Source organism: Saccostrea echinata, unplaced genomic scaffold (genome assembly GCF_033153115.1).
Source record: "Saccostrea echinata isolate AGI-Se365-2 ecotype Australia unplaced genomic scaffold, CSIRO_AGI_Sech_v1 ptg000012l, whole genome shotgun sequence".
Lineage (NCBI taxonomy): Eukaryota > Metazoa > Mollusca > Bivalvia > Ostreida > Ostreidae > Saccostrea > Saccostrea echinata.
In genome coordinates, this window is record NW_026889761.1 from 24597099 (window position 1) to 24718107 (window position 121009).

At 32.7% G+C, this 121009-nt stretch overlaps 2 protein-coding genes and 1 long non-coding RNA gene across 7 annotated transcripts; all 3 read left to right on the top strand.

Annotated features, from left to right (window-relative positions):
- The first annotated feature begins 36483 nt into the window (after positions 1-36483).
- On the top strand, positions 36484-57196 carry LOC133185593 (uncharacterized). 4 transcript variants are annotated; one of them, XM_061320900.1, is made up of 7 exons: positions 36484-36583; positions 44102-44726; positions 52951-53298; positions 53562-53927; positions 54495-54686; positions 55029-55110; positions 55318-57196. In XM_061320900.1, the coding sequence occupies exons 2-7, from the start codon at positions 44669-44671 to the stop codon at positions 56135-56137; spliced, it is 1866 nt and encodes a 621-aa protein (XP_061176884.1). In that variant the 5' UTR covers positions 36484-36583; positions 44102-44668; the 3' UTR covers positions 56138-57196. The 4 variants fall into 4 exon arrangements, with proteins under 4 accessions (XP_061176884.1, XP_061176885.1, XP_061176883.1 ...); XM_061320901.1 differs by lacking the exon at positions 36484-36583 and adding an exon at positions 40316-40571; XM_061320899.1 differs by lacking the exon at positions 36484-36583 and adding an exon at positions 40617-40908.
- A 3422-nt stretch (positions 57197-60618) lies between these two features.
- LOC133185594 (alpha-mannosidase 2C1-like) lies at positions 60619-119556 on the top strand. Its single transcript, XM_061320903.1, has 26 exons — positions 60619-60739; positions 60932-61057; positions 61546-61669; positions 62205-62272; positions 63846-64023; positions 64800-64897; positions 65483-65574; positions 67116-67222; positions 68204-68314; positions 68566-68658; positions 69565-69681; positions 69815-69910; positions 70980-71071; positions 71430-71610; positions 71917-72105; positions 72253-72283; positions 84882-85097; positions 112505-112682; positions 114870-114980; positions 115410-115566; positions 117162-117305; positions 117458-117567; positions 117874-117953; positions 118307-118458; positions 118939-119042; positions 119140-119556. Exons 1-26 carry the CDS (start codon positions 60642-60644, stop codon positions 119258-119260), a joined length of 3174 nt encoding a protein of 1057 aa, XP_061176887.1. The 5' UTR covers positions 60619-60641; the 3' UTR covers positions 119261-119556.
- LOC133185596 (uncharacterized) lies at positions 88321-110358 on the top strand. Of its 2 annotated transcripts, none has more exons than XR_009720927.1 (7): positions 88321-88346; positions 88701-88847; positions 91766-91985; positions 94187-94286; positions 103716-103800; positions 108114-108182; positions 109918-110358. It is a non-coding gene; the product is annotated as an uncharacterized LOC133185596 (long non-coding RNA). The 2 variants fall into 2 exon arrangements; XR_009720928.1 differs by lacking the exon at positions 94187-94286 and adding an exon at positions 103493-103530.
- Positions 119557-121009: the final 1453 nt, after the last annotated feature.

The window sequence follows — 121009 nt, forward strand, 5'->3', positions numbered from 1 at the left end:
GTTAATGCTACTCTACATTGCTTTTTCCCGTTACAATCGGCCGCATAACATTGAGAATAAATATTACCGGTATGTCTAAATATTATCATATTTTATTTACAAAAATTAACATTTTCTTGCTTTTCTTTTCTTTGAAAAAAAAAACGAAAAAGAGTAGCCGTTTTCAGAAGGTCACTGATCAAAGAGAAACAACTCTAAAAATGTAGAGGTGTATGTCTCCCCCCCCCCTCCCCCCCCCCCTAGCTGAGTTATTCCTCCTGTTTTCCGAAGTATTATGGTTTTTTTCCTCACAAATGCACAGATACATTTACAGTGTGTTGCAAGGAACACAAGAACTGAAAGCCAAAGTTTATACAAATTAGAGTAAGTATCAACAGTGAAAATTATTTACTGAAATTAATACAACGGTTGCACCCCACTGAGAAAATCTTTTACTGTAAACAGTGTCAGTTCGCATTTCCTCGAATAAAAACAAAACGATTGAATCCAATGTAGATGATACCATTGTAGATGATTCAGGCACATGAATAATTTTAATATTGATAAATAATTTACAATTTGGTACAATTGAAGTTAATATTGACGAATACATCATTTCCATTTATTGAAACAACAGAAGGATACAATATCGGGGGGGGGGGGGGGTCTCGTTTGAAAACAGAAATAATTTAAAACCTATATGTACATATATTCCATCTTCATCACAAGAAAGTTGTACATACACCACTGTTGGTTCACTTAAAAAATAATATTCAATGCAAGTAGAAATCATATAAAGGTTTGAAACTGCACCTGTGTGCATGAACTCCAAACCGGACACGTGGTCATAAAATCCTTAGAAAAATAGTTTTACTAAATATAAATATAAAAAAAATAATATTTAGAATAACAAAAAATATTAGTAGTCAATATTTAATAGCAATTCTCTGTAACCACTTAAACTTCTTTGCCACGCATGGTCACCGATTTTGATGAAACTTTGCCCAATATTACAACTTGACACCAGAAACATATATCAAATAAAATTTCGTTGCTATGTGTCTTGGTTGCCATGGTAACAGCCAGAAAAGTTAGAAAAATTGAGATTTTCAGCTACTTTGAATCTTTATTAAGCCTTAATAAAGACTAAGAAAAACAAACAAACCATTCTCACAAAAACCTGACACCTTGTTGCCACTTATGCTATAAAGAAACTATTTAGAATTTATCTCTAAGTAAGTGGTAACCATGGGTACATTTGGAATACATTTTAGATGCTGAAAAATGCAGAAAAATGCTCAATATTCACTAATGATAGGTGTTAAATGACCAAACTCAATCAATAACCTAAGGAAAAAACAATAAAAATATTTGACCTTAAGTAATTAGGTATTTGCAATATAATTCTAAAAATTACTTTCATGGTTGCCATGGTAACACAGTGTAACCATGCAAAATATGTTGCTAAGATTGGGTTAATGGTACTATCTTCAGGAAAAACAATAACATTCATGACTGGCACATATACATCCTTAAGACCTTGCAACACCGACAAAATAAGAAAAATTGGGATTAATTGTTACTTTGCAGTGTAACCATGGAAACAATGTACCAGTTGTTTAAATTGATATTTTTTTTGCTGCCTTAGGAATTTTCTTACCTTTTATTCAAGAAACATATTATTTGACTCACCTTGAATAGTACTTATCTGGTAGAACTAAAGTTGAATATCATATATTGATAACGTTTGTTGAAAAATACAACACTGTTGCTATGGTAACCAAGAAGGGAAAATGTTCGATTTTGTTAATTTTATATCAATATTAAACCCTATGTGCCAGCTTTTTGCATCCAGTTAGAGATTGGGTGGCAGTCAAAATTTAAAGTCAGGTTAATTGTTCATAATTATCAATCATAAAAGTTTTGGGAATCTACATACAAGGGTACGTATCCAAGGAAACAGAATATTTTTCAGATTTTTATGCATATTTTTTCGGCTTATTTCCATAGCAACGCTCTATTAAAAGAATTGAATTTGAATTTTTTGAAATGTGAAAATTAGGGTCACATGAACGTCTTTAAAAATTGTTCATTAGTTATTTAGAAATATGCTTTTTAAAAAGATAGGATTAGATTTAAACACTAAGAGAGAAAATTGAAAATCCCTTCTTGGTATTAAAACCATGGCAACCATTGCCAACCTATTAGAAATACCATATTTCTTCCTTGGTATATGTTACAAGGATCTTTTGTCTATTATTTGCTTGCATTTCAACCTATAATTTATTTTTATTCTTAAGTGTATGATCTTATAAAATTAAATGAGCAAAATTATTACTTTTGAATACTTTGTTTCCATAGTAACGTATGTAATAGTTGATTTACCAAACATGTTTATCATGCATTTAAGACATCAGGCCTTCAACTTTCAGAAACAATCATTGCCACTTGTTTGCTTTTCTGCAAACGTTAACTGTGGGGCTCTGAACATGTTGAAAAATGCTATTTTTCAAACTTTAGGACATGTTGCCATGGTAACCATGACACGTAGCAACCAATTTCTGCCTGATTTGAGTTTACGGTATAAAAGACTTTTATCGTAGAGAGTTTGGAGAAATTCTGAGACTATGCGTGCCACATCTCCTTTATAAAAGTTCAAGTCGTTACAGAGAATGGCTCTTAATCTGTACACACGAATGAAGGACATTACTTTAGTAGTTCAATATGCCAATTATATATATTATGCAGACGTAACCGATGTTTTTTTTTCAAGCTCGAATGTCTTGCATTGCAGAGAAGAATGGAGGGGGGGTGGGGGTCTTAAAATTTCAGAAATTGCTTATTCATCTTCATTTAAATGCAGATGTAAAGTTTTATATTTGTGATAAATATAATGTACATTACATTTTTGAGTAAAAGATATTTTCCAGCAAGGAATTTTTATTTGTATTTGTAGAATCATAGCATTGCTTTCGTCCCAAGTCTGAAAGACGCTGTGAGAAACGTAACGTACGGAGAGAGGGGGAGGGCAGATTTTCCGCTATAAATTCAAAACGCGTAGTTTAAAAAAAAAATCAAAAAAATTATCAAGAACATTTTGATCATCAGATACAAGAAGTAATTTTTTTTTTAGATTAAACGACAGATTTTTTCATAAAAAAATATTTCATTTGAAAATCATGCATTTTCAATGCAAAAATGAACCGTAGTTTTTCAGTTTAAATTCTTCAAAATCGTTTTTCTCGAAGTGTACCTTTACAAATTCACTTTGTTTGTGTGTTTAATAGTTAAACAAACGATTCAGAAAATGTTGACAGCTAGGTTAACCTTAAATATTTTAAAATAAGGGATTTTATAGTTAGTTGGTTGAAATTTTTTGTACTCGTGATCAGCCAAAGGGAGGTAACTTTAGGAACTTCCTGTCCAAATTCGGCTGGAACGATTTTGACCAAAATGTACATACACATAGTAGATATTGTCATGTATAAGATATACAAAAACAGCGAAAATTAAACGACAGGAAAATTTTTGAGGTAGGTGTGTTGTACATCCTTAAAGAATTAAAATTAATATAATTATTTGCTTTCTAGCTATAAATGTGTATACAAATAAATACTAGTATTTAATGAAAAACATGTTTCGTAGGAAGTACCTTTTCTTTCATATTTTTTATGTTCTTTGGATTTAAAACTTTGTAAATTTTTATTTTCGGAATCCCTAACTTCGTCATTTATGGAGGACACTTTAGACATCGCGATTTCCCCGGTATAGGTATATCACTGTGATTCACGCTTTCTTATTTTTTAAAAATAATACTGTCTGACAGGTCCTCATTGGAACCATCTGTTGAAAAATCATACTGCAAAATTGAAATAGTCCTTTCTTGTTCTGTTATTTTCTTCTACAGACTTTGAATGCGATACTCCTGATATTTCAGAATGAGTTCAAAATCCTTTTGGAATGTTGTAATTCGTGCCACATTGTCCTTTTGAAAGGCCTTAAGAATAGTTATTAGCTGTTGCGTTGTAATTGTTTGTCCTTCTGGAGATTCCGATGCATGGATTCAAAACATCGAGGACTGGATCTTCTTGAAAAATGTTAGGAACTCTCTGATATGATTTTAACAGAAATGGGAGAAGGCAAATTTGTAAAATGCGACTTAACATTTTTCTGTTATGGTTGATCACCTTACTCTCCTTATCATGGTATGATTGTTTGGTATTCTAAAAATGCAATAATATAATGTAGGTCAACAGCAAAAGAAGGACGTATACAGATATCAATATAAATTCAACTGAGCTGATAAAGAACATTGCCTTCTCCCATTGCTATAAAGTTCTGAGAAAATTATGCCTCGTATAATTTCATATTATGAAATTACAAAACATTTTTAACCAGATTCAGTCGGCCAAATTCATTCTTCTCGTTGTAATGATCATGAATTGCTATTAACTTGAGAAAATTTGAATTGTTCATTAAAAGATTTTTTTAAGTCTTTATAAATTCGCATGTAATCAAATGTTGATTTTGTGTTCCCGAGGATAAAGAAACTTAAATTTACATTTCCTTACAATGCATTAAGCTGTATATCAATGTGAGAATGTTGAATCCTTGAATAATCACGTGGTCATACTTTGAAATAGGGTATGACTGTTTTCAATTTCTTTAACAGTTCTTCTCACATGGCAACTTAATTCCTTTTATTGATGACCGGAGTCAACCGAAATGAAATTTTGACCCGATACTGCAGTTCAGGACCAGGACTGTTCCATATTTTATATATATATATATATATATATATATATATATATATATATATAGAGAGAGAGAGAGAGAGAGAGAGAGAGAGAGAGAGAGAGAACGAAAGTACATTACGGGAGTTTGTATCTACTCTCATACCCAGCATCCTGTACAAAAGACTATAAGTGATGTATTTATTTTTTAAGGCAAGGGGTGTGTATAAAAAGAAAATCCAGGTTTATTTTCAAACGGGCTCAAATCATATATAATCAAAAATAGATGTGTTCAGTTTTATCTAGGAGTTTCTGATATTGACTTTATCTGAAAGAAATATTTTATAAATAGGGATTTGTATATTTCTGAATTACGGATAAAGTTTCTCGGTGCATACAAATAAATGTAAATCTCATCTGTATAGTATTTTGAAATGATTATTTTTAGCTTTATACAATCACTTACTTATCATTTCATTTGCATTGTAATACGTTTGTTTGTCGAAAACCATTGGGGTTTTTTCTTCGCTTCTAAACCATGTCGGGAGATTAGACATTTTTCCTCTCAGATTTTATATTTTTCAAGAACAATACTAAACAATCGCCCGCTTAGCGCAGTGGTTAGAGCGTTCGCTCTAGAGTCGTGGAGTAAGGAGTTAATCCTTACGTCGCGGGTTCGAATCCCACTGTGGGACGTGGAGACCAGTCCTTCAGATGGGACCGTATAAACCGAGGTCCCGTGTCGCAGTGGGTGCTGGCACGAAAAAGATCCCTCACTGCTCAATTGCCCTGAGTGCCGAGTATAGGTCAAAATTTGCAGCTCTCCACCGGCAAGTGGTGGCGTCTCCATATGAGTGAAAAATTCTCGAGAGGGACGTTAAACAATAAAAAACAAACCAACAAACTAAACAATTGCTGCTGTTTTTGAGGTTAAAATGATGATTAAGCCACCTGAGGAGTTTAAAATTCACCGAGTCAGAAAGGCGAGCTGAATAATGTACTTCGAGGGTGGCTAAATCATTTAGAAGAGCCATAACTGAATCTTTATCGCGGTAGCCTGGTGGTAAGACGTTCGCTTCGTGTTCGGGAAATACCTGGTTTGACTCTCGTTCCCGGCGCCGCTTCATAGGTAGTGTTCGCACCTTCGTAAAGCTCCCGACAATAAAATTGAAAGTCAAGGGTCCTACGGATGAAATCTTAAAACCATGGTCCCTTGTCAAGGTAGGCGTTGGCATGATAAATAACCTTTACTGCCCAATGGGCCTAAGTGCCCAGTAAAGGTCTCAATTTTAAGCCTTCTTCGCTTTATGGTGACGTCTCCTATTAGTGAAAAGTTTTCACAAGGGGCGAAAAACAATTATCAATCAATCAATCGTTTGTTCGGTACATGAGAATATCATTTAATTGACCAGTACTAATGTAACTGGGTTTTCCGTCGAAAGAAGAAAACTCTGGTCGTTTTAAGGGTTCTTTAATTGTCTCAGAATGTTATCATATAGATAAATCAACCCTACAAATCATGTAAACATAATAAATATTTTATAACATTAACATAGGGATATAAATTCAATCAGCATAAAATCTATAATTATATGAATATATACAAAGTTGTAGACCTACGCTATATATATATATATATATATATATATATATATATATATATATATATATATATATATATATATATATATATATATATATATATATATATACATGTATGTGGTATTACAACTATCTGTCCAAATCATGTCTGAAAGTATACCAAGCAACATATAATTGTATTTACTTATAATTTTAAAATATAAAATATTTTAATAATCTTTCAGGTCAGATCTCATCATAAAAGATATTTCATTTATCAGTGTAACTTTTAAAATAGAACTATATTTATATTCATTCAATTCATTTGCTAATATTCTTCTTCTTCTTTTTTTATACACATTTTCCATTTATTCATCAAGTATTATTTCATTCATACTCATTCATTCAACCAAGCAAATGATATATAAAATTTTAATAAGAGAACTTACTGTATGGTCAGGTCTTAGTCCAGTCAGAAATATAATCATATCTATCAGACAATAAAAATCCAAGCACTCTGACTTATGGGTGGATTCAAAGTGAATTTTAAAAAGGACAAAGACTATATTTACTAAGGAATTTGACTTAAGTGACCCACCAATAAAATCTATGTATACGCAGAGTAGACAGATATAATTGACTATATCTGACTTCAAAACTGGTTCTCATACTAATCAATACACTGGGGAGTTTTAACTGTGAAAAGATAACTCAAAATCTAAAATAAGTATTACCATGCGGTGAAGTTAGTAACTGTGATTGTCAAGCGGAGTTTGTTTAAATTTATTTATTAATGGCATGTGTTTATTTATTACATTATTTTATATTTAATTTATTTACACTTTAAAAAGCTTAACAAATAGCCCATTACTACACTAATCTGCCAGTCGTTCATCAAAATTGCAAAAGTAAAAATTCGCAGAGAAATAAATTAGTTTTTATCTTGAAATACTATCAATGTCACAAATTGGCGTATTCATAGAAATCCAAGAAATGAGAAATGTGGCTGAGGGGTAATATGAAAGATATGAAGATAACGAACAGTATTCAGGCTCAAAAGTCCATCAAACAATACAAAATAGGAGCAGAGCAAACACGGACCTCCAAACATCAGAGGTGGGATCAGGTGCCATGGAGGAGTGAGCATCCCCTGCCGACCGGTCACACCCGCCGTGTGCTCCTTGTCATGATCGGGAAATAACGGAAGTATCCGTCGACAATTCAACGGCTTAACAATTGGTATGAAAAACGTCAGTCAGCATTTGACTCAATGATAAATTGCATTTGCTGACAAGGTCATTGTATCGACCATAGAACTTACTAAATGATGACTTTAAACGAGACAGCTGATATAAAAATCATCTATACTTCTTTCTTCAATAATTCAGAAGTGAAAAAAGAATAAGATAGATTACACGTTCAATGTGTACTGATCCCAGCTGACAAAGCAGGTAACAACAAAGTCTTTGTTTGTAAAACTCATTATTTTAATATATTGTATTTTAGAGGACCTTGGATTTAATTCTGCAGGTGGAATCCAAGATATACTCATAGTTCCCTTTTTAAAGAGGAAATTATTCGAATTTTTCCGTTTGCCCGATCATGGAAAGAAGCACACGGTGTGTATGACCGGTCCACATGGGATGCTTACTCCTCCATAGCACCTGGTCCCACCGCTGATATTTTAAGATGTCTGTGTTTGTTCTGCACTCAATTTATATTGTTTCAATGGACTTTTGTGCTTGATAAATGTTCATTAACTTCGTATTTCATTTGATCTTAAGTATTATCCTGGGCAATATTTAAGAATTAGGATAAAACTGCGTTTGTATATTATCTACCTGTATATAACTTATTATGTTCATATTGAAGTAACTGTGCAACCAGAAGTCTCTGATGAGACTGTAGCTCTACTGGTCTGTATGTATAACAAAAGAAAAGTAGCACTTGGATTTGAAACTTTGCAACATGCAACAATAAATAGAATTATGTATCTTAATGTAGTCGACTTCTGTGCCAAGTTATATTGAAATCAAATGAAAACTGTAGGAGGAGTAGCGTTTTGAAAGTATTTCACGGAAATTTCTATTTTTAGTAACCATGACAACACCATTCACCGAAATAAAAAAAAAAAACAGAAATACATATTATGTATCGTAGTGTATTCTAACTGTGTGCCAAGTTATATTGAAATCATACCAAAACTGTAGGAGGAGTAGCGTTTTAAAGGAATTTCACAAAAATTCTATTTTTAGTAACCATGGCAATACCGTCCATTGAAATCAAAAACTAATGCATTAAATTATGTATCCTAGTGTAGTCTACTTGTGTACCAAGTTATATTGAAATCGGACCAAAACCGTAGGAAGGAATAGAATTTCACAGAAATTTCTTTTTTAGTAACCATGGCAACACCGTCCATCGAAATCAAAAACAAATGCACTATATTATTTATCTTAGTGTAGTCTACTTGTGTGCCAAGTTATATTGAAATCGGACCAAAACTGTAGGAGGAGTAGCATTTTAAAGGAATTTCACAGAAATTGCTATTTTTAGTAACCATGGCAACACCGTCCATCGAAATTAAAAACCGATGCACTAAATTATGTATCTTTGTGTAGTCTACTTGTGTGCCAAGTTATATTGAAATCGGATCAAAACTGTAGGAGGAGTAGCATTTTAAAGGAATTTCACAGACATTTCTATTTTTAGTAACCATGGCAACACCGTCCATCGAAATCAAAAACCGATGCACTAAGTTATGTGTCTTAGTGTAGTCTACTTGTGTACCAATTTATATTGAAATCAGACCAGAACTGTAGGAGGAGTAGTGTTTTAAAGGAATTTCACAGAAATTTCTATTTTTAGTAACCATGGCAACACCGTCCATCGAAATAAAAAACCGATGCACTTAATTATGTATCTTAGTGTAGTCTACTTGCGTGCCAAGTTATATTGAAATCGGACTAAAACTGTAGGAGGAGTAGCGTTTTGAAAAATTGTTTACAGACAGACGGACAGACAGACAGACGGACGGACGAAGGAAACCTTACTATCGCATAAGCTCTTCTGGTCTCTGACCAGTAGAGCTAAAACTCAATTTGTTCAACAACGTTTTTTATTCGTGATGAAAGCAAAAATTCTTTTAAGTTGATTTTCTTATACAGGTAGGCTGATATATATAGCACAATAATACTATAGTTTACGCACAGAAAGGTACAAGTCAGTAGCTGAAATAAGATAATCTGGGATATAAACCGATAAACTGACAGAATATTAATCTTTTCATTTTATTTTTTTTGTAATGATTAAATAAACAAAGTGATGGTAATTTCAGTAGTATCAAATTGAAATAACAAAGCAACCTAAATCCCCCACCCCCAATTTCATAGAGAAAAATGTCCCTCCAAAACCCTATAAAAGTCAAGTAAATGAAAGAGAGTCTCATCCTTTCAAAGTATAATGCTAATTATTTAGATATTTAAGATTTGAGATATTCATAATCAAAATATAATATCAATTGATAAGTTGATTGTACACAAATGTCAGAGGGACTGAAACCCTATCCCAAGAAATAATTTTACATGCACTTTTCAATCTACGTTGTCAGAAAATGTGAGTCGGAAATTGACATCAGATATGGACCTCTTACCACCTCCCACTCCCCGAAATTCTAGTTCAGACTTTAATCAATTCTCCATCCGGAAAATGGGGTTTTAGCGTTCCTATCACTATATATCAGTCCCGAGCTGGCATCTGATGTTTTCACAAAAACATCATCCCCTTTATTAACATGTGCCACTACAGAACCCGTGCACTGGGTCCAAGTGTTTGTAGCAGTGTGACTGTGTATCATTCCCCACTCCTCTGAATTTATCATAAGCGGTGTACAGTGATAACTTCCACCGCCATTATTAAAAGTCCACACGAATACATACACCCCTGTCTCTGGAGCTACAAACACCCCTGTGGAAGGATGGTACCCGTTACCAATATTGGTTCTAACTCTGTCAAAGATACATTGGCAGGGAGGTTAGCAGACATGTACGCGTAGAAGGCAACCACTGCACTAGGCGCTATTACTTCTGGGGTTAACAACCTATCTGCAAAAGATACAATTACAGTAATTCTATGTTCCTTCAGAAATGTGTTATCTTAGATGTCCAATCTTGTTATATTAGAAAATTAAAAATGTTATTTTTGCTTCCTAGATATACAGTTTATACAAATAAATGAATATGCAAACAAATTTATTAAATATTTAATAAATAATACGTTTCGAAGGAAGTACCTTGTCTTTCATGTTTCTGATGTCCTTCGGATTTAAAACTTCGTAGTTCTTCATTTTCGGAATCCATAACTTCTTCATTTATGGAGGACACATTAGACATGGCGATTTCTCCTGTAGGTATATCACTGTGATTCACGCTTTCTCCTTTTTTAAAAATAATACTGTCTGACGGGTCCCCATTGGAACCAATTGTAGAAAAATCATGTTGCAAAATGGAAATAGTCCTCACTTGTTCTGTTATTTTCTTCTCCAGGCTTTGAATGCGATTCTCCTGATTTTTCAGAGTTAGTTCAAAATCCTTTTGGAGTTTTGTAATTCGTGCGACATTGTCCTTTTGAAAAGCCATAAGAATAACTCTTAACTGTTGCGTTGTAATTGATTGTCCGTCTGGAAATTCTGTTGGTTTCAAAACGAGGACTGAATCTTCATTAAAAATATTAGGGTTTCTCTGATACAATTTTGATCCTGAACATAACAGAAATGGGAGAAGACACAATTGTAAAATGCGACTAAGCATTTTTCTGTGGTGGTTTAGCACCTAAGTCTTCTTAACTTAACTGGTATGATTGTTTGGTATACTAGAAATACAATATATTATGTAGGTCACCTGCAAGAGAAAGACTTATGCAGATTTCAAGGTCAATTGAACTGATAAAAAAAATCATTGCATTCTTCTACAGCTATTAAGAATTAAAAAAAAATAGGCCTCGAAATATTTCATACATTACGGTATTATGAAATATTTCTTTAACCAGACTCAATCAACAAAAATATTATATGAAGTATTAAAGAAAGGAAGATTACATACTCTATCAATACAGTATCAATCTGATTTGTTTGACAAAATTGTTCAACCTATATTGTTATATGGATGTGTAGGTTGGGGATTTTCAAATAACGCAATCATAGTAGGGGGTCAAATGAAATTTCGTAAACTTTTTACCTCATTTAAAAGATTCAACTCCAGATTTCATGATATATGGTAAACTTGGTCGATAACCCATGCAAATTCAGATAAAAAAAAACAAGCATGCTATCTTACTGGTCAAAATTGATAACTGGAAAGGAAACAAAAATTGCAAAATCTAAAAAACTAACCCCACTGACACAATGCTACTCGACACCAGGAATTTAGCATTTTGATAAATAATATATTTATACTTACGATTTGAAGAATATGTTCTTGTATATCACTCCACATAAAACCATTTTTTGAGTCAAATATTAATGTGGATAGGTGTTCCCAAGGAAAATAGTTTGAAGAAACTTGAATCTACACTACATTAAGATGTGTGCTTAAAGCAGTGAATCAATATGAGAATGTTGAATCTTTGAATAAATCACTTGGCCATACTTTGACATCGATTTTTTTAATTTGATATTTTTTGCAGTTTTCCTAAAATGAGAACTTATTTCAATTAATTTGATAATCAGAGTTGGCCGAAATGGAATTTTGACCCAAGACATTACAATTCCATATCACAATTGATCTATATACATTTTAGAAATAAAAATAAAGAAATGTGTCACAGACATTTTTAGTATGCAATGAAGTGTAGTCTTTATAAATGTATATTTTATAGAATCGTATCTATATCAAAGAATAATGAGACGAAAGTTCATTGTGGGAGCTGGTTGAACTCTAGTTACCAGAATTCTGATTAAGAAAGACCAAATGTGATGTATTTTCTTTCTTTTTTAAAGCTAGGAGTCCATTAGCTTCTGATTTCCGGAATTGTACAATAAAAATTCTTAGCACATACAATAATGTTAATCTCATCTTTATTGTATTTTGATATGGTTATTTTTTGTTTTATTATAATCACTTAGTACTCACCATGCATTTGAAATAAATTTGTAAATACGTTTGTTTTTCGATAACAAATTGCAGGTATGTCCAATTGATTCTTCGCTTCTAAACCATGGCTTGAGTTTTGGACTTTTATTCATTTCAGATTTCATAATTTTCAAAAACAATACTTTTTATTTTAATGTTTCAAACATTTAGGATTCAAGATTGCTTATTTTACACTTCAGTAACAGCTCTCCTAGAATAGATGTGCACTATTAAAAAAACGTTAAATGATTCTTTTTTCCTAGCTTGCAACTTTCTATGCATTTAAAACAGCAAAAAATAATTAAAAATTATTCAAGTCTTAATATTTTGCAACCATTAGTTACTGAGCTTATATCTCCATAATGTAAAGGGTTATCCCGCTTCGTATGTCTTTTCCAGAGGATTTTTTCTGATCACTGTAATACCAGAGAGTGAATTCAAAGTATTCTTTGGTTGAACTTTACACGGCTTTAACACTCAACTACATGTACTGAGAACAAAGAGCCCAATAATAAGAAAATATTTGCTCAAAGCGAATTCTCCTCTGAAGGATAAAGCAAGTGTAATCACATTAGAATTTCTTTTCTCCGTTCGCAAAAAAAGAAGGGCGAACAAAGCGTGCAGAATGCCTGTAGCTTCAGATATATAAAAATCATATTTAATTTTGAATTTAGTATTTAGAGTGAAGTTCTCATTATTGAAATTTATGAAATTATGACAGAAAAACTTTTATGAGGAAAGAGTTCTCGGCAAAAATTATTCTATTATTGAAAAAAAAAATTGTGGTATTCTTGGGATTCGAATCCCATAGCAATAAAAAGCCTGAATATTATTTTCCTTTGAGACTAACACGCTAACCACTACGCTACAAACTCCTAATGAATAGTTGCATTTAAATCATGTTTGTGATATGACCCTTGACTAAATGGACAAATATGTATATTTTTACACAAACTTTGAGGATAAACTTTTTAAAAAAAAAATGGAGCGAAGATCCACTCATATAGAAAAACTATGTTATAATGAGAAAATAATCATATTTGCCGTCTTTGGTGTGTGTCTGCTATGAAATATGGAGATAACGAACAGTTTTCAAGCTCAAAGTCCATTAAAACAATACAATTAAATCTGGAGCAAAACATCAGAGCTGAGATCAGGTGCCATAGGCAAATAATTTCAATCTTCATGAGAATTTTGCAAATTGTGGAGTTTTTACATAAAGTATACTTTAATGTTAAATGAAATATCAAAGAAAGTGTTGTTATAATGGAGATTTATTTTTCCATCTTTATATTTGTCGCACAATAGGCATTTCGCTCGCCTTGTTCGCCGATCTTCTTTTCTTTGATTATGTGGTACATGATATCTTTTATATTGACCATTACTAATCTGTGTCAGTCATTGCTCTAAATGTAAAAGTAAAAATTTGCGATGGAGTAAATTAGGTTTTATCTTGAATTACAATCCTTTTCACGAATTGCCTGTAGAATATTCATAGAGATCCAGGAGATGAAAAATTTGGCTTTTCAAAATATTAGGATGCCCCACCCCTCATTTCAGCATTATGCCCCCCTTAATCTCCAAAAATGATTTGGAGAAGTAAAAGTTCTCCAGTCATTCATATGATATTAACATCCAATAGTACCTATGAATATACTAGTAGTTTCTCCAACACATTAGAAGTCCTGACACGGTACTACAAATAGAAACAAACGTGTTTATGCAATTTTAAATGTAATTATATGGACACCTTCCGATGACTGACAGATAATTACTTCATTTTATTGCCCAATAATTTATAACAACCTGACTTTTAAACAAGTAATGAAGTTTTTTTTTGCATTTCTGGAGCAAGGACTGGGTTTTGTTTCTGACATTTTCTTTGTAAATTTATGAAATGAGGCGCATGCTATTTGAGACCTGCATCAGATATGAGTTTATGGAATATTAGTGACATGAGTCATGTACTGTCTTTGTAAAGATCTTCTATGGACCTAAATGACTCACTCAATTCAATTATTGGCGATTTTTGCAATCTGATTTAATACTAATCAAGTTAGTTTATAAATAACGTTCTGTTCACAGTCCTGTTGCATTCTGCCTGTCAGAGTTGTAGTTTTTCAAATGTGAACTTCAAACAGCCAAATATTTCATTCTCTGGTCACTAGTAAATGCATACAAAAGAGAAAAATGCATACTTAACAAAATTAGGGTAAATGAGAACAATTTGATAACAAACACGTTTATAGAAAATTCTGGAAATGCAAATATTTTACACAAAGTAGCGCAGGATGCTGATATTGTAACGTAACGCATTACAATCGAAAACACTAAGCAATTTTAGTCCTGCTAGTTTTGATTTTATAGCCATGTTTTATTTTTAACTACAATGAAGTTAATTGCTATAGATACACCCCCTTCTTTTTATTCAATTATGAATTTTGTGTTGCCTGGCCTGCAAAGAAGAGTGACACTTGTATTAGTCTGTTCGGCATTTTTATTTCTGCATGCCCGTCTGTCTGTCTGATGAGTTTTCTAATTCTTGAACTTTTTCTTGACCTTTTTTTCTTCATAAAAAAACGTTATTCCAATGTACAGTGTATATTACTAAAACTGTTTGAGGTAGGGTGCTTATCTTTGAAATATACATACACTGCATTTCATTAAATACTTCGCTCAAAACTGTGAATTTTTTTGACCTCGGGATCTTTTAATTTGCTCTCTAAGATTAATTTCGATTGATATTCTTACAAAGACAAATGATTTGATATTTAGAGCATATATATATATATATATATATATATATATATATATATATATATATATATATAATTTTTATTATTTTTCTCATTTATTCCAAGCTATCTGATTGGCTCAAACTTGATCACATGATCAGGTATATAACAGCATAAAGACTTATGTTACAATGCATATCAACTTGATGTTTCTAAAAATGACAATGATTTTCTGCCAAAAAGTGTTTATTTCAAAATAGCTAATACAGTGTATGACTTGATGTTTCTGAAAAAAAAAAACTTCAACTCCTATATATAACTGTGATGTTCTGTAATAATTGGTAAGACGTAAAATGCATTGAATAAGGATCATGTATATCACTTGATGTTACATGTAATAATGACTGGAAGATTCTCTCACCAATTGTTTAGAATTTAGGTTCAAAGATCCAGTCCTGGACACAGGTTACACTCACAAAATGTTAGTATACATAGTCAGTATACATACATGCATGGTGTCTTGGAATAACAATCAAGAGTTACATGTAGATGTCAATTTTTAATATGTAGCAATCTTAACCTCACATTGAGGCCTAACTCCTGGGTAAACTTTACAATATTGGTGAGGAGTTTATAGCTAGATCACTGTCATCATGGTTATGTTTTATCAGGAATTTTTTTTTAAATTGTCAAATGATTCATTTCAATATAAAACCAACTTCGGTTAAAACCCGTATCCAAGAATCAACAATTTTTGTTCAGGGATAATAATATTATATTAATAAAGGCTTTTGCTTGCTATAATTTATGTAAATCAGTAAATAATAGATATTCTTTAAGATTGCTTGATTTTGATTTGTATTGGCCCCTTTCTTCTTGCTGGGGAAGGGGAGGGGGGGGGGAAAGAAATTTAAAATATGTTGTTTCTATATGCTATACAACAAAACTGGTTCAGATTATTTAAAAAAAAAATGGAAGCTTTTAAAACTTTTCACAAAGCGAAGTTGACGGACAAGAACGAACAGACAGCAATAGGTCATATAAGTAACCAAGGTGCATGACCTTAAAAAAGAATATGCTTTTCTTCACTTTCTTTTCCCCATTGTAGCTTTTCGGTGCAGTTCTGCATTTTTTAATGATCTAATGTCTATTGTGATGTAATACACAACATATTACATAAACAACTGGCACTTTCTTGTCAGAATTCATCAGATTTACGAAGACGATGTATGACAGAAGTCTCTCACGAAATTCTTGCTTCATTCCACAAACCGTGAAAAGTGCCAAGAAGTGTAGACATGCTGGTCTGGAATCGTAATAACGTGCTGTATATAACGAGATTTCAATAGTGTGCTGACCGCTTTTTCCTGGAATAATCTTTCACACAGAAATTGAGATGTTTATCTGCTAGACTAATTGTCACATATTTATGTAATCGAGAAAACAACAGCATACAAAATGGTAGACATGCCGGTGTATTTGTCTACTTTGGAGCTTTTCATACTTTTAACAATATACATGTATATATACATATTCAAAATATGCATGGTAGATATTCAGAGAATTTACAGCAATTTGTTTTAAAGATGTTCTACATTTGTGATATTAATTGTTAGTACACATACAATTTATTTTCAATATAAGGAATTAATACACACTACATGTATTTTTTTTAAAGAAAACTTCATTGATGTACAACACTTTTCCTTGCAAAAAAACTCTCTAAATTTGAATATTTTTTTCATGCATCATACCATACTAAGTAGAAACTTGACCTCGCATTTTAATAAATATAACCTTAATCCTATTTTGGCTGCTGTGTTTCATACCAATTGTTAGGCTTTTGTTTTTATACGACTGCTGAATGTTCCGTCAACCTGATCAATACATAAGGTCGACCGGTCGACAGGGGATGCTTACTCCTCTTAGGCTCCTGATCCCACCTCTGGAATTTCGGGGGGTCTGTGTTTTATGCTCTGTTCACAAATTTGTATTGTTTGTAAATTTTTTTTTAGATCGACCACTATTCGTTATTTTCACCTTTTTCATGTAGATCACTCCGTAAGCACTATGCATTTTCAAATTATATTTTTTCAGTGATGCACGAGTGCATTAGTTAATGTACACATGTATTATATCTGGTTTTATTTTTCAATGCCATTTTAAAATCTAACAAAAAAAATCTAACCAAAAAAAAAAAAATAGTTAAGGGTAATCTTTTGTAGGTGACTTCTAAATCTACACTCTGTGTTTATTTACTATATCTTTTCATTAAGCAGAAAACAATATCATGTGGTAAAAAATATTTTTAAAAGCACACGAAACATTTTCGAAACATGCTTTGATTTATTATGTTAGAATAACCGATCAATGGGTGCAAACTGTCTGCTTTTTTATGGATCAATTTAGGAATTCTTGGCATCAAACAAGGTTAGATCTCATGATAATGTTTTCTATTTTTTTCTTGTTAGCGTGCAATATATCTGTTAATTCAATTAAGGCCTTCAGTCACCCTCCTGATGGACTTAGTTAGCACACACACACACACACACCCTCTCTCTCACACACACACACACACACCATTTAAAATAATTACATGTACTTGTATTTTCGCAAAAGTTATTACAATAACAATGGGTTGTTTTAATTTAATTAGAATAAAGTCCTATAAAAACCTTTGCAAGTACATTATAAAATTCTACTACTCGTTCAGAACACCTTCCATATAGTGAAATACGATTCATCTAGTTCAAACTACTAGTAACTTTTCAATGATGACCAACTTCACATATGACTGTTTAGTAGTTGAATTTCATGCCTCTGTGCATAAAGGAAATACATGTATTTTGAAGTATACCACTGCGCAGCTTTGAAAATAGTTGATGCTTGGTTACTAATGGTTAATCAATGCTGTTGATTTTAATAAAAATCATGAATATAGATGACATTAAATTGAATTTTGATGAGTGAAAGGAGAAGGGGGCTGGTTTTAATCAGACTGGAAAATGTTCAGCGTAGAACTATACCTTTGGGACTGTCTTTACTGTATTTGAGCATAAAGTGCTTATTTCTTTTTGTGTTCTAAATTACCTTTACTAAATTCAGTCATTTTAATGATCACATACGAATTTCCATAGAAATGACAATTAAAATATGTACATTGTAGTTTCATCCATTTCACCACCAAATATGCTTACTTCAAAGATGTGTCATATTTTCATGTACAAGACGAATATTTTTTTCAAAGAGTTTTGGGTGTTGATCATAACAATAAATAAACAAAATGATACTTTTTTCAATTAATCTATCACTTGATTAAGATGAGCAATAATACTTCGCAAAAGATTATTTTGAATGACAGACCTTGAAATAACAAAGTGAAGATAACGAACAGTGATCGATCTCATAAAACCTACAAACAATACAGTTTTTGAACAGGGCTAATAAACATGGATCCCTAGAAATTCCAGAGGTGGGATCAAGTGCCTAGGCCTAGGAGGAGTAAGCATTCCCTGTTGGCCTGTCACAACCGCCGTAAGCCCTATGTATTGATCAGGTAGAGGAATAATTCGTAGTCAAATTTAGTTTAAAATGCAAAGGTCTAACAAGTGGTATGAAATATGTCAGTCAAAATATGACCCAATGACAGGTTGTATTTGCAAACAAGGTCATTATAACACCATAGAATTTACGAAATGCTGTCATTAAAGGAAGTTGTTGAAATCCCTATAACATCAACTTATCTGTCAATAGCCTGCCTCGGTTAAACAATTGATCCTATTCAAAGCATGCTTCTGAGTATCGAATAAGTTAAAAGACATAAATACTGTATGCAGGTGATTGTGGAATTTTACGACATAAATAAGGAAAATTGACGATGGAAAAGCTGAAGTCATCTCTGTCATACAGATTAGTTGTTATTTGGCCTTTATCGTCTATAGTTAGTAAAACATCCAAATATAAAACAAACTGTTACCTAATTATTATTTTCTCTTTCTGGACCACCCTTTTTCAGTGCAACTACTTCCGCTTATTTATGAGTAATTACGAATTTACAATAATTTATTCCAAGGACAGTATTTTTTTTATTTTATTCGCTGATATTCTTTTTTACTCATTACAATATCAACTAATAAACACAATGCTGACAAATAGACATTAAAGTAAATATTTAACTGAACATTTTGTTCATAATTCCCTTTAATGTGATACCAACTCATTGTTATTTTAAAACAATCTCATATCCTGCATTTAATGCTGAGTCTACAATATTCATTCGATATTCTATTGACTATTGGACATCCCCATAATGTCTTCATAGTGTCTGCATTTACATGTACTACATTTTCTCCCGTTTGTCAATTGATCTTCCCATTTTAAATTTTATTGAACTTTACTTTATCCGATGTCTGTTTAGGCGCTTTTTTTCTTATCAATTCAGGAAATTCGTGTTTTTAAAACGGTGTCTAATTTTTAAAGTAATTTTGCAGAACCTTTAGCTCACTATTGACCAACAATGCAGCAAATTCTCATCGTCGCAACAGTTGTAACCAAAACAAACAATTGATATTTATTTTATAATCAGAAAGAAATGTTGTAAAATCCTTAACAATTATTGCTTCTAATAATCAAAAAATCCTATTAATTGTTCGGGGCACCTGTCACACTCTGGGATGTGAGTCAGATGTTAGCCGTAGTATTGAGAATGGAAGGAATCGGTTAATGAGTGATCATTGAATAACTGAATCTCTCTATAAAATATAGGCCTAATATGAAGTGTCATTGAATTGCTTGAAATAATTTAAGTTTGATTGCTGATGAATAATCAATACTGCTTTTTTTCATGAAGGAAAACGATAATATATGACCTAAAATAATACTGGTTTTTGTTTTTAACACTTTTAGGGGGAAATTGCACAAACTAGAACTACTCATTCAATGTATTTCATTTGTTATTTAACTAGATCATTTTTTTAAATAAAATACGAGTTTGAAAGGTATAGACGCTTCCATGTCAACTATGTGAAGTTCATTTGATGGTATGTTTTCTCTGGTTATTGATAAAAACATGTTTCAAGTTGAACATGTTATAAGTTAGAAGCAAAACGCTGAAACTGAAACCTAATATTTTTTTCCCTTTGTTTGCACACTCTTCCTCAATGCAGTTGCTTAATATATTATTTATAAACGTGGAAAGCTGTTTCAAAGACTTAGGTTTTATTTTTTCAAACATTTACTATATAAATTGATAACCTAAATCTTGCCAAATAGATATCACTTAAGTAAATATTTAAATAACAAAGCGCACATTTTTTCATAATTTCAAAATCCCTCTATTTATGTGGTACTAATACACTCATATTTGCAATATATCCATCTGAAAAACAACAAAGATATTTAAAGTTTATTGGACGGCCCCATTATGTTCTCATAATGTCTGCATTGACTACAATATTCCTCTTTGTCCATTAATCTCCCCTTGTAATGTTTTGTTTTTTGCCCCAATATCAAACAATGATACAATATGGATAGCCTCATAAAACATGACAGAGGGAAAGTTACCTTCCTATTCTAACAAATATATTGAATATTGATTGGCATTTATCTTGCTATATGATTAATTTTCTGGCCAGTTGTGTTCAATTTCATTGGGACTCTTAATACATCGTGTAAAGAATGATCCTGTAAGTAGCTGAGTGTTTGAATGACCATGGTCTGTTAAATTTCTTAATATGTATAGGTCAAGATGATCAATAATTACATCAGGAATTTACTTCTGAACGACATAAAGTCAAATTATTGAATAGCAAAGCTTATTTCGTCATCGGATATTTAAGATTTTCATTTAGAAATATGTACATGTACACGTGTCTGATATTTTCTGTAATAAAATTATGTATTTGAATAAAATGAAATGAACATCATTTGCCTTTTTTGTTTCCTTCCAACATTCTATTTACTTCCGTTATCAATGCTTATCACGGTATCACTATCAAAAATCAGAAATATAAAAATCCATATCTGTAACACCGATATCATCTGTATCAAATGGAGAGGAGATTGAAAGCTTTTAAAAAAATGAAAAGATTTGCTGAGAGAGTAAATCGGATTTACAATTTTATTGCTGAAACAAATAAACATAATAGAGTACAACAGTTCAGAGAAATACACAAGATTTCATCAGGGTATCTTTTCTTACAGTCATAATAATTTTCGAAATTGCAAGCTAATTCATGGAAGGGGAATTTAAAAGCCATTTTAGATTTATAATAAAAAAAATGTACTTATTTCTGTCCAGAACCCCTCCCCCCCCCCCCCCACCCCGAACAAAAAATAATTGAAAAGTGTCATTTATAGATAAGATAAACAAAACATGTCCAAACTAACACTACCATCTGATAAAGATAAACACAGGATATCAGTAGTTAAAGAACGAATACTTTTTATTACATTTTTAACAGTGAAATACTGTGATTTATTTAAGTGTAAAAGTGAATAAAAGTAATATTATGTCACAGTGTGAAGATACCAAAGTGACATTCTGTCACAGTGTGAAAGGATATCAAAGTAAGTAAAAAGTAACTTCTGGCCTTTTGTAAATTAAATATAGTAACTTAACATCTTGATAGAGATTAAAACTGCCAATTTCTTCCCAAATATGTTGCTAAAATCCATGTTACAATGTTTTCAATCGCACAATTGCTAAGACGTCTCAACCGCTGAACTATGACATCACAGCCTCTGTGGTAAGAACACTGAGTTATAAGAAAAGACAGAGGCAAAGGAAAATCAAAGAAAGCGTAATAAACAGAAAATTCAATATTTTGTAGTTGAATATGGAATTTATTTCACTCGTGAGACAGGATTTTTTTTCATATTTTCACGGGTGCAAAGCACTCGTGAAAATGTCAAAAAGTCCTCTCCCACTCGTGAAATAAATTCCATATTATCCATTTACAAAACATTGAATATCCTCTATATTTTTTTTTCAGTCCATGTTAAAACACGATAAAACGTCGATACATGTACATTATAAATAAAATCAATCAAACTTTATTTACTTACAAAAACTGAGTTAATTGACAGGTTGGACTTATAGATCAATACCCTACCACAGGAGCTTCTACATGTAGCTGTTCTAGCTGCTGTCTGACATACTGTTATACATCACAAATTACCGTCTTATTTGACCAGCTTCTGTTTATTCTTCCTTACGACATTTACAGATATTTCTATATTTATTCATTTCTACTAAATAAATAACGATTCATTTGTGAGCCGTGATAGCTGGAATCGCTTTTGGTTTTGGCATTTATTATCTATAAAATTAAATAAATGGGCAGTTTTTCTCAAGTTTGTAGGAGCATATACACCATAAACCGCTAAATATAATAAATAATTAAGTGTCCCAATCCACTTCCAGAGTAAATACGGGGATTGGTACTCCCTTCCTGAGTTGAGAAGATCTTAATTTCATTTTTATTAAACAGGATATGACAGTTTCATGGCCATGTTCGCAAATGTTTTTGCATTTAATTTTTTAAGATTGGTGTGAGGCATTATTTTGATGGAAATAGCTCTTTACTCCATTGCTGCGAGGTTTTTGACTGAAAAGCTTGATATTCCTTTTATAAATCTCTCTTAATTCAGTAAGTCTTTGTCTTGAATCGACTTTTCTTTTCTAAACGTATTAAGAACTTCCGAAGACTTTCTGACTTGGCAACACTTGATAAGAAAAGACCAACTTTGGATGACAGAGATGACTGAAACAATGGTGTTCATGATATTGTTAAAGCCACATAGACTCTCTATGGAGAGAGAGAGAGAGAGAGACCCCAAAATACTTCCACAGAACATAATAATGGGTAATAGATCTATATACGGTGTAACCATCTTTGCATATGGATATCTTCCTTGGAGTAAAATATTACTCTCTCTTGTAAAATTTGAGTTTATGAATATGGAAAAGTTGCTGATCTGCAGCTATAAGATGGAAATTTATCTATGAACCTACCATTATCTCCATAGAACATTCGCCATTCAAATCTTAATATACACAAATGTATTATAAATCTTTAGGGGAAATAATAAAATATTCCAAAATGCAAAATTTTATCTTTTGTTGAAATATAAAGGTTGCATACAAGTAAAAGTTTTAATATCAATGTATCTTTAAGGCTAGTCCATTGGTAAAGTTACTCTAATCATACAGCTCTGCCTACACAACAATTAAGATAGGAAATTGCAAAAATTACCAACAAAAACTTAGTTTAATTAAGTCTCTCAAATGAACTTTAAAGTATTTTAATTAGGTTGGCATAATCTGACTTAATTTTATCCACTCAGCTGAGATACTTTAATCAAATTATCTACGGAACTACGTGCAATAATTGTAGAAGGCAGAAAAAAGTTACACTTCCATACAGCATACGCAGTTTTTCGTATAGATAGAGGAGTTCTGTAAAAGGACAAGCATACAGGTATTTAGTTTTTACAAAAAGGGTGCAATTTTCTCTGAAGATTAAACATTGTTTTTGTGATAGATTTAGCATTAAAAAAGTCAATAAATTAGATTTATGATGCCCTATAATATATCTATCTTACTGTATGTCTGAATTTTGATTATTCTCTTTAAAACTTCTCGGCATTTTAAACTTAAATGCATAGAACAGTACAAAAGCTCAAAAATCCAATCGAGAGCAGAGCTAAGAGGAAACCCGAAAACATTAAAGGTGGGATCAGGTGCCATCCCCTGTTGACTAGACAGTATTGACTTAAAAAAATCATCATTCAAAAATACAAGACGTGAAATCATTGGCACTGTTTTTCCATATATTTATACAACATGTTATAAAAAGGAAATGGGATTTTTCATTAAATCTACAACTATTATGAGGAGAACGTTACAATAGTTGGGAGACCTTGGCATTTCAGTTGAAGAAGTGTTTGGACGTCATTCATCATTAAGAATATTTTTTAAAAGATACATAAGTTCTGTGTGATGGAAATATCTATATGTGAATAAATTTAAATTTGTGCTGGGGCAAAAACGGAAATTAAAAGTATACTGTATATAATGCTTCTACGCTAGAATAAGCTGTGGTAATGTAATGAGATTTCAAATAGTTACCAAGATAAGAACAGATACATTCTAAGGTTGTTCGAAAGAAGTTATTATGTAGATTGATTTCAGTTCAAAATTTCTTTGAAATACGAAAATATGTTACCCTAGTTCTTTCACGGAGTCTACAGAGGAACTCTGAATTCCATTCCAAGCAAAAATGAAAAAAAAAAATGAGAGGGCCAACTTCCCAAAATATAATCTGTCAAGCAAAAAAAAAAAAAAAAAAAAAAAGGGAGGGGGGGGAATTAACTGTAGCAAAACACTATAATCAGAAAACGGTTCTACGGTCCTGTCGATTGATTACTTTTTAATTCTTATTTTGTAAAAATGGTCGAAAAATATAATTGAAACAAAGCATTGACACTGTAAACTCTATGGATTTTTTTTACTTAATATTAAAATTAAAGCTATTTTTTGTCAGTTTTTAACATAATGACGTTTTTTATAAAACGATCATACCTTCTTTTAATAAATATTTCACAAAAATGGGCCATTCCAAACGCTTAATAAATTAAAAACGCTGGTGTCAGTATAAAACTCTTCGTAAAGATATTGATCCTTTACAAAGTACTTTTTGCTTCATTGAAAGATCTTTCCTTTGAACAAGTAGTCCCGAATATCAAGGACACAATATCAAGTCTTATAAAAAATGTTATAATTATTATTATTATTATTATTATTTTCTAACGAAATACCTCTTGATAATTAATCTGCCTTTCGGATAATTACCAATGATGATGTGCCATTATCCCATGTTCTCATTCAAAGTACATACATTATTAACGACATGCAACATTTAAAATATGAGTCATCTCTCCGGAACACTGGTGCCGCACGTTCATTTGCATGTAATATTTTTGAATTAATAAAGTCTTCTACCCTGGGTCCAACCCAGCAATGAATTGCCGAGTGATTCATGCCAAATTTATGGCCTTACTTGAATAAATCGATACATTTTCTTGATAAATCGAAGTATCGCATTTAAACATGTACAAATATATTTTACTTATGTATATTAGGATCTAAAAGACACATTACAAGCAGTTTCAAGCTTTGTTAGAAGCCATTCAGACGATTAGAAGCAAAGACCTTCCTATATAAGAAACATATTTTTTATTCTAGAGAATTACGTGGATGCTAAGAAAAAAAAACATTTATTGATAGAGATGACACCTTGAAGAATGACATTAATTATTTGTCTTTTAGACACACATTATGTACATGTGTATCAGGCACAAATTTCGACTGCTTAGAAAGTAACTAGCAGATACTTGAAGATATGGCGTCTTTTTAAAAAAGAATACTGTTTTTAAAATCGAAAGATTGCTTTTAATGAGCCATTTCATAAATGTACTATATCTTACAGTCACTGTTCCTCTGTATTAACTATGCACCATGATTAAAAACATCATTAAATATGAAAGAGGCTACTTTTACATGCAGATTTAAGCCTTTCTTGAAAATCATCTGTAAACTAAAATCTTTCAGATCACACTTCTAGGGTTACAGTATCATTAGCAGTTGATCTTACATTTGATTTGCTTTTTTTGTATTCAGGGTCGATATTAAATCATCCTGCAATCTTCTCCCTACTCCGGAGACATTATGATGAATAGCTTTCAAGCATGTGTTGGCAACATGCTGCATTGGAGCCTTCAAAGATTAAAATCATTCCGTTGTAAATATCATTATTTCAAATGCAAATTTTATTGACACGGCGCATGTCATATCTTTGATACTGTATTAGTTTATTGTCAATCTGGACGTAAAGGGATAATTTACTTTTCAGTGTATTTTTCAACAGCATTGTTCAGAAGTTGAATATAAAATACATGTACAGCAGATGCAAAGGTAACAAAGTCAAGGTTTCGTTGACTTAATGTCGTTTGTAAATGTTGCAAGTCCATACTGCTCACATTATTTAAGTAATTCTGCATAAAAGTACATATACTAGCACTATTAACCCCCTTTTCCAATGCCACATGCTTGATTTTAGTATTAGGAACAACAAGTACATTTTGCATTAATTAATGATATCTGGTACAACAGAGCGTATATACATTATAGACATATTCTATCGATACTGCAAAGCACATTAACATTTTAGACATACTGTATTTAGCACTATTTATATATTTATATACATATCTGTTTCTACAAAATGTATTTATATAAATAGCCATGTAATATTTGGTATATTTAACTCTTCATACAATGTGCTTTTTCATTATAGACATGAAATAGGTAAAGACAACGAACAGTGAACAATCTCAAAAAACCCACCACCAACACATATACAGAGTAATATATTTGGTTCAATACGATGATGAAAAAAATTGTTTGAATAGGTGAATAGGATTTTAACCTACTAGAAAACTGATAATTTTTGTTTCCAAAAGTTTCAGGTATGTAGCTTAGACCTTTTTTTTCTGAAAACTGTCATTTCGACAAAATACCACTTTCCCTTTTCATGGCAGTAGGAACCGGGGGAGGGCACGGAGGGCCGTGCTCCGCCCCCTAATTTTACCGATAATAGTATAGAAAACATAGCTACTATTTGCTTGTGCCCCCCTCAATAATAACGTCTGATTACGTCTGATTTTTTTTTTTGCTTGTCAAGGAATTTTGGTAGTTGATAACTGCCCCCCCCCCCTGAAAATTTATGGTTGTGCCCCCTCAAAGTGAAATTGCTTCCTACGGGCCTGCTATTACAAGAAGTATATGAAGTAACTTCATATTATTATTCATATTATAATATATAAGAATATATGAAATAAACTTAGATTTTAGAATAACCTATCCTTATCAGACTATGTATACTAATTTAATTTCACTGCACGTACTTGCGTAGTGAATTCCATCTGAACAAGACTTTCTATAACTTTTCACCATGAAGAAACCAATCACAAACTGATTTCTTTTGTAAAAATTGTATTCTCTAGGTACATATTATAGGTTTACAGGGACCTATATCATTTTCTTTAGATGTGAGTTGAGAAATCCGATGCGACATGAAATAGTTCAAATATCCTAAAAGAGTCTTTTATACTTCATACGTTAATAATGAAAACTAAAAATATTTTCTTTCCTTTTTCTCAATCCCAATAATGTTACTATGGAGACTGAACTTCATTTTAATCAATTATTTTCCCTGAAATATAACGTCTCTTCTCCTCCTCTTCTTCTATCTTTAGCTTTCTTATTTTAGAAATGAGGAAAATAAGGGGCATCAATAGATGAAATATTCTTTGATTTATTTCCTAATGACGTCTTGAATACTGGGATGCTTCTTTGCAGTCAATATCAAAAGAAATTCGGGCAAATAATTGATTCTGATATCTTGCTTTTTAACTTGGATCGCATCATTATTAATGATTATTGTCACTGTCAGATTAAAAGGGGGCAGGGGGCCCGCCCCCAATTTTGTAATCAAAAATATACATAAGATCAATAAATCATTTTTTGGGTGTGGGATATTGCATTAATTATGCCTAAATCATAGCTAAAATAAGTCAAATAACTGTTCCAAATTCTCCTAAAGCCTGAGAACTTTCGGAGGTTTCGCCCCCAGGGCCTTAACACCGACCCCAATTGTCCCCCTTTTTTTCAAGAATCCTGGATCCGCCTCTGATTGCATGTGTTTACCATCGATTAATAAATATTAAAATCAAAATATGAATAGGGAAAATGATATAAAATAAATCTTCAAAATTTCTGAGTACATTTTTGCATTTTACTCTTGAAAAACAAACTTTGGGAAAGTAATGTGCTGGTCTCTTTCATCCATCCCTTTAAATGTTACCTTAATGTACACCAACCCTAATCTCTCGCACAAGCAACCATTATGAAGCATAAACATACATAAACGACAGATAACGTCCGATTTATTTAGCATCAAAACTTTGAAATATTAACCTTTTCTACTGATCTTGCTCCTTTTATAACTTTGAAGCCATCTTTGTGTTAAGATATAGGTTGTGATGCTGCAATGGTTTACCTCCGTGCTATCGCAACAGGTTCATCACGGGAAAAAAACTAATGGATAGCATTAATACTTCCTCTATCTAAAGAGCTAAATTATCATGGCTCTTCATTAATACCAAAGTTTTGCTGGTAAATATGCTTTTGTTTTCAAAATTTTACAAGAACCCTTTAATCACCTTAAAATATTACGTAACAAATAAATGAAGAGAACATCAAATGTATTTTTGTCTGCTTGTAGGATGTGAAGATCTCATCAGAAATTTAAGTTTTCTCTGAGTGCTCGATTATTATAATGTATAGCTTCTTGCTGTGTTGATGATTTTGAATTATCATCCAGGAGTGCAACACAATAAGAGGAACAATAGATTCATGTACAACAACATTGAAAGATAAAGAGATGAAACTATAGGGAACAACTAATTGAAGAAAAAAAAAAATCACATGTTCAGTACTCGTCCAATGAATCTAGGAAGAATATACCACTACGTTGCATATCGTTTGAAAACAGAATGTTTGATATCTAGAACCGAGATAACTTCCGTTCAGAATTCAGAAACACTGGCTCCTGATTTTAGTTTTACCAGGTGAGTGGCGATTATTCCGTTTCTGACAGATAGAGTAAACACATTACTGTAGATAAGTTTTATTTTGAGTTCCATCTACAAAATTAGCTGAGCTCAAAGAACCTGAGGCTCCGTTTTAAATCTGCTGATGTTGGCGATTAGCGCTAACGTAACTCTACTTTACACACGAAGGTGAAAATGGATGGATATTGTTGCCAAAGTTATCGTCCATATTATTTATATTTTTGCTAGGACATCGCTTATTAATTTCACGTGATTTAAAAATGATATAAATAAGGTGACCTATTTTTATACTATCTGAGAAATTGCATGAAATTATTTTCAAAATCGACAAATATATCAAAAATCATGTCATTATCAGTTCAACTTAAGGAGGTTGGATCCTGCCATCAAAAGTAATGAGAATTTTTTATCAAGTATATTTTTAGAATTTATACACATAGCTTTATTAAAAATCAAAACAAAAAATGGGGGTCAATGCGCTTCTTTTGGCGCTACAGAGCATTTAGTTTGACCTTTTTGCACTGTAAATACGTCTTACACATAAATCAATTTTTAAAGTTTTTCCTTCAATATTTTTTGTTCAAATAAATTATGGTGAACAAACACAGTCTTATTTCATCTTAAATAGACACATTAAAATTTGTAACAACGAAGAAATTTTCGAATAACTCCGCATGTTCAATTATTTGACCTTTTTGCACTCAAACATTCTCATTTTTCTGGCATTAAAATTTAACAAGCAAAAAAAATCATTTGAAAGTAATGACATTTTACTGACTTTAAGAAGAATGGCTAAAAGTATCGTATATATTCAGAAAAGAAAATTAAAAGTGGGGGTCTGTGATGTTAATTTTTAGATATTACTAAAATAGTGCTAATTTTAAGCTTAAATTAGGGCTATTTTTTTCTTCATTTCCACAATATATTTGCTATATTTATCAAATATGATGATAGAATTCATGACAGTTTATTTAATAGATAACTTAGTACCAGTATAAAACAGTCCACTGCACAAAATAACTATGTGTGCAGCCTGCATGTAAAAATAGGAATCCAAACTTAACATACTTTAAATACTTCAAAAGAGAAAAAATGATCATTTTCTTCTAAAAAACCTTCCGCCACAAAATATAGTTCCTCACTTAATGCTTTTGGTATGGAATTTAATCATGGAGTTTTAACTGAATATAGTTAAATTGGCATTGTAGAATCCAAATTTATTGTAAGAATTAAAACATTATGCAGAATTTTTGAAATATAGGTTAAGATAAGAATCTGCTCAAAAGCTCAGGAGCGAACCTCGTTAATAAACTTATCTTATAAAATTTTTGATAAGATATATTATGCAAACGTGTTCTAAAATATCAAGATTATTCTAATGTCAATTTTAGTCCGAATCAATTTGACGTGACACCATAAAACCTGGCCTGGTCGGCTAGACCTGTCGTGGCCCCTAAATTGGTCAGGCCTCACTTTTGATGTAACCTCAATTTTGTCTCAAGCACTGGTCTTAAATTTGGCCTCTGCTAAACATTTTCGTTTCTCTTCTTAAAAAAAAAGAAAAAAGAAAAGAAAAAAGAAAAGAAAAAAAGACTAATTTTTTTTCCTTTCTGTTCGTTGTTTTCGGAATATAATCACTGAACACAACATTAAATGAAATGTACCAGTAGTTGATAAACTGGGTGATTTTTGTCAGATTTTAGAATGAAAACCCACAAAGCTCTAGCAGCAAATTAATGTAAGCATGATTTATGTTATGTTTCGTTTTCTGGTAAGACCACAAATTAGTTTGGATAATGCAATATAATACCAACTATGTTTTTTTTTAATGATTAAATAATTTCAAAAAATTTTAGAAATCTGCCATTGTGTTAAAAGAATTTAATAAAAGTGCTATTATTATAGCCTACAATGTGAAAATATTTTTTTTACTTAGAATATTCCGTGCTATACGTATAAACAATTTCTAAAACGAGGTAAGTTATTGACAAACAAGTTGATGAAACAAGAATAACAACAGTCTCGTTTAAAATCATCATTTCGTAAGTTCTTTGGTCGATTCAATGACCTTGTCAGCATTAATCAGTTATCATATAATATAAGATTGTTTTCATGTTAAAAAAATAACACAGCTGGTATTGTTTTACCATTGACTTTCTTGAAATCTTAAACCAATTAAACAATAAAACTATCACAATTTTATTATGTTTTGGTCAAGGTCAGAAGTTTTTTTTTGCAAAAGCCAAATATGATGCTAGGTAAATTTGATGAAATACATTTGAGGCTATTGCGAATCAAAGCCAATTTTGAACTGAGCCAGATTCTATAGTAGGCTGTTTAACTTTCACAAAACCTATTTTCACTAGCAAGCTCGTAGAGTGCAAAAGTCCCATTTTTTGCCAACTCTCTGTAAAAACCTTGATAACTAACACTTCAATGCATTGGATTAAGAAAACAATTTACGAAAAAAAAATTATTTTCTCACAATTCGCGGAATCGCTGCTTATCAAGGGAACTTAATATTAAAAGTACATCATTATACGTTTTAATGCAAAACATGCCATATTCTTTTTATCTATGTCTTTAAATTAAAGAGCATTTGTGAAAACATATCTGTTGTTCGACTTTTTGCATAATGCATCAAACTTTTAACTCCCTTTAGAGATTACGTTTATGTATTCACGAAAGTATTGAACAAAAAAGAAACATTTTGTACACTTTTTGCCATTGTTTTATCATGATAACATGATAATACCAAATCTGTAGATCTACCTGACCAACAATATATCGCCTTCAATTTCTTACACACATTGACCTATGACCCTAAGAGCAGGACGTTCGTGGCTCGTGTTAACTCAAAATAGTTCGACATCGTCACAGTTCGTATGATCATAAGGGCAGTAGATTTTGATATATGTGTATAATTTGTTATAGTCCCTGTAGCTATCTGGGCTGGGTTTTTGGAGGCATCTGTTTGATAAGATATCTTGTTATATAGTTTTTACACATCAGGGGTATCACTGAAGTTTGATTTTTAGGAATCCACCTGCTTCATTTCCACAAACAAATATCGGTTAACGGATATACGTATGGCCTGGTTTCATACAGAATACATGAATGAAATATCTCATTCATTCTTTTTTACGTTTTACAAAATATTTAAGAAATATAACACCTCACTGTTTACAAGTCGATCATTATCAATATATGTATGACAGTGCAATTTACATCTATTTTGTCATGTATATCGAATACATTTTATATTATTTTTTTTTCAAACATAATCAAATTTTATACTAGAATGGTATAACTACAGTTATGGTTGTTTGAATATTTACATTTTAATTTAAACAAATGAGTAAAGAAATGACTGTATCACATTTTACACAAGACAGTTTAACAACATAAACCCTTTCGACAGAGTAGCAAGATTCTCAACACCAAATGCCCTGCCAAATCTGTAACCTTCCAATTCCTACAGCCAGACTCGGTAAGAACATGTGTATAAACATATAATCTTTTTAATTTAAAATATCAAGTTTATATATGGTAGATTAGAATTCTTTAAATTTATTGATCTAACATTTTGGCCGCCACCTTAAAATAAATATTTTCTTCTCCCTATTAAAACATTGCCACTGATAAATGAAATTATGTACCAAGATTCAAAAGTCAAATTTACTTCTTGTATTTTCCGAAGTTGAGAGGCCACACATGCTAAATATAAAATATATAAATGCATCTCTCATCAAAATAAGAAAAAAAAATTCCAAAAACAAGGGTTAGACTTTGAACATTATGCTCACTCTGTATGATGAAACTTTCGATAATACGGAAACAGAACATAAGAAAACGGGGTTTCCTCCTAAATTAAGCCAGCACAAATCCAAACATAGCTTACTTCACGTTTTTCATTACTCTGAAAATGAATGAAACACTTGAAATCTGTCAACTTTATGGTACTTCTTTGACACGAAAAATTAATTAACCTCGTTTAAGAGAAAAGCAAATTAAGTTTTCGTAGTTCAACGACTTCAAGGGCTGTAATGATGATTCGACATAAATTTACACGAACATTAGTCTTTGAAAACAGAAATTATCTCTTACAGAAGCCAACAGATATAATAATAAATCAAAACAGATGATCTTCTCTAACGTCTCTTACATCTCTGTCGGTGATGTAATAGGCTTAAGCGTTATGCATGCAAATTCCACTTCCTGTGGAAACTACATGTACTAGTACTTTTTCAGAGATGAGTTTTAACCTTAGTTACAGGATACGAAGGGTTAGGAATACAAATTTACGGGGGTTAATGTTTACAGTTATAGGAAGTGAGGAATTACAAGTCTTAAAGATTAAGGTTTGGGACTTTTAGAAGGATTCGGGACTACAAGCTGTATTGAGTGAAGTGGTCCTACTGCAGAAGATTAAGGATTATTATTATTAAATAAATAACGATTAGGTAAAAGATAAAAGAACCTGATGAAAGATGTCGTTGATTGCACTTACTTGGGGAGAGAATCTGAGTTAAAAGTTTAAGGATTACAGGATTAGAAGGTTAAGGATTACAGGATTAGAAGGATAAGGATTATATGATTAGAAGGATAAGGATTGTAGGAGTAGAAGGTTAAAGATTTTAGAATAAGAAGGTAAAGGATTACAGAATTAGAAGGATAAGGATTGTAGGATTAGAAGGATAAGGGTTACATGATTAGGATGATAAGGATTGTAGGATTAGAAGGTTAAAGATTGTAGAATTAGAAGGTAAAGATTGTAGGATTAGAAGGTAAAGGATTACATGATTAGAAGGATAAGGATTGTAGGATTAGAAGGTTAAAGATTGTAGGATAAGAAGGAAAAGGATTACATAATTAGAAAAATAAGGATTGTAGGAGTAGAAGGTTAAAGATTGTAGGATAATGATAAAGGATTACATGATTAAAAGGATAAGGATTGTAGGAGTAGAAGGATAAAGATTGTAGGATAAGAAGGAAAAGGATTACATAATTAGGAGGATAAGGATTGTAGGAGTAGAAGGTTAAAGATTGTAGGATAAGAAGGAAAAGGATTACATAATTAGGAGGATAAGGATTGTAGGAGTAGAAGGTTAAAAATTGTAGGATAAGAAGGAAAAGGATTACAGAATTAGAGGGATAAGGATTGTAGGAGTAGAAGGTTAAAGATTTTAGGATAAGAAGGAAAAGGATTACATAATTAGAAGGATAAGGATTGTAGGAGTAGAAGGTTAAAGATTGTAGGATTAGAAGGATGAGACTAAAAGTTTTACAGACGGGCGGAAAGTTTTATCATACCCGGTATATACAACGTATTGTCTATCATGTACACGACAGCTATTACAATAGAGAACCAACAATTAGTTTCTGCTAGGTGCTGCAGTATACAACATGTAGCCGAGTTCGTTGATCCGTACCGTTTACCTGAGGCGGCTGGGCAGCTTTCTTCAATTAACTGATGAATTGAGATATATTTTGTCGGTTGTTGATGGCTTCTGACGGCAGACCTTAGCTGCTATTGGTTCCATATGTCAGGCGTGTACAGCACAGACAAAACAAGCTCTGAAGTTGCTTTCCATTGTGTAAGGTGTCAACAACAGAAACATAAAACAGGCAGCTGATCCGTCTTGCTTCTGAATTTATATTTCAGAAGTTTGGTAAACGACCGATCATTGACCAAATACTGTATTTACTAGGTGTTACGTCAATTAATTATCAAAATGTACTTTGTACGCATAGTTCATAATCACATTTTTTTTTCTTCAAATATCTTGATTTATTTGACTACACAGCATGATTGAACTCCAGTAAAAATAAAAATTAAACAAGAGACCGTTGCTCATTTCATGAAAAGATCTTTGCAAACAACCAAACTTCTTAAGAGGTCTGAACAGCTCATTAAAATCATAAATAGGACTCTCTTCGTGCAGTTGTTCTCATTTTCAAAGGGTGTTAATGTCTATGAAAAAGAATAAATCTGTATAACCCTCTTCTCTTTAGACTTACCAAAACATTACATATATAGAAAGAAGTTTTAATTGTATTACTAGTGTAAAATAAAGGGTAGCGGCTAATAGTAACGATTTTTTCCTAGATCTCATGAGGTTATACACTATAGATTACATAAAAATGACGTGTTCGGGGAAAATTGTCGTCTATATTTACTAAAGTACATGAAACTGAAAAGTGACGTCATTCGAAACTCCTCTGAAATCTTCTAAATACGATAAAACTGTCACGAAGCAACTCGAAAAAACCCCTAAATCGTGAAAAATAATGTTCTTCTAAGAACATTACTAATTTAATGCCTAATAATAAACAGGAATTTTCTAACCGTTTTAAATTGCCAAGATTGTGGAGTTTTATGGGTGTTTCATTGGTTTAATTACAATGTCTGCAATTCAACAATGCCAATGATATACATTGCACATTGTATTACGAAATTTGTACTCGTAGATTTCAAACGCGGTAACATCTCTAGATATCTAAGTTCAGCCCTAAAATTACAGAATTTAAATAATCCGTAACAACTCGGTCAAAACGCTATTAAACTGGAGAAAAATAGTATATAATTAAAAAAAACTAAGTCGTTCTTAGTACATACCGTTTTAAAATTCTACGTCAAATCTCGCGCAGTAAAAAGAACAAAACCCGACCTCATTTTTTCTGTCGACATATAATATGTGAAAATTTTACTGAGTAAACTTCTACAATGTAGTACTATCTGTACTTCTATAATTATAATATGCTTTCCCCTTTAGTTTTAAATGCACATGTAACCTAATCTTTTGAAATTTTAGGGGGGGGGGGGGGGAGGGCTCACCTCTAAATCCACCAGTAATATTTGGTTCCTGAAGCAAGCGGTGATTCAACATTTTTTTCAATTATTACTGGATTCAATCTTCTGTATTCTTTTATGTAATCCAAGAGCCGTATCCATGTAAACATCAATAGCTAACAAATTGAATTAACCGTACCAATTTAAGTCATATTAGTCCTGATGTAAAATCAAATTATTGGTCCTGATTACCTCCAATAAATGAACGATAACTTATAATCAGCAATTATATAGTACCTTTATCTTAAACAAGGTCCCTGTATGAGGGAGAATTTTGCAGGCAATATGTTCAAGAAATGCATTATATTTGTACATGGACCATCAAAGCATTTTCCCACCGGAATCCAATATTTCCTCTGTGTAAGGAAGTGGCTATAACTACTAAAATAAAGAAAACTGAATAAGGGTAAAATAATAAATGTAAGAAATAAAGACGAGGGGGCTCGGGGTTTTCTATTTGATACTTTTAATTAACTGTGACACTTAAGCATATAAGACATGAATTTTCCCAGCATACGAGTTCGTGTAGTATACCGGTATATTAAGAACGTTACTTATTCCAGATAAAGAAAGCTTTCATTGCTGTAGTGAAAAGTGCAAAAATTGAGAACATAACACTTCTGCATTTCATAAATAAAATCTCCACATATTACCCATGTCATATCTCCACTTCAACTCATCTTCGAACAAATCTGACCTTGACCTTGCCAGCTTTGGTTGCGGAGCTGTAAAGTGAGTAACGTTTGTAAGAATTCTTGCTTCAGATTGTAAAATACAGGAGGATGCGTGTGTATTTCTTTCATTCCGTGCCAAAGAGAAATGTACTCATACAGGGAACATAATAGCCTATGAACAGCGTGGCTTACTTCTCTGCTAAAAGTAAGTGGTACATGTACCTAACTATTTTACAATTCTATTTCACTGGTGTCATGATTTCATTCAAGAGGTGTCAACAGCGAGCATTGCATATTCAAAATTTTCCTACTCAGCAAGTTATATTTCATACTGGCGATATACACTGTTTCTAACTCTACTCGAATTTGCTTGCTAATTTGAGAAATAGTTGATTTTTAATCCAAGAATAAAAGGCAATTCATTAGAAGCCCAAATTTGTAAATCGCTGAATATATATATATTTTAAAGATCAATCTATTCCAAGTTGATGGAAATCACCTGAATATGACATTATAATTATTATATTTTAATAAAAATGTCGCTGGCCAGGTTACTATGGTTGCAATTAATAAATATACCGTTCTGCACTGTCCCTCTGAAAGAGACTTTTATAGCAGTGGATTTACTGAAACAGCAGTGTCAGCTATCTTTATTTCTGAAAATAAAAGTTAAAGTTATCTTAGATTTGCTCTTCCTAAGCTTTAGGTTACTGTCTGTTAATTCAATTAAACTTTCTAAAAACAGTGATATAGGATGGTTCTTCATACTTCTAGAAATATTTTGTGGAGAGGGGGATTGTCGCTGCTGTGGTGCAATGCACTTTCTCCGAAAAAAATCCCCTAAACATTATCCTCAAAAAATACCTGCACTTCGATTAGACGTAACTGAATTAAGCAGGTGATAATTTAGTAATTTACTGAGTACAAAAACAGTTTTTCATTAGTTTTCAACCAGTGCTTTGATTAAAATAGACTTTATTTTGATTTTGTTTACCAATCATTAACTTTTCTGAACTTATGCCAACATACGGTAGATTGACATGAATAAGTAATCAGCTTGTCAGCTTTCACCTATTAAACTTTTTTAAAAACCTAAAACAACCCCACATATATGTCAATTTTTCAGATCTTAAGAATTGATAGCATGTGCTGGCATACACGTTACAGTATCTTTGCAACTGAATTAATTTTTAGCTCTACTGGTCAGAGACCAGAGAGCTTATGCGATAGTAAGGCGTCCGTCGTCCGTCCGTCTGTCTGTAAACAATTTTTCAAAATGCTAATCCTCCTACAGTTTTGGTCTGATTTCAATATAACTTGGCACACAAGTAGACTACACTAAGATACATAATTCTGTGTATCGGTTTTTGATTTCGATGAACGGTGTTGCCATGGTTACTAAAAATAGAAATTTCTGTGAAAAACATTCAAAATGCTACTCCTCCTACAGTTTTGATCTGATTTCAATATAACTTTGCACACAAGTAGACTATACTAAGATGCATAATTCTGTATATCGGTTTTTGATTTCGATGAACGGTGTTGCCATGGTTACTAAAAATAGTAAAATACTTTCAAAATGCTACTTCTCCTACAGTTTTTATCTGATTTCAATATAACTTGGCACACGAGTAGACTATAATAAGATACTTAATTCTGTATATCGGTTTTTGATTTCAATGAATGGTGTTGCCATGGTTACTAAAAATAGAAATTTCTGTGAAATACTTTCAAAATGCTACTCCTCTTACAGTTTTGGTCTGATTTCAGTATAACTTGGCAAACAAGTAGACTACACTAAGATACATAATTCTTTAAATTGATTTTCTGATTTCGATGAACATTGTTGCCATGGTTACTAAAAATAGAAATTTCCTTGAAATACCTTCAAAATGCTACCCCTACAGTTTTGGTCTGATTTTAGTATTACTTAGCACACAAGTAAACTACACTAAGATACATAATTCTCTGTACCAGTTTCGGATTTCGATGAACACTATTGCCATGGTTACTAAAAATAGAAATTTTCTTGAAATACTTTCAAAACGCTACTCCTCCTACACTTTTTGTCTGATTTCAGTATAATGTAGCATACAAGTAGACTACAGAGATACATAATTGGTGTTATTGTTTTTTGATTTTGTTGAATGATGTTGCCATGGTTACTTAAATCAAAATTTCTGTAAAATTGTTTTAAAAGGCTACTCCTCCTACAGTTTTAGTCTGATATAATAATAAATCTTGCCACAAAAGAGACTAAACCAAGGATCATTATTCTATTTATTGCTGTTGCAAAGTTTCAAGTCCAAGTGCTACTTTTATCTACCTTGATAAATACAACAAGTAGGGCTACAGTCTCGTCAGAGACTTCTGGTTGTTTCCGATTTCTGATTCTAAATAATTCACATATAATTCAAGAATAGCTTTCATTTTAAATGTCTTCATAAAGAAAAAAAACAAACAAACATTAATTCTCTATTTCATACTACCATTTTTTTTTAAGTGAGAAAGATTCTTTATAATTTTCCATAAACTTTGATCGGATATTCATTATGATATTGCTAGAGTTCGTATCATTCCAACTGTAAATACTGTGGAATCACTATTGATCAATAAGGCATGCTAACAGATGAACCGATAAAAATGATTATTTTTTAAAATGTCCTTTGAATGATTAATAAAATAACTGCTTGGTGACATAATTAACACTGGTAAAGCGTCGTGCAGACTTTTCTATTATGAGAGCTGGTGAGTCTAACGAGCACCTGCTACTTGATGGGGTGTGAGTCATTTACCCGTTACAATGGATACAGAGGGGATCCAGTTTCCAAGGGTAGCTAATGCATCATCCAGACATCTGTTTCTCTTTGTCAAGATCACGTGGATTTTTAGCTCTTTTTCCGGTTTTTTTTTTTTTTTTACATTTTTAAAATGAGAAAAAAAATCTCATAATTACGTTTTCTGGAAATATTCTTTATGGTCTTGAAACAAATGACCCAAGTACATGTAGCTCAACAAAGAACAGCACAAGTAATATTTAAACATTGGGTTAAAAATACAGATTTGTGGTAATCCTGAATTCAAATCTTTAGCAACCATTTTACTTTTTATTTAAATTGATTTAGCATACAGAAAACAAAAACACCCATAATGCACCACGATTCGAATCTGATTGATTGTTGTTTATTTGATTGCATTAAATGGAAGGGAACAGAAAATGGCTTCTACTAAAACATTAACTGCATGTACAACCAAAAAGCAGATGTTATCTGAATTTGAATCGCTTTTTTGTCATCAAAGATCAATATTTAATCACTATCGCCCTTTGGCAGTTTTGAATATTCACCGATGCAGAACCATCAAAAAAATAATCCCGACATTCTGTATCTGATTACACAAAAAGGGGAATTAAAATTGAAAAAAAAAATCAAAAACAAACAAACCAAAGAAAAAACAAACAAACAAATAAACCTAAATTCATTTCTTTTTAAAATCGTTGAGATCATGAACCGTCTTAATAATTATCCAGACAAGTATGCAGCTTGTCCAGATATACAAAGCTATTTGACAAGTAAAAAATAAATATTACATGTACATGTATATATAACGGTCATGCATCGTGTTATAATTTATTAGCACACTTATTAATCTACATACAAAAAATAGAGGAATTTAGAAAAAAAATTAAAAGGGGGAACCGGGCTTCATTTTATTTATCATGTGACATTTATTTTTCTTCCAACATTGAAACGATATATTTTTCTGAAACTTCTGTCTTTGGAAATTGCATACAACAGCTAGAATTAGTTTATGACTCCAATCCCCCTAAGCTGCATTCTACCAACATTATTCCCCCTAATAATCACCTGTAATAGCCTGGAAGATGAAAGTGACGTGAATTACCATCAATTCCAGTCGAATCTCCAGCACAATCTCACTGTTTAAGTCGGAATGTCGAGTATTCGCGATAAGAACCATTGTCTTTGGACATCTGGAGAATTCGGCATCCTCGGCTCTATCTAACTTCTCCGCCTTATCGCCGCTGTATCGGAGGCTGCAAAGAGGCTTGTACACCTTGACAGACTATCAGGACCCATGTACATGGTTTGGCGGAAATTTACATGTAGGCCAACGGATATTGGGTGTATTTGATTCAGCAGGGAATCTGAAGTTGATCAGGTGTACCGATACAGGTACTTGTTTTAGGTCAAGAAGATGCAAAGAGTAGCATCTTACAGAAGGAATCTGTGTTCTAGCTAGCTATTAAGTAGTGAGCGATGTAGTGTTTCTCCCGTCTTCATGTGGGGCAGATATCTATCTGTTAGCAGTAGTTGTACAGGGTTACTAGGTGTAGTAGGGACTTGGAGCATTATGTGCAGCGCTCGGAGTTATTAGCACTGACTTTTCTGTGAACTTATGGCACACTGTGATGTTGGAGTTGTGAGTGTATTTTCTGGTGCAGGATTTTATCAATTGCTTCTGAAATTTATATTTAAAAAGCCATCCAAGGGACATTCTACGAATTTCAAGGTATTGAATCATATCTTTCTTTTTCTCATTTTATATACTTCAATTGAAATTCTGTGGTTATTTTTCTTAAAACTCTCTCTTGAAATCTTTATTAGCGTGTCACCCTAGGCACAGTAATGATAATTACTTAGTTGGGAAAAGCTTAAACAAAGATAAATACCTCTGTCAATGTGACCACAAAGACTCTAAGGTGACATTTAAGATGAGGCCATAATTACTTTTTCTGACCACATAATAAATTGCGTATTGCTACAAGCAACAGTTTTACGAGTATCTTTGCCATCTTCTCCTTTAATTCTATCATGGCTCTATTTAAAGAAAAATGGACATCTGCCCCGTAGGGGTTCAAGTTAATAGAATATACTCTCTTTTCTCTCTAAAAATGACTCTCTCTCTCTCTCTCTCTCTCTCTCTCTCTCTCTCTCTGGCAATAATGTGTTATCAAATTACAAGCATATTACACTTGAATAACTGCAGAGAATTATTATTAACAAATTACAAACTGTTAGATCTTGAAAATTATCTTGAAATTATTGCCACCCTATGACTCAGAGAAAATATCAGCTATTACTGCCACATTATAAAATTCTAATACCATCCTAAAAGTATATACCAAATGCTCTACTAGAGGGTTCTGCTACCTGACAACCCTGGAGATTGGGGAGACCAGCCTCATGTAGTCCCTCCATAGAAATTTAAAAAAAAACAAGAAGGTATTGTGTAGTTTAAAGAATTAAATATTTACAATATTGATTTTATTTGTAAATGACTGCACATTAGTGATCCTATTTGAAAGGTAGATAGATAAATGTTCTAATTATGTGTTTTTACAATAAAAAAAATATTATATGCATCTTTTGAGTTACAAATAGTTAGTACATTTATTTTTAAACATTTTTTTAAAAAAAAAATTGAAGAGACAAGTAGTTGTATACATAAACTACATGTATTCTAAAACAAAGATTTTTCTTGAAGATATTGGAAATTGAAGTCAATATGGTCTAAAAAAAACAGCCCTTAGGCAATAAACTTATTTAATGGTTTCCCCCTATTTTTAATTGACTGCGGATCACTTGGGCATGATAAAAAGGTTGAAAAAACCAATCAAGAAATCATGGCCAGATTTGCCTCATTAGTATGCAGCATTTGTATCTCACATAAAAGGATCAAAAAGTTTCACTCATGCAACATATGGATAGCAATGCAAATGGAGATTCATACAGTAATCAGAAATTAAAGCACTCACTCAACTGTATTTTTTCTATAAAGGGGTTAACACTAAGGAAACACGGGGGAGATTCTCCTGATGATTTTTTTTTTCTGTAAACCAGATGCCTGGATTGGATTAAGATGCAGGATTAGGGGGTAGTTGTTGCAGACAAATTGTTCACGTCATTGCAGTGGCTTTATGCTTTGAACCCTCAGTTTATAAACTTCAAAACCCACAGATAGGCCTCCTTCTTGCTTCACTTTCTTTTGGGATTAACAAATTACCATAAGGTAAGGTTTTTTTTCTCAAGTTATTTGCTGTATGCTAATCCAAAATTTTCAAGAAGATATCAATTATAATTATTACAATATGAATTGCACCCAAAAGAAGGGATTAGGATTTCACTGGTTTACTTCTAATTTAAACTTTAAGTTGTTTGTGAATGAACATATCTTTAAAAATTTTATCCTGAACTTGAGAAACAAAATAGCCATGTTTTGGTTATCTGGAGCATGGAGTTCCACAGACATTTGTATCCCAGCAGGAAGGCCTTATCTCCCCTTACATCTGACCTTGTCAATTCTATTTATAGAAATACTGCTTCCTGTAAAGGGCAGGGCCCTGTGATAGGATCAAGAGTTTACGATTAATCATCACAGATAATACTTTTTAATTGACATCTTTAATTCAGTGCTTCTTTCATGGCTCATCTATAATTTTTTTTTCTTGGAGAACCAGGAAGGGTTGTACTAAATAGGTCTGTTTTATAAAATGCACCCCATAGGGAGTTTGTCATGAATTCTGGGCATGGAATAAAGACATAACAACAGGGGGCTGGAGAAGCTCCTTAATGGTTAAGTGGCAAGTAATTGTGTTTTACAATAACACTGGAATCCTAGCCATCTAAATTGGAAAATCACTGCTGAGATGTTTATGGATCTTATCTCGTAATCATTTGTTTTCTTAAAGTTAAATAGTGCATAAAAATACTGTTTTTAATTTGTTTTGTTAAGTTAAAAGTTCTTCTTTATAATTAATGGTTAACAGTTCTTTGTTTGATAAAATCTAAAAATAGTTTCAATTTGAATTAGGAATAATTTATAATGAAAGTGAATTTTATAATGAATGGCTATATTGCCAATAATATTTTGTCTAGTTAGCAGATAAAAGCACAATATACATTAAATAATCATAAATCTATGAAAAATTCCCAAACAGTCAATTATTTTTATAGAATTTCCAATATCAAAACTTTTACAATTCAAAGCCTGAATGACAAACATCTGCCATGTCTATTGATTTTCAGGATGGGGGTTAAAAACTGTATTGAAGAGAAAAGCACCATGTAATTGTCTTGTGTTTTATTTTCACTTCCCCTGTTCAACAAACTCCAGGTTTAATGTTTCTAGTTCCTCGTGTGATGTCTTTCATCCCTCTATTTCTGAGCTTTATCAAGCTTTGTTCATTTAATCTCAATCAATATAACAGATTAACAGCCCACAAAAGAAGCATGCCAAAAAATGTCTTTAACATTTAACATCAAACTTTGTTGTATCAAGTTTTTCATTGATTGCACTCCTTTTTACAGCTTTTAAACACTTTTCCATCAGAATTTCCATAATATTTATGGTACAGCCACAGAATTCCTATAACATTGGCATATCAACTCATTAAGGCACAAATCTGATGTTACTTTGTTAAGGAGCTGCCTAGCATACTTCTCTAATTTAATGCAGATCTTTTCTGAAAGAACTGATATATCATTCTATTTTGCTGGTTGTTTTCAGTTCCATTTTTTATAAGGAATTCTTTGTGAACACCCATAAACACGTGATTAAGTAATTATTCACTAATAAACAATTGTAAACCACAAGAATCTAGAAAAGCTGTTTTTACGACCTTTACCCCCTGCAAGTTCAAAGTGCAGTGGACAGCCTTGATAAGCTTTGTGGTTAATTACACGCCTATTGTATTAATTTGCAGGTATGATGAGCTAGATGAGAGATAGACCTATAACACTACAGTGAGTAAACAGAGAGTAGAGGGATATATATAAACAGTGGACTGTCAGAAAGTGATACCGTGATGCTGGACCAGACATACAGTCACAAGTAGAAAGTAAATAGTCCCATGAAGCACTTTATAGGAGCTCAGATAAATGCATTGGTGAATTCTATAACCAATTGGAGGGCTTATGCTGTTTTGTCAATAGTGATTAAGTGTTAATAATTATTTGTTGATATTGCTTCAGGAATTGGGGGGATAAAATGGAAATTTCTGCAAAAGTGGAAAATGTTGGAAATTACTTGAAAGATTGAAAAAAAAAGAACTTGGAAATTTCTTCAAGGAGTGGAACAATTTTGAAAGGAGTGGGAAATCATCTTATTTCTGTGAAACTTTGCATTGCGTTTGTAACAGTTGTGATAGCGCATTTTGTACTTTTTTCAAAGAAGAGACTCTTTTAAGGTTTTCTCTAGAAGAGATTGCTTTTCATCCAGAATTAATTCATCTTGAGAAGCTCTGGTGTGGAAGTGAAGCTTCACAGTGACAATGAATGCCTGTATTGTTTGGAATAAGCTCATCTTCCTGGTTTGTGCTGTTTTACAAGGTGAGTGCAAAGCCTTTCATCATTTGATAAATAGAATAAACACTGTCCTGTAGATGTTTCTCTATATAGTGCTATTTTAAGATCTCTTCATGTTTTTTTTTAAACTTGAAAATTGACTGAGTTTTAAAATTGTTGGCAGTGATGACTTAAGAGATTCAAATCTGCATGCTTATCTTAAGGTGAAAAAAGTGTTCTTTGAAAAGTTTTGGATTTTATGCTCTCCTAGGATGAATCAGGATTTGCAGTTTGTAAATATATTGTTCAAGTACATAACCTTCTACATGGTGATATATAATATGTGAAATTAGAAATACAAGTTTAACAAAAAATTAAGAAACAGACAAACTAGAGATTTGTGAACTGTTCGTTATCCTGCACCTAAGGTTGGGGGAGGGGGTTGGATGGGGGGGGGGAGGTATAGGGCATATCTTGCACCTTTGCTATTATATGTATGTATGGTAAGCCTGTGATTATATGAGAGCAATTCATTAAATATTTTAAAGTTTTGGATTCCAACTAATTGCTAGAGGCTGAGAGGCTGATCACTCATGGTCTCTGTACTTTGCATGTAAGAAATACACCTTTGCCCACACCCCCTGGTGACCCATGGGCCTCTAGCTCATTCCAACTAAAACTTAAGGAACGAAAAAATTATTTTTTAAGTTTAACATTTTAGATCTGAAATGCTTCAAGCATTTATTTTGTTAGTTTGAAGATAAGTTTTACAGATGATTCAGTGTTTATGGAGAAACCATGAATACGTAAGTCTTGGATGGAGGTCACTACAATTTCTGATTGTGAGATATTGAGGGACTTTAGATTAATGATCTGTCATCTTAGAAGCCTTCTCAGATATCAATATTGATTCCGTTAAGAGAAAACAAGAAAATGATGGATAGGGGTCAACATAGCCCAAGATGTAGCATGCAAAGTAGGAGTCGTCTGTTGGTCATATCTCTAATGATGGATTAATTGTAATCTTCAGAGGAAAAACAAGGACCTTAGTTAATGCACAGTGCTATTAAAAGTGGACATGACCTCATAAAACAATGGACAGGACACTCATAGAACCACAGAGAGTGCCAAAGATGCATAATTCAATATATATACCAAGTATTAGTACAGTAAAACTTGTTTAATCCGGACACCCTGGTTCTATAGAAATTGGCCTGATGAGACAAGATTTCATACTAGACAACACAAGTATGTACATGTAGGAAGTAGTAATACAGTAAAACTTGTCTAATCTGGACAGCACTGGGACCAGATTAGACAACATTCCAGATTAGACAGCAGTTTAACAATTTAAAGAAAAAACTAAAAATTTACATCATAATAGGCAAAATTTCGGAATACATAATTTATATGCAGATTAGACATGTTCTACTGTACTAGCACAATACAAAGAATTACATAAAAAATGGATACCAGTTCAAAAAGGGTCTCTCTTTTCCATATAACAGTACGGAACCAACTACATATCTTTATTCATCTATTTCTCTTCATCCATTCCATTTCATCAACCACTCTACTGTAACCTACCCTCTCATTTTAACCCACATCCTACCCCCCCCCCCCTTAACTCCACTCCATGCCTATCACTCTCTTTATATCCATGATGGTCATCTGTCTCACTTGCTCTCTCTGACCCTTCAGTTTTCAACCACTCCATTAACTTCACCTTTCTCTATCCTGTCCCTTCTTTCTCTGTCCCCTCTACCTCACACTGCACTGGCACTCAATCTGCAACCTGTACTCATCTTGGTCAACAGAAAAAAAATAATGTTTGCACTTTTCTTAGATGTAAAGGAGGGTGTGGATTTGATACTTAACTTTCCATTGTGGAGAGTGATTTTTTTCTTATCTAATTTCAAAGAAAATGAAGAGTTAAGCATGCAACAACTTGTAGAATTTGGTTGTTGCATGATGTGGTTAACCAGGAACCTCTCAATGAAAACTTTTTCTTGAACTAATTTTTTTTTCTTATGTTGAGTGTGTCTGCGGCCAATCTATCACATCCTAACTGTTTATACAGAGGGGGTTAGCTTGTTTTCATTTCTTATGTTTCTCTCACAAATATAGCCCCTGATTCTGCTAATGGTGGTAAAAGACAAACAGATTTTGGAATCAATGACCTCTTCATTGGTGAGCAGCATCAAAATAATACCCTTATGATGTGTTAATAATCTCTTTGGTCACTTGTATGATTTTGTTGGTGTCTATATAAGACATGTACGATTTTTATGAATTGGAGTTACATATTAAAGGTCCATGCAGATGATGAGATGACTTGACATGAAAAATGCATTCAAAATAATGTACCGAGTAGAAACCTCATTTCTCTTCTAATTTGTAGCCTTCTGTTAACATGATTACGCTATTATTGCACAATGTAGCATATCCCAAATGCACAGGTGCATAATGAACACCTATTTTTGTAAAAACATAAACACTCAAAAACATAAGATGTCTGCATCTCTACCAGAGCAGGGAAGGCTGAATATTCACCAAGGAATATCTGATACTCTATACAAATATTTATCCTAATGGTCTGTCTTCTAATTTGTTTATGTAACAATCAGACAGTGACATTTATGAATCAATTATTCCACTTCATTGATGTAAACACTGAGTAAATGACCTCTCTGCAGGGGAGACAACTTCAGACTGAGATAGGGGGTACCTGCTGATGTGTTGAGGTTTGGGTAATTTCTTATCTCAAACTTCAATTAAGTATTAATTATGGGGTGAATTTCACACATTACTGCCAGATTATTGGTATAATGTTAATGGTTTAGAAGATCCAGTTTGGTTGAGGCCTGGTGCAACTTCCGTAAGAAAAATTTTGAGTATACATCCTTAATTTTCTCCACATAGCATTCAGGTGCTCGATGAGAGTTTTATTCATTCTTTTAAGGCTAATAATTCATAAATTCTATAGAAACAATAATTGATACATTAAGTCATCAAAACTCCAAGTTTTTTAGTTTTGCAAATTTTTAAAGAACTGGCATTTGTCCCAGATGAAAAGTTCAGTTTATCATAGATGAGATGTGGTACCACTTTGATCAGGTTTGAATAAATGCATGTGCATCTTCATAATCTGACCCAATTCCCGGGATTTCACAGCATTCCAGAGCGAGGTATTGTTCCTTGATGGATGTTTCTCCATTTTTTTATTATCAAGATTAATAAAACTCTTCATAAAACGGAACAGCATGTTGGAGCCATGGTTCCAGAGAAGTATTTGTCTTACACTGACCAGTCCAACTTTTAGACATCCTGGTCATGCAGAGCAGCAAAGAATTGTTTATAGCTCTATTATTTATGGAAGCATGTTTCATCCTCTTCATGGATGCAGATAAAAATAAAGGCAAACAATTGCCAACGTTTATCATCAAAATATGATAAACTGTCTTCAAATGCTGCAATTTTATCACACCTCTGTTTATAAAAATCCCAATTGGTGTGGTTAATTTTTGAAATATGGCCAGAATGCCCGAGAAATTAGATTTAGTAAGAGTGGGTTCACTGGGAGGCTTGCATGGTTCTGATCAGAAGATAATGGGCATCAAGGTCATTTATGTACATGTACTAGATGATGACCTTGTGTGATACCCTATATATGTACATGTATGTTGATATAAAAATGCAGTTGGAGAGGACTTTGAAATTTGTTATTACATGTAGTTACATGTATGGTGAGATACTGTGAATGTTGTTAACAAAATATCTGCCCATGCAATCAAACTTTTGTGTCTATCCAATGTGTACACTATTTCATTGCTCAGCAATGAAATTGAAGGTTGGATCACTATAGATCTACATGTAGCTTGATACGCATAGGCTTAAAATATACACTGCACTCAAAATTTCAAATAACCTTAACACTCCTGAGACTCCTTCTATATCATCTACAGTCCACACAGAGTACAAAGTAACAGAAGCTGTGACATTGATACATTATAGTTATATTCCATCAATTCCAATTTGCTCACAAGTACTGTTTAATATGTCTACTGACAATGAAGATAAATCACAAAATCAATACTCCCCACAGCTCTGAAATAATAGCTGCTCCCTCAGATACTGCTGTAGCTCCTAACGCATCACAGTTGTTTATAACTTATTCTATTGTTTGTTATCTTTCTAAATCATCTCCAATAGTCCTTTCATGACAAACCAGCTGTGTTACTGTTACCAGTATATATTTTTTTTGTAAAATCATCTGAAGCATATAGCAAAATCACCTCAGATTAAATCAGATATTTAGTACTAATAATTTCACATCATTGTAGCAAATGTACTACGTCATGCATGTATAGTCAATAGTTATAATAGTAATACCTGTAGTTATCTGATTGTACTTTTCACATCAAGATTTTAACATTTTTAAGATAAATTTTCTCTCTCTCTCTCTCTCTCTCTCTCTCTCTCTGGATTATACAGCAGACAGAAGTAAATTTTTGGACTTCCAGCCACTTGTTAAATCTGCTTTAGTTGGGTGCAGTAAATGAATCATTGTGTATTTATCTTGTCTCATGTGCTGATGCTACGATTAAAATCCCTGACATCTACAAATCTTCCCATCATGCTCAGCATGTTTCTGATGGGAATTCTCCTATCAGGATATGCAGGGGGGAATTTTCATGTTTAATTTCAAGCAACATTCAATATTGTTTTTCATCAACCAATAATTTGTTTGGCATTGAGAATTTAGAACAACTTCTGGATCTCCGGACAAATCAAGCAGCATTATTTAAAATTACTGCTGACAGCTTTTTATTCTTTGAGTTCATATTATTGCCTATCTGATTTAGAGTGGTATATGCATGTTGAATAAACTTAGAAATAACATATGTGTTACAACCAATCCCAAGTGGAGAATCCTGTGACTTAAATTTTCTTGCAAATAATACACTCTGAATTGTTGTATTGGTTTTTGTCATTAAGCATTTGCATTTTCAAACTGAAGGCATTTATGCATATAACAATTGCAACACAGCTTGATCGAAAATTTTTGGAGATTGCCACTCTCTGATAGAAGATGGCCAGCAGGCTGCGGTCTGGTTGATTATGTTAAAGTAACCTGTTTCCTGGATGTGCAGTGAACCATGACATTATCTCCATTACGGAGTCTCACCTTTACTCACTTCAAAGACCGACCTCCTTCCCTCAGCAGTCAACACATTCCTCAGCAATCCAGACTGATCTTCAACGTCTTCATTTCCTTCTTCTCTCCTCTAACTCCCTCTTGCAAGAATTAAGTACCATTGGAAATACATAAATAAAATGTACAATTTTTAAAAATATAAAGATGCACATGTAGTTAAATGCTTGAAAGGATAAAATACATCCAGATTGGAAAGATAAAACAACATGTAATATTCTCTCTGAGAAAAATGAATGTCTCAATCACCAAAGCAGCTTCCCAGAGTTGTATAAATCATTTGGTACATGGAGCATGTAGAGTAAACATAATGTCAGCAAAATTGGAAATTTCAATACATTTGAAAGAGTTTACACTTAATTACATATTGTACTTTCACTTTTCCATTGAACTAGTGCACCTCTTACATTGTTTGTATTTTTTTGATAAGGAGACACAAAAATATCATGATGACTTAGGTTATTGGGTTTTTTATCTACATAATATAAGGGATAATTAACAAAATCTGTCTGATTGAGCTCTCAGACAATCAATTACTCCTAGCTCCATCTCTGCAGCCTAAATAATAATTTCTAACAGATTCACTGTTCATATTTCAGAACTGCATTTTTTCTTTTATCTTTTATCTCTGTTGCACCCATTTTCTTGGTAAATAATTATGCAGGCCTGTTGCAAATTAGGGCCCTACCATCATAACAGAACCTAACCTTTTGTTCTGCCATATCTGGATCAAACAGTTTCATGACTTCCAGGGTGGAACTAATCACAGCAAAAGGCATGTTTCCATCTGGAATATTTCAATCCTTTGAACACAAATACAGGGTCACATCATGACTTTGGTCACCATACCACATGTCTTTTGTCTACAATTCTTGTTCCTGACATTTGCATACACTCTAGATCAATTTTCAAAGTATATGTCTACAACACTGTTTGTTTTCAATTAGACTACTGCAGAGCCTGATACTCACAAGATTTTGTTGACTTTATAAAGCACCTGTTTCTTACATTTGTACTTTTTTTAAATTACTGCATGCATGTCTTTGTTAGTCAAAGATTTACCCAAAATTTCCTTCTTCAATTTCTTTGGTTTAAAATTGATTAAATACTTGCTTATAAGGACCATTCTATCTACTCATAGACAGGATATGAAAAAGTAAAAGACTCATTTTATAAATTGATAATATTGTATAATATTGCCCCTCCCCCCCAAAAAAAAATCTTTTAATTTCAAAACTTCATAACTGAAAGGAGGAAATGAATTTTTTTGTAATGGCTGACATGATGTAAGACACATTTTCCCAATCACCTCCTTACACTGTGCAACAACGTTTGTTTAATTTTCTAACAAACACAATAAGGAAAAAGCATTATGAAATGTAAAGACTTAAGAGTGAATGCCCCCCAAAAAATCTCGAGAACCACTTGAGATTAAGAGCTCTAAGTCAATTTGTCATTTTCACACTTGATTTACTGTGAACTCAATCATAACAGAGAGATGTCTTTCACCATCCTGTTTATCTGGAGATAAATCCAATAAGAACTGACATCTTTATTTCTCAATAATTGAGTTTTTCCTGTTAGAAAAATAAAGAAGAAAGCTACGTTTTCTAATTCATATACAAGTGCCGTTGCATTATGGAGTGGGAAGTTGGGTGGAGCACAAATGTCCATCTCTTTTCATATTTTTTTAAAAATGCAGATGCTGATCATGATTGAGATTTATAATTGAGGAATATGTTGATGTTTCAACACACAGGGAAGAGGATCCATGATCTTCTGTTGGAGGGAGGGAGGGGGGGGGATAAGAAATGTCTTGATGATCAAGCAAGCTTTTAAGAGCTATGGATTTGTGAGCTTTTATTTATAATATAATTTATAATTTAAAAAACTAAAAGAACTTCTTGTATTATTCACATGGAATATTTTTATTGGCCTGCCATTAATTTTGGAGCAAAATTTGGGAGGGGGATTCTTTCCTCCTTATGAAAGTCTTTTGGATGTCATTGTCCAAGAAAGATAACTCTTATGTATATACGTATGAAAATAGCAACTTTTTGGAATTCCTATCGGGATTGAAATGTGTTTGTAATTGTTCTTGAATGTTGGTAAATAGAGAACAGCTGATATAGTCAAGGTTTGAGTGACACAAACTCATGAGCATAGGGAAAAACATCTAAATGATCTACCAAGCAGCAAAAATAGCAAAGATCCCCCTGTACTTGATGAAATGAACAGGAACAAAGCCAATATCCAGGATAACAATTGTACTTTAAGCTGCAAATGTTGCTTTAGGTGCAGGACTCTGTATGAACAAATAAAGCACTCTCATATAACAATGTCTAAATTATGGACAAGGTATAATATATGGTACACTTGGATGTGAAGCTGAATATTTTTTTATGGCTGTGAAATTAAACTTTTTAAAGAGCAATTTAAGACTTTTTCTTGAGCTAGATAATGAAGTCATTTTTATTTCATAACTTCAATGAAAGGACTATGTTATCCAAGAAAGAAAACAATTCACATAAAAACCAGTCCCTTGAAGATTTAAATGTTTTTTTTTAATAATTAAAGTAAAAAAGATTATCCCCATTGTAACATATTTGAACTGAGGTTTGAATCTTATAATAATCAAGTATGTTTTGATATAAAGTTAAAAACTGTTATAAATACATGTACAAGTAACAACTTTGTGTGATGTCAATATATTCATTTTTTAAAAATATGAATAAAGAGTAAAGTACACTGTATAAGATATGAAGAAAAAGTGTTACTGGGTATGCACATCTGCTGTCACTTTATCTTAACTTGTGGAATCTACATGTAGCTAACTTACAACCACAGACTACTTAAGAACTTCAATTTACTATAGGCTTAGAAGTCCATTTTCTATAGGCTTAGAAGTCCATTTTCTATAGGCTTAGAAGTCCATTTACTATAAGCTTATAGGCTTAGAAGTCCATCCATATATAGACTTAGAAGTAGTGGTCTCAGTTGTCTCCATTGTTATTGACATGATTTTTTTAAAGATATATTTTTTTCTGTTTACAGTGAGTCAAGCAGCTCAGATGAAAAACATTTATGTCAGTGGTTGCAATGATGATGAAATCAAACTAGAATGTCCAGACAAACACAAGATTGCCATCAAAAGAGTGTATTATGGAGCCAAATTAGACTCTAATTGTAGCAAGCGGAGTCCACTTTGGTCATCTGGGTGCTGTGAACGAGGGAAAGGAGACTGTCTTGTCCCTAACTCTGATATTTACACCACCATGAACATCCGATGCTCAGGGTACCAGAACTGTCAGACAAAGGTGGAGAGGATTCGAACCAAGCACCACTGTGCTAGGGAAATTAAACATACCACTTACATGACTGTGGTCTACAGCTGTGTTGCTGGTCAGTAATGCTTCCTGTAAATGTGAATAAATACATTTGTAAAAGGAATGAAAACATATGAATTAAATTAAGATAAAAGATATATACTTTTCATCTAACAAGAGTTACCTCCCTCAAATTTCAATGTTTTCCATTTTTTGGTATTTTAAAAATTTCTAATATCATTCAGTGCTTTGTAAATGAAGTGCATCTCTTACTCCTGCCACTAAATTTAATGCTGGAAGAAGATTTAATGAGGAAATGTATTTTTTTTTCTTTTCTAGAGTCTGACATAGCCCAATTCTGCAACAATGAAATCAAACAAGGGCAAGAACTCTACCTCTCCAACCAAAACTACCCCCTCCCAATCAAAGGAGGAGGTCAGTATTGTAAATGTCTGGTGAGGTCCAGCACGGGGATCTCCATCAACATCATAGACATCATGATTACCCTGCCAGAGAAAACTGACATGTGCCCCCAGCAGCTCCGTATTTCTGATTCTTCCTCCCTCCCCAGCGTGGTGGTCCAGTGTGGACAGAACGGGATGTACGGGTTCCGAAACCTCTATCACAGGATGGTGACCAATTTGACCGTTACACTGGACAGTAGGTCGGAGGATTCTAGGGGGTATATTTGGATAAATGTCAGAGGTAAGCAGAAGTTTTATACCTGGGATAAGGTGCTGGGTTCAGTTGGTTGTTTTACATCCTATCAAGAATTTTTCACTTAAGTTATAAGGAGGCTGTCAGGTTCAGAGAAAAAAAACTTCTGAAAAACTTCAATTCATGTACCATGATCATTTGGAATTGAGGTCATATTGTTGAATCTTTAAAGGTACATGGGATACTCATAATGAAAGTTTTTTTCTTAATATAATGATAATTTAAAATAACAGATGTGCAGTTTTGGCAAAAGGTAAGTGCAAACACACATCTGTGCAGTTCAGCTTGAACTTTTATACTGCGTTTTTTTTTATAGGACCAATTAATATTTCCCAAAGGTAACATAATACAATAATATAAAATTATACATAAATCAAATAATACTTCCTGTTTTACATAAAAATTGAAGACATTTAAACTCTCAATTTAGGTACAGCATCTAGTTACCAGCATTTAAGGGCATTTATTTCACCTTGAAAACAGATACATGACATTGCACCATTGTCTGTTGATCCCCATTGTCAGACTACCTTAACACAGCAATATTAATTTCAGCTCAACAACCAGAGGATTACGTAGTTATTTACTGTGGGGAAGCCATGGACCAGCTACTGTATAGGAATATTACAAAGGGGGTGTCCTCCGACAGCCCCCAGGTCACAGTATCACCCCTGGGGACTGTATCCCCCTCAGGAAATGGGACCGTGCCGGATGAGCTAACAGAAAGTCAGATTATTCCAGATATGAGTAAGTGGAAAATTCTCTTTTTTGATATTCTTGTCTGCTATATATTTCATGTGTATACATTCAATAAGAATTTTATACTTTTATTATGTTTGATGAATTTACTGTAACAGTTAAACATGGCAAATTCATCAAAACTTACAAACTTGACAAAATTCATAGAAAATATGGATTTCTTGACAAAATTATGTGATGCTGACAATAAAATTGAATAATCTTTAAAGCAAATGTGACAGAACAAATATCATAAAACATTAATATTTTCTGACACATATTTAAGAGATGTAAATATATATAATACTAACCTGCTGTATATTAATTTTTTTTCTTGATGTTCTCTTATAGTAGCCATAATAGGAGGGGTGGCGGGAGCAATGGCTGTTATCCTTATTGTGTGTGTAGTAGCCATAGCTGTCCACTGTACTCGGTAAGTCATTTCATGTGCCGAGTTATGACATGGTTGGATTTTATTCAAAGAGTTAATCAAAATATTCAAGAGAATTTGCTTGATAAAGTCTTGCTAGACTTGTTCTATTGTATTATATCACTAAATAAATGATGGGTCATGCATATTGGAGTATTCCTTATAAAATGGAATCAATTTCTGTCATTGACTTCTGTGTTGTATTTTCAGTGAGAGAGAAAGGAGTAACCTTCCTAAGATGCCGGAGGTGATTCCGTCTCCGATGGTACGAGGCAAGGTGTACCATCCTGATGATAAAAATGCCACTCATAAGAAATACCAATATGAGGAGGACCGATACTGCTCTATCAAACGCAGTCCTATGAAATTGACCAACTTCTCTGAACTAGACGATGAGGCAGATAAAAAACTCAAAGAGGCTTTCCTACAGGGGCCAGCTGAGGAAATAGACCCAGAGCCTCCAGTCTCACCAATCAATCAGGTCAAGGTCAATGGGGTGCCTCCAAGGCCTCGTAGTCCAGAGTTACCACTCCTGTTGGATCCACCTCCTGATTACTGCTCTGTACCTGAGAGTGACCCAGAGAGATATTTCACAATGAATCCACAGAAACCATTGTCTGAAATGACAGAAATTCGGGTGATTTCCTCACTCCCTCAGAGGGGACACAAAAGTAAAAAACCTAAAACAGTGACATTTTCACCCGTAGCTTTAGTGACACCCCTCCCCTCGGGCTCAGAGGAATCAATCGGTTCTGAGGGGGACAGAAACTTAGCGAACATCATTGACTCTTACCAGTGCTTACATGATGATGACTTTCCCCCTAAAAAGCCCATTATTTTACCCCCTCCCAATGAAACGGGGGAGTTTGCCTCTATACATGGCCCCAACGAGACAGAAATAGCAGAAATGCAGGAGCTGTGGAACACATTGGGAAGTCCATCTGTTTCCACGACGCTCGATGATGGAGCTTACGATAACATAGACTATCTGCTGGCTCAGAATAAATCCAGACATGAAAATGAAGTTTAAATTTAGTGATCTATGAAACTTTATCTTGATTTCATCTTTTTTTCCATCTTGGAAATAATATGTGTATATATGGAACAGAAATGTAGGTTTTTTTTGCGGTCCAAGATTAGGTAACGGTAGAACGACATTGTTCATTTAAGTGCACTTACAACATGTTTTTTAATATGTGTATTCTTATGACAAAGGTATGTAATTGTATTATTACTCAGTCCTGTACATAAAAAGACAATTAATCTATGAATGTGTATATAGTTCAAAAGTATAATAATTAATATATTAAAACTCTTTTAAATAAAAAAGTGAAATAAATTTCAAGTAGTATTTTCACATTATCTTTTTAAAAACTGTACCTTGTACATGTACATGTTATACTATTAAGGTCTTTTTTTATTTGAATGCATGTTTAATCATTCGTTCTCTGTTAGATCAGTATGTTTTATTTGAATTCATATGAAGACCAAAGCTACAATTATATGCACACACACACTGCCAGAAACTCATTTTGTGATGTGTACAATGTGTTCACAATTTTCTATTCTATTATAGTATGAAGCATTTTAATATATACATCAATACAAAGATGCTCAATATGACAATCAAAATACCAAAGGAATTGTAAGCCATTCAGCCATTTTTTTTATACACTGGATTTATACATTATTAATTAGGCTAGTCAAATGTGATGTATTCATGACAATTAATCATCAATGTTTTTTTTTTTTGAGAACTGATTTTATAGACTTAAATTGAATTTGGGACCCATTATTTACATCATATGGAAACATCAAATACATTTTCCAAAGCTTTTTTTTTATCAATGTCATTTTTTCATAATATCATTTTGATTTCTTGTAAATATTTATTAAACATACAGACACTGAAATAAATAAGTTGTACTCTTCTTGAAATTTTGATAACATTTTGTTACAATTTAATTAATTTGACTTGTTAATGAATATTCTTTTGGCTACCAATTTCTGTTCAGCCTAATTGCTATCACATATTTTGCCTCATTGCATAACTGGTAACTGATCTGTAAATAAAATTAAACAAAAAATAGATACAGGTATTGTCTTATATACAGACCAGTGTGTTGACCTTGACATCGAGGATTGACCCTGACCTAGGTGTTATGACCTTGAAACTGGGTTAATCAAGATACACTGTCTAAACAGGAACAAGATTGACAACTGACACAGAAATGCTTCACAATGAATGCAGAAAATTCAGTCTGCTGTATATCAGTATCTTGAACGTTAATATCTTGAATACTGAAATTAATTAGATTGAGTACAACACACTTTAGTCTTCATGTATTAGACTTCATATCTCCAATTTTTTTAGCTCACCTGAGCCAAAGGCTCAAGTGAGCTTTTCTGATTGAAATTTGTCCGTTGTCTGTCGTCGTTGTCATAGTCGTTGGCATTGTCGTTGTCGTAATCTTTTCACATTTTCATCTTCTTCTCAAGAACCACTAGGCCAATTTCAACCAAACTTGCCACAAAGTATCCTTGGGTAAAGGGGATTCAAGTTTGTTCAAATGAAGGGCCATGCCTTCTTCCAAGGGGAGATAATTATGAATTCATGAAAAATTAATGGCATCATTTAAAAATCTTCTTCTCAAAAACCACTGTGCTTGAAAATATGAAACTTATATGGAAGCATCCTCAGGTAGTGTAGATTCAAGTTTGTTCAAATCATGACCCCCGGGGGTAGGGTGGGGCCACAATGGGCGATCAAAGTTTTACATAAGAAAACATAGGAAAAATCTTTTAAAATCTTCTTCTCAAGAATAGCAAAGCCATGATGGGTCATATTTATATGGAAGCATCCTCAGGTAGTGTAGATTCAAGTTTGTTCCAGTCATGACCCCTGGGGGTAGGGTGGGGCCACAATGGGCGATCAAAGTTTTACTTAAGAAAACATAGGAAAAATCTTTAAAAATCATCTTCTCAAGAACAGCAAAGCCATGATTGGTCATATTTAAATGGAAGCATCCTCAGGTAGTGTAGATTCAAGTTTGTTCAAATCATGACCCCCCAGGGGTAGGGTGGGGCCACAATGGGTGATCAAAGTTTTACATAGGAATATATATGGAACATCTTTAAAAATCTTCTCAAGAACAGCAAAGCCATGATTAGTCATATTTAAATAGAAGCATCATCAGGTAATGTAGATTCAAATTTGTACAAATTATGATCCCCCCCCCCCAAACCTGTTTTATATTTAAACTTTTCAAGACTGAACTGATTTCTGCTTTTTCCTAGCCAGAGTGCTCAGGTGAGCGATGTGGCCCCTGGGCCTCTTGTTTAGGTATCTCAAACTTTTCTTGGACCCATTGAGTTCAAGATAACAAGGTTTGACCAAGTGGGAATGTTCTGGGCAAGATTGAGGAAAACTTGCTCTGTATAATGGTAATTTTGATCAAATATAGCTGACTGCATGTGTGGACTTGGATTATGAAGAAGATTTAGAGATGTAAATGTGTTATTAAGACACTCTCCCTACACCCCTCCTCTTTTCAATGATATTCATACGCAATGCTTTGTATGTTCTCGCATGAGCAGTGATGAGGGTATTTCTATAATATTTACGATTGTTTGGGGTGGATGCCGACACATTTTTGATAAACAAAAAATAAATAAATAAATAAATAAGAAATAGATAAATAAATAAAATAAAATGACAAAAATAAAATAAAATATAAAAAAAAAATTGATCAAAAGACAATTACAATGTACTTTATAATCTCTCTCTCTCTTTCTCTTTCTCTCTCTCTCTACAAAACATCACGAGTGTCTCAAAAATACTCTCGGACTCCCTATACATTTCACACATTCTGGTCCAATATCCACTCATTGAAAAAATCTGTATCACTTATTATTTTGCTAATAATTGTTTCAGTGACATAATTTCGTTTGTCAATGTTTTAATTTCTTTTACCGCGAAACTGTTGTGCTTTCACAAGATCAGCAACTGTGAAGCGCCTATCTCTTTCCATCACCTAACAATTTTTTTTATTGTTTGTTTATTTATTCCTTAAGCTTATCAGATTACATACTCATTAGACAATTACCGGCAAAATACAAAATGTACATACATAAGATATTTAACATGGTATTATTTGTGTACAATATTTCCAACCAAATATTAAAGAAAAAAATCCTTAGTTTACAGATGTGAATCTCTAAGTGCTTCTGCTTTTTAATCAGATTTTTAGAGATAATCTGTTTCCTCACAGATCGTCAACGTCTCTATCATCAAATACCAACTGTGCCATTTACACACAAATGCACGACTTGCTTTTGCAGTGTTTTGACATATTTCCTGCTTCCTCCAGCATTTTCTTCAGAGTTTATTCTGGAGTTTTCCCGAGTACAACGTAAATGCTGCTCCGTGAGGTTCTACAACCTACAACGTCATATTTTTTGCCTTTTTCAGTGAGGACTATCTTTTAAAATTGAATTTTGTTTTACAACGAAGCAAAATATTAAGTCATAATTTGGAATATGAAACGAGGTAACAATTCTTAAGACGTTATTTGGTGTATTGTTTGTAAATTACTAAATTTTGACATGCCTGCACCGAGATCCTATTTTCGCAGTTTTTTTTTTGTTTTTTTTTTTTAAATTCTGAGTAAGTTTTGAATATAAATAACAATATTTTAAAAAAAAATAATACACATAATTCAAATTTATTGTTTAAAAATTTCTACAAAATTTTGATGTAATTACGTTAAAAAATTTCTAATAGAAGTCCGCGAACTTGCCCAACAACCCTCGTGTATAGACAAACTTTTTTGATCTAAAGCCTGTACGTTTAATCATTGACTTTCCCAATGCTTCAATACACTTCAATCAAAATGCAAAACTTTTTTCTCTCTGACATGCATTTAGCAGAGAATTGAAGTGTTTCATATTTTGATTTACTGAATTTTATTATATGTGAACAAAAAAAACAGAGCAATTAAGACATTATTATAAATATTAAAATTATAGATTTCTTTGAAAGTATCGGTTTCCTATCGTCCATGAAAATACATGTACATGTATTTGGATCGGGATCGAAAATTCGATTCAACTTTCGTTTTCAGCCGGTGAGTGAAATAAAATTACTGAAAACATTTGTTAATACTTAAAAATCTATATTCAATAAAGATTAAACTTGTGTCCGTTATTTTGGTTCTATATTTATATATGCATCCTGCTGACATGTTGCCTTACGATGACAATCGTTACATATTGCAAATCATACGACAGGCACTTATAGCTCGAATTTTCTTCATCAGCTGATAAGAGATGAAGACATGCAATGACAAAGAACAAAGTTATCATGTTTTAGTGATAACGATGTTAATGTTCATAGATAATTATTGAGTAGTATTACAGTTCAAATGCATGATGACATGTAATGCAATGCTCTGTATTACAATGCTATTTCTCAGTTTATGATATCAACATGTGATCATCACTGCCTCTATTTGGAATAAATACCCTCTTCAGACATGGAGCACGTAACATTGAAAAACAAGAGGACAACACTTGAAAGAGCAGACAAATTTATATCTCCTATCTATTTCAAAGATGTCAATCTTAGAGGAAGGTACATAAAAGTTTGTGTTCATGGATAGCAAATAATGACATTAATTAAGCTGTTTCCAGTATCAGAATGTTTGAGACCACGTAATTTATTATTTTCTAAGTTATTTTCTAATCAGTAAACAACAATGGTATTGAAATCAATCCACAATGAAGATGGTCCTGTTGCATTTGAGGCTTTAAAAATGTTTTGTAGGTTATATAGTGACCACCATCCTCTGAAATCAATAACCCACTTTGCAGCATCAGGTAGAATTCCTTTTTCACAAGCCATCAAAGGAAAATTCACCAAAGCAGAGGTTGGACAGTCCTTTGGACCAACGTGTGTAACTTTTGCTTTTATTCCATACATGATGAGATGCAATCTATACATTAGAAATATTAGGATGGGGTTTATGCCTATACTCTCACCTAAATGTAGAATAGTCAAGTAGAAGTAATTTTTGTACTCAGCATTATTTTTCTGTGCTTGTAGTTGACATTGCTCTGGAGTTCTAAAATGTTGACTTTCAAGCTTGTTTTATTATAAAACATTTTCTCCCTTCCTGTTACATTCAGCACATTCACTTTTGTGTCATCAATCCTCATAAACTATAGAGCTTAACACTTTACAATAATTGGCTCACAGAAGTCTTATGAATTTTTGTTTTCAATCATACTTTGACTGTAATCATGAATTTATTGCATTGTAGTCAGTGAATAAGGTGCTTAAATTTGAATCTTACGAAAATAAGTACATAAGAAGTATCTTTCCACCTGAAGAAAAAAAATCTTTAAAGATGTTGACTTTAATCCAGAGATTTGTTTTAGCTGGTCTACCCACTGGTTCTGTCTGGAGATTGAGATTCCAGCTGGATGGAAGAAGGAGGAGATACATCTTCTGTGGAACTCAAACACAGAGGCCATGGTGTGGCAGGATGGAAACCCAATACAGGTAACAATGACACTGATTATTGTAGTATCTCTTTTAAAAATAATCTCTAAAGAAGATACATGTAAAGATGTGCTTATCTTTATTTAAAATTCAAAATTAGCTTCTTTATGTGTGCAGTTTCACTCCTTATTTCTTATAAATCCTAATTCCAAAACAAATTCATATACCAGGTATCAAGTACATGTATGCCTGATACTGTAATTTTGGTGACAAACTATGGTCATTTAACAATACTTTTAACGCTGCTAAGCAAGCCACCTGTACAGATTTCTTGATCAGCATTAATTGGCTGATTTACATGTCAGTAATACAATATTTAAAGTACTAAATTCTACTTTACCTGATTATTTATACAGATATAAATATAAACAATAAAATGTGTTTCTTTGTTAGTATGAAACATAACATTTACAGCTATGGCAGAAAAAAATTACACAACTTGCTTATGTAGGTCATGTATTTTTTCTTCAACTACTGCAACATTAATTCCCATACTGACATCCAAAGAAAGCACTTTCTGATATTTTTTTTGTAGGGTCTGAGTGGAGACTATGACAGGACCTCATTCCCTCTGTCTAAAGCCATGGGGAAAGACAAGAAAAGGTGTGGTAAATACTCATTATGTATAAAACGTGTATAAAAAAAATCATTGATGTGTAAATACAATTATATCACCTTTATTTTTATCACATTTGTTACATTTAGAATTATATTTCCAAATAAAGGAAAGGTCATCTCCAGATTCTTTAATTGTACAAGTTAGAGTAGAATTATGTAAAGGAGAAAGGCCGAAAACTGTCCATTCTGTGAGAGAAAGAACTAATCGAGGGCCGTAGGCCCGAGATTAGTTCTTTCTCTCACAGAATGGACAGTTTGAGGCCTTTCTCCTACTTAAAACATGATTTCCTTTGTTCTGAAAATGAAATAAAACAAATTACAAAACTGGTAGCAGATATGACAGGTAGCACACATACAATGACAAATTCATTGTTTACAGAATGGACAGTCATAGGTAAGCTAGGGATGCAGAGCAATTTGTTGAATAGCCATTGTGTTTCAGGCAGATGCAAATAACAAAAGGTCTTTGTCTTAAGAATGGACAGATACAGGTGGATTTTGGGGGATACTAGTATTTATACAAGTATGCCATGCTTCAAAATCAGTTTATAGCTTGCGTTGTAAAGGCATACATGTCTTCCTCTGATGGAGAGAGTATATGACAGAATCAAAATCTAATAAACCAAAATATGCATAAAATTGGTGATATTTGGATCTGGAAACATGCAGAAGAGTAAAAGTAAAAGAAATATTAGCCAAACTTTGACCCAAAAGTGAACTTCTCCAACAGATACAGATAATCAAATTTGAATCAAACCTGGAAATGTTTTATTTGAATTCTATTTTTGAGGATATATTAACTGCAGCAGTGTACTGGTGATATGCATATTGTGTTCTGAATGTTGGGTAGCCATGAGCCAATCTTCGACCTGAAAATGTTTTACAAATCAAATCTGGAGATGTTTCATTTTTAATTATTTTCTACGGAAATATTAACTGCAGCAGTGAAGTGTTCATGGAGCAAACTGTTTTCTGGGTGGAGGATTTAATATTAGACGTACTTCTATCTTAAAATGAATTCTCCTCGAGGGAATAATTTTTCCGAAAAGTCAAATGTGAAATTGTGTCATTTGAAATCAAGTTTTGTGAAAATTGAGTTTTGAGTATTGAAATAATGTACATTATTCATGAAATCAAGTGGATCCTGTGCAGACATTGTGTTCTGGATTAGCTTAGATCTCCGTGTTCTTTCTGTTATTTACATGTAAATTAAAGAGTATTTAATGTATTTGTTTTGTTTCCCTCTTGAACACATTCCAAAGTTTACCTGTAACTCTCCATTCTGTTTGTTTTAAGTGTCCATTCTTTTTGAAAAAAACTGTCCATTCTTAAAAAGAATGGACAGTTTTCCAAAAAGAATGGACACTTACAGGTAACTTAATGGATTCTTTGAGGAGTTAGCTCAACATTAAGCTATAGAATGGACAACACAAACAAAAGGTTTACGTCACAATCATGTTTTAAAATCAATGTCATTAGAGTTTGTATTTTTCATAATATACCGGTATATGTAAATTCAAACTCCTTTTAACTGCCTTATATGTCAATTCCCCTTCAGGTGCTCCCTGTACATAGAGATGGCCTGTAATGGCATCCTTGGTGTGGGTGGGGACTCCATGATTGGTCCCCCCGACATGAACAGAACCTTCACCCTGAGTCAGGCTGAGATAGCCATATTTGACAGAGAGGTGTATGACTTAATTTTGGATGTGGAAACACTTCATGACATGGCAAAGGTTGTATCATATATAAATAATTCTACTTTGCTACTTTCATCTAATAAATGTTTTTAGACATGACAAGTTTTATTTTTTATATGTATTTACTTTAAGTTTTCAACATTACCCAATGCACTGAAAATAAAGCCACTGAATAGTCATACTCATGGGAATTCATACATAAATGGCTTTGCCTTTTATGCAAATAACAATGTTCAATCCCTAAAGGGAAAAAATTAAAACTAGACAGTTATTTCTAAAATAAATATATATGCATATGCCTTGGTGCAAATGGATTTTGCTCTAACACTTGATGCATCCTCCACATGAAGTATTAAATCCCCATAATAACAGAAAATAAATTAAATTAAACCATTATCTTCAAAATAATTAATTCAATACACAAAAGACAGATGCTCGGAAAAAAGCAAGAAAGAAGGCAAATTAGTTGATAATGGTAAAAAAAATTGAAGATAAGTTCCATGATTAAAATGTGAAAAGGGAGGTAACTCCTTTCTTGCTAGGCAGGTATCTGGGATATATTTGTTAAGAGTAATTTCATTATTATGAATTTGGTAATGTTTTCTTTAAATAGCATTTTAATTTCTTATTTAATATGCAGGCATTTACTTAATTCTGATAAATAAATGTTGATATATTTTTAGTGCCTTATTTTTGCAAACAATTTCCACTACCTCTTGAATTAATTAGTTCAAAAACTTAGAAAAGAAAATCAACATTTAAAGCATTTAATTATGATGATTATAGTAGATTATAATTTCTCTTTTTGACAGCATATGACAGAAGAAACTGAAAGAGGATACCAAGCGTTATACACCGTGAATCATCTGATTAACTCCCTTGACCTCAATGACAGGTCTACATATGCAAAGTTAGTTATGTAGATGCACAATGTATCTACTTGTTTTATTAGAAATTGTTTCATTAATGAACCATTTTTCCAATACCAAGTCTTTATGAAAAGCTACAGATAGATTTCCTAATTATATTAAATTCAACAATGAAAGTGAAGCTTTAGAAAAAAGAGTTATAAAGGTGTAGGAACATAAACTGGATCAACTCTTATTTATAGCAAAACTGGAAAAAAAATTGTTAGATAGAAGCAAAGAACTAGGTTCATTTTATGCATGAAATGACCCTATCTACAAACAATCAACTGTCAAATGTGGGACTCATTTCAAACTTTAATATGAAAAAGTAATAGTTATAGACTGTGTGAATTGACACACCTATATATGAATCATGTTTAAATCCAAGAGTAGGGTTATGGAAATTTAACTGTGAAGTAAAAATGATATTAAATATGAAATAAGTGCTTATGTTTGGGTGTGTATGAGGATAATAACCATCCCTTTTTGCTTATGCAAATAATCACTAACTCTGTGTTGGTTATCACCTCCCATACACACCAAGATTAAAAAAAAAAACAAACTTCTGGAACAATTTTTTTTATTAGAGCTCATCAGATTGCAGAGAAGTTTTTTCAACAAAGAAATGGAGAGAGTCAGCATGTGATGTATGCCATGGGACATGCCCACATGGACTCTGGTAAGATCATTTCCATATTAATACCTAATCAAGATTACTTTCTAGACAGTTTAATTAATAAGACAGTCATGCATTTTAGGCTGATATTCTGTCAGTTCCATCATTTCGAAAACATTCCCTCTTATGAAAAACCGTTTTGATATCCTGATATAACTATACCATGCCATACATGTATATGTATACATCAGGGTTCACCATGGGCTGTTTAACGTGGCGGCCCCGCCACAGTTAAATTCCTTAGCGCCACAGTTAAAAAATCAGCGCCATAGTTCCGCCACAGTTAAAATTTTAGCGCCACAGTAAGATCGTCGTCGTCCGTAAGATAAATATATAAATTTGTAAACCAAATGAACCTCCAAATTATGTACCGTTTTCCAGTTTCTAATGCTAAACCATTAATTTACTCTAATTAGGGCCCATTGTTTGGCTTGCACAAGCAATTATCTTCTAAACCTCGGTGGACACTTGAATGAAAAGAGAAAAGCCATTTTTTCCACACATTTCACGTTAATTGCAAATGAAATTTTTAATATTAATTAATTCATGTTTTAATAGTTCTACAGATAACCACTTATCCAAAATTGCTTTGGCACTGCGTGTCAAACATCGCACGTATATCGTAATCATGTATTTTTGCAATGTTGAAAAATAAACGATAGATCCACCAAAATAATATTTTATGACTCTAAACTGCTGAAGTATTTTTTTAATTCACAAATTTTAAGATATTTCAGTCTTCAGGCCGAAAATTGCGAATTTATATAGATGTTAGCGTGATTGTGTGACTTATCAGAATTGCCTCCGTCCTCTAATGAACACTATATAATTTACCTTCTGTAATTTTTTTTAAAGAGGGTTTAATATTGCTTAAAACTTGTTGTTACTGGTACTTTTAGTTTCAGATTTTAAAAGCTAATATTTGTTTATTTATAAGTACATGTACGTATGTGTTTGGGAGGGGGGTTCTTTTTCACAGTATGCATATATTTTGGGAACATCCTAATTTTTGTTTTACACGATGTTTAATTGATATCGTTTAATTACTTTTATTATTAAATTTAATAATCAATTTGCCAAATAATAAATATCATTTGTATATTAAACTATTGATTCATGGGGGTTGTGTGTTTTTCAATTTATTTCGTGGTTCCTTGTCGAATTCGGTTGCAAAATGAACGCGAATATTAGCACTTCGCGTAAGTCTTGCACCACAGTTAAATTTGAAATGATGGAGAACATTGATACATGATACAGTATCTATATATTTACATGCAGTGAAACCTGTCTAATCTGACATGCACTAGAACACAAATTTTGTATCGGAGTAGACAGGTCAGATTGCAAAGTGTAAAGAACATAGAAAAAAGTAAAGTTGGAATTAACATGAAGGTCAGAATTCACAGTGGAACAGACTACACAGGTGTGGGATTAGACAGTTTTTACTGTACTTACATGAAACCTATTAAAAAAGAGTTCTTAATGCATCATATATTTTGCTACAGTATGACATTCTTTCATTTCTACCTGTTAATAATTTCTAGCCTGGTTGTGGCCGTATGCTGAAACCATCAGGAAGTGTGCCAGGAGTTGGTCATGTACCATCAGACTGATGGAGCAGTACCCAGACTTCAATTTCACCTGCTCACAGGTAGGAAAAATCTAACCCAGATCAACTTCACCTGCTCACAGGTAGGAAAAATCTAACCCAGATCAACTTCAGTTGCTCACAGGTATGACAAATCTAACCCAGATCAACTTCATCTGCTCACAGGTATGACAAATCTAACCCAGATCAACTTCACCTTCTCATGGGTAAGTCACATCTAAACTGCAATTCAACTTCATCTGCTCAGAAGTTAAACAAGTTACTCTACAGGTTTAACTTCACCTGTTCACAGGTAAGACAAATCTTCCTAGACTTCAACTTCACTTGCTCACAGGTAAGACAAATCTAACGAAGAATTCAACTTTACTACGTCACAGGTTAAACAGTATTTACCCAATCTTCTACTTCACCTTCTCACAGGTAAGACAAATCTAACCCAGACTTTAACTTCACATGTTCACAGGTAAGATAAATCTACTCCAGACTTCAACTTGACCTACTCACAGGTAAGATAGATCTTAACACAGACTTCAACTTCATCTGCTCACAGGTAAGATAAAAATCTAACCCCAGTCTTGAACTTCACTTGCTGACAGTTAAGACAATTAAGTCAAACCCAGACTTCAACTTTCACCTGCTGACAATTAAGACAAGTCAAACCCAGACTTCAATTTTCATCTGCTCACAAGTAAGAACAATCAATTCTTTTAATATATATGATAAACACTCCCAAAAAAATAAATAAATAAAATAAAATGAATTAAAAAAACCTCAACCCAAGATCTGAATATTTAATATTCATTTGGGGATTTTGTCATACAATGTACATGTACAAATTACCAGTATAAGACTGTAAAATGATAACTGAAGTTTACTGTTTGACTTAGTATTCTACTGAAAGTCCTGTGGTGGTGTAAAACATAGTAGCAGCTGTTGGGGAACCATATTCCAGGTGTAATGAGGTTCCAACAACATCAATGAGTAATAAATAAGTTTCATAATTTTCTTAATTTCTATTGACAGGCTCAGCAGTATGAATGGGTGAAAGACCATTATCCAGGACTGTACACACAAATCAAGGATTTTGTTAAGAAAGGCAGGTTTATTCCTGTTGGAGGCACTTGGGTAGAAATGGTGAGTTTATTTATGTAGTGATCGAGAGCTGAGTATAAATAATGACTTAATGTACATTGTGATATTTAGAATGAAACGGGGATTCAGCACAGTCAGTGTACACTTCAATATATATTAATTACAATAAAATGCCAGATGACAAAAAAATGAAATGGTAATTTATATGAAATTAAAGCTTCAGAATTAGGGTAAACTCTTCCAAGTCAAATTTTAAGTCAAGCAATGTCATCCAACAATAATGTTCCTTGCAGGATGGGAACTTGCCAAGTGGTGAAGCCTTTGTTCGTCAGTTTCTGTATGGACAGAGATACTTCATGCAGGAATTCAACAAAAAATGTGCAGAGGTAATGATATCATCCAACTTTAAACCTACAAATGTTATTTTCAGTGGTTTGATTTATTTGTACTAGTATTTCACTCATGCACTGTGATAATTAAATAAAGATTCTTTGAAAGTCTCATTAAATTTTATTCAGTGCTATAGGAGGTTTTGCGAATAAGAGATGGGTACCCCTGATAAAATAGAAAGAATGGCAGTTTCCATGTTTTGCTGTGGTAAACCCCAAAGCATTGCATTAATTGATGACTACCCCCAAATGTAATTGACATACAGATGGACACACCTATCACTATATACCTCCTTCTTGAAAAGTGGGGGTATAATAATATGATAATATATATAATATATAATAATATGTACATGTACATTTATTTACATACGTGTGGGTATTAAATCACCATGCAGTGATGCATGTAGGTGAAGATTTGAATCTTTAAACTGACACAATAAAAGATTTATAGGCTTGTGTATCACATGCATGCATATAAATCAATCAATTGCACTGTATGGTTAAATGATTGATACAAAGTAACCACGGTATATTTTTTAATATAAGATACAGTCAGATCTCATTATCTTGAACTTCATAGGGCTGAGAAAAAACTTTGAGATATCTCAGGATTTGATATATCAAGGTTAAAAAAAAGCGAATTGGGCTTCCAACTTACTCTGATATATATCCATGGTATTTGAGATACAGTGTTATTGGTGTTTGAGATACCAAAGTTTAACTGTATATACAACATGTATTTGTCTATCTACTTAGAAATAATAACACACATGAATTTCCATTAATCTTTTTCTCTGAAGATATATGTATTTTACATATGTTATTTATTTTTTACATTCATTTATCGTCCTTCTAATTATAAACTGAATTACAATGTACATTTGAATATATTTTCTCCAGTTTTGGTTACCCGACACATTTGGCTACTCCCCTCAGCTGCCCCAGATCATGAAGATGTTTGGAATTTCTAGGTTCCTGACCCAGAAAATCAGCTGGAGTCTGGTCAATAAGTTCCCTGTAAGTCAGTGTGTAGAATGTAAAGGACATAAGTACATGTATTGAAGTAAGGTGTCTTTATAAATGCTTGAGTGACTTTGAGATACAAAATGAAATAAATTTCTTTATATGCATGTCTTTTTTAAACTTTCAGCACCATACATTTTGGTGGGAGGGGATAAATGGATCCCAAGTTCTGACTCATTTTCCTCCAGGGGATTCCTATGAAATGAAAGGCAAAGTAGAGGAGGTGAATTTGTTACTAGCTTTACATCATAATATCTTATTAATAATCAGTTTTTAAGTAATGGTAAGGAGACAAAACATCAGAAGTAAATAATCTTTATTTCAAGGGGTTATGAGATATGCTGAATTATCATGATAGCTAATAGGCATTCATCAATGACAATATATAAGAGTATTAGATAAAATATAAAAATGAAAAGACAGATATTGATTTGTCATTTTCATCAAGTGCTGCCTTGATATTACTGTAAAGTGCTGCTTTGATATTACTGTAAAGTCTGCCTTGATATTGCTGTAAAGTGCTGCCTTGATATTACTGTAAAGTGCTGCCTTGATATTACTGTAAAGTGCTGCCTTGATATTACTGTAAAGTGCTGCCTTGATATTACTGTAAAGTCTGCCTTGATATTACTGTAAAGTCTGCCTTGATATTACTGTAAAGTGCTGCCTTGATATTACTTTAAAGTCTCCCTTGATATTACTGTAAAGTGCTGCCTTGATTTTACTGTAAAGTGCTGCCTTGATAGTACTGTAAAGTCTGCCTTGATGTTACTGTAAAGTGCTGCCTTGATATTACTTTAAAGTCTCCCTTGATATTACTGTAAAGTGCTGCCTTGATTTTACTGTAAAGTGCTGCCTTGATAGTACTGTAAAGTCTGCCTTGATATTACTGTAAAGTCTGCCTTGATATTACTGTAAAGTCTGCCTTGATATTACCGTAAAGTCTGCCTTGATATTACTGTAAAGTCTGCCTTGATATTACTTCTAGATATCAAAGAAATTTTCCATTTCAGTAACACTGACATATTTATTTAATAGAGAGAATTTTTTTAAGAATTCTTTGTAAAAGTTTTCCTCATTGTTATCGATCTCTTTAGTACAAATAGGCCATGTGATTGTATTTGTTACTGATTTATGATATTAAACAAATTTTCTTGACAAAGCCATTTGACAAATCTTGTTACTGAACATGGTCTCTAACAATAAAAACGAAAACAAAACTCCAATGTTTTAAAATAAGACTATATTTTTAAAAGGATACAAAATGATAGTTATACAAATTTATATTACAGGTTCTGAGAACAATTAAGAATTTCAAAGACAAAGGTCGCTCAGGCAAAAGTGTGTACTTGTTTGGTTATGGAGATGGAGGAAATGGACCATCGTAAGTTATCAGAATATGTTACCATGTCTAACAACATTAGTGAGGTTCATGTCAAAACATGACTCCCTGTTAGGAAATTTATAAGAAATTGAATTTTTGTTTGCAATATAGGCATGGAAATGGATGGAATATTGAAAATATTGTGTGTTTTTCAAAGATATTCTGCTCACATTTTTTAAAGCATGCTGATAACAATTGCACAAAAAAGCAAGCATATGCTAACTTTGTCTCCGAGAAGTTCCAACTAATTAAGGAAGTATTAACTGGATTTAACAAATTACAGATAAAAAAGGGAATTTGATTGTCCCCAGTGGTTAACTTTATCAATATTTACTGTATAATAAAAACAATTCTTCAGAGAGGACATGCTGCTAAGGATGCAGAGACTGAAAGATACAGATGGCCTCCCTAAAATACAACAGAAAACACCACAGGAATATTTCTCTGATGTAGAAAGAGAGGATCTTGGGAATTTGTGTCGTTGGAGAGGAGAACTTTATCTAGAGTTGCATAATGGAACCTACACAACACATGCCAAAGTCAGTTAATTCTCACATTTGTCATTGATCAAACTGTAATATTAGAGCTTATTTAGGAGGAGTTGTGAATTTATGAACAGAAGTGTTTAAAAACACATGTGTCACCTGCAATGATAGTTTGACTCATCAAAGCCTGATGGACAAACAATGAACAAACTGTTCATTATAAGTCTGCCTTTCTCTAGAACTGACACCAAAACAGTTGAAATATTCTATTCTTATGACCTTTTTCAGTAATTTGATTCATATGTCAAAGAATCAAGAAGATGCAGAACCATGCTTTTTACTCTATTACTAATTTTGCAGGTAAAGAAGATGAATCGTTTTTGTGAGTTTCGTCTCCATGATGTAGAATTTCTATCATCTGTTGCTAACATTCTGTCCATGCAACACAAAGGCTCATTCAAATCCCCAACAAATGAACTCCTAAGGCTGTGGAAGCTCCTCCTTCTCAATCAGTTTCATGATGTCCTACCAGGCTCCTCTATTGGAATGGTAAGTTTATCAGTTTAACAGGTATATTGTTATAAAAGATACCATATTAACTGGAACATTATGTAGTTTGTAAAATGTTGAAGATAAGTAAATTTACAATGGCTAGTCATTGATGAATGTAAAGTTGTTTTCATTAATTATTTCTAGGTTTATGATGATGCTCATCAGTACTATGATGGTAAGATTAAGATAAATTAAATTTGCAATATAAAGTGTAAGTTCCTTAGTCATGAAGTATATTTTGTCTAGATCCATGTCCTTATATTCCTTCTACTTTCTTGTTGGAACCAGGGGTCGAAATTAATGGGAAATACTCGCTAAATGCGAATTAAAAACAGAAATAACAAGTTAAAAGCGACCTGTGGTCGCCAACTTTTGCGAGAAAAAAAAATAGTCTTTTTCGGATTTTTTTTTAGTTTATTCCAGGTATGTGCAATTAACATTGCCTCACACCCGGGGCTACCATTTTTGGGGGTCGGGCTAGTGATTTTATGCACAGAGGTAGCCCCTCGATCTAGTAAAAATTAAAATTACCCATGTAATACATGAAAAGCACTACAGGTATTTTTATTAACTTTTTTCCTCTCAAAATTCTCAAACAATGAAAACTTTCCAGATAGCATGCTCTTATAGTTCGTAAATCTCCATAATCTTATCATGTTGTAAATTTTGAGTTATCATGTTGTAAAGGATGACTGCACTTAAGGACATGCGAAACTTGCGACATAATAAACTTTCAAAACAAGCATTTTTCTTTTCATTGCAAGAATGGTCAATATCCAATGTACAACTTTATGTAATTACGTTTAATAAAAGTGTGTATTTATGAAGTTCGAATGTGTTATCAAAGGCAGGGGTCATCACAATTTCTTGAATCTCCGTTCGATAATGAGGACGCCCACTTTTTTTACTGACTTCATACATAGTCAGCGCATGTTTGTCTATTGTTCTACGTTTAACAGTAGTTGTATATTTGCATAAATAATAATGTGTCAAAAGGAGATTAATAGACAAATATGCGCTCATGGTTAAAAAGAGAAAAAACTGCTTCTTCTTACATTCGCTCTCTGTGTTGTAACCAAGGGTTGTGACATGTTGAATATTATAATTCACCACGTGATTTCTTACCTCAGGTAACTTTGTGAATACTAAACTCCGTCACGTGACTTGTAAGGTAGCATGTTTTGTGCTAACTGGGACTTGTTTTCAAACACGTTAAGTCATCTGGCATTGATATAAAATCTGCTTTAATTACATGGACGTGCTCATATTGTTAATTTCGTTTTGAAACCTTTGTCAGTAGTGTATTTGTGCCATATAGAATGGAGAGGGAGATGGGAAAGAGTGATCACGTTCCTTATTTCAAACATGTCATTGTTATTTATCTAGTCTAATTTTAGACCCATTCTTACAATGTTCGCTCCACCTCTCATGCATTTCTTCTGTTCAATCAAGGGCAGGTAAGTGTAAATTCTCTATATTTGGAAAGCACTAAGGACAAAAAACTTTGACTCATTTTATTGTATCACAGTCTAAAATCATTTTAAGATTTAAATTTGGTTCCAAATTGACTGGATTCTTTAATAAATATACAAAAGTAAAATAAGGTTTAAATATAAAAGCAACAGAAGCAACCGAAAAAGACCCAAAAACCGGCGTTAAGTGCAGTCATCCTTTTGCATTTACCTCCCCCTAGTAAATTCAAAATTTACAACATGATAATCTTATCCATTTTGCAGTACTACCTGACTTATTTACTTCCAAAAACGATCGTTTTTTCCTAATCCGAATTTCCTCCATTCCTTTGTTTATGGTAAATGCATGTAGATATCCCATTTGCGATCCCTTAATTAACTAGAGAAAAAGTCTTATGTGATTTGCAAAAAATATATTTCAAGAGTATTTAATGATTTAAGATGAAAAAAAAATATGAAAGATAATTTATTTTTCAATTATCTTTTTTTTTTATTTTCAATCATAATTGATTTATATACGATTCAATTTTTCTATTGAAAATTAAACTTTCAATTTAAAAAAAGAATGACCTTAAGACCCTGACTTTTTCAACAATAAACTATTTTTCTTTCATTGTTAGCTACTTTCCCCCCCTATGTTTGAGCTAGTAACTTTTTACTTGGGGCTACTAGTCTGTGGGCTAGTGCTTGATTTTTTTAATTCCACACCCCTGTATCCGGTCAGATTTCACCTTGTATAAAATGACCTTTATACTCACATGGTGTAAATTAGTTTTCTGTGAAATCATTGAAATAATTCCTATGTTAATTACTATGAGATGAAAAAAATGCTAGTGAAAGTTCAATATTGCTAGTAAAAAATAATTCCACTAGCTAAAATTTGCTAGTGGTCAAAAAAGTTAATTTCAATCCCTGGGAACATGGCAGATACTTTGTCTGTCTGTTCGTACTTCTGTCTGGAAATAGTCACACTTTCATAAAATCCATCTTTAGTTGAGACATAAGTTCCCTTGACACTTGTTAACTCAGATGAGCAAGAAACTTGAGTAAGCTTTCTTTGATGTCAGTTTTCTTTAAATTTCTTTCTGTCTGGAAGTAGGCACTTTCATAAATGGTAGCCCAAACATTGGTTAATCAGATGAGTTAAAAACTGAAGTAAGCTTTTCCTATCAATTTTTTCATCTGTCTATATACATGTATCTTGAATCTTTTCATTTTCAAAATAATCAAAAACAACAGACCATTTCAGACACACAATACATGAAAGTAACTGCATAACGTAAAAAGAATTCAAAAATACATCTTAATTGTTCCCCTGGAAGTTAATTTATACATTGTATAAAATATAGTGTGGAAGTTTGTAACAGAACTATATACGTTGCAGCAGGTCATCATGACCCATGTGTTCCTTTTTCAAAATAAGATTTTGTCAAGTTAATGGTGAAATGATATATGATACAGTATGAAAAATGTCTGTTATAGTTTAATATAATCTTTAAAAGCATTCATATACATGTAGTATGCCTAAGTATGGTTACATGTATGTAACAACAACATGTCACATTTGATTTTGAAGAATTAATCAACCTTTATTTCCCATCATGAACATTTAAATTATTCAATTACAAAATGAATATTTTATTTGAAAATGGTGTCGATTCTTTTCTTTTTTTTTAAAAGTTGTTGTTAGTGATGCCTGGCTTGGTATACATATATGAATATTATATCAGAATTAATCTATATTTTCTTGTATAGATTTGATAAAGGTTGGTCACTGAAAACCTAGCTCCCAAAATATAACAAATCAAATATAGCAAATCAAAGCATGTTTTAATGCTAAAAGCAAACAACAACAAGCAAATTCAAAGAATTGTGGTCCCCCGCTTTCGGTGTCTTAGTGGATGGGATGCCATTATTTATGGCATATTGTAACTGTCTTGTTTGTGTGTCCTGTCTTGTCTGTGCATTATACAAAAAAGATATAAATTACTGAATTAATAACAGTTATGGCAAAGATTATAGCTTCTCAAAACTACATCAAACTTCAAGATCAAGGTCATGAGGTCAAATATCATAATAAAATCCTAAAGTTCTTGTCACAAGTAATGCACATGTGAAAAATATATCAAAAGCCAGAGTATACAATCAGAATGGTCTTGAAACAGGTAATGCACATGTCAATTGTAAATGCCAAATCTTCTCTCAATCAAACATTATAAGCAATATTAAGTTTTTGAAAAGTAGGTCAAACTTCAAGGTCATGGTATTAAAAATCAAAGTTCATTTGGAAATGATTGTCACAGGTAATGCATGTTTCAAATAGGATTGCCTTATCTTTGCTCCTTCAAAAGTTAGCAACACTGATGAAATGTTTGAAAAATAGGTCAAACTTGAAGTTCAAGGTCAGGGGGTCAAAAATCATAGCATGCTCAGAAACATCTTCTCACTAGTATTGCACATGTCAAATATGAAAGCCCTATCTATTCTCAATCAAAAGTTATAAGCAAAGATAAAAATTTCGAAAAGTAGGTCAAACTCCAAGGTCATGGGGTCAAGGGGTAAAAACCATAGTACGTTTGGAAAGGTCTTGTCACAGGTAATACACATGTCAAATATGAAAGCCATATCTCTTCTCAATCCAAAGTTACATGTATAAGGACAGATAAGATTTTTGAAAGGTAGGTCAAAATTCAAGGTCAAGGTCACAGGGTCAGAAATAGTATTTTTGGAAAGGTCTTGTCACAGGTTAAATAAATATGTAATATGAAATCCCTATCTTTTCTCATTCAAAAGCCATGGCCAATTTAAAGTAATGTTAAAATTTTTGAAAAGTAGGTTAAACTTCAAGGTCAAGGTGTCAAAAATCTTAGTAAATTTGGAAAGGTCTTGTCACAGGTAATAAACATATAAAATATGAAAGCCTTATCTCTTCTCATTCAAAAGTTGTAACCAAATTGAAGTTTTTGTGACAGACAGACTGACATGGACAGCTAGACAGCTAGACACATGGACAGACTGACAGACTAACAGATAGACAGACTGACAGACAGACAAATGAGATTTAATGTCCTCTTGGATTCGCGAAAGCGGGGGACAACAACAACAAAGCCAACTCAATAATACCTTTCATACCTAATAGATATCGGTATTTTACAGTTAATATTACAACAGAGAGGTTAAATTTGCCATTATGAAATACATTGTAAGTATGGTATTGCCCAAGACAGCCAAGAAAGTAAACCTTTATATCTTCAAATAACAGTTTGAAATATTTTGGATGCTCAATTTTACTGATTACATATAATTCATCCTATTTCCAAAAAAAACAAAACAAAACAAAACAAAGCAAAAAAAAAAAAAAAAAAAAAAAAATGGGTTCAAAAATACTTCTGAGTATGCATGGAAATTTACATGAAAACAACACTTTGCCAGGTTTATAAATTCTGTACAATAAATGGACAAATGGTATATAACATTGAAAATACACTAAATCACTGTGACCTTCTAGAAATAGTCCCCTGGCAAGCATTTCTTATCTTTGGAGCAAATAACCCCAATTTTGTGAAAAGCACAAACTAATGATTGAATGTGCTAGTATGCGCAAAATCAATGCACACAGGACAGTTGTCCATTAGAATTCAACATATTCCATCACCTCAAGAATGTTTTTGAGATGATGGCGACTGATAAACTTCTATTTTTATTGTATACAGGGAAATCTTTGCCCCTGTTTTATTTTCACCCCTTTCGCCCTAATCACAGGTGGGTAAATTTAAAATGGGGTGAATCCAAAGAACACAGTATAATTTCTAAAACAAAATTGTGACTTGGCGAATTTAAAATGGGGCAAAATTGTTCGCAAGTGCGAATGGGCAAAAATAAATGGGGCGAAAATAACCCTGTATACTGTAACATGTTGCAACATATTGTATCATAACTTTCTGTATGGTTTAGTGTTAGTACAATATTGAATATTTATATGGTGAAAATGTTTGCTGATAACTGTTTGATGCAGGGTCACAGATTTTTGAAGATTAGCATTTTTTGTCCTGGTCTCTTTGTAAAACAATATGGTATATGTCATATATTACTTATTAAGCAAGGCAATATTGAGATACTGTAATAGCTAGATCTTGATCTTAAACATTCTTGTGTCAGTGTTTTAAAATGTTTTGTAAAATGTCCCATTGAATTACAATAAAAAGGACTCTTATAATTGCAAGTTGCTATAATGATGTTTCACAGTAAAAAAACAAAATGTGCTTGTGAAACACTGATGCCCCCGTATAGCAGCTTAATGGCGAAGGTTAAAGTTTCTCAAATGCAAGTCAAACTCCTGGTCAAAAGATAAAAAAATGTTGGTACCCAAAGAAAGATTAAATTTTTTCAAAAGTAAGTAAAATATCAAGGTCACAAGTGATACACATGTTTTTGGTATCCATAAGAAGGTCTTGTCACAAGGAATATACATGTGAGGTATGAAAGCCCTAGCACCATGTGTTCAAAAGTTATGGCCAAGGTTAAAGTCTGATAAAATTTAGCAAAAGTGGGTCAAACTCCAAGGTCAAGGTCAAAAGGTCAAATTTGATGGTACACAATGAAAGGTCTTGTCACAAGGAGTACACATGTGAAATATGAAAGCCATAGCTCTAACCAATCAAAAGTTATGAGCAAGGTTAAGGTTTTGCCAAAGGTCAACATGTCCAAAAATTAATTTTTACAATAGCTCCAAAACTATGTGGTTTATAAATTTAAAACTTTTACAGTTTATAAATATATCATTGATTAACAGACAGAAAGTATCACTTGATAACAAATACTTTAAAAAAAACATTTATTGAAAAAAATTCTTTTAAAAAAGGCATATATTTTTAAGAAATACACCTAATTAATTCCATACTTTTAGTGAAAGCCATCATTGCAGAAACAATATATGTTTATCAATGAAGGGCAAGTTGGACATCGATAGCCTCTGGAAAGTTGTTTTCCCTGTTTATTTTGTCCAAATGTTAAGATTTGAAACCGAAAGTACATGGCAAATGGCGGATTTTATAGGGGTCTTGTCTTTATACATGTCATGCTTTCAATAACAGCCTTTCAGAGACCATTCACGTCCAACTTGCCCTTCATTAATAAACATATATTATTTCTGCAATGACGTTTTTCACTAAAATACAGAATTAAGCAGGTGCATTTTTTTTAAATATGCAAATTTTTTGAAATTTTTTTTCTCAAAAAATATATTTTTTTTAAATATTTGTTTTCAAATGATACTTTCTATCTGTTTATCAATGATATATTTATAAACTGTAAAAGTTTTAACCTTATACCTCACATAGTTTTGGAGCTATTGTAAAAATAAATTTTTGGACATCTTGACCTTTGGCAAAACCTTAAAGTTTTTTCAGACAAACAGACAGCTAGACAATTGGCTAGACAGACAGACAGACGGACAGGGCAAAAGCTATAACTCGGTCATAACCTATATATAACTCGGTTATAACGAAGTCACTAGGACCTGTGAAATTACTTCGCTATATATTAGTAATTCGTTATATCCATATAAGAAATTCGTTATAGCTAGGGATCCAAGAAAAATTTGCTATATCCGCGTTCGTACTAAACGAGTTTTACTGTATGCCCCCGAATCTTCGATTACGGGGGCATAAATATGTGCTCATAGATGGCGATGTATTCAGCAAGTCTTTGATAAAAAAAAGTAATTATCAGAACAAAAGTATTTGTACTGGATTCTTTAATTACTAGTATTTGAAAATGTATATTTGCAAATGCTTTCCTTCATAAAAACCCGCACCAAAGGTTGTCTGATCAGTGTGTATCTTTCACCAGATAGTTGCAATTTTTTCAAGTGACCGCAAGTCTGTAAACTGATTACCTCATATTCCACAATTCTATACTTAAATACACATTCCACTTATATCTAGTGATCAATTTGTTTCAACTGATGACTTACTACATATATTTAATTTTCATCACTCTACCACGAAACACAGTAACAAAGAGGTTGTCTCTGGTGTCTACAAATAAACCCCACGGAAAGTATAGATGATCACAGTTATCAATGTAATGGAGGAACTGTCCGTCCTGGTCTAGGATGTGGACACAGTCATTGTTATTGTCTGCTATCAGGATCTGAGCTTGACTGTCTGTAGTGATACCCCTTGGATCGAATGCTTCTTTGGTAGTAGAGGGATGACCAGTGTATCTAAATCGGAGTTTCCCTGCCTGATTGACCACCACTACAGCTTTGGCCCCATAGTCAGACACACAGATGTCCAGGTTCCTGTTCTCACATATGTACTTAATGGCATTGCATGAATACAAAGGCTTACCCTGATCATCAGACATAATGCTTTGTGTCTCTGAGAAATCAGAGAATCGGGCAACTTTTGGTTGTTCTGTATCTATATTAAGCATGGTAACCAGGAGGTCACCAGAGGAGGTACTGCAGACATAGTAGGGTTTCCAGTTCTGTAGCCTGATCACTTCCTGTATCTGTTCATTCTTCATTATGTTTATACTTCTTGAATCAGGATCAGTATAAACTAAATCTCCACTCCTTGTCACGGCTATTCCATATGGTTTGTTCCCTGATTTTGTTTGGATTGACTTCAGAAGTTTGCCTTGGATGTTGTAAAGTTTCATGGTATTGTCACTCCCACGTATCCAAATTTTTTCATCACTGAGACAAGTTATACTGTACACTTGATCATACTCAGTTGTTATGGAGGTAATGAGCTCTTTGTTATCAAGCAATTGTGCTCCAAGTGTCTTCATCGTGTAGCCATGCTCTTCTGTTGTTATAGATAATGCTGATAAAGAACCAAACAACTGTAAAATCTGTCCTTGAATTTTTCGTGGGGTAAAAATTGGAAGCTTAACATTCAACTTGGGTGGCAATTTGATAAATTTATTAGACTTCATCTCGTAGGACAGTGATTTTAAAACTTCATTTGATTGTAGAACATCTTCAATTTCAGATAAAGATTCTTTGACATCAGAAACCAGGTTCTCAATGACATTTAGTTGCTTTGTCAGTGTATCTTTGTGTTTGTCTCTCATCTCCTGAATTTCAGCCTGCCTTTTCTTTATAGCCATGTCAATTTCTCTGTGCAATTCTTCTCCATGTTTTGTAACATCTGTTGCAAGTTTTCCATATTTTCCATCTATGCCAACTAACTGGGATTTCAAATCAGAAACCATTTCCTTAAATGTTGAAATAACTTCTTCTTTTAGCCTCATTTTCTCGTTCTCTAAGCTTTTTTTCTTGGAGTTCACTAGCTCTTGCAAACTTGTGAAATGATGCCTTTTATGTCTGTCAGAATTAACACATTTTGGACATACTGGAATGTTACAGTCTTTACAATGTGTTTCACAGTGTTCTGTAGAATGGATTTTACAATGGGGGTACACAGTCATGGATTTTCTTAAATTAAGGGGTACCACATCATGCTTTTTAGAGATATCAGTCACATGTTCTCCTACACAAAGCTTACATAAATTCACTGGACACAAACTACAGTACATTTGTGCCACATTGTATTCACAGAGATCACATCGGAGGACATCCTGGGCACTGATTAGGGGATCCATCTTTTTATTATTCTCTTATCTCTGAAACAAATTGCAAGTTATTAAACATGAGATAAATAAATCATGGTTTTGATTTAAAAAAGAAAACCCACTAAAAAAGCATAAATACCATGACATGTATACCTGTTTAGCTATGGCCGCTACCACATTTTGTGAGTCTTTTATCTATTTGATAACATATTATCAATTGCCCTCATTTTTTTTATCTTTTATTTAAGAATTTCTAGTGTATTAAGGTTCTCATGTTTATCTTCATATTTTTTTGCAAAACAAGGTAAAACATGGACTTACTATAAAATTGTGCTTGTTTTATAAATATACTACAGGGCCTGATATTTTGATTTTACCTGACTACTCTTATATAAACAAAAAGGATTCCTTATTAGCTCACCTGAGCTGAAGGCTCAAGTGAGCTTTTTTGATCAAAGGGTGTCCGGTGTCATGTATCGTCTGTCTTGTGTCGTCTATCAAATTTCACATTTTCAACTTTTTCTCAAAAACTAATGCGCCAATTTCAACCAAACTTACAACAAAGCATCCTTGGGTGAAGGGGATTTAAGTTTGTTCAAATGAAGGGCCACATCCTCTTTCAAGGGGAGATAATTAAGGATTAGTGAAAATTTAATGGCATTTTTAAAAAATCTTCTTCTCAATAACCACTTGACTAGAAATGATGAAGCTTATCTGAAAGCTTTATTATATAGTGTAGATATAAATTTGTTCAAATCATGACCACCAGGGGTAAGGTGGGGGTACAATAGCCGATCAAAGTTTTACATAGGAATACATAGGGAACATCTTAAAAATCTTTTTGAGAAGAGCAACGTCATGATTATTCATAATTATGTGGAAGCACCCTCAGGTAGTGTAGATTCAAATATGTTTAACTCATGACCCCCAGGGATAGGGTAGGTCCACAATGGGCAATCAAAGTTTTACATTGGAATATTTATCTTTAAAAATCTTCCCCTCAAGATAAGCAAAGCCCATGATTAGTCATATTTATATGGAAGAATCTTCAGGTAGTGTAGATTCATGTTTGTTCAAACCATGATCCCTGTTGTAGGGTGGGGCCGCAAAGGACAATCAAAGGAATCCAATAACATAGGAATACATAGGAAAAATCTTTAAAAATCTTCTTCTTAGGAACAGTATAGCCATGATTAATCATGTTGATGTGGAAGCATCCTCATGCAGGTAGAGTAGATTCGAGATTGTTCAAATCATAACCCCCTTCCTGGGGAAGGGGGGGGGGGCACATATATATTAAAACTTTTCAATACTTAACTGATTTCTGCTTTTCTCCAGCCAAAGTACTCAGGTGAGAGATGTGGTCCAAGGGCCACTTGTTTATGTATATAGGGAGCACCTAAAATCAAGCACCATTTTATATATGTAATTTTTTTTTACTGGATTGCTAAAGTTTAGTGAATCTTAATAACATATTCTATTTCTTCTGGAATCCATCTGTATGACACTGTTTGATTAAATTTATGCAATCAGCCTAAATTTTTCCAATAATTGTAGTAATTTGCTGTCCAATTTTTTGGATCAGTTGATATAGGACAAATTCATAGTGAGGAATACCAGTATGTTAAAATTCTTTCATTAACCTTAAGGAAGAGCCATACTTAAGTTAATTTTTGAGGGAAAGTTTTCAAACCTTAAACATTATTTAATTAACTCACATGTGACATTTTATGGAAAAGTAGCCATTGTTGTCATATTATTATTTTTTTTTCAGCAGTGCCTGCACTTAAAATTAGGGGTACAGATCGACCGACCCTGCTGTGGCAATTATAATGAGCTTCAGATAAATTTATAAATATTAAACTATATTTAAAACAAGGAAAACAACAATAATGAAAGAAATTATTAATGTGTTTTAAATGATACAATAGGATACATCTCACTCAATCACAAGCGAGTTACTATAACCCCACTGTCTTTGCTATCCCAATGTATATTCATGCTGCATCAAATCAACCCACTCCCCACTGTCAGCCTGGATTAGGCCACGATAAAGAATAATCATTTACTTGGGAAGATTTAGGGGAAAAGTCTTCTAAAACAGTAGAAGCATAGCAATGCAGTATTTATGAAATTTGTACATTTTTTGGTGGTACATGTTATCTGATTTATTAGCTCACCTGAGCTAAAAGCTCAAGTGAGCTTTTCTGATCATATTTTGTCTGTAGTCCATCTGTCTGTGTAAACTTTTCACATTTTCGACTTCTTCTCCAGAACCACTGGGCCAATTTCAACCAAACTTGCCACAAAGCATCCTTAGGTGAAGAGGATTGAAGTTTGTTCAAATGAAGGGCACACCCTCATTCAAGGGGAGATAATTCAGAAATAGTGAAAATTTGGTGGCATATTTTAAAAATCTTCTTCTCGAGAACCACTGGTCCAAAAAAGTTGAAACTTATAGGGAATCTTTGTTACATAGTGTAGATTCAAGTTTGTTCAAATAGTGACCTCTGGGGGTAGGGTGGCACCACAATTGGGGATCAAAGTTTTATATAGGAATATATAGGAAAAAATTTAAAAATCTTCTTCTCAAGAACAGCAATGCCATGATTTGTCATATTGATATGGAAGCATCCTCAGGTAGTGTAGATTCAATTTTGTTCAAATTATGACCCCCTGGGGATAGGGAGGGGTCACAATGGGGGATCAAAGTTTTACATAGAAATATATAGGGAAAAAACTTTAAAAATCTTCTTCCAAGAACAGCAAAGTTTTGATCTGTCATATTGATAGGGAAGCATCCTCAGGTAGTGTAGATTTAAATTAGTTCAAATCATGATCCCCCGGGGGTAGGGAGGGGTCACAATGGGGGATCAAAATTTTACATAGAAATATATAGGAAAAATTCTTTAAAAATCTTTTTCTCAAGAACAGCAAAGCCTTGTTTAGCCATATTGATATGTAAGCATCCTCAGGTAGTGTAAATTCAAGTTTGTCCAAATTATGATCCCTGGGGATAGGATGAGGCCACAATGGGGGATCAAAGTTTTACAAAGGAATGTATAGGTAAAAAATTTTAAAGTCTTCTTCTCAAGAACAGCAAAGCCTTGTTTAGTCATATTGATATGGAAGCATTTTCAGGTATTGTAGATTCAAGTTTGTTCAAATCATGACCCCTGGAGGTTGGGAGGTCCCACAATGGGGTATCAAATTTTTACAAAGGAATATACAGGAAAAAATCTTTAAAAATCTTCTGCTCAAGAACAGCAAAGCCATTTGTTATATTGATATGGAAGCATCCTCAGGTAGTTTAAAATTCAAGTCCCCCCCACTCCCCCATGTAAACTTTTTAATACGGAATCAATTTGTGTTTTTTCCTAGCCATTTAGCTCAGATGAGCGATGTGGCCCATGGGCCTTTTGTTCAAGGAAATTTATTCACTTCTAGAAACAACAAGACTACACTTTTTAAACTTAACTTCAAGCATAAATATATTGTTCATTAAAATTATGAACTTTAAGTTGACGGCTACAATAAAAAATTTCATTCATCTTCAAATTTAATTTTTATGACTTTTGTAAGAAGTAAGGCACATAAACCTCTTGTTTCAGATTATTTAAGCAGAATACACATTTTATCACAGTGGAAGCAAAGATATATACATATTGGAAAACAAAAATATGAACATTTACACATGTATTTATATCATTGTTGCAGAAATAGTTACCAGTTGCCAACAACTGTACACAGATGCAATAACTGGTATCTTTGAAGGATCGGCCGGGCCTGACCCATTTAGCATGGTTATAAACTGCATGGGCTGGCAAAGAAAGGAAGTTATTACCATATCAAATACACCAACAGGAAGTCCAGCCAAGAAACAGAAGAAATCCAAGGAATTTGTTCAACATGACGGGAATGGGAACACTCTTGGTACTGCTTCCCACATGTTATAAACTTAAGAGGAATAAAGTCTTTAAGGACAGAATATTTCAAATAAAAACATTTTATTTGCATGCATGCAGTTGTGACACGTGTTTTTCTCCATTTTTTGATATATGTATGTATATATATATATATATATATATATATATATATATATATATATATATATATATATATATATATATATATATATATATATATATATATATTTATATATATATATATATATATATATATATATGGTTGTGCCATTTAGGAGACCGCTCATATTTATATATTGGCATTAAGTAGCCTCGTAGAATAAGTAGACCAAAACCGGTCGCCTTAACATTTTGACCCTCTCTGAACAGAAAATTAATGACTTTTTAATATTAAATTGACAATAGTTAATTTTAGTTTAGTATATTTTTGTCCCTTAAATACCAAAAATATGCCAAAAATTTATGATTATAGAAATTTTTTAATTTAAATTTCAAGCAACGTATATATTGGTATTATTATATATCGTCATTATGTAGACCAGCTAAAACTTGCAAAATTAAGTAAGATCTGCTATATATGTCTTATTTCTCCTAGTATTTAGTTTTAGATATTGTTCTCCCACTAATATTGGGTATGTACAATTTGCTAAATAGAATAAAACTTTTTACGAGGAAATGAGCTTTAGAGTTTCGTGTTCATCAACTTCAAGGTTTTCGTGCGCAACGCCTTCCGAAAATTTTCGGAAATCCTCGGTATCCTTTACGACCTTCGGAGAAATAGGAGTCAGACAAAATTTTGGTAAGTAATAACAAATTATGATTTTTTAAAAATACTTATTCATGATACATTGACTATATATTATGCACCCAATATCTTGCGGTTAACGTCTGGTATTTATTCATTGATAAAGACTTGCGTATACTTATTAGCATGGAGGAAATTCGAATTGTAGTTTACCAACAGCGTGGTTTCAACAGATCGTTTGTTTGTTTTGAACATATTTTATTGACATAAGTAAATGGATCGGAAACAAGTTCTTACAACTTACTGGTTCCTAACAATTGATTACTTGAACAAAATAATTGTAATCTGTGCTTATTCATAAATATATATACTTAATATTAGGCTGGTGGTATCGTTCTTGCGGAGATAAATTAAATATTCGATAATTTACCTGAAATACTAACTCTAATTTCCTATTATACGTGGGGTAGGTTGGGTTGGAAATGGGAGAAAGGTGTTTCTAGGTTCAAACTTTTTTCACAGCCTAATCCAACCAGCCTTTCCTGAACAATTTTAATAGTAAAAGATTAATTGGGGGAGGGGAGGAGCCCCCCCACCCCACCCCCTCCAACCACGATACCACATCTCTGATGTCTATGGCAGCGGATACATGCATGCATATATGTACATACAAATTTATGTATCTGACAGCATCCCTCTTAGATTTCTAGTACATAAAACATAAAGTTGATTTGGACAAGCCCAATATAGCAACAATTTTGAAATATCTTTAAAAATAAAGAGGAATTAAGGGCTACAAACTGCTAAAAAGTTCAAAGGGACCAGATTAATATTTTTAATCGGGTTAGAAGTGGGGTTTGGGTGCAGGATGTGTGGAAATATTTTGTGGTGTATATTCCATATATGTAAAAAGGCTGTAGTCTACACATCATTTTTTTTAAGGATAGAAATTTGGTTGAAAAGGGGGGGGGGGAGTTGATGATAAATGTTATCTATAAATTTCATTTTGTTGCAAATGCCAAAAAAAAAGCATTTTTGACAATGCGCATTTTTGTAACCATACTTACAGTCTAACTTTCTGTTTAATGACAAAAATAATCCTATAACTGGAAATAAAAATTAAGCCAAAAGCCTCCTTGCTTACCCATTTTTTGCGCCTCAAGTTAAATCTGTGACATCACACTAGCCGACACATTACATGTAGTAGAAAGTAATAATATTATTATACACCAATGATATTTTAATCAATCTATTACACTGTACCTTTTGGCATGAATGGAGGATTAATTAACAGGTTATATCAGAGATGAGCATATCAGTTAATAGTTATATGTATTACACTTTCCATGATTGAGTAACAAAAGATATACTGTATAATTCTTGCAATATTTTTTCTATAATAGTAGACTCAGTTAACATCACCACCGTTAAAGAGTTTCGATCTGCTGATTTAATTTCCCAGATTTTATTAGAGATCTACAAGTACCTTAATTTACAGGTCAATTAATTAGTACATGTACATGTATCTCAAATTTAATTGGGCAAATGAGAATTTTGTCTTTAACAACTTAAATGACTCAAAAATGTATTGCATGTTCAACATGATCAAGGCAAATTATTTCCTTTATCATGAATTTATTCTAATTTTATGGGAGAATATATTTATAATTATGAAAGTACTAGTAAATCAGTCTACACATAAGTAAAAATTACCTCAACTATTTGAATTACTTTACAGAATTTATTGCATTGTCTTTATTACTTAACAATCATTTAAAACTATTTCATGGCCGTAGGAATGGGGGGGGGTGCCCCCAATTATTTTGCCGAAATATAGAATACTAAAGAAAACATAGCTACTATATGCTTGTGCCCCCTCAATAAAAACGCTTGATGACCTTTTTTTTTCTTTTTTTTTCCTTTTTTTTTTAAAGCTTGTCAAGGAATTTTTGGTTGTTAGTGCCCCCCAAAGAAAATGCATGGCTGTCCCCCCTCCCCCAAACTGAAATTGCTTCTTACGGGCCTGTATTTATTGATTTTTTTTTAATGTTTCATTTATTTATAAACCTATTGAGTGTTTCATTTTGAAAAGAAATATTAGAAGATAATCATAATTTCAAAAAGAAGTTGAAATTAAATAATAAAAGAGACCCGAAGAAAAATTGCTAGTTGTCAAGCTTGAACAAGTCCTGATTCATATGAAACAGATCCTGATCAATTTAAGTTTTTTTTTTTTTTTTTATACATATAATAAAAAAGATACTGTTTATGTTATGCAGTTGCCATGGAGAAATTAACTTGCTTATACTCTCAATTTAGTTATAAAACCATATAACAAGCAATATTTTTTTTTTTATTTTAATAAAATTGTTGTGCAGAGTCTACATGTATTACTTGTATATCTACATATGTACATGTAGATTAGAAACTTTCGGTCGGGTTCAGTTTAATTTTGATCGGGTTAGTTAATACATTGTTGAGTCTTTTGATCAGCATGGACATGGTTTGATGGTATGATAATATTTTTACAGTTTCAATTTCTAAACTTTCCAGGAAAGTTTCCTGCATTTTGTACAATGGCTATTTATATATTTTCCCATGAGTTTTTTTTGAAATTATGTTTTAAAATTCTGACCAGATTTCTGAGGAAAATTTTAACTGCCTAGGGTGCATCTTCGCTAGCCAAGGGTTTCTGATACGCTACCCTCCTCATAAGTTTATAAGGAGAGTAGCGTATCAGAAACCCTTGGCTAGCGAAGATGCCTAGGGTGAGATTTATGACAGTCTGAGACATATAAAACCAAGTCTCTGAATAAATTAGATTTTGTTGACTTGTTTGCATTTATGCATTTATTTTTATTATAGTGTGTTCGGTACCACATAACATGCGAGAATACCTTCTCCAGTATGTTGGAGAGAAGATTAGCAAGAAAAAGGCGGGTGAGAAAATGAGAAGTTGACAGAAAAAGATTTTTTTCATTATCGAAAGAGACATGTACAACATCCATAATGGTAAGAAAAGAGAATTATTTATAGTCATATTTATTTGTTTCTATGACGTTTCTTTCGATAACTTTTCACTCGTATTGAAAAGCCAGCATTTGAGAACCTCTGTACTCAGGACCCTTGAGCAATGAGTAATTTTGTTCATACCAGCACCTACTACAACATGGGACCTCAGTTTCATTTGAACACCGGTCTCCACATCCTGCAGTGGGATTCGAACCCGTGATGTTAGGATCAACTCCTTTATCTGTGACTCTAAAGCAAACACTCTAACCACTGCTAGTCATATATGTATTCCTTATGATGTGAGCTAGCATTATGAAAATTACATGTTCTGTAGATCATAGGTTGCTACATAGTTCTTTGTATGTTGGGCTAAAAAATATGGTGTTCATCAATGATTCATTTTGGTGTGCGTCCTGCGTAAATTATGCACAAATTTTGCTCAGGACGCATTATTTTAATAAATGTGCATCCCAATGGACGCAATAAATTTATAGAAGAACGTGTATTATTTGGTATAATCCGATTCTAAACTTGACTGATTGCATCATATCCATGTGCTAAGCGATATGCATGAACAATTTTAACAGGTATATATAAGGTTGCCAACAAAGGTCAGATTTCACAACTGCAGCTAATTAACCAGCAATTATCAGAAAATATTTGAAAGTTAGATAGCATAGTTCGATTATCACTGATTATGTCTATACTGTGGAACATTTCTGAAGTGAATACTATACCTATGTAAAAGCTATACATGTAACCTGTATCATTTTTTTTTTCCTTACAAGCTAAGAAGTTTAAAATTTAATCATTTTTATTTCTGACTGTTTTTTCATTTCTTCTTAAAATTTCTTTGCTTCATTCTGCTTCTGTGCAGTTTATGACTGATACATTACAATGTGTGAGATCGTATGTACGATCTAACAATAGAACCAAAGTGCACAGTTGACAATATATTATATTTATGACACAAAATCATGTAGTCTTACTTGGACAATTGATAGTAAAATTATAAAACTACTCACAGCAACAATAAAGCATTTGCTCTTTCGTGCAATAACTTTTTATATTTCACCAGAATTTCCTCTGTTATATCTAATATATGACCCTTGGATTTGGATGCACTGATTTTGTCATGGGACTCATTGTTGTCATTAAGGGGGGTCCTTTGGACCCATGATAACCATTTTCAAAATGAATCACTGGTTCATAGGTCTGGGACTAAAAGTTTATGAGGGCATACTATCTTAATATCACCCACCCATAATCGTCTGATCAGCATGATCAGTACTATTAAGCAGGAAAACAAATATTTGAAGAGACATACTGTAAAAATAATTTTGTAAGATCTTGGAAAACACGTAATTTTGGAAGTAGATTGACATATAAGTATATAATTTTTTTTTGTGGATAACAGTTGATTAGGGTAGGTGGTCACTGGTGTGATTTTGACCCATTATCTGATTATTTTTCATACTTAAGTTTTGTTCGAGTATATGTCAGTGTTTGTTATGCTACAACGTATTCTGGGTAATTTTCTCTATGGAATACCTTTTTACAAGATTTCTTCTTTTTTTAGAATTATTTACTGAATTTGCGAAATACATGTGTTCGACTTACAAGATACATGTGTTGGGTTATTGCTAGTTAGAACAATCTAACTGTGTCTCGGAACAAGCCCTCGATCACCACAGTTTATATGTCCCATATACTAGCAATATAGCATATTGGAAAGGATCCGCTCAGAAATGATTTTGTCTTATGAAGAATACAAAAAAAATTGCACTGAAAATAACTATCAAATTAATCATAACAAACCTTTTTGAGATTTTATATGCCTTTTAACCTAAAAAATAATCCATATAAATAAGAAAATTCAACTCATTTTCTCAACCTTTTTTCCTCACTTCAAATTTACACGCCATGTTGAATTCGGAACTCTCTGGATTGTTCATAGAAAATGCAGTCAGTTCGAGTTATCGAACTTGCTTATTTCGCTACATTGCCAATACACGGAACGAATTCTATCGTTAAACCAGGTCCATAGGACAATATCATTTTAATGATTAGAACGTTCTATCTAGGTTATTGAGATCACAGCAACAATATATAAACAAAATTAAAATTGAAATTATAATTTGCATCATCTCTCTTAAAAAAAGAAAATTCATATTATTTTGTAAAACCAAAAAATATTGGTTTAAATATACTGACAATAAAAAAAAACAATAATTCTCAAATTATGAATAACTTTAAAACATTGAGTGCACCTACAAGCACAGATCCCATGATTTGTAATATAATGCACACACAGGCATGTAAACTGAAGTAAATCAAACATATAGATTTTCACTGATTAGCTAATATACATGTAGAACTAGTTTGAAACTAAATACTCGTACAAATACAAAAGAAAAAAATAATTATTTTCCAAGCAAATAAAATGAAGAAATTAAAAGTTTTTGATTTTATTTTGATTTAAAAATTATCAAAGAATATTTAAGTCAAACTTCATGAAAAAGAAAAGCTGAAATCAAAATATTTGTATCAATTTAAATGTCATGCTTGATAAATTTTGGAAATACTGACAGATACACCCTTGCATAACACATATACATGACTAAAATCGTTAATTTTTAGAGACTTTGGATATGCATGGTGTCAAACTTTGTCTCATTTTAATATAAAATGAAAAAATTATAACCGATTAAAAATATTGTGATCTGTATTGTAGCATAAATATTGTGATACCTAATATAGTATATTTATTTAGATATAGAATAGTAGACGAAAGTGTATTATCCCAGCCCTTTATATTTGCAGTGCAGTATAAAACAGTTCAATTATATAATAATGAAGTCAAGAGAATATGGACATGATTATATGTAAATTAATAGATTTTGTTTTCATTTTTGCAGGTGTGTCTGATGGAATTTGTCATTTCATTAATAAATAATGCTGATAAAGATGCAAACTTAGCAATTGTGCCTAAAAAGTGACAGCTTTGACAAGGAAATATATCCATATATAACAGTTACTGGTACTGTCTGAATGCAGTGAAAGGATCCAGATGAACAGATGAAGAGATTAAGTACAATGTACATCAAATACTTGGATGAAGAGAATCTGCAACATGGGGTAAGGTATATTTGCTGCTTTATTAGTTATAAACTGTAAATAAATTGTTAGCAGAAAATAGACACAAAAGCTTTAATTAAAGGAAATCAGGGGTAAATACTAACTTTTAAAGCATGCAGATACTCAGTGATAGACTGATAGTTCGATTATATCATAAAAACCAAAAGAACTTCAGTGACTTTGAATTCCTGATAGCCCTAGCTGTTAATGAACTAGCTGTCCATTACAGCCTTTGGCTGCATATGGAGTCATGACTTGATTGTTGGGGAGGGGGGGGGGGGGAGCAGGAAATGAATTCCCAGTGGAGATGGGTATGAAGGTTAAAAATAGGGCCACAAAGAACCAGGTTATGGTGAAGCAGACTTGCCTCCTTACATTTTATTGCAATTATTTAACCCTTCACTCTTTATGAGTGAAATAATTCTCGAATGGGACATAAAACAACACTCAATCAATCGGTCACACTTCACTCACTGTTCACAGCACTTGTTGCTCTGTACTGGGCACTACTGGCTCACTTAAGCAGGTTAAGTTCAGTTTGGTGTTTACTAGTCATTCCAATGATAAATAAGTCACAGGGATCGACATTAACGGTTGTCTGATTGCCCAGGACAAGTAAATTCTCAGTTCGGGCAAGTGAATCTTGCGACGTACTTGTCTGATTGGGCAAGTGATTTTTTTTTTCATAGAAATGTACATATTAATTTAGTTTACATTAATTTATATAAAAAAAAATAAATTGAAGACTTGATTTCCGCCAGGTACCTGACTGACAATGTTTTTGCATTCGGAATTCCTTGTCAGCATTTTTGGATTATACCTTTCATTTGAAAATCGGGTTCGTTATTCCGTTTTTCGCTGATAAATATGCTATTCGTCTATTCACTGTCTAACATCTTTCTTAACTTCTTATTTGGACATTAGATTATTTATTTACTCAAAGAATAAAGGTACAGTGTAACACGATGTATCCTGATCAAGGTGTGTTATGTAGCAACTATCTTCCTTCAGTGTTGTTTCACAGTTATCTCAGAAAATCACAATTCACAAAAGAATCCAACCAAAAAAAAATTTAAAAATATGAATTTTATTTATTAAACGGAGGGTTATTGCTACATGTATATGGCAGTGTGTGTTAACAGGTTAAATTTACAAGGACAGTGGTATACATTTATGTACAAAGGCAGCATTTAAATTTTTTCAGGTACCTCACCTTGCCAAATTGACGGTAGTGTATTTGGTCGCATTTTTTCTTGTCATAACATTTACAGTAATAAAATATTTCTTCTGAAGTTCTTTCCTTATTTTGGGCAACCAAGTTTTGAGTTCGGACAAGTCAAAGTTTGAGATCACTTGCCTGAAGGGCAAGAAAATCTGAGAGTTAATGTCTATCCCTGTAAGAACATTTTTTGTGAGTCGACTGCACAGCAGTGCAACACCTAGGGATCAATTTACCTGGCATCTGTCTGTCTGTCCATCTGTCACACCTTATATCTTGAGAATTGTAAGAGGTTTAATTGTTTTTGATATTTGGTTAATATTTTGCTTGGCACTGTGACTTTTTTTTAAATACCATGGTTGCCAATCTTGTGACCCTTGAACTTACCTTTGACCTACTTATAAAAAAGTTAGTGCCAATATTCAGCATATTTTTGATAATTTAAAAGAGGTAAGTCTATGCTATTTAGCATGTGCACAATTTGTCATAAATTATAATGAAAAATACCAGCATTACAGTTCACTTGACCTTGACCTTTGTTTTACTTTTCAAAAAAATACTTTGAATGGTTAATTTAACTAAAATGTTTTGATTTTCTAGAAGTAGTGTTTTGATAATTAGCATTGATGAGCTCATGACACTCTACTTTGAAACTTTTTGATATCCAGTTATCACACAAACTAAAACTTAAATCTTATGAAAATAAATCGGGACCAGTATACCACAATGGGTGGTAATGTAGACTGATGACAATTGCAGTAAAGACAGCCTGAAATCTCTTTAGAAAAAACTGTTGAAAAGATTGTTGACCATTATATGGTGACGTCTCTATTTTAGTGAAAAATTCTTAAACAGGATGTAAAACGACATACAATTAAACAATCAATCCAACTACTGAGTGAGCTTTCTAGCTTGTGAACTACCAATTATGTCCAATTGGAAGTAATATTTGAATGTTTTAAAATGTGATTGTACATTGTAGGAAATAATGTTCCTGTAGAAAAGTCAAAGAATGTATACATGTGAGATTCTGAAGTAGCTGTACATGATGAGTAGGAATTTGAAGTGAATTATGGGAAAAGGTATGTAATCCATTAGTTTGCTTTAAAGTTAGTGATTTTAAATCTGAACACACTGTGTAAAAGGAATTTTCCGCCATATTCCTTTATTCACGCTATATTGTAGTGTCCCTATATAAGCCACTCACTTAGTCACTGTTCAGTGTAATCTGTTGTCACTTGTCTGTATAGACAGACTGACGTGTGCTACATAGCTCTCGGTAGCGACAAAAAATTACTGTGTACTTCTTTCACGTACAGCAGGAGAGAAAGATGCCAATGAAACTTACAACAGTTGCACAGGTCAGTGCAGTATACAAACATACACAAGTACACGCAACTGCAATAAAATAAATAAACAAAGGCAATGCAAGATAACCAGCATGAGCATGTGTCACCATTCCACTCCGATACCTGTGACAATAAAGCAGTCAGGTGTAACAAATGCGAAGAGTATACCCCAGTGCTGATATAGTAGATGATATATAATCGAATATGGTGTATGCCTATTTATGAGAAGTGTTCAGCTTTAATTGATTGTTTTTCTCTGACAATATGTACCATAGGTCATAGTCATTTATGGTATATACAGTGGCACCATGTTTATCCGAACACTTCACCTTCCAGATGCTGTTTTTCGGGAATAGATTTTTTTCCATGTCATTCTGTCTCATTAATCCAGAAAAATGTGTTCCGCATCCGGAAGGTCGATTTCTACTACAAAACGTAATAGTTCATTGAAAAATGACTCCTTTATCCGGACGGTAATTTTTCAAGAAATGACTTTTTCACACTTATCTTCAGGGGTTGAAATTTTCCTGGAAATCCCACTAGCCCAGGGGCTACTGATCAGGAAAAAATTACTAACCCAAACTAACTAGCCCAACAATTTTTTTATGCAAAATGAAAACAAAAAGTTAAAGTTTTGAATGTTTTGGTGACAGAAACAAATTAAACTAGTTCTCAGTCAAAAGAAACCAGTCTTCATATTAAAATGAAAGTAAACTGACGAGAATTTTTTTTCTGTTCTGCTAGTCCGACAGCCTATTATTACATTTAAATAAGCTAGCCCCAGTCTTAAAATAACTAGCCCCGGGGCGTCGGGCTACCGTATATTTCAACCCCTGATCTTGCAATAGCGTTAATTGTAGTTAAAACATTGGCCATGCAGTCAGTTTGAAGGCGATACCTGTGACCTACAAACAATAGCATCTAAAATTAGAGTGTATTTACCCCAACTAAATTACACGTCTAATATGAAGCTCGAAGAATTTAGCTTACACCAGTACACTGTGCATTAATTAAATAAGAAACAGTTCAAAATTAATCAATATTATTTTTAACAAACTTAAGCCAAAGAGGCGTCCGGATCAACAAGGCGCCACTGTATATATTATATAATACATGCATATAAATGTACTTGCTATTAACAGTGAGTACAATAAAATTTTCCCATTAAGTATATTAATTTTTTTCTATGTGGTTTACTTTATGCCCAATTATCAGCAGTTTCTTTAATGGCCATATTTAAGTATAAGAACTAGGTTGCTATAGCAGACAAAAGGTAAATATAAAAATCTTAAGTGCAAGGTACTTTATCACTCATTGAATGTTAATTAGGGCCTGCATGAAATGTTAAAGCTATATAGGATTCACATTGTCCATCTTTATGTCTTTCAGCCAGCAATTAACACTTCAGTTGTGATACAATAAACAAGTTTTAATTTATGCAGTGTAATACTATACAGGGTATTGATGCATAAAGTAAATGAGATCATTAGAATGGTGTATTTATGTACTGTATATACTTGATATCAACAATTTTTCTCAGTGGTCTACTTTATGCCCGATTATAAGTGGTCTCCTCAATGGCCATATTTAAGTATAACGTGTATAAGTACAGGTTGCTATAGCAGACAAAGGTAAATATAAAAATCTAAGTGCAAGGTAGTTTATCACTGATGGAATGTTAAGAGCCATTCTCTGTAATGACTTGAACTTTTATATAGGAGCTGTGGCACGCATAGTCTCAGAATTTCTCCAAACTCTCTATGATAAAAGTCTTTGATACCGTAAATTCAAATCAGGCAAAAATTGGTTGCTACGTGTCATGGTTACCATAGCAACATGTCGTAAAGTTTGAAAAATGGCATTTTTCAACATGTTCAGAGTCCCACAGTTAACTTTTGCAGCAAAGCAAACAAGTGGCAATGATTGTTTCTGAAAGTTAAAGGCCTGATGTCTTAAATGCATGATAAACATGTTTGGTAAATCAACTATAACATACGTTACTATGGAAACAAAGTATTCAAAAGTAATAATTTTGTTCATTTAATTTTATAAAGTCATACACTTAAGAATAAAAACAATTATAGGTTGAAATGCAAGCAAATAATAGACAAGAGATCCTTGTAACATATACCAAGAACAAAATATGATATTTCTTATAGGTTGGCAATGGTTGCCATGGTTTTAATACCACGAAGGGATTTTAAATTTACTCTCTTAGTGTTTTAATCTAATCCTATCTTTTTAAAAAGCATATTTCTATATAACTGATGATCAATTTTTAAAGGCCTTGGTGTGTCCTTAATTTTCACATTTCAAAAAATTCAATTTCAATTCTTTAAATAGTGCGTTGCTATGGAAATAAGGCGAAAAAACATGCATAAAAATCTTAAAAATACTCTGTTTCCTTGGATACGTACCCTTGTATGTAGATTCCCAAAACTTTTATGATTGATATATGTGAACAACTAACCTGACTTTAAATGTTGACTACCACCCAATCTCTAACTGGGTGCAAAAATCTGGCACATAGGGTCCAATATTGACATAAAATTAACAAAATCGAACATTTTCTCTTCTTGGTAACCATAGCAACATTGTTTTATTTTTCAACAACCTTTATCAATATATGATATTCAACTTTAGTTCTACGAGATAAGTACCATTCAAGGTGATTCAAATAATATGTTTCTTGATTAAAAGGTTAGCAAATTCCTAAGGCAGCAAAAAAAATATCACTTTAAACAACTAGTACGTTGTTTCCATGGTTACACTGCAAAGTAATCATTAATCTCAATTTTTCTTATGTTGTCGGTGTTGCAAGGTCCTAAGGATGTATATGTGCCAGTCGTGAATTTTATTGTTTTTCCTCAAGACAGTATCATTAATCCAATCATAGCAACAGATTTTGCATGGTGACACTGTGTTACCATGGCAACCATGAAAGTTATTTTTAGAATAATATTGGCAATACCTAATTACATAAGTTAAATATTTTTCATTGTTTTTCTTAGGTTTTTGATTGAGTTTAATCATGTAACATCTATCATTTGTGAATATTGAGCTTTTTTCAGCATTTTTCAGCATCTAAAATGTATTCCAAATGTACCCATGGTTACCACTTACTTAGAGATAAATTCTAAATAGTTTCTTTATAGCATAAGTGGCAACAAGGTGTCATGTTTTTAGGAGAATAGTGTGTTTGTTTTTCTTAGTCTTTATTAAGGCTTAATAAAGATTTAAAGTAGCTGAAAATCTCAATTTTTTCAACTTTTCTGGCTGTTACCATGGCAACCAAGACACATAGCAACGAAATTTTATTTGATATATGTTTCTGGTGTCAAGTTGTAATAATTGGCAAAGTTTCATCAAAATCGGTGACCATGCGTGGCAAAGAAGTTTAAGTGGTTACAGAGAATCGCTATTAATTAGGGCCTGCATGAAATGATAAAGCTCTATAGGATTCACATATTGTCCATCTTTATGTCTTTCAGTCCAGCAACACTTCAGTTGTGACACAGTAAATAAGTTTTAATTTGATATGCAGTATAATATAATACAGGGTATTGATGCATATAGTGAATAAGATCATTAGAATGGTATATTTATATACAGTATATACTTGATATCAAGGGTTAATTCAATTTACTCAATTTTTCTCACTGGTCTACTTTATGCCTAATTATAAGTGGTCTCCTCAATGGCCATATTTAAGTACATGTATAAGTACAGGTTACCATTGAAGACAAAAGGCATATACAACACTGTAAAGACCATGATACTTTGATACTGATTGAATGCTGATCTGGACCCTTGAAAAGCACTTACTCTTAGTCTTATTTATATGACAATGTGTGGTTTTGATATAAGATAACTGAATTACCTAGGAAACCATGGTAACATATTTCTATCTGTTTTTGTATGTTTTTGCACGAGCAAGGGCTTGGGTCATGCATAAACTTTTCACATTTTTAGGTCACCTGAGTCACTCAGGTGACCTATTGCTATCTGTTTTTGTCCGTCGTCGTCCGTCGTGCGTTAACTTTTGAACATTTTTAACTTCTTCTCTAAAACCGCTCAACCAATTTCAACCAAATTTGGTATATAGCATCTATGGGTGAAGGGGAACATTAATTGTGAATTTCATGATCCCTGCCCCCCTGGGGCCTGAGGGGTGGGGCTAAAACCACCAAAATTAATGCAATCTTTAAAAATCTTCTTCTTTACTCCTGGACATCAAGCAGTCAAACTGTTGGCATCATTGTAATAAGCATGGAGCCTTCTACCAAAATTGTGAAATTCATGGCCCCAGGGTCAGGTGTTCTGGCCCCAGGGTGGGGCTATATAGATCATATAGTGAAAGTGCATTATTTCTTTGAAAATCTTCTTCTCTGCTCCTGGGTATTAAATAAAGTTACTAAGTACATAGTTATGATGAGCAAGAGTGCCTCTTCCAAAATTGTGAAATTCATGGCCCCAGGGTCAGGGGTTCTGGTGTTAGGGCGGGGCTCTATAGATTATATAGTGAAAAAGCATTAATTCTTTGAAAATCTTCTTTGCTCCTGGGTATTAAATAAAGTAACTAAGTACATAGTTATGATGAGCAAAAGTGCCTTTTCAAAAATTGTGAATTTCATGGCCCCAGGGTCAGGGGTTCTGGTGTTAGGGCGGGGCTCTATAGATTATATAGTGAAAATGCATTAATTCTTTGAAAATTTTCTTCTCTGCTTCTGGATATTAAATAAAGTAACTAAGTACATAGTTATGATGAGCAAGAGTACCTCTTCCAAAATTGGGAATTTCATGGCCCCAGGGTCAGGGGTTCTGATGTAAGGGCGGGGCTCTATCGACTATATGGTGAAAATGCATTAATTCTTTGAAAATCTTCTCCTCTGCTCCTGGGCATTAAGGTGATAAACTAAGTACATAGTTAAGATGAGGAGGTGGGCCTCTTCCAGAATTGTGAAAGCCATGGCCCCTGGGACAGGGGTTCTGGTGTTAGGGTGGGGCTCTATTGATTATATAGTGAAAATGCTTTAATTCTTTGAAAATCTTCTTCTCTGCTCCTGGGTATTATTTAAACAAACTAAGTACATGGTAATGATGCATAAGGATGCCTTTTCAAAAATTGTGAATTTCTTGGCCCCAGGGTCAGGGGTTCTGGTGTTAGGGTGGGGCTCTATTGATTATATAGTGAAAATGCATTGATTCTTTGAGAATCTTCTTCTCTGCTACTGGAGATTATTTAAACAAACTAAGTGCATGGTTATGATGCATAAGGATGCCTTTTCAAAAATTGTGAATTTCATGGCCCCAGGGTCAGGGGTTCTGGTGTTAGGGCGGGGCTCTATAGATTATATAGTGAAAATGCATTGATTCTTTGAAAATCTTCTTCTCTGCTACTGGAGATTATATAAACAAAGTGCATGATTATGATAGACAAGGATGCCTCTTCCAAAATTTTTAAATATATGGCCTCAGTTTTTGGGGTTCTTGAGGAGGGGGGGGGGGGCTCTATTGATTATATAGTGAAAAAGCATTAATTCTATTAATCATTAATTAATCCTGTCTGCTCCTTAGTGTTGAGCTGATAAATAAATTGCTTAGCTATGATGAAAATGGGAGCTTCGAACAGAATTTTTAAATCTTGTGGTCCTAGGGTCAGGGGTTCTGGCATAACAGGGGGGGGGGGGGGGCTTTTGATAATATAGTGGAAAAGTGTTAATTCTTTGAAGTCCATAGTTATGATGATGAGGGTAACTCTTCCAAATTTGTAAATTTCTTGACCCTTGGTCTTGGGTTCTGGTGTTAGGGTAAGGCTTTGTTGAATCTGTAGTGAAAATGCATTGTACCTGTGAAATTCTTCTCTGCTTCTGGGCATATTGGAAGCAAACTGAGTAAAAGTCTAAATGATATGAGTAAGCATATTTCTACCAGATTTTTAAACATCTGGACCATTGGTCTAAGCATTCTGGTCCTGGGCAGGGCTCTATTAATTTGTATTCTACTGAGAGAAGTTATTCCCCTTTTCCATTCACCTTTGATAATTAATCACTGTAAATAATGTATTTGAAAGGTTAATAGAATAAGATAATTATGCAAGAATGTTTATCGTATAATTAAAAAAGTACTTTCTTAGTTTTAATAAACAGGTAGACCTGTAAGTAATAGATAAATAAAAATGAGACAAAAACAACTTATCTTATTAAAAGTTCTTCAAAGACCATAAGAGAGGTCAATGCTAGAGGTCTTAATATGGGTTTAAAAATAGTACAGAAGCACTAATAGTTTGTTAATAGTCTGCATAGTGTTAAGTGGGGGACAGATTAGAACTTAATTTATGAGTTGATACTGAATACTAGACTAATTATTTTGTTGATCCTGATCTTCCTACTTCTCTTGCTTTAGGGCAACAAAGCTTCAACTATCAGTGTATTTAACTTCTAAATTGTTGTATTATACTCAGGTGACCGTTAAGGCCCTTGGGCCTCTTGTTCAACTGCTTCTCAAGAACTGCTGGACCAGTTTAAATCAAACTTGTCACAAAGTATCTTTAAAATAAGGATGGCAATGATTAACTGGTTTATTAACTATTGAGAAAGATCATAACCAGTTGAAATTTTCATAACCAGTTTTGTAACCAGTTACAATTTACATACTAACCACTTAGTAGATAGTAGGGATGGCAATCGAATACAGAATTGCAAATCGGTTAACCGCAAAACGTTCCGACCGATTAACCGGTTAATCGTATCAAACTACACAATGTCATTTTCTTGACTTTTCTCAAGTAGCTCTATTCCTATGCACAAGAAGTCTTTAAAAAAAGATGTTAGAGGTCAAAATCATTCTATTTGTCTTTAGTCTTGATCATAAAACTACGCGCATATTTTTTTTTCAATAGACAAGAAAAAATTCAGAAAACCATGAACCATGCCTGAGATATCGTGGATAATTTTCCAGAGCGGATGTCACACAAGTTTATTCTTCATTATCACCATAATCAAAACTAAGTCTAAAATGTATCACTTAATTTACAATGTTTGTATTATAATTTAATGTGATAGATAACTGCAAAAGATACACACACACCAATTCACGGTGCTCAACGGTGATTATTATCATTAAAGAATTAGAGGACAGTCGGGGTAACGACATGATGTTTTAACAGTAATTAACATATCTCAGACTGACCAATTACCCCGCAATTTTAATCTGGAGAGCCATAATGACCTCCCAATCAGCCTAAATGAATAAATGAGAACGCTAAATTAAACGTTTAGGTAGGAATTTCTATTTTGAAAATGAATTTTAGTACATTGCCTTCAATTTTACTTATATTATAATATTTTTTCGACTAATCGATTGCAGATTTCCTAACCGATTGCCATCGTTCCGACTGAGTAATCGGTTAACCAGTTAGAAATTGCCATCCCTAGTAGATAGTTTTTGTCAATGAGTATTTGTATTTACTTTTTCAATAATATTTTCATTTTTTGAAATAAAACTTGTAACATGTTTCAAACTGAAATGTGACAATCAAGCAGTTACCATATCTTGCCGAATGTAATATGCATTGGTTTAAATATGCACCCCCTTTTTCAGCCTATAACTTGGGGAAAATTGCAGCTTGGTTGTAAAGATTATTTGCTACAAAATCTTATTTCCTACAGGGCACAAGTTATTTAAACATTAAGATTTTAACAGACTTGAAATTTCTTTGACAATAACTTAAAGATAAGTCACTTGACATATGATAAGCGTTTGATATGTTGTAATCAACACACACCCAAAGCTTAAAAAAATGAAGAACGAAGGTTATAAATCGACCTCTCAAATATGAAACAGGGCTCTCAATTGTCTATAATTAGGACCGTTCAAGGGCCCTACTCCCAATTCAAAAAAGGTACCTTTTTTCCCAATTAATGTGTTAATTTTCCCAATAGTCATTTCTCCCAAAAATTAAAGAAAATATAGCTGGATATGTACCAGTAATAACATAACTTGCTATTCATATTCTTCTGTTTTATAAAACAAATTTAGTTGATAGTCAAGACCGGAAACCCAATATATATGATTTTAAAGTACGTATAATGGTTATTCCAAAATTTCCTAAAAGGTCTTTATTTTCCCAATCTTTACAGCCCGGCCCCATTCCCAAAAAGCAGTGTTAGAGCCCTGTGAAAATGAAAACAATTATATGTACAGCAAATAAGAAGTGCCCTATCTTGTAAAAAATGTGAATGGAATAGATAGACCATTTCTTTATTCAGGTGAATATCATTACCGCTACATTTTCAAAATGGTAATTATTTACCGTTACATACTCATTACCGCTGCAAAAAATGTACACATTACCACTACATTTAAGAGTTTACATTACGAATACATTGCCTCTTTCATTAGCCAATGGATTATGCATGTACAGATTGATACAAAGTACATGTACAACATATCCAAGCATAAGACCTTTTTCCACTGCTCACCATGGGAGACAAAAGTACAGCTTAACAGGGTGGCTTTTTCCCACTTTTTTATTAGTTCCCTACCGGTGAAACCAGAGGGAATTATAGGTTTCCTCTGAGTCTGTCCATCTGTCTGTCTGTCCCTCTTTCAGTCTGTCCCATTTTTTTTCCGCACTTTTTTCTAAACGCTTGCAGATATTGAGCTGAGTTTTGGTATGTAAGTGTATCTTGATGAGTTACAGTTCAAGTTTGCATTTTGTTATGCTTCTGAATCAATGATTTTTAATGGAATTGTGGCAATTCAATTTTTAGTGGGAACCAGATTACACTTGCCGGTAGGGGACTAGTATTGCTAATGCAATACTCTCAGAATGATTGTTTAATCTTAATTATAGTAGGTATTTAAGTACATGTATGCAAGTACAATACTGTACATATAAATGCTTGTTCAAAATAAAGTTTTTCTCGTAATTTCAGCCCAATGCAACAGAAACTAAAAATTCAAGAACCTATTGGTAATTAATCTGATGTTTTTTAAATAGATTGATCGAAAGTACATGTACATGCAATATAATTCGTACTATATAAAGGTACAGTGTTTAATTGATTTGTTACAAAAAAGAGCAATGACCATATCACTAATGCTTATGTAATGGTAAATATTTTTAATATATAATAAGTTCCACATTTTTTTTCACAGTGAAATGGTAAAAAAGAAACTGCTAGCGCTACTGTGCAGACTACCATTCATCAACATAATCAACAAAATCAAGTAATCCTTCTGAGTAAGTGACCTGTAGTATTATCTGTTTTCACCTAGGCCAATATGAGAAGGATGAAAGTTATTATACTCAATACACAAGTTTGGAGATTATAGCTCTCCAACAAGCGAAACACAAAAAGTAGCCATATCAGTGTGAAAGTGGCAGAGATTGTTGATAAAGTATACACAATCATGCATAAATAAATGTCAGAATGATTGCTTAATTAGGGCCTTTTAAAATGTTTTTAATATTAAAGAAAGATTATACATGCATATTATGTCAAGCAATGATGATTTTGGTGATCATATTGAACTATACTTTAGTAATACAGGTTTTTGGATGCTTGAGTCTCTGATTGACAATATATATGTAGTTTTTGGAGACCAGGTCTTCCAATAATCTGTCAGAATTCCCATGGGTACCAATTGCAACCTGTTATTAGGCTAGCAGACCTCTTTTTATATTCATATGAAGCAGAATTTATTCAAAATCTTACACATGAGAAGAAGAAAACACTTGCTGTGGTCTTGAACTCGACATTGAGATATATCGATGATGTATTATCAATTAACAATAGTTATTTCCATTCATATATCAACTCTATATATACCCCAGTGAGCTTGAAATAAATGATACCACAGAGTCAGACACATCTGTTTCATGTTTGGATATTATTTATTTCCATCCCTAATTAAAATTTTATAAATTGATTATGTACATGTAATATTAAATGCATGTTTCTTGGAAAGTAATGTTTTAAGTGTTTCCTTACTGCTCTTAAGGATTTTCATGGTATATCAGATTCTTGTTTATTATCCTTTTCTAAGTGTTACTTTTCTCTAAGCAGTAAACAGTTTTGCCCTGACGTAATAATCTCTCTCGGGTGTTTTCATAATAGGTAATATATTATCTATGCACTTCCGTTGCGTTTACCTAAGGATTTTTTCAATGCACTGACTGCAATGCTTTTTAAGGATTAATTGTGGGATTCCTACGAGATGCAGAGCCAATCCGATAGCATGAACTAAGACAGAAATATATGTAGAGACAGTGTGAACCGACATTTTAGGTTAAAATAAAATAAAAACATGTTTTTAAACCCAGAAAGACCAGTGGGGGTACAACGTAAACAAACCAGAGTGGCATACCTTTCTCTCTTATAATGTATAGTGGGGTATTTTTTGTGTGGAACGATTATTTTGGGGTTTTCATGATTTTTTCCTATTATACACATGATGAATAAGTGCAATAAATATAATTTGTGAAAAAAATGTCCAACAAGTCCCGGGGTTGAATATTGGGGTTGGGTTGGGGGGGGGGGGGTCCTGTCCACAAGTACCTGTGGATTTGTTTACGTAAACACAGACACCTGCTTGGAATGCATTTTCAGCACAATATCGTAAAATGCTTAGGGTTATAGGGAAAAAAAAATAAGGGACTTAATTTTTAATTTATACCAATCAAATAACAATTAAAATACAGACTTTACTTAAATACTTATAAATAAAGCTTTTATGTAAACTGAATTTTCCAAGAAAATTAGAAGTTGTATCCTACTTTTGTTTTTGAAATAATACGAATATTTTAACTTTTTAAACTTTTTCTTTGGAATAGTTGTGCTGTGAAAATAAGAGATACATCCGCATTTTTGGGGTAGCATTGTATCCATAGGAGCTGCATTTTTCTCGGGATTCTCCCCCCAAAGGATCACTTCTAGGTAAATATATGCATTGACCTATAGGGCCGATATTGGTTTCATTCTTTAGAAAAAGCTTATCGATATCTGCTCCGGTCGCTGACTTTAGGCCACATGCGTGTAGTTTCTTGTTTCTCATGTATCGTTTTAGTTCTAGTCAACTGTGTGTTCATATGACCCTACAATGGTATTTACATATACATCCTTTGTATGAGGGTCCTTACTTGATGCCTGGGTAATGGCAATGGGAGATAAAACCTTAACTGACCTTACCACGTTCTTTTGTAATCTGTAAACCTTCCTCCTGCATTTTTGACATAACATGTCGCCAATGCACTCAATTTTCCCATCTACTCTGCATAGCCCAGTATCTCTCCCACTGGCACAACACTACTACTAACCAGAGATGTTCTTGAAAGACAAACACAGCAATTTTTGCTCGTCATGATTTTTTTTTCGTGACACCTGCAGTATCGAGTAACACAAAGTGAATGATTCGCGTCCTCGAACAAAGTGTGCTTACACTGAGGTATACAGTTCCGGTTGATTGCGTTTACTGTAGATTCCTTATTTTACGCGAGTACTTAATATCGCGAAATGGCTAAAGGGCGTCAAATCGCGAGAAAAATAATTCGCGAACGGGTGATTTATTTAGAGATTTTACATACATTAAAGCACCATAAAAATAAAAGCTAGTAATTTTATTTCGCGAGTGGTGCTTCTCACGTAATTACGCAATAATTTATTCCTCGCGTATATTTAGGAATCTACAGTAGTTAAAGAGAATTTATAATCTGCATTTCCATAAATGTCTTTTATATCAACAGCAAACACACATTTAAAGAAGAAAGTGGAAGTAAAATGCAAAAGCCTGTATAAAAAATTAAAGTTCATGTTTATACAGGTGTAAAATTTGACAAAAAAAAAAAAAAAATAAAAGTGTGCCAACAGGTGGATTCGAAACAGGACATAAAAAAAGGTCCATTCTAAGAATCTGCGGTCTATTTCTCTGCGCTATAATGACTATGAAAATGCACTCCATAAATGTAATTCAGTATGATAGAACTAGGTTTTTCGCATTTTTTGTAGGTTTTTCACGAATTTCAACCCTAAGGCAGAGGTGCCCCTAAAAAAATCTTGTTTTAAATCATTCTTTAGATCAAAATCTATCAAAATTTCATAATTTAATTTAGGGGCAGGCCTGCCCTGAAGGACTTCTATGCCAAAATTCATGTAAAAATTATTGCTTTAACAGACAAAATACTGTTTTGACCAACTTTGGAGGTTAATTTCAAAGTTGCAAATAAAAAAAATTACGTTTAAAATGCAAATTTGAAAAATTTAGACAAATATACAATAGAAAACAACTAAAGAACATTGATTTTTAAATGTGACTTTTTCCGGAAAATAGTTCTTTCCTATAGGTCAAATCTTTTGTTATAACGAATACATCCTTTGGGGGTGTGTCTATTACAAGACTACGGCCTTTACATGTGACAATATGGTACTTCGTCAATATATCTAAATGTTAAAGGCGACAGCATGTATTTTCTTCTTCTCATGTATAAGATTTTAAATAAATTCTTCTTTGTATGAATACAAAAATAGGTTTGATAATAACGGAGCACAATTGGTACCTATGGAAATTCCAAGAGATTTTTGGAAGACCTTGTCTCTGAAAACCACATAGATATTGTCAATCAGAAACTCAAGAATCTTTTTAATATCAACTTCAGAGTACTTGTGTGTACAATCAGTGTTTTTTACAAATAATTTTGCAAATGACCAATGACGAGATAAGTTAATTTTTGAGTTCCACTTTTAATGAAAAAGCAGCTGTCAATAAACAAATCTCTCATCCGTACAAAAAACAAAAAAGCATACCAAGGGTGATAATCTCAAAATTAAAGCATTGATCTGTTCGAAAAAAGTTTTTTTATTGACATACGTTTAAGAATAAACAACAATACTTGATATCACGATTACTGAAATTAGTGGAACTCTTTCACAGAGGTAGGAAACGTCTGTTGGATGGGGGCAGTGTACTATAATAAGAAAGAAATCCTAGAGAAATATCTTGCTAAATATGCGCTGAACCAGCCTAATAAATTTTTGAGAGGAGCTAGTCCTATATGTTACATTTTTTACGATACTTTTTACTAAGCGGACTTTTCTTATTAAATTCTAAATGAAAATCATTACTTTTGAAAGTTGATAAAATACTCTAAACTTTCCTTATTTGACAATCTACTATTTGGAGTTCAACTCTTGGCAATACATTGTAGTTTGGGAATAATGATTGTTCGAATCATTCAATTGTCACCGCTGTAATGTTATGCCCAGAAATCTTGTGAGATTTAGAGCTTCCTCGACTCCCATGCTAAAGAGCGGTTGTAAGTTAGATAACTGCGAGATACTCGCAATACTGGTACTTTTAATTCAATTCACATGTGCTCACCTTTGAAATGCATTCACAATTCTTTATAAAGTTGGTGACATTATGTATGAAAATATCATAAAGTCTAGTTACATGTTTAAACTATGCTTGTGGTATGCATTTTTTTTTCTTGAACAGTAAAGGAAGGGATGAGAGAGTTCATTGAGTGCCATAAACTTTCATTTACATGTTATTTTTTAGAGATGGAGTACTACACAAGCACAATTTTTTAAAGAAAGAAAAGTCAATGGAATGAAAGCCAAAGAAAAGGTGAAGTGAATTGTCAATCATTATATTTTAAATTTAATGTGGACATGGTCATTATTTTAGTTATGTCATAACCTTCTAATCAATTTTAAGCAGTGCAGACAGATGCATTTCTTATTGCTTTGAATAGAATAAATTATCAAAAAAGTTTGTATATGTTTTTTGATATTGAATTAAAATTAAAAAAAAAAAAAACAAATTATCAATTACTGCAGTTTTGAATTTCAGTACACTAGAAATTTTTCTGCCCTGCCATGAATATGGCTGGGGCATATAGAGTTTGTCATGTCCGTCTTCCGTCCTTCCAACCTTCTGTCTGTCCTTCCATTCCGCTTTGCTTTTAGCTCAGTTCAAAACTAAGTTTCAAAGAAACTATTCAAGATATTTTTATCAATCTTCATATGCTGATACATATTGATGAGAGGTATTCAATTTCATCAACATTTTTTTACCTTGACCTTTCCTTTAACTTTGACCTCACTTTTCTTAAATTAGTGTTTAGCTCAGTTTTAAAGAAACCATTCAAGATAGTGTAATCAAACTTCATATGCTGATACATACTGAATCAACATTTTTTACCTTGACCTTTCCTTTGACCTTGACCGTACTTATCTTAAATAAGTGTTTAGCTCAGTTTTAAAGAAACCATTCAGGATAGCGTAATCAAACTTCATTTGCTGATACATACTGATGAGAGCTATTCAACTGCATCAACATTTTTTGATCTTGATCTTTCCTTTGACCTTCACCTCACTTTTCCTAAATTAGTGTCAAACGTCATATGCTGATACAGACTGATGTAAGGTATTCAACTGTATCAACATTTTTGACCTTGACTTCATTTTTCTTGAAATAGTGATTAGCTCAGTGTTAAATAAACGGTTTCCATTCAAAATATTTTTATCAAACTTATTTTGCTTATGCGTATTAGTGAGAACTATTCAACTGCATCAAAAATGTATGACCTTGAACTTTCCTGTGACCTGGACCTCACTTTTCTTAAATTTGCATTTTACTTAGTTTTAAAGAAACCATTAAAGATAATTTTATGTGAGCTTATGCACTTAACAGAATTTGGTGAGAATTTATCATCTATATCCAACTTTTTCGATTTCAATGTTAAAGAAACTATTTTAAGATATTCTCATCAAATTTCATACACTAAAAATATTTTTGTGTTGCATTACTATTATGCCCACATGGTGCAGTGGTTAAAGCTCTAGAGTTGCGGAGTAAGGAGTTGATCCTTATGTCGCTGGTTCGAATCCCACTGTGGGACGTGGAGACCGTATAAACCGAGGTCCCATGTCACAGTAGGTGCTGGCACGAAAAAGATCCCTCACTGCTTAATGGCCCTTAGTGCCGAGTATAGGTCAAAATTTGCAGCTCTCCACTGGCAAGTGGTGGCGTCTCCATATGAGTGAAAAATTCTCGAGAGGGATGTTAAACAATAAACAAGCAAATAAAAATTAATATACCCTCAGCGGGGCATTCATGTCCTATGGACATATTTCTAGTTTTGCCCTCTTGTACATTTGTACATGGATATACTTTTTATTTTTGCTCTGTAAACAACAACAAAAACATTATACCATATAATATGCACAAAATTATATGCTAGGAATGTATTGTGAAAGATGCATTTCAGCTGACAAATGTAGCATCTTTAAGCCAGCTTTTTAATTTTTTTTCTGAATGACTTTCAGGTACTACTTTTATATTTACAACTCATTTACAGGGATGTATTAGTATGGTAGCCTGTCTGCCAACACCTTGTAGATGAGATTCTAGCACAAATTGTGTGAAATGGTTCTCTTAATTGACATGAGAAGGTCACCATTTTTTATCAAGATAAAAATTACTTGTATGTCTTGTAATAACATTATTTAATATATCCCTTTCATAGCACACATGTTCCTTTCAAAGAGAAGAAAACATAATTTTTCAAGGTCAATAATCTCATGGATGAAATGCAAACTGTACTATTTGAAATAGGTGGTATAGGTATTTCAGAGTCTGTATTACATCTTGCCAGTTTATTGTTTGAGGGAATATTCTCATCAAATAAACTATGTAAAGATTGCTTTTTAATGCAAAGTGTTTTTATAAGTAATAACTTCATTTCAACTTACAATGAACAGTTAATCAATGCATCTCACTTTGTATATAATGCATTTTAGAACACACATTGTGGTTTAAAACATGTTGTAATAGTTTAATAATGCTATTCATTTTTTTAATTGACAAGAAATGAAAATGTAATGATGATTTCAAAATAGTGTTTTATTCCTCTTATGTATATTTATAGATATGTAAAAGATTGTTATTTTTATTGATGTTATGTTTGTGTACAAAATACTAGTTATTTATTACTTTATACAAAACTAATGGTGTGAAGATTGATAATAATAGAAGTCCTTATGCATATATTGAACAGTATACAAATGTCACCAATGTAATACACATTTACAAATAAAATGAAATTTTACATGACTTGCACATATTTGCATTATTTGTTACAGTTATAACAAATCTAATTCATTGTATTTATGGTTTCCAATTTTTATTGTCTATTCAAACATGGAAAAATTATATGTGTAATGATGTTAAAGACACAAGAATATGAATTAAAATAAGGCTGTATGAACTACCTTTAGATTTATGAATTCAGTAGACAGTGACTGTGACAAATGTGTATTTAGGATAGAGATCTTAGACATGAGAAGAAAAGGGGTTGTTTTACAAACTTTTTTTTGCATGGGGAAATATTGACATTTTTATACAACAACAAATGAAGTTACTGGAATTGTGAAGTCTACGTGTCTTCTGTGAGTAGACATCTTTTGAAACAAAGGTAGCTTGTGGCCAGAAATATTCTAGACCCAGTAGTAATGGTCTTTTGCACAAGGTCATAGTCACTGTATATCAAAGTATTAAATACTTACCAATAATTGTAACCTCAGAGTATGGTCCTAACACAGGTTAATACAGGTCAAGGCCATAGGGTTTAGAAATGTAATAAATATTCAGATAAACACATAATTCTGTTTGTTTGTTTGTTATACATCCTTTAAGAATTTTTCACTAGTATTGAGACACCACAACTTGCTGGTTGAGGGCTGCAAATTTAGACCTGTACTTTTGAGCAGTGAGAGGTCTTTTCTTGTCCCAGCATATACTGCAACAAGGGAATTTGGTTTCATTGGAAGAACCGGTCTCCACGTCCTACAGTGGGATTTGTACCTATGACTTAAGGAACAAGTCCTTACTCCACTGCTCTAGAGCAAATGCTCTGACCACTGCGCCAAGCGGGCAATCACATTATTGTTATGCTAGATGTAAATCAAGGCAAAGGGATAATTGTGACTTGGGGATGTATAACAACCCTGCATCAAGTTCAATTTTTGTCCACTATAAAATAAATTCCAAAGATTATATTATCTTAGGGTTCATTATGCTCAGAGTATATGACATAAACTGGATATATAAAATTCTAAAATACAATTTTTTTTTTAGAAAAGTACAAGGTTATAGTTTCAAGAGGTCATATCTAGCATGTACAGGTGATTGTGGCTTAGATGATGATTTTATACCATAAGTCATCATGTGAGTACGAAGTTTTAAATCAATGTGTTTCTTTGGTGGTGGATGAAATATTTTCTTAACGTTACAATTACTGTCGGTCATTTACTATATTTCCATAAGATTCAGGACATGAAAATTTGTCTACGAATAGACATCACCCAATTAGTTCCTTCTAGTTAAAATAAGGAATCATCATACTGGGTTTTAAAGTGTCTAATATTTTACTTAAGATAAATGCAAATTGACCAATAAATACTGGTATGAGAAGTACATTTATGCATGTGTAGTTTTTTATTTAAATAATTAGAAAAAAGAAAATGGTCTACATAATCACGTATATATATATATTCTGGTCTCCTTTATGCATTATATATACTTGGTCTACTTTAACCCTTCGGGATCCTCATAAAATATATACATGTCTACCTAAAACCTCCAATGTATTTACAAAATATTAAGGAGACCAGAAATGTTGTATATTTTTCAGGAAGCAACATTTAGGGCTGAGGGGGTAAAATTTTCATTTTTGAAGCCTATTAGAATAAATTTGGGTGAAAGTGTGAATCAGAATGTCTCAAATGAAAGAAATGAAAAATGTCTACTTAATGCCTCAAAATAAGTGCGGTCTACTTTATGCCAAAGTCCACCTTATATATATATATATATATATATATATATATATATATATATACTCTCATTTAATTCACTGTGATTTTTTTTTCACTGTTTTTTATATGTAGCCATGGTAACAGTCCCAAGCTATGGGTATGCCCTGGTGAAACCAATCAAGAGTGATGACATCTACTGCACTGCTACAATGACGAGTAGTTCATGTGTCCTACAGAATGAGTCTATCTGGGCAGAGATTGATCAACTAGGGAGGATAACGACCTTACGATTGAATGCTGGAACATTTAGGTATTACAGCAGTTATTATTATATTATAACTCACAATATGTATACTTCTAACTTCTTATTCTCATGAGGTATGATTCAGTGACAATTACGAGGGTTGTTCAGAAAGTTTGTGGACTATGCCAGTCTTCGTTATACTATCTTCAAAAAATTTAAAATGAGCACATTACCATATGTAAAAATATTTATTTTGTTGATATATAAAGTTTTATTTCATGTGTTTTAATAGAATTCATGTTATTTAATTTTAAAATCAATACGTTTTGTAACCACGGAGCAAACTCAACAACACTGTAACGTCAAAAACGTACCGACATAAGGTTCTCAAAAATACTATCCCTATACATTCCACACAGTATTGCCCAATACCAATGCACTCATTAAAAACGTTTCTCTATCACTTGAAATCTATTTTGCTAATAATTGCTCCAGTATCATCATGTTGTTTGTCAATGTTTTATTTTTTTCACTGCATATCTGTGAAGCGCCAAACTCTTTTTGACGTTACTAACTTTTCAATGATTTTGATAATATTTTTACAGATAATCCGTTTTCTCACAGAACACCGTCGTCTAAGCCGAGTAGTCTATCATTCAAATACCGCTTGTACCATGTACACACATATGCATGGCTCGCTTTTGACATATTTCTTACTTCCTCCAGCATTTTCAGAGTTTTTCTCTGGAGTTTTCCAAAGTACAACACAAAATTATATGGTTAAATGCTGCTCCGTGACGTTCTACGAGGTTATCTTTTTTGCCTTTTTCAATGAGGACTACCTCATATATTATGTCATAATTTGGAATCGGAATCGGAAACGATGAAACAATTCTTAATTTGAACGTGTTGGATTTTTCCGTTTTTGTGTCATTTTACAGAAGATATGACTTCAGACATTATTTAGTGTCTTGATTGTAAATTACAAAATTTTGACCTGCTCCAGGGTCCGATTTTCACATTTTTCAAGTCTAAATAAGTTTAAAATAAACCACGATATTTAAAAAAAAAATAATACACATCATTTGAATTTACTGTAGAAATATCTCTTCCAAATTTGGATATAATATGACGTTAAGTAAAAAAGTTATGACGGTAGTCCACGAACTTTCCGAACAACCCTCGTACAACTAATGAAATAGCAGAATTTTTATTCCAACCACTTCGTATTTTAATAGAATTAGAATGGAATTTTTATGAAAAAAAATACAATGAAATTTAATGTGATTGAATGACCAAGTGTCAATTGATTCTACGATTAACCATGCAGTTACTGTTTTACTGAGGAATAAGTACATGTACCTTTGACTCACAATGTTTTTACAAACAATACTATACTGATGAGCCATTAACACTGCTCAATATTTATATTTTAATATCTTACTGAGTAAAAACACTATCTAAAATATTTACAAATAAAACAAATACCACTGTATTTAGGGTTCAAAAATGACAGTAAACATTGACTACCTGTATTTCATGACATATGACAACTTGCGTACTTTTCGTCTTTAAGAGTATATATTTATTGCAAAGGTGGAGAAAGGTTAGAAAAAGAAAAAAAAATTAGATTTTTGAACCACTTGGCTAACATCATGTATCAAGATTATATTACTGGGTTGCAAGTTTTAGATGTAATTTCAATAACTCCTTGTGACTTTTGAGATTCAGTCTTCATGCAGGCATAAACACGACTTGTCACTTATAGTTCATGGGCAACAACGAAGTGAAATTTGACTCCACTCCAGTCATGGGTCCCAGAGATATGTTGTGGACAAAATCTATATATTCTATGTCCTATACTCTAACTGGTATGTGACATAAGTTCAAGACTGTGGTATTCTATGCCATGGACAACAAAATATGGCTTGAATCTATTTCATCAGTGTGGGTTTCAGAATTATAGCCAGGACATGACTTTGTGACAGAAAAACAGACAGATGGACATACAGAAAAAAATGGCAAAGCCAATATCTCCTCCCTGTAGTGGTAATTATTTTTTCATGAATAATTTTTTATGTGACTCAAACAGTTCGTTGTTTTTCAACCTAGACTTCATATCATCTGTATAGGTACATAATTGTCAGGGACATCTATAGATTTGAGATCACTTGACATAGAAATTTTAAAAGCAGATCAGGTCACTATTAAATTTTTCTTTTCTTAAATATGAATAACTGACATTTCTTCCAGAAATGCAATGAGTAGTGAGACCTTTGGCTATGGTAACCAGTTTGTACTATATGATGACATTCCCCTGTTTTGGGATGCATGGGATGTAATGGATTATCATCTAGAAACCAGGTAATTGTCAAACCAGGGATACAGTGAATGCCATGCAGATTTTTGTATTCCTAAAGTCCTACAAAAGAACAGCAGGTTGCTTATTTAAAATTTTGTAAACTAATATTTAATTACATGTACTTTTAAAATAATGTCCAGAAAATGTTTTTTGGTCTCTTTCCTAAATTTAGAAATGAATTTTTACAGTTGAATCATTTTTTTGATTCGCTTGCATATATAACAAGAGTTAAAGTAAGACGATATGATTTAAGAATGTTAAGTCCCTTACAAGGATAAGTGACTCTAAGACTTGAAGATATGTCATATTATTTTTTTTTTAGAAAAATGATTTATTTTTGGTATGCGATATTCTATTATTGTGTTCGTCTTCAAGCAAGTACTCTTTTAATGAGATTTATAAGAAGTAAATGTATCCCACATGATTTTCAGGAAACCAATTGTGACCTCTATCAAGCCAGCAGAGGTTCTGGACAGTGGTCCTTTGAGGGTGTCTGTGGTCATCCAGCTGAAGATCAGTGACCAGAGCTCTATAGAACAAGTGATCAGTCTGGACGCTGGCAGTCCTTATCTCAGGTGTCACACTAAGGTGAGCTCAGTGTCACAGAGAAAAAAAAAGAATATTAAAGTTTGTATATTTGAAATAAATTGTTATCAAAGAAAGCATACCATTTTTTATATTTGTATTAAAGAGAACACAATACAAATAAAGACACAATTGTTCAATTACAGTCAAACCTTGTTATCTTAAACTCAATGGGACCAAGAAAAAACTTCGAGATATTGAGGATAAAATATATAAATAATAAGTGGTTGGGACTTCAAATCACTTTGACATATCCATAGTATTTGAGATATCAGTGTTCGAGATACCGAAGTTCAACTGTATTATTGTTGAATTAAGAATTGAAATGAAATAAATTAATATTATACAATGGTAACAAATTAGCTTATCCTATCATTACGTTTTGGTCAAATACTATAATATTAATTTTACAATAAAATGTTAAATCACACTTAAATTTTAAGTCAATGAGTTGCTCAGGTGACTTATTGCTAGCTGTTTTTTAAACATCCGTCAAATTTGCCAGGGCGTAAACTTTTGAAAATTTACAGCATCTTTTATGAGATGGCTGAACCACTTTCTACCAATTTTGCTATGTACATGTAGCATATACGAGTAAAGGGAGTAAAATTTGAATTTCATGATCTCTACTTCCCTGGGACCATGCAAAGGAGCAGGACCAAAACCATCAAAATTAATGCAATCTTCTAAAATCTTCTTCACTCCCGGAAATCCAGGATGCTTTGATACGCAATTAGCCCTTTGCAAAACATTGTGAAACGTTATGGTCCTCAGTCTGAGGGTTCAGGCTTCAAGGTTTTGCTAATATGGTCATATTTTGAAAATGTATTATATCTTTGAAAAATCTTCTTTATAGATACGTACATGTAGCAGACAAACTGTGCACTTGATTATAATGAGTACTCAGTGTATTACCAAAATTGTAAATTCATGGCCTCTATAGCTAGGTTCATAGCTCAGGTCATAGGGAGGGGCCTAGTTGGTCATATAAATGTTTTGAAAATACATTCCATCTTTTAAAATGTTCTTCTTAAGATATTGGCATTTTGTAGGCAATTGATTTTCATGATTATAATAAGCTCTCTTAACCGAAATTTGAAAATTTATGGTCCCAAAACCAATAATTGTCTGGCAGAACAGTGCTTAATTTATCTTATACATGTATCAAAGTACATTATATCTTTGAAAGTCTTCTTTACCAGCAGACGTCTAGCAGGCAAATTGTTTGTCTGATAATAATGAGCAGCAAACGCTTTATAAAATTAAAAACTCTAAAATCCCTGTCCTTTGGGCCTATGGATTATGCCTAAAGATGGGTCAATTTTGATCATATAGCCTATTGAATTTATTTACCATTGATCTTATTTTGTTTACTCAAAACTAACTCCTTAAGAGAAGCTACATAAATATGATAATGGATGTAGAGACCTCTCAGAATTGAATGATTTTGGTGCATGAGACCAGAAATCCAGTTCTAGTTACGTGGTTATAGTCTTAGAAACCTTCGATATGAAGGTGACCATAAAGGCCTCTTTTAGTTTACAACATATACATTTACAATAATTTCTGATTTCCTCCCTATAATATGGTAATTGTAGGTTAAATGGCATGAAAACAGAAAATTCTTAAAAGTGGAGTTTCCAACATCTGTACACTCCATGAATGCCACATATGAAGTCCAGTTTGGCCATTATCAGAGAACCAATCATAACAACACATCCTGGGACTGGGCACAGTTTGAGGTTAGTTATGATGAAACAGTAGTTGTTCATAAAAATAAATTGATCTTGGTATATGTTTATTGTAGGCTTGAAATGTAAGTTTTGCCCTTTTAATTGGAGCTAGGGACTGTAAATGTGACACATTTCATTCAAACTGTGTTCTTCTCTGTCAGGTGTTTGGACATAAATGGGCAGCCATTTCTGAGCACAACTTTGGAGTGGCCATTTTGAATGACAGCAAATATGGCTATTCCACAAGAGATGGGGTGATGAGACTATCTTTGTAAGATTTTCTGATATTCTTATTTTAATATCAAATGTAAAATTTTCTTTTTTCAGCTAAACTTGGCTAAAGGCTCAAATGAACTTTTTTGATTGAAGTTTGTCTGTAGTTTGTCTGACTTTGTGATTTTTGATGTGTTTGTTGGGAAGCGTAAATAGAAAAAAAAACTATTGCAGTCTTAATTGTAGTGTCTTCTTGATAACTTGACATTTTGTGAAAGACAATGACTTGAAAATGGTCAATAATGATTGTGGAATTAGCCATTCACTATACATATCATATTTATCAACATCATATTCTCTGTAGGTTGAGATCTTCAAAATCACCAGATAAGGATGCTGACATGGGAACCCATACATTTACATATGCTATCATGCCTTTCCAAGGTAACGTACAAAAACACAATGTTTAATGATTGAAATTTTTTTTATACAGAACTAATGGTAATTTATAAACCATCTTTTGATAAGATTTGATCTGTCTGTTAATAATGATTTTTTCCTCAAGAGCAAGAACTTCAATTGACTTTTGGTATGGTAATCAAGTTCTTGTTATTATGAAAATTTGCTCGAAAGATATGTATTAATTGCCTATGGATGCAGTGCTTTTCTTTCCAGAAAATAATGTCCATGTCAAGTATAAGTAATTTAAAGCAATAAACATATTTTTACTTAAATAATTTTAATTGTGTGTGTTGAATCTGAAGAAAAGGCATTTCTTTTTATTTTAAACTTTACAGGAAGTTTTCAGTCTGCCGGGGTGATACAGGCAGCCTATGAATTAAACAACCCCCTAGATGTGCAGACTGTTAAACTTGGCAAGGGTTTACAAGAACCCAAGAGTTTCTTTTCTGTTGATGACCCACAAGTCATTTTGGAAACTGTCAAAAAGGTGAGTACAAATTATCAGCAGGAACATGCAGATATTCGTCACTATCTCCCATCTTGATGACATAAACTTCCCAGGAAGGATTTAAAATGATAAATAGCTGCGGATGTGTAGAAGATGCATTTAGTTTGAAAAACTCTTTTATGCTTACTGAGCAATATGTTCAATGTTAAATAATAAATACGAATTGTTTTCTTGGAAAACTGAAATAAGGACATAAGGTAGTAACATTTTGCATCAAATGAAACGTTAATAAATGTCATCAAATAAAAAAAAGGATGTGTAAAGATTCCATCGGAAATGGTGCTCAATTTCCAGAAGTACTGTGAGAACTATATTTATGGCATACCATAATTAGTTGCAATAAAAAGGAGAGCAAATAAATAGTACAAAGAAAAATACCATTTATCCTCCAAAATATGCTTATAAAATTGTTCACAGATGCATGTAAGTTTAAAAAAGCATTCATGTTTTTTAATAAAGAGTGAAGACAGGGACAATGCTCTGGTGTTAAGACTGTATGAATGCTTTGGAGGTCACACCAAGGTCAAGCTGACTGTTGATCTTCCGTTCAAAAAAGTACAAAGGTAAATAACACTTATATACATGTATGTCTTCTTTTTCGTTTTTTTAAATTTTAAAAAAATGTTTTGTAGAAATGATTTGATTGCGTTTTGATTTTAGATGCAATGGATTAGAGGAAATCCTGGAAGAAGGAAAGCCCTCTGACCTGCACGTTATTGACAACAATATTTATTTGTCTTTTAATCCATTCCAGATTGTTAATTTATTGTTAGAATTCTAATGGATAAAATTAGGCTATTCCTGTTAGAATTCTAATGGATAAAATTTAACCGTTCCATATGAATTTTTTTTTATATAGTTAAAATATGTTAGAACATTTGTAGCATATTGGAAATGTCCATTTGATTAGAAGCTGCATCTTTTGAAAAAAAAGTACATAAACATGCAGGCTCAACTCATACTTTAATTCTTTTTATCAAGTTGATCTATATCATCTGTTCAATTTGTATTCCATTGACTGCAATAGAATTGCAGCATAGATGACTTTGTTGACTGTGAATAAATTCTCCGATACGTGTTTACCCATGGGTAGTGATTATTAATGATATCTTTCTCATGTAAATCATGGAGAGTTAACAGTTTAATAAGAAATATATGTGATATGAAATATGTTGACATACAATGTAGCAAATATAGATAAATATATACATGTAGATATCACAGAGGGATAACTTAATTAATGGTATATTGTATATGTACAAATTGCTAAATTATCAGTACATGTAATTGAATGCAATTGCAAATGCTCTTATGCAGCAAATGTTTTGGTTTTATCAACATGCTCATGATGCTGTTATAGAATTACAGTGATAATGCAATAAAATTCTACCTGAGTATATAACAAAATTTACTAATTTTATATGTCTTTGATAAAGTAGACTAACGTAATACATTATTCATAAGGAATGATAATATTGAAAAAGTGGATCTTGAACTTGGAAATTCTCCCGTTAGCGATTAAAGATATTTTTGGAAAATAGTCCCTAAAATTTACATGATAAATGTTTACATAGGAGAAAATGTTTTCAACGAGTATGAAAGTTAAACTCATTAAAATCAAAATGAAATGTTAGTACTGATGTGATCCTACAAACTTTCAATTCAAATTAATCATAGACGTATTACAAGTAATTCTATACAATGTAATAATAATTTATTGATAAATATGCTTCAAAACATTATATATATGTATTCAATTTTTTGCACTTTACAAGAAAACTCAGCAACAAAGAGATTGTCTCTGCTGTCTACACATAAACCCAATGAAACGGCAAAATTGCAGGTATTAATATAAGAAAGGAACTATCCATCCTTATCTAGGATGTGAATAAGTTTATTTGTACAGTCTGCTGTCAGATTTTGAGCTTGACTGTCCGTAGTGATGTCCATTGGATTAAAAGTTTCCTTGGTAGTAGAAGGATGACCGGTGTATCTAAATTGGAGTTTCCCTGTCTGACTAAACACCACTATAGCTTTGGCTCCATGGTCAAACACACAGATGTCCAGGTTTTTGTTTTTACATTTTAGTTTGAACTAAAGGACTACGTTTGAATACAAAGGCTTTACCTGATCATCAAATTGATATGTTTTTCTGCAAAATCACAGTAACGGACAACTTTTGTGTATTCTTTTTCCTCATTGAGCAATTAGTAACCAAGAGGTCATCAGAGGGGATACTGCAGACATAGTAAGGTACATGTATACATCCCTGTAGTCTGATCACTTCATTTATCTCTTCAAACTTTACAACATTTGAAGTTCTTGCTTTAGGATCAGTATAAACTAGATATCAATTCCTTGTCACTGCTGTCCGGCATGGTGTGTTTCCCGACTTCTTTTGATTGACTTAAGTAGTTTGCCATAGAGTTTGTACAGTTTTATGATTTTGCCATTCCCAAGTGTAAGGGGATTTCCATCGCAAACACAAGTGACGCAGTTTAGTTTATCATACTGAGTTTTTAAAGTAGAG

Bases quoted from the DNA above. Each gene is read 5' to 3' on its own strand.
- LOC133185593 (XM_061320900.1), top strand. From the start codon at position 44,669: ATGAATGCCTGTATTGTTTGGAATAAGCTCATCTTCCTGGTTTGTGCT. The intron at 53,928-54,494 runs GTAAGCAGAAGT...TATTAATTTCAG, and splicing joins TATTTGGATAAATGTCAGAG to CTCAACAACCAGAGGATTAC. The intron at 54,687-55,028 runs GTAAGTGGAAAA...GTTCTCTTATAG, and splicing joins TCAGATTATTCCAGATATGA to TAGCCATAATAGGAGGGGTG.
- LOC133185594 (XM_061320903.1), top strand. From the start codon at position 60,642: ATGGAGCACGTAACATTGAAAAACAAGAGGACAACACTTGAAAGAGCA. The intron at 61,670-62,204 runs GTAACAATGACA...TTTTTTTTGTAG, and splicing joins AGGATGGAAACCCAATACAG to GGTCTGAGTGGAGACTATGA. The intron at 68,659-69,564 runs GTAATGATATCA...TATTTTCTCCAG, and splicing joins TCAACAAAAAATGTGCAGAG to TTTTGGTTACCCGACACATT.